Genomic DNA, 144,179 nt, shown 5'->3' with positions numbered 1-144,179 from the left:
TTATTCCTGAAGCTCCCAGACTAAGTTTTCTGGCACCTCTCTGTCTGCCTGTAGTCCTCTCTAACAGCGAAGACTTTCTCGTGGATTGTCAAATTCTTTAGCACATGAAAGAAAATCTGTATGGGCAGTCCCAGTTGCATAGCTGCAGCTGCTGGAATCAAATAGAGAAAGAACCAGCATTCAGAAGAGCTACCTCAGAACCAGGCTAAGGACTTCTCAGTTTGTGATCAGCTAGAGCTGTAAGAGCAGCAACATTTGCTAGAATGCAGAGCAAATTCACAAGTCATTTAAATTGGAGCTAAAACATATGCTCTGTTAGTTACCCTGATAACTGAAACTTAAGTTCTGCCTTTGATCTACGTAGTTTACGAGAGTCTCCAAAAACATGTCTTTTTTCTTCTATAGGCCCAGATTCAAAACACACTATTGATATTAAAAGCTGAAAAATTAGGACTGCCCACAAAGCTGTCCGTTTGAAATTTCCTAACTCCATTTCAAACTTAGTTTTGTTTCTAACCACAGGCAAATGCATAAAATTAAAGAGCTGTGGAATACCAGATTGACAACTGAGACATGACAAACTCTCACAGTAGACATGACATTCCTCACAACTACATTCCAATACATTAAAAAATAAATAAAAAATAAAACACGGGACTTTCAAAAATACATTTGTTGGTTATGAACACGGGTTTTATTCTGCTTTGCAGGAAAATTCATGCTCAAGGAAATCACTTCCAACATAAGTAAGCAAATGAAAAGAATTTGTATAACTTGCTAAAACAAACAAACAAACAAACAAACAAAAAAACACCAAGGTTTGTTTTACAAAACTGTTTACCTAGGAAACAGGTGGATGCAAAGGACTGAGTAATACAATACTTTAAGTGAAAGTATTGTAATATATATAACAGTAGCCTTGTTACACTGATTAGTCCTTGCAGAATAGATTGTAAGTACTGATGTATATCTCACTAGCTGCTGAAGGCACAACAATAAACACCTGTGAAATTGTTTCCACACTGCTACAAGTCTACAAGTTTGTTAAATATTCATTTGCTTGTCTTCATTTCTCCTCCAGTGATTCACAGAGCTCAGACTGCAGCTATTTAAACCCTCCAAAGATATTCCTGGATACAAACACGAAAGGCATGAATTGAAGCCAGTGCTAGGGGAAAAGGAGCATGTTTTGATTCCTAATGTTCCCACACACTAATACTCCAGAATTACTGAAACATAACAGAAGGGTTATTCAAACAAAATTAATCAGTGCAATGTTTGTCAAAGCCTTCAGAAGAAATGCACTTGCTTAACTATAATCCAATTGCTAGATGAAGATCTTAGCCCAGCTTTGGGAAAGATTCTCACTCCCAAATAATTTCATTCCTCATATTTTTGTATACAAAGAAATCTATTAGCTTTTAAATCTACACAAAAGTGTGTCTTAAAGAAATGTTTTGCAAACATTACTTGTTTTCAGAAAGAATATTTAATGAATTGCAGCAGAAGCATAGGTATTTAATTTGACTGATACATTCTTGATACTCCACAGACTTTTGGGGATAGAGGGGTGTTAAGAATATAGGTGTGTTAAGAAATAAATGACATGCCAAAACTTAGCTGGATTCATAGCAGTATGAGAGAACACTGATGACAGCTATTACATCAGTAGTGCAGTATGTGTTTGCACCGAATTGGAAGGAAGCACTTTTTTCAAACTGGTTGTGCAAGGAAGTTTTAGGTCTGATGACATTTTATCTCAGCTGGAATTTGGCCAGGAATATTAGGTTAACTATTCTGTGCCAGTAGAAATTATATTACACCAGCATAAAGATTTTGGGTGAAGACTTAAACATCTTCTTAAGTTAATTGTCAAAGCATTTTGACAGTTGCCTCACTCCTACAAGAGAGTTCTGTAGCACACAGAAATGCAGCTGCAGTATCCAGTGACTTGTAGGGATGCCAGTCTTTTCAGCAGTCATTAGGCAGAATCAGCTATTACTATGCAGCACGCATGCCATACACTGTACACTTGGTATTGTAATTTAACTCCCATGCACTGCATGAATATCATTCTCAAAAAGTATTTGCATGTGGAAATAGTTCTTAGAAGCAAGAACAAGGAAGGCAGCAACTGGTCTTCAGAACACACAAATTGTATTGTGGCAAACAACAGCAGTCCAGAAACCAAGAATACGTCAAAGACTATTGTACTATCTGGTACTTTTAGAAAGTTTTGTGTTTATTTAAATTATTTAAATTTAAAACCAATAACCCCCCAAAATCTTATACAACGTTCCTTTTTCTTTAGCACAGCCTGCTGCCCAAGCAGCAAAAAGCCCAAGAATGGTACTCTTTCATGTTAAGGGTTTAGACTTCATAAATTTAAACTGGAAAAGAGTCCCTGCTGAGAGAAGGGAATGTGACAGATGGCATGAGATATTGCAGTAATCTTACTGACAAAACATTAAGCATGTGACAGAACTTCAAAATAAAGTAATGTTTCCCAGCTGAAGCAAGTTTAATAGGCATTAATGTGGAAGTCAAGCTATCCAGAAAAGAAGTTATCTACACCACTGAAATGTATGTATGCTTTTCTTGTTTCTGTTTTCCTGATGAAGACTTAAAATTTCCACATGGGAAAAAAAAAAAAAAAAAAAAAAAAGTCAATTTAAAAACTATCTTCATAAGCTAGAATAAGATTAAGAGGCCTGGAGCAAAACTTTAGAGCACTGAAAGAGCAGGTTATTTAAGGTACTTTCATTGGTAGCCATTTTGGATTTGATACAGGCAAATACTTCAAATAATTCATCCATTGAAACAAGTACTGAGAAGTCCATACACTTCTGTTGACAAAGCTGAATCTAAAGAAGCAAGTAAATCGGTCACAAAATTTAGTAAATTTTTTTTTCAGTAAGATGTTAATTCTTTATGGAAAATAAAATCATCACAGATAGAAACACTTGTGTCATGTATTGATACCAAAATGCTCTTGTCCAGAAAATAGGGACTGAATAAAGGATGATTAGACTGATCCCAGTTCTTCTACAGTCATTTTGTGTGACCTTGGGAAAACCACTGTCCCTCTCTCTCTGTTTATGATTTGCCATTTACCCCTTCACTTCCCCTTTGTCAGTCTTGTCTATTTTAAGTACAGAAGTTAGGGATCCAACTGTAATGCAAACAATCAAAACCTCAAAAGAAAGCTGTATGACGAGGAAATGAATGCTTTCTGTGGAAAGAGAAAATAATACAGCAAATGACTGGCATGCTAACAGCTGCATTCAATGGCATTTGCTACAATACCAGTATTTGTTATCTTAAGCAAAAGCTCACACTGTAGCACCTCAGGAGGTAAAATACATAAACCTTTATAGAAACCACAAAGCAAAGATCCAGGCACCAAGACTACAAAAAGGACTTTATTTCAGAATTTTTAATTATATTTTAATTCTTATATTTTTGATTTAATACATGTCTGGGGGAGGTTAAAGCTCACAGATGCTTTACTTGCACTTTCTCATAGAACTGAGGTGCACATTCTGCTTAGCAACGAGCTGTGCTATGCTTTCAGTGCACTACCACAGCTAAAAGCAAGCCTGTTTTTTAAAAGAGAAACACAGTAAGTGATCGTAAAAGACATCTAACAGCCTAGAAACAGCTTCTTCATGTGACCATCAGCTTTTATTCATATAGCCCTACACACCAAGGATAAGCAATGGTGATTTTTCTGCATAAATATAAAGAAAATTCTAAATTTCTCCACAATGGATTTCCTGGGGGGAATGTACTAACGCTGATGCCCATTATGTGCTACTGATTTTTTGATGGTATGGATTATCTGAGAACACACTTTTAAGAAACAGTACTTCTAAAGGATGTGAGTCTTTGGTGATTCAGATTACATACCTGAGAATAACAGAAATAGTACTGAAATGAACTGAAAAATAAAGAACTTAGAAAATGTAATGTCTATAATAAAAGAAAAAAACAACAGCACAGCTGATAGCTTGGTTCCAGAAACCTGATTGTTTAAGTAATATTAACATGATAATAAAATTGGTTAGTGCTGGTTTTGATCACAGCTAGTTGAGTGCTTTAGGAATGATAAGAATATTCATCAAAATGCAAATTAAAAGGACATTTTTCAAAACGAGTAATGATAAACATGAAAAAGAAGCAAGCAGCCAGAAAAAAAAAGAAGTTGATGGGGTCATTAAGGAACATGAATACACTAATAGTGACAGATAAGGCTGGTGTTGCTGAAGGCCTGAATAAGTTGTTTGCCTTAACATTCATGAAAGTATTTGGAGCACATCCCTGAGACCTAAATACATTTACACAGGGTTGAGTGACATGGTGAATCAAATATGAGACAGATATTTATTATTCCAGAGCTCAAAGAATAGTTCAATAATTAAGACCATTAAAAACTGACATAGCATGCTTACATTCCAGAGGAAGGTTTAGCCTAATGTTGGTAAAATAATTCCAAATGATAGTGAAAAATACCAAAATAACAACCAAGAACATAGGGAAAGTGCAGTGTGCCACAAGACAGTATATGGTGGACTGTAGTGCACCTAGAGAAGAGAGGTCATGCACATATCTGCTAGGAAACTGTGACAAAGCACAAAGCGTAAATAGCTCAGAACACTGCAGCAGATAATATAATTTAGGTACATCAGGTACAGGAAAAATCTGAAAAGACTAACATGCTTGTTGGAACATCAAAGTAGAAAGTTTAAAAGGATAAAGACAGAGAAGAAATAAATTGCTCCTGCCTTACTCTTTCTGAGTAGGAAAGATGCTGCAACAGCAGAGAAAGAAACTAAAGGAAGAGGGAGTTGAACCTAGACCTACTAGAAACAAAATGGCTGAGCTGCTGGCTACAAGTTTCTACTTGCTAGCATTGAGTACAGGACAACTGTTTGTGCTATTTGTACTCTTTCGAGAAATGTCATAGACTTGACTTCCAATGAATTCGCTTCAGGAAAGTATAGATCATATATCATAATCACAAGATGAATTTTAGGAAAACACTAGATTTTCTATTGAAGAAGAAAATTACTCCTGTTCTTTTTATGAATGAGCAAGGTCATCCAGGAGGAATCATTCACCTGACACTCTTCTGAATCACAGTGCTGAGTTGGATTTGAGTCCCACAGGCTACTTGGCTACTTTTTTTTTTTTTTTTTTTAATAAAATGAAAAAGCCTCCCATGCACATTTCAGCACAAAAGCCACATAGCTCCTTATTCTTTGTACTGATTGCAGCACTTATGTAAGAGAAACATCTGCTAGAGCACAAATTCTGCGGAATAATATTTTGGTTACCATTCTGTGTTGCCATTATGATGTTTTTTCCCCTAACCAGATAGCTGTAATAAAAATAAAAAAAAAAAATCAAATCAATCTAATGCACTATGATTAAATGTTATCACAATTAAGGAGAAAACTGAGATTGCAAAGACTTCAAGGCTTCTGCAGCATCCATACCCTGTTGTAGGTGCAGAAGAAGGGACTTGAGGCAGATGGAGGAAACTGAAACTTTCCACAGACTCTTGGAAAATCAGAAAGATCATATATGTCTGAGTTTATATGTAGTAAATGTACCTTTTTGTTACCTAATTTTAAGCTACTTTTCATTGCATTGTATGCAGATGAGATACCTAAGTGAATTACCATCTCTGGCAGTATCCAGCAGGATGTTCTTAGATGCTCGTTTCTAGCAGGCAAACAACAGAGTCATATGGAACAGAGAACGTATAGCTGCTTCAGGTCTGCTGTTGCTGTTAAATCCTTACCCAAATAAAGACTTTGGGTCATTTGGCTACAGGTGTGATTTATTTCAGCTGAGTGCTTATGCAAATCTAACCTACACACAAGAAAGAAAACATCTGTAATCATCATGGCTTCTCATATTTTGTAGAAACTTCAAAGTATGCAGAGCCTGTCCCATTTACTTGTCCACAGTTACAAGTATAACAGGGACCACTGGTGGACAACAGCTTTGTGAAGATCTTTCTCTTGCTGTGAACCAGCAGTTTTCAGTAGCTAAATACTTACCAGGAATAAGGTTCAACACAAGTCTGTGATGAATGTAGCTATCGTTCACTTATTTTCAGTCTCTTCTTCCATTAGAACTTACCCTACACATACTCTTTACTAGTTTTCTATTTCAGTAGACATCCTATTTCAGCTAATGACATTTACTCTGTGCAGCATGTTGGTATGGCTTCCACTTCTGTGCAATAACTTGAAAGACCTAACTGTATTTTGATATATAAAGCTGTCTAGCTTGGCAGGATACTGTACTTTTTATGTCCACCCACATTTCCTGATGTTTTCACCTTGAGTTAGAGCATGCCTTTAAAAAAATATTTTTTAATAAATAAGCAAGACACATGTTAGAAGAGGGAAGTAGGACAAATAAAGTACGAGTGCTCATGACATCATCTTTACAGCCTCGCACACAAAACATGACCGATGTAGCTCAGAGGAATCAGGAAGTGCCACAGCCGAGCACGCAGGTATGTGATTTACATGAGAGGAACATGCTGTACTTCCCAATGCCCTAATTTATGTGAGATGTAAATTGTGTGGGGATGCTACACCAGCATGTGGCCTATCTGAAGGAAAAGACAACAAAATATAAAGCCTCTCCCAGAGTGAACTAACAAATTTAAACGAGCCTCCTTTGCCTGTTGCTATAGTTACCAGCTGCAGTAAGTGCGTTTTACAGAAATTTCAGGCAAAAGCTATACAAATTGTTTATGTAATCACATTTTATATGTACGCAGATCTCCACCTTAATAAAAAGAAGTCACCGTATCACAGGAGAGACATGTGCTTTACTGGCTGCATTAGCAGAATAGATGTAATACCTGACTAGTATTAATAAAGCAAGACACTGAATTTTCACTATGAATTTTTAAGTTACAGCACATCATTACTTGCTGGTGTATCTGTTCTGGGATGTGAAATAGAGCATTCTGACCATAGGACTGTCAGTCAAACTCATCCGCCAGCATTAAATTCATTTGTAAAACATGATAAATTTCATTTATCTTAAATGGTAAATATTTTCCAAAATCAAAAATATTATTGTATAATCACAGAGCTTAGGGCAAATAAAAGTCCTTCTAAAGGGCCATCTACAGCCTTAAACCTTAGGAATGCACTCAGAACATGCAATAATCAGCCAGATATAACTGATCTAGCTCTAGATCCTTCTGCCTACATATAAGAATCAAAATTGGAAAGTTACAGCTATTTGCCTACTGAAATTGAAATGCAGTTTTAACTAACCTCTTTTCAGCATTGTAAAAGGAGATTTAAAACATTGCACGTTACCAAAAAAAAAAAAAAAAAAAAAAAAAAAAAAAAACTAATGAGGTTTTTTTAAAGGTTTTTTAAACCTTCAGCTGAAGTATTTAGATATAAAATTTAGAATAGAGAATAAAGTATACCAGGCTTAGCTTTATTTACAGCAATGGATTTAGTAAAAAGTTAGATAAAACACTCTCCAAAACAGCTTTTGGGGCAGCTCACACTCCAGTTTTAATTTTCTGCACATCCAGGGTTGTAACTTTGTTATGTTGTTGGGTTTGGGCTTGTTTTGTTCTTACCACTTGCTGACACACTTTCCAGGTAAGCATCTCACTGATTGTTAATGATCTCATCATCTCTCATTTAATTGCTTGTATTTCTTTTTTAAATAAATTAAACTAGTACACAGGTCAAAAGGTTGTCTTGCTGCTCTGGTTAGCAAGAGCATGAACCATCACAGTCCTGTGAAGGACTCAAGAAGTCCTGACTCTGAAGAAGTTCATCATCTCCCTAACCAAACCATACCCAGCTTCCATTGATAAACAAAAGAGCATGCATTGATTATGTGTATAGCTAAGGAGACAAAGCAGCCTGCTTTCTGCTGATTAATTTTTTTCCCTAAGTGCTTGTTAGTCTGGTCTGACTGTTTTGTCTATCTCTTTAGTGAGGTACTATGGGAATTCTGTTAAAATCTATTTTTTCCTATTCCATTTGAAAACACCAATTCTTTTCCCTAATTATGACCCTAATAGTTGACATTGCCAGAAAAAAAATAAAAATAAAAACCTGATTTCTACTAAACAACATTGCATTTGTGCCTCCTAAAATAATCTTAGAAGTTTTTTGCCTGGAAGTTTTTTTCTGTTAAAACACCTGGGGTTATTTTTTATTAGTTATTTGATTAGTTTCCACCCTGAATAAACATTTATATATTTATCTGAGCATAAATATATTCATCATAAATAATATTAACCCCTTAGGCTATATGAGTTTAAATTGTAGGGGTCATCCTTTTAGAGGGAAAAAGATTAGGTATTTAAGGAAAAATACAGAGAATTTTAGAATAATCTAAGTGTATAGTAGTACACTATTCCACAAATGTCACAGAGGGAAAACAAAAGAAATAGATGCTAGTGGCAAAAATCCATTCAGTACATTTCCAATGGACTTTTATTTACTAGAGCTGGAAATGAAAAATTGCAAAGTTTTTCATGAAATTTTATATTTCCTAAAAATCATACTAACAAAAATATTTAAACATTTGACACAAACATTATGATGAATAGTTTGAAAGTAATGCTCTTTGAAAGTTTTGTTTCTTTTAGAGGGCAAATACAATTTGTATTTGGTACTGCATTCAGAGTATGCCTATGATGGGTCCTACCTGGCTGGCATTTGGGAGATTATCGGACTGTTCTGAACCAGTTTCTCATAAACAGCTTTAGTGCTTTCCACACCCACTAGCACCCTTCTGCTGAAGGAAACTCATCTCTGCCAGTGCAGGAGTGAGAGACATCTCCACTGCATGCTCTTGATCAAGGTCATTTGTATAAGCCACCCCACCTTATAAAGTGCAGCAATTGGCAACACCTCTTATTTACAACTAGCACATCATTTCCAGTAATGAAACAAAAGATTTTTAAAGTATATATACTTCTGTCAGTTCCCCACCCTTCTTCCTCATCCTTACTTGGTATGTGGATATTTCTAGTGCCCTGCTGTTATGGTACTTGGAATGTTGGTCTAGAAATGGATCTGACTTACATATGGAAGAAGAAATTTATGCTATGAAGACAAAGATGACACAATTTAAAATTAAAAAAAAAAAAAAAAAAAAAAAATCAACAGCATTTCCCCTACAGTTTTTCTTTAAATGCATCATGTATGGAGGAAATTTTGACAAATGGTATTGGTAGCAACCAATGGCAGATATGTACAGAACAGAATTAACAATATTATACAAAGTCACGTTGAAATAGCATTATTAAAGTAGCAAAACTAAGTGAGTACATTTCCTTGTTATAAGAATGTACATCCTAATTTAAGCTCACTATCCAACCTATAATGCAATTATATTCTAGGAATCAAAACTCCCTATGAAACATAATGCAAGGTAGATTCTGAGAATGCTTTCCCTGCTAGCTATTTTTGGTATTAGGCTGAGAAGGTGTATTTCACTATAACAAAGGGCCCTTATACAGATTATTGGTCTCATCAAAGTTTCTATCACAGCATTTTATGTACTATAGTACACATTTATCAGAGTGAAAGATAATTTCCTCCATGCCTCTCCTATAATTACCCCATAATATTTAAGTAATTTCAGACAAGTCTTCCCACTAAAATAGCAATATAGACAACAAAAATTCTGTACAGTGCTAACAAAATAATTATTGGTTTGTTCAAATTGCACTCAGTGAAGGAAGACAAATACAGAAGATATTCAAACTTGAAAACAGGAAAATAACATTCTCAACCAGTAGGATTTAGCTTGCATTAAAATGATGAAATTGATTTGTCATTAGGAGTAAAAATATAAGTATTTCATATACCTAATGGGAAGCAACAAAAGTCAATGTTCATCTGTGCATTTTTTATTTTTTTTTAAGCAAGTTCTTTATTGATTGGGAAGCAATTGCAATTTAAAAAGTGGAAGAAATTCATTTACTTTACCACTTTACTATTCAGCAAACAGCAAGTGTAAGCCTGGTGTAGATGGTCGAAGAGCCAGAATAAAAATTATTATAATAGAATGTCCATGTAAACAGATACGCTGATATAACAACCTAAATCGGATTAATTCAGCTGCTCTCTCTGGATTTAATTATTTTAATTAAAATCATCAAGAATCTACCCATCACAAGAAAATTACTGGCTTGTTTCTTCACATCCAAAGAAGACGCAAAGCTTCACAACTGGGAAGCAATGCATTGCTACAGAATGCAATACTACAGAGAATAACACGGTTGCTTACGAAACCACTCTAAGAATGGAAATGGAACATAAGGCAGACATACTGGAATGGTATGTGCTTGAGGTAGTCATGTGTTGTGCAGTGTGTTTCCCCTTAATCACATAGCATGAGATAAGTAAGTACTTTAAAGACCAAGAAAAGCAGTTAGACGCAAGTAGAACAAGTGCCCTCAGCAACTCCTGCCATCCCGTTTTAAGGTCAAAGACTGTCTGTCTTTCCAAGCAAGATCTAGGCTTGCAGTACCTTATTATTTTTCTGTATGTCTTTATCTTGCTTTTTGTCTGGTATCAATGCACTGGGATCTATAGTTAATACAAGACATGCCTGCCTTGTGATGCCATCTGCCACCAAATCCACCTAAATTTTAATGCATATTTCTTTACAGTTCTGTTTCTAAAATAAGCATTGAAGATTGTCAGCTTCTTATCATTACATGGAACTCAGAAACAAAAAAAAGGAAGGGTTGGTGGGTTTTGGTTTGTTGGTTGTTTTTTGTTTGTTTGTTTACCACATGGCATGAAGTTAAATGCTCAGAGTAAACATATGAAGAAGAATTGAGGACCCAGTCTTCCAGTTGAAGCATAGAGAAATGTACTTTAAAAAGAAGAAGGATGGCTTCCTCTTAAATTCAAAAGAATTTTCACATATTCGCAGTTAGTTTACATAGTTCATTATTTAGTAGAGCAGATTTAATCATCTTTGGATGCATTCCCAAGCTGACTTCTTGTAGGAAAATACAGATGTATCCATAATGCAGACTCTCTCTTTCAGTACTCATTGGCTATTCCTACCCTGAACACAACTGGCTTTATTTCTGCTGTAAAATAACTGTAAGAAATAGATGTGTGTATATTCCCATTGCTGGTGGTGAATGTCAGCTTGGATCTGCTTTGTTCAGTTTTTTTGTTTGCTTTCTTTAATATACAATTAAATTCTGCCTTGACTCATTTATGCATCTCTTATGAAACTAAAAACTGATGAAGTAAGAAAGCAAACACCATCACAGGTAAGACAGATTACATTTCCTTCAGAATTTTCCCTTGGGCACACTTACAATTACTCAGCTCATTACAAGTGAATACAGTAAATTAGATTTAGTTTTCTGACCCACGTGGCACAAGCTGTAGTTTCACTTACGAGAGTGCTGCCAGGCCTGCAAACATCATCTGCTTCTGAGAAAGCAAGCAGTGCTGGCTGGTTTCATCTCACACATGAAAAAATAAAATCCTTTTTACCATTTGCACCATATTAGAATGGCCTTAAAGAAAAACAGAAGTGTGCTTTAGAGAGGAAATTTGAAGAGAAAATAACAGCAATGTCAGCCTGCAGAAGAAAGAGATTCACATGAAAACCTACATGGGGAAGAGATGAAAGCAGAGTGCAGAACTGGCCATTACTCAAGGACCTTGAAGAGCTGGAAGGCACAGCAGTGAGGTGACAGAAGGGAATCAAGACAGGAATTCATTTGTTCAAGGAAATATCACAGGACAGCCTGAGCTAAGTTTATTTTCTAATTGCACAGCATGAAAATACCGTCTGTGTCAGTCACGTGGCTCAGAGAGCAGGTAGGGCAAAACTGTTTGAGAAAGAGGAAAACTATCACCAAGAGGTGTAGTGGTTTTTGGTTTTGTTTGTTTATTGGTTTTTAGCTTGGATTGGGCTTTGTTTTCCTTTGTTTTGCTTCTTACATATCCTTTTCTTAGAAAAAACATGGGGGAAAAAAAAAAAAAAAAAAAAAACAGAAAGGAAGCATGGAATATATTTGTGCAAACATGATCTTCTCTGTTTCTTCAATGCCATCTGACATGGTGGTAGCCAACGGTCACTCCCTTTAATGCATCAATCTGACTCGGGGGCTGAGAAGGCTGCTTCCATAATGGTTTCAGCTCACTATTTTATCAACGTCTGAAAACTGGCAAGAAAACTACAGCATAGTCTAGAAAAAAAGGGCAAAATAAGTGAATAAAATGAAGAAATAATTAAGAAAATAAACATGGAACATGCTTCAAAGACAGAGGAAACTAGTGGTTAGGATTACAGCTTGTGCGAATATTTGCTAAGTAACACACTGGATTGAAGATTAATGTGCTGAGGTACAAAAGTTGGAAACGGTTGTAAGGGGAGAAGTTTCTGATGCACAGTCTGTGCAAAATGTTCTTATGTTTTCTTTTGGAAATTGTATGCAAGAAATAAACTGTCAAAATCTCCAGAACTGTTGCAGGGTGGAATCGATGGGCTCAGGAGAGAACAGTTTAAAATAGTCAGTTGTTAACTGGGTAGTCTAAACCATCAATTTAAACTCTCTTGGTATTTAAAATAGAAATTAAACACTACAGGACTCTGTACTGCAACTAAATCCTCTATGGAATGTACATGTATATGATCAGTTCAGATGTGTTCCTTGTGTAAGGGGAGCCGAGCTTCCTTCCCTTCTCTTAAACATTAAACCTTGTCCTAGTGAAATGATCATTCCTCTTCACCTCCTCCAGAGACGTTCAGCAGCAGGTGACTGCCATGGGACATGACCACAGCACCAGCTCCCCTCATCAGTAACCAGCTGGATATGCCAAGCCTGGCCAGATCCAGTGCACGTGGTCCACTGCCTGGGAGAGCTGAGCCATTTCCTTTGATAACCGCCTGAAGGGAAATTTCCTTAAGAGCATTTATGTGCTGTGGACTAAGATTTCTTTAATCAGAGTTGTATACATACATAATCCTATTTGGATACAGCTGATTATGGACATGAATAGCAGTGTCACTTTCTGCACAGAGGGCAGCTTAGACATATTTTGGCATCTTACAGAAGTAGAGTAGCCTGTGATATATCTACTCCCTTCAGTCCTGAGTCAAATCTTACCTGTATTTAATCTATCTTTAAGGGCTTTCACTTGATAGATCATATGCAGGTGTTGCACCAATCCCAACTGTGCTGCAGGGTGAAGAGTACAGCAGGAGATCCGGACTGGGGGCTGTTCAGACTGTTGTTCCTTCCAGTGCTGCCATCTCTAATCTCAGCGGGGGAAACTGAGACAACATCATAATACCCTGCCACTTAACAGGGCAACATTAGTCACAGCTATTTACCCCCCAGAGAAATAAATTGGGTGGAAGGACAGTACAGGGTCAGATACTCTGCAGAGTACCTTCTGTTTCAGAATATCAAAAAAGGGTTTTGGAAAGCTTTAGAAGCACTGAGCATTAGCCCACTTCAGTTCAGATAGAAGGTAATCTGCCAGCCAAAGACAAACTTGAACCTGTGGTATTTCTCTCCCAAGCTGCAATGAGCTGTGGACGTTATCAGGGAATAGCACTTCCTTTAAAAATAGCCCCATGGGAAGACTCGGAGGGTCAAGAATGTGCAAATGTGATAAATACCTGTGACAAACATGCTTCACTCCATTAAACAAGCACACCAAACCTGGAGAAGTGTTTGAACAGAAGTGCTTATTTTGAAGTAAGCTTTTGAAGGGAAGATCTGAAAGACTGAGAACTCTCAATAAAGTGGTACTTGTGTTCTACCGCTGCTTTTAAGTTTTATTTTTCTGCTGACAGATTAAGGCCTACTAGAGTTGGTTAAAACGGCCTGGTCATTTACCAAAAATCACACAAATGCATCACATAGTGTGACACAAGTACTGTGGTCAGCAGATGATGAAACCTGCCTGTGGAGCCCCACAGGGCAGTAGTCAATCACAAGAGTCAGTCCAAAGCAGCTAGAAACAACACGACTAAGAAGCTGAAAGTAGTTTCAACACTTTGTTGATATTTCTGTGTAATCCACAGCCACACATGTAAAAATGAGGAAAGAGCAACTACTTGTGCTAGACAGCAGACAGCTACTGCAACTGGATAGTTGGTTCAACCAGTAAAGTGAGAAATCTGCTTGTCCAGGACATAAGGAGGAACTCTGAGCTGAGGAGCTTTGTACTGCTGAGTAATGAGAAGTCCAACACCACCAGCCTGTTCCCTGCACACAACCTGGAAAAGCACCTTTTTGAGTTTCCCCAATATCTCACAAGATCTCGCCTGTTACATACCTCAGCGATGTGAGCTTAGTCTCTCAGAGGTATTTGTAATATTACAAGTATTTGGACAGTGGTGCTAGGAGCAGCACTGAAATTGAAATGGTGCCTGCTCAACACACACACTGACTTCCTTCTCCTTCATTTCTCTTTCTACCCCCAGGGGACCAATACAGTGGTTGGTTACATACTACCCAACCCCTGACCTATCAAAATTGCTAACCTTCTCCATTTTGCTTTCTTTCATCCTTTCTTTTTAATAAACTTAAAAACCAACAGGTGTCATCTAGAGCAGACTGCTCAGTCAAGGATATATTTTTTTAAATGAATTAGGTCAGTACAATAAAATTCTGTAATTGTGTTATAGTTGCAGGTTCAGCCAAAGCTTTTGGCTTTCTATTACAAAAATCCTAAATTGTGATAATTGTTATACTCTGAATAAGATTTTTAATGAAAGAGGAAGATTGAAGGTTGGACCCAATGACCTTTTGAGGTCCCTTCCAACCCCTTCAATTCTGTGGAGTCAAAGGGGTACTATTAAAAGCATGCTTTTAAGCCACATTGAACTAAGATGCCTACACAAAATATTTTTTGCAGATCTTGCCTTAGCAGATGCAGGTGTACTACTTTCAATGGCAACAATTACACCTGTTTACAGTGTCATTTTTACATCTACCCACAGAGCACATCTGTGGCTTTAAAACTGCTAGCTCACATACGAATGTGAACTAACAGGACCAACTCAGGGCACCAGCTATTAAAGCAGTTGGTTGCTCAGCTGCTGCAGCTACCCTGGCTATAGGTACACTAGAAAGTAAGACTAGAACTCCATCAGGCAAATCACCAGAAGCCGTAATAGCAGATTTGATCTCCCTCAGTCATCTGCTAAGGAAACCTTCTTACATCCAGGCTGTCACCAACTGCTGCTTATATTGAGAGTGGAACTCACAAGGGATCATCCAGGCAGACCATCTATTACACCAGCTCCTCAGCCCTTAGCTCAGACTTTCAAGGTTTTGTAAGTCTTTGCAACAAATGCAGTCTATAAAATTCCTTCTCACATCACTATACTCACAGCTAACTAGAAACAAAGATAGGATGGGATGTGCTGCTGGTTTCTGGACGCAGAAGACACACAACTACTGACTGGTACAAGAATAAGCTCAGCTAACTCCTGCCCTTCTTACCTTCCTTGGTGTTGATCAATACCTGTATTACTTGTATAACTCTTGATCCTCCCTTAACTAGTTTAGATATCACTCTTAAAAGTTGACTTCCAAATAAAGCAAAAAGTTTTTAAGAATCCATAATCCACCCTTAAAAACAAGGCAGATCTTTTTAGAAAATAGATGGATAACCCAGAATGCTCACATTAAAAATATGTCAAAATACAGATCTTTCAACTCCACTTACTGCCACCATCATACTAACAAATGATTTATATTACCATTTTTTGTTTGTTTGTTTGTTCTAAAGCAGTTTTAAAACAAAGATGTTGAAAATTCCTCCTTCTCAGAAATTCTGATAATTATGCTTTCATTTTATCAGTAAACAGACAAAAAGAAGAGCCCTGCATCACACTGTTTCAAATTGCACCATGCAGAAATCATGTCCGGCCTATAAAAGATGAACCTACCAGTTTCAGATCAGTTTCCATTTTAATCCCCAGTGTTTGTATGTTTCCAACAGATTTTATGCTTGCAGGGAAAAAAAAAAAACACTACACATCAGTAAATGAGGCAGAATGTTGCCTTAAAAAGCTTCCAGCCAGCTGACAAAATTCCTTTGCACCGGAAGAAAAAAAAAAATCTGACATAACATACTGCTGCTAACAAGCCTGTTGCAATGTAGAATTATCATTTTGACAACATACATAGACATCATTATTTATTTCCATATAAAAAAGGCTAGACTTATTTCAGCTCTCCCTTACCTTGCAATAAGAAACAGGCACCTTGCAGCATTGATTGCTCCTCTAATCAAGTCACATCAGAAGTTATGCAGAAACTTTTTTTTTTTTTTTTTTTTGAGTTATTTTCATTAAGTTCTGTGTGTGTGTAGCATTTTTCCAGATCTGGGATGTTGATTTGGAATAACTCTGCAAATTCCAAAGGGAGGAAAAAAAAAAGTCCTAGTACTGTCAGGCTTTGTTTCTTTTGCAAATCAAGTGAATAACCTGGACAACTATAAGCCTGCCAGCCTTACAGCAAGCATTGAAGTAACAATGATATGGGCCTCATAATTAAATTTAATACCAATCAACATGATTTGTGGAATATAAATCTCATCATTACAACTTTGAGAACACAAGATTTCTTGATTAAAGTGTTGTAGCATCTGTATAATACAATTATACAGCTATAAGAACTGAGCAACACATCTTAGTATCTCAGATCTGTATGGAAGTAGCCATTGGTAGGTTTTAAAATTGGAAAGGAAGTGAAGTGATTTTACCTCTGTGATCCTGCTAGAAAAACCTGAATCCTTGGCTTTGTGCTGCTCAGCAACAATAAAGAGACAGGGAAAAGGTTAAAGACAAAGCTCAAAGTTGCCAAGAGAATAAATAGTGGAAAGGCCAGACAAAGAATAAGCTGGATCGTTAGTGTCCCAGACAAGCCATAGGATAAACTACATCGCACATTAAGGGCAAAACATGGCAAGTCTAAGAACAACAGGCTATACACACGGGCTGGGGAAATATCCTGCAAGTGATTTTGCAGCTGCTTAAGCATTTCTTGAAACTAAATATTTTCATTAGCTTTCTTTGACAGCTGTGCTAGAATGCTAGAACGCATTCAGGAATTAGTTTCTAATTTAGGAGGCAGGGAACATTCCCAGAGAAAAGATCATTAGTCATCACTGTAGCATCAAATACCTTTAAGAAACGTTTAATAAATTTAAAAAAAATACGAACTTCAAGGAAAAAGGAAAATATTTACACAGAGCAGAAAATGCAAACATAACCTACAGCAAAATGCAATACTAAGATGAGCACGTATCTTGCTTTGGTCAACAGTTCCTTCAGTTCTTTCCTTCATATTTAAACATATCTCCTTTGCCATTTCAGAACTGCAAAATAAAGAAGCCTACATTTATAAGTGACATACATAACTGAAAAGCCAAATTCCACAGAGAGGAAAAGACTCTATTCACTTTTGTCCTTCAAGGTTCAAGTATCATCAAGAACCAAGCTACAATTTCATAATTGCTGCACAAAGGAAGTGGCTCAAAATTTTTTTAGCTGCTTCATCTTTTCACATTTTGAGCCTTCAACTTCTGACAACCTGCATAACAAAATCAACATCAGCCTCTGGCACAGGCAAACTAGTTGCAGTATTGAAAGCAGAAGATGAATATTTTAACTTGTACCTTCCCTGACTTAAAACTGAATTTTAAAGAGGTAGATAAGCTTTTTTTTTTTTTAAAAAAAAAAAAAAAGACAGCTTTAAGATGAATTGCAAGAGAAAGAAATACTGTGTACACATCATGAAGGCAGCTCACTCAAGGAAAATCATGGTTTTGAAAAGATAAAAACAACAACATCAGTTTTAGGCCCAGTTATTTAATTAGTATTACACTCAGGAAATAAAGGCATAATATCAAAGCATTAAACATGGCATGTGACTTGATGAATAGCCTAACATATTATACTAGCGCTAGCTTGAGCAGTGGGTTTTCACCTGACTCAAGTATTTCTTTAGAGTCTCTAAAATGCAAATATTTGTTGGTTTGTGCAGGATGAGACACTGTCATGGTTTTCAGTCTCATTAAAACTCAAAGTGCAGTCCTGAAGTCGTGTGCCCTGAGCAGAACAAAGCCAGAATCAGTAGGATAAGAAAGCTGCAATTAATGTTCCATGGTTCATTAAAAAAAAAGAAGAAACATATGTTAGTTTTTTTTTTTTTTTTTTTTTCTTCACATCTTCTGCTCACACAAACTATGTACTGAAGTGAATTTTGATTCTCACTGTAGTTTAAGAAACAGACGGAGTGAAAAACCTGGAGCAGATGACTGACATCCACTTTAGGCAACACATTGCATTTCCAGCAAATGTATATATCTGCTAAGGTACTTGCAGGAACTATTCTGAATTCTATTTGCTGGCAACATGCTTTCTCCTTCTTAATACCATATTGTACAGGACATCCTGCACCACTTTTGAGTATCTTCTCACATATACTTCCACATATCACTTCAAAAACTGACCTACAATAACCAAAGACAGTATAAAAATTTGGAATAAGGCGTTTGGATTTGCAATTAAGGATCAAGGAGGCACTGAGAAGGAAGTCTTCATTCAGGCAGTCCGTTCAAGTCTTCTTTCAAGAAATGACTTAGAACAACAGTAAGACACTGAAACGCCTTTGTTTTGCAGAATGTTCCACAGCTGTGTGCTGATGAGATTTCAGTGCAAAGTATTTTTAATTTTCCATTTATTTCCAAGACCTCTGCTGCTACAAGAGACAGAGCAGTGTTAAATATTGTAGAATAAGGCACAGAAATATACAGTAGGAACAAAACTAACAGTCACAAATAGCTGTTTTGTTTGCTCCTTATTCATGTTAATAGTTTATTTTGATGCTGTCTTCCCTAAGGAAAAGTTGCATAGGCAGGGGTAGCTGTTGGAAGTAAACAGATGGCACACGAAGCTGACTGAATGATGCTAAGTTTCCAGATGCTAACTTCCCTAAAAAAATTCCTTCAAGTATAAAGCATGGCAGCTAACTACTACATTTCATAAGAACATTTCACTAGCTTCTGTTCAACATACAAATTCAGTCAGTCTCTCATAGGAGGCACCGCAGACTAGTTGTGCTTTTATAAACATATGGAGGAAGGTGTACCAATTATTGCTGTACATTTGTCAGCCACTCTTCCATGGTGAACCTTTTTTTGGAAGATTTTTTAAGAGAGGTTAAATAAATATACTACAAAATTCATCAGAGCTAGCAACGAACAAGTATGTCGATAAGCAGAGTTCTGCTTTCTACCATGTTGTCCATGCTTGCAGCAAAGAAGTGAAGTTTCCACATGCAATATATACGTTGTCAATAAATATTTGTCACATTCTAGTAATGTTACGGAAGGCTGATAGAACATGTTAACTCCTTGGAAAGCAGGAGTGAAAATAACAGCTTGTGCAAATTTCTTATTGCAGTGCCGCTAGGAGTCAGGACAGTCAGAAGAGAAATGTACCAAAACTCCCTTTCCCGTTCCATTTGAACTGATTGCCCACAATAGAAACAAACACTTCCTGTGACATTAAGTTGTCATCAGCTTCTGTGATTCCCAGTTTACTCAGCCTTTTCTTGTGCATCTGGTTCTTCTTCACAGAAGCAGCACCAAGTTCATTTGCAATTTCATAATTGCCTTCAGTTTGTTCAGAAGTCTCAATTTGCTCATAAAGCTCCAACTCATCAGTCACACATTCAGGTAGTTCTTCTTGTCTGAAGCCCTCTACACATGCTCTTCCATCACCTGACAAGGTAGGCTGTGTATTCCCTAAGTCAGGAAACAATGAGAATGTCATCCTCAAAACAGCCAAATCAGTTAAAACTCCTGGAATTATGTTTTCTTCAGTCTTAACATTTGCATCACCCATACTTTCTGGAAAACAATTTAATGTCAGCCATATATTTCAAATACAGCATATGATACTTAAAGAAGAGTTTTCTTCTTGTGATGACTTCAGGCTGCCAAGTGATAATGATAATAGAGAAAGTTACAGTGGGTTTACACACTGCACTTGAGACCATGACACTTCTTGATTAAGACATAAAAAGAGAAATAGAGTTGTTAACATTTCATTTACTGCAGAAAATAATTTCTGTGCTGGGAGACTGGGCTAATCCACGTCTCAGATCTAGTGTACAAAGGAAGAAAACTGTGCAGAGAACTATGAACCAGAACAGCTATAAGAGAAGCCATAGTTGCTTTCTTGCTGATTACACTCTTCTTTCTGTATGACTCAGGTAGCCCATCAGTTACACAGGCTCTGGTTGATCAGGAGCATAGATCAAATGTCTAAGGACTTTAAAAGTGTAAGCATCCACATGACATGGAGCATAGAGATTCACAGGATTTGTCTGAAGTTTATAATCCATAACTATCAGAACAATGGAATTTGCTGAAGATGAAGATTTAAGATGAATCAAATTACAGATCATAAGAAAATTTAAAATTCAATTATGGATTAGGCAATCTAAAAACATAGGTATGGTATATATTTAATGTTTTTACGATTTACTTATAGGAAGTCAGAAAAATACCTTTCACTGCTGAAGCATCCTCTACATCAGAGGCAATTGTTGGTTTAACCAGGACCACACCATATCCTTCATTATTATGGATCATGTTATTGACCATGCTTATCTTGGGGATCTCATAATGTTCATCTAAGAAGTTCTACAGCAAAGAAACAGATATCCAGCATGTTATGTCCAGCTAAAGGGATGCAAACCTTTCCACTTTCAGATAGTCAGTTCTCTGGATAGGCTAATAACATGCTAGCCAATACAAGTGACAGTGCAAAAGGGATTTTCTTTCTGACAGATAAGGAATAAAACAAATATATTGCTTTGGTGTACCAACCCAAGGCAAACAACAAGCACCATCATCATTAGATGTGACACACAAAGCAGCAAGTTTATAAGCCAATTTGAACAGCAGTCATTGCACCAATCCTAATAGCTATAAGAATTGAATGCTAAGAAGAATATATATTTATTTTTTAATTTTAAAAAAGTGCATTATGCTTTGAACTGACCTTTATAAGTATTCCCTCCTTGCAGTGATGTATGCCATTGTCTAACAGGGTGCATGTACTCCCTGGATATATTTCCACACCAGCACCCTACAAGATAAAACAGATTGCAGTTCACAAAACGTAAATAATTTGGGGCACATTTACAGTTTGGCTTGACAACTCCATTACGGATCTTTGTGCTCATTCACCAGCTGCACAAGGTAAAATTGCGTTACCACCCCAGCTCCACAGCTTTGTGAACTAACTTGAGCAGTAATATGAACGTTGAGGCCCCATGAATAATACTATTGCCACCAGCCCATAAAAATCTCTGGCAAAGAGTAACCACACAACTTTGCATTGCTTTATTGATCTTTAGTCATCCACCCCAACACTCAAAGCCCCATCATTCTCCAAAGTGCCCTATTCAGAGTTCAATTCTGTGTTTATCATCATTCCGTAAGAATCAATGGATAAGGTGTCCAAAAAGGGCATTTCATTTGCCAAATACATGGTTTAATTAGAAAATGACTTATGTACAAGAAAAAAAAAAATCACGTTAAAGGTATTGCAGGACAAGAATAAGTCCAGCAAGGCAGCAGTCATTATTTCATAGATATCCCCTGTAACTGTATCATTTTTGTATCATCACATACAAATCAACATAAGATACTTCACTAGATACTATTGAAGGCCACAAGACCACTGTAAACAATTTCTTAAACCTATTAACACAAAGCTGTCCAAGACACTTTTTAAAGGTACTCTTAAGAGTGACAGAAACCACCCCTTTACTGAAGTATTATTTCAAACCAGAACCCTTTATTTTAATTTAGGAAATAGCCAGAGTTAAGAATTCATTTGTACCTTCGCACCATACAGATCTGAGTTTTTCATTAAAAGCTCTGCTGACGTTCGCACTGTTATGCCTGTAGTTTCACATTGTAACACACAATTCTCCAGAGTAGTTTTCCCCTGATGGACACCTATACACAGACAACAAATACTGTTAAATGAATCGGTTACGCAAAGGCAAATCCCTCCTACAGGTACATGGACTTGTAGTGTTTTCTACAATGTGAGAAAATGATCATTTTAATCATACGTTATGTTAATTTTATTGATTTGCCCATGCGTAGTTGGAACTCACACTGTTTTTCCTAATATCAGCAGAAAAACTGTAAGGGAACCCTAGTCAAAGATTTGTCTTAGAAATGTTTTAGTTTTGGGTGGTTTTGTTTGTTTGAAAGTGACAACAATGATTCTTTTTTCTATACGCCTAAGAATCCTCTGAATTAATAATATATTAAATACAAATATATGGGTATTAATAAACATTTTAAAACATTTAAAAACAAATGTCTGTCAAGGCAAAGTATTAATTAGCACCTTCTGAAAAGACAGAAGGTCGTGGCCAAACTCACTGGATACAACTTGGGATTATTTGAATGGCAGTTCAAATGTGTTTTTAGCAAACAAAGGTCTATACTATTTCTAAAGTCTATGCCATTCCTCAATGGAGAGCTGGTTGGGTTCAGCTACAGCTGAATACTGTCATGGGAGTTCTTTTGTGGAAAGAGAAATTTTCTTTTTGTGGAAAGAGCCACAACAACCTGAAAGTACAAACAACAGAAGTTATTTTGATGTCCACATTATAAGCAAGTGGGAAAGAAACAGAAAGGAAGCCTTAACATTTACATCTGTAGGATTCTTTCCTACAATATTTTGTTAAAACCAGTAAATTGTAAGAGTGGATCCCTGATTTAATTTTAATAGAAAATTATAAAAGATTCACGAAAAATTCAAGGTACTCTTATACTTACTTAAAATCCCTTCCACAGCATCATGTTGTATTAACTTCAAATTGGAGATCTTTACGTTGGCTCCTGTACAGTCAACAAAGTTGTCTCCTTTCCCTTGCTTTTCTATCACAATATCATCTGGCAGGCCATAGCCTGAAAGCAGAGGTGAAAGACACAAGTTTTTTGAGTAACTGGTAATCAGATGCTCAGTACCTAAGCAGACATTCAGATGAGGTAAGAGAAGGTTGGAACTCGAGATGTCCTTGAGTATCTTGAATAGGATTTTTCCCCCAGTGGCCATGGCACACCTTACATGTACATCTCCTCTATACTAAGACCCAGGTGCTCAAAAAACTCCACCACCAACAAAAAACAACCAAACTCAAAAGTTCCCTTCCTTGAATGACAGACACATAATATAATAAAATACAAAGTTATTTTAGCCAGTTAAACAAAGGGCTAACACTTGCTGAGGGCAAAGTTCTTATTCCCCAGACTGCATCATGGTATGGAGGTGCAGTAACCACAGCCACAATGGGAACCCGCAGCCTGCTTCCAGTACAGCAGCTCACTGCAGCAGGCAGAGGCTCCAAATAGCACAGGGAGCAGGGAGAAGCAGTCCCCATCAGAAGGCAAGGAAACAAGTGCAAAGGACTCCCCATTGTTACTAAACTTAACTCAGCTTCTCTATTTAGAGAAGCCTGGGTCAATACTTGACATTCCAGTGTTACAGGGACTTCCAGATTAATTCAGATTAAAAAGGAAACTTTCAGAAGCATATGCCAGCATTGATTTACTAAAGCCATCCACACTTGTCAGCGTTCAACCACTTACAGGGCAATTTATGAGCATGTAAAGCTTTTACTGCTTGTCACTGCCAAGAATCATGATAAGGAAAGCAATAATGCAACATCTATTAGAGCAGCATGAGTCCTATCATTTTCTGAACACACACAGAAGCTTAGATAAGAAGTGCCTGAACAGGATGCTAGCTTTTAACCAAGTACATAAATAAATACTCTAATGTGCAAGTAGAAAGGTTAAAAAAAAAAAAAAAAAAGAAAAGAAAGCCTTTGAACAAGAGTCAGGAGAAAGTTTTAAAGACAGCAGATTCAATGTAGTTGAGTGACTGATACTTAAGTACACTATACTACCCAGGAATCTTTTTCCAGTGCTGCTAGGGAGGAGGTGGCAGGGAGCAGTTTACTTCCAGTATGTAAAGAAAGAGCATTGTGGGACCGTAAATAGCAGATCCAGTCTAACTACACAACAATGGAAAAAGTTTTAGGAATAATTGTCCTACAGAGTACCTACAGATTTTCTAACCAAGCTTTTAATTTGCTTCACTTCTGAAGCAGCAGCTCTAGCAGTAAAGGAAGCTGTTGACAAGGAACAGAGAAGGAATGATTCACCTGATATCAAATAGTAGTCAATACCCAGCCAGGTCAGGGCCGTATGCCCTGCCTGTAAGTTAAGGGACTCCACAGGAGCTACAGGCAATTGTCATCCAGTAACACTGATCCTGGGTTTTGGATGGGTTGATACTACAGGTTCCTTTCCAGCTTAAACTATTAAACAAGGTGGAGCAGAGTTCTTCAGTACCTTTGCTACAATTTTTTGTCAAGTGCTAAAGTTATCCTGACTAGGGCTTCCTGCATCTGTTACTGCTTTAACTTTACTTAGTTCTTGTAAGTCTTTGTTTATCCCTGACTTACTAATCCTCGTACTTTCAACCTTAGTACTGCCTTGCACAGTGACTGGAAAAGAAATAAAATCTCTACTAAGCAAAATAACATTATTTCTTTGATGAGTCACCCTTTCATCCCAAAAAAAGCCACCAAAACATCCAACTATTCAGATTAGCGCCAGCAGAATTTTTCTTGATGCTCTTACTTCAAATGTTTTCAGCTGCTATTGCTGCCATAAAAACTTCTAACAGAAGTCCATATAAGAAGATTAAACACCCTGACATATTCATTACCCGGAGAGTGGTTTGTACTAAAGATACAGTTATATGCCTTGCTCCTTAAAATAGAGTAGCTCATCCTTTAATAGGTGTGCTATTTCACCATTTGCATTCCCGTTTCCTCAAAACTACAAAAGGAGGTGTCAAATACCATCCCACACAATTTTAGAACAATGCCATTTTGCAGACAAATAAAACAATTTGAGCTCCTTTATCCTGCAGGTGCATTGTCCATCAGCATTCATTTCTATGCAAACCAAGCACACACAAGAGAAGGGCAAGAAAGAAAACGATACTCATAAAATAAGGACAAGAAAAATACAATCCAGAACAGCAGGAAATTAAACTCCCAGCCTTCCCCATTATGCAGCTTTGACAAGATAAGAAATGCAGCTGAAGAAGCATCTGAACAGCTGCACAAACCCCAGTGATACACAGACCATTACACTGCAACATGCATACCTAAAGGAGAGACATTATGCTGAGGAAACAAGAATTGTGAGGAAGAGAAAGCAACATATCCTAGGCAAGATAAAAGTATTTCAAACAAATATTTTGAGAGAAAAACAGACATATATGCTGCATCCACTTCTACAGCATAAAAGGGCATATTAAGCCAATAGCACTCTCTGTATACGTGCTTCACATAATGCACAGATCCACATCAGTAGCCCCCACACACATAGCTGATATGCAACAAATGTCATAAACTAAGTTTGAATAGCACTTGGCTCTTTCTCTGTATTCACCAGTTCTACCCTGACAGTGAGTCTGACTATGCCTCTGAGGCAGATCAGGACAAGCAAAGGAAAACAAGGACCTCTCCCAAATACTTTAGAAACTGAGACCTTTCCAGAATGATTTTAGTGTTTATTAAATTAAAAATCAACACACTTGCTTTGCTGTTGGATCCTCTCTAGTATTTATATAACCAGGATCTATCCAGGCAAATAGTTAGGAGGAAATAGCGAATTTGCCATTAATCAGCAAAAGTTAAAACTTATTTGCAGAAATGATCATGGGTAATGAAACGGCTTACTCCTTCCTGAAATAGACACAGCTCCGCGAGCAGAAATAGGAACAGTTCAAAGAAAAAAAATAAATGCTCCAGCCAAACTCTGCAAAAATATAACAAACCTTTAAGCAGAGCTAAGTTAAAGACCCCTTATTTACTTTATTTTAAGGACCATTATTCTAGCAAGTCCCCTACCTTCTAATTCAACAGAATCAGCAATGCAGAACACGCCATCTACAACATAATGACCAGGACAGATGATGACTGTGTCTCCTTCGTAACAAGCACTTACAGCTGCCAGTGGATCATTGTGAAACTGTAAGAGAAAAAACAATATAATCAGCTCCTAAAAAATGCTATAAAATGGATGCATTTATGCCCTAAAAGCTTGTTCTTCAATTAAGTGTTGCTGCTTTTGCTTAAAAGAAGCCCTTTTTAATGGCACCAATAATATGCAATTTCTACTTTGAATTCAAGAATCATAGCACTCTCTGGAAAAAAAAAAAGCCTCAAAGCATTCCTTTGTGTTATGTCCATCCCCCCATGAGAAAAATGGGGCAGTGGCAGATTGAAGAACATATGCACCAGAAAGCAGACCTCAATATGGCCTGGATTCTAGGCCAACATTTGAATTCTGCTTCAAGTGACTTGTATAAATTACTAAAGACATTACAGAAGAAAAAGAAAAACTACAAGCAACTCAGCTATTAGATTTGAGCTTGGCCAAACACCACTGTAACTCCTCACTCCTGGAACATGTCACTCCAAAACAGCATTTAGCTATTACAATGGCAAATACAGGGTCCACACGGCACTTTTTCTTGGAAAAAAAAAAAAAAAAGTGAATCAATGCCTAAAGAGCACAGGTTAATGTCCTTCTCAAGTATTGCGCCGTTCTGTACTGAAGGGTAAAAAATAGTACAGAAAAATTGCACATTTATTGCTTTCCAGCAAATTCCATGGTAAGCATTGTATGAGAATTTTTCAGTTGCTGAGAAAAATCAGATTTATCACCCAAGAGTTAATTCAAGAGTTTCCCTTTGGGTCTGTTTTGCCCACCTGCAATTCACAAACATGATCAGAATACAGCAAGCAATTTCGTTTGCGCCCAAGGATTCATAAGAATCATAACATATCTCAAGTCGGAATGGACCCACAAGGATCAGAGAGTCAAACTCCTGGGTCTCCAAAGGACCACCCCAAAAAAAAAATTAAAAAAAATCCAACCATGCTTCTAAGAGCATGGTCCAACTACAGTTCCAGACTATTCTTAAACACTTAAGTGCTAAGTCCTATGTGAATTTAATTAAGTATATTTGTTCTTAGTAAGTAAATAAATTCCCTACACAGAAGCAAAGCAACAGAACACTTCATTCTTGAAACCCGATCTCATTATTAATAACATCAAAAGAAATGGGTATCTCAAAACGTAACTATTACACCTTAGCACATTTTATTGTGGAATTACTACAGAAGGCTTGTTTCCCCCCTCCCCCCCTCACTGCTCCTATAAAGTACTCAGCAGACAAATTAGGAGAAATTATTGACAACTTATCATTACATACTTATCGTTACAACTTATCATAAACATATCATTTATTGTTTAAAGAGCTGTTTTTAGACTGGCAAAAAAAATTAAAAAAAAGCACCGTGCAAATGCAAAATCTTCCAAATGACAAATTAACTTATCCTTCCATGTGGTTTCTTGAGGAGAAAAGAGTAACGGCAAACAGACCATTGCTGTTACTTTACCTGTATTTCTAGTTCTTCGCCACAAGATTCAGGGCAAAGTTTGTCCCTTATCAACGACTGCAGCAGACCTGCCATCATGGTGGAAGACACAACATGAGTGATCTTGGTTCCTGTTGGCCTCTGTCCTTTAGCTTGGAGACCACTGTATTTTTGGTAACCAAACACATACCTAAAACATGAGCAAAGCCATCAGTGCTTTCTTCAGTAAAGAATTTTCTACACACACTTTCCCACATGGGATCTCCTCCTTGCATTAAACCCACTAAGTACCTCAGCAGTGGATTCTCAATTAGTTTTAGCTTTTGTTTCAAGTGCTCTATTTTCTCATACAACTGAAGTCCCTCCACCATGGAGACGTTTTCTACTTCAGAGTCTGAATCACTGCTTGATATGCTGTTCCTCACGTCTAAGAACTTCCTGTAGAGCTCTTCACCTTGAGACAAGTAATTCTGGTAATCAGCAACAAGCCCAGAAGGCACACGGTGTTCGAGGATGTCATAATGCCTGCAATTCAGAGCAAGGGGTCAGTGTATTTCCCCTTTCCAATTTTGAAAGATCAAATACAAACCCAAAGAGAACCTGAGAAGTTCTATACCAGTACTGAAGTCAAAACTCTCTGCAGTCTGCACCAACGCTATGGTGTTTTTTTAAAAGCAGCAAAACCAAAACCCTCAGACACACACAAGTATATTACTTTCTTCTCTAAGTAGTATATAATTTTTAAAGGTGGATAGGTAATAGTCATCTGAAGCTTACTCTGAAACAAAGGTTTAGAGTAAATAAAGTTGTAAGCATGCAACTGAATGACATACAAACTTCAGGATACTCATGAGAAGTTATATGATTTTTAAAAAAGGAGATGAGCAATAACTCATGAAAAACATAACAAACATACCGTGTCAAACATCAGGGAAAGAAAAAAAATACAGCAAAAGAAACATTTATAATTATCTTTCCCAGGCATATTTTATTGTATGCTCTGGTTATTTAGCACCCTCAAAATTTTAACCAGATTGTGCTCTTGTGCACTGCTTCAGTTTCATATAGCCAGATGGCATTAAAAAAAAATCCACCTTCAGTAAGCCTAATGCCAACTAATCCTACAAAGGAAAGAAATGAACACACTCCTCCTTCAGCATGACAAATTTACAAGTTTTTGTTTACATTCTGTTCCATTCTGGTTCTTATTCAATGCCCAAAGGTATGAAAGCATTCCACGCTAGCTTTAGTTAGGATTACATTTCATAGCCTAGAAGTTAAAGGAGGCAATAGCTGGATTTGGAGCGCCATCTGATGGGAGGTTAAGGATTACAGGGGAAAAAAAATGCAGGATTCGAGCAGCAATTTCAGTTGCACCCTCTTCCTATAAAAAAATTTGAGCATCAGACAGTGACTGCTGCTAGAACAGACTTGCTTTGATTTACTAGTGAAGAGTTTTCTTTGAAATTTGTCTGTCACTATTCCCACATGGCCTTTCCCTGTGGTTCTACCTAATAATATCAAAGAACCACTTACAATCTCAGTCGAGGCTCAACACATCGCACAAAGTAATCCAAATCATCCTCCTCCTCCTCATCCCAGGACCTCCAGATGTGTTGGTAGAAGAACCTTTTGAAACAAAATAAGCGTCTAAACACAAAGGAGGCCAGATTTACTCAAGCAGAGACAAAACCACTGGAAGTAGGAATGTAATCTATTTGAGAATTCAGCTCAAAACATCACCTCTCTCCGATTTCACGTCACCATCCTGTGAGCTATTTAGTAGTCACAAAAGTTATCTTTCTTGTCTGTTGTTACCTGCATAAAGATTTTTATTTTGTGTTTCGAGTTCAAAATCCATAACAGCCTGAGTCCCATGGACTTTCACCAAAATAGATGGAATAACTAAAAGCTGGATTTTAAAATAAGACCTGCACGCTCAGGATTCTGACACTTTTTGGCTGGTTGTTTTTGGCTAGACATCCTTGAGATTTCCTTTCTACCTGGAGTTTGTCACTTCCATAACGCATGCTTATATCTCTACTACTGAGCAATGGTCGAAATGAGTCTCTTCTCCTTCTTTCCTTCCACACCCACCACTTCTGGAACATAGCCTATTTTCTAGGCAAGAAAGTCTTTCCTTCTGTTTTATCTTTTTTATCCAGTCCTAGTGCTAATTTGTAGACTTTTCATGCAGCACATAGTACATTACTGTGAGAGAGATGAGGAACAGACAGAGATGATAAAGAAAGGACAATAAAGTAGAATAAATAAGATGTGAACAGACACCTGATGAAGAAAGAGCAAATTTAGGGGAAGAGACAAATTGCAGGAAAAGAAAGAATGAGACAAAAGAGAAAGAGATATGAAAAAGTTTCAGAATAGAAAGAAACACCACACTAGAGCCAACAAGGTGATACAGCCTGAGGAAGTCTGGGGTGGAGAAGAGAGGGAAAGCAATGCAGAGACTTCTTCCTCCTCCTACTCCTTTTGGTACAGAGGGTAAGTTGCTGAAAAGCAGGCCTTGTGTTTTTGCTATCAACTCCAGCTGCATAAGACAAAATAAGACCTTATGTGTTTTTGTACCTGACATGCTCCACGGCTAGCGCTGTCTGATCAAATTCTCCCGACTCATCATACACAACCCACAGCTCCCGCAGTGGGATCTGACGCTCCTTCAGCTCCAAGAGTTCCTGCATGCATTCCAACGTGAAGGTGCTGACCTGTGCCTCACACAGGAAAGGCTCGCTGAGTCGAACAACCGCTTTGAGAGCCCAGTACTCCACGTCAACAACCTGTTGGAACGAATAGCTCTTAGGATTTCCCTAGGCAGAGCAATAGATGCAGCTGAGGAAGGTGAACATGACATGCCTCACGAACTGCCAGTTGACTCACATAAATCAATGCACACTGCATAGTACAGCAAAGGCAACATGGTCAGCTGAAGTGATAACCCAGAGCTGAGCTTCTCAGGACCAAAAGATTTGGAGCCTCACATTCACAACTTTGTTTGAAACCCTCATAACATCCATATAAGGCCAGTAAATTGCTTCCCTATTATATTTTTTTTTCAGACAGGGAAAAGCAGTATTTTCAGACTTGAATCAATACTTTACAGTTCTCGTGAACTCCTTTGTAGCTCATTTTTCCAAGTACCCACAAGACACAGAGAAACCCCAGAGTTGGTCTGGGCCAGTGAAAGCCATTTTGTTACTAATTGTGCTGAAAAGCCAAAGGAATTCAAAGCTTTTTCCCTTCTGAAAACATACAATAGATGTCCAAGTTCAAACAAAAAAAAATAATAATAATGAATGATCAGAGCCTGTTATTTGAAAAAATTGTATTTCAGCAACCAGCTCTGAACCAAGAGCGCTTATCCCCTCTGTGCCCACCACGTCCAACCTCACAGCGCACTCACACTGCATTGGGATCCTCCTTCCCCGGCTTCAGCAAGGACCCCTTGAAGATATTGCTTTCATTTAGGCATAGTCCTGCCACCGAAATACTGAGACACTAGCAAAGGTATCCCTGAAATTAGCCCACATGAGATGTTCTTGTCACAACCCCTTCGCATAAGGCCAATTACACAGGCTTTGTATTGCCACATTGAGGTTGAAAGTCATTTGCCCAGCACTTCAGAAACTCATGTAAAGGTGATTGTGCAGTGTTTTAACACATGGAAAGCCTGAAAGAAACACTGTACAGACTTTTTGGTTTAGCACTGATGAACCTATCCCAAAAGCAATAATCATCCATTTCGTACCCTGCCAAGAATGCAAAGTCCAAAAAAACACAGATGATAAACTGTATCAGCACAATGGAACCAGATAAAGCTTATTTGCAAGATATCAATGCCACTTTATTTTAGGTTGATGCCTCAAAGAAAATTAGATTCACCTACCTCACTGATTCTACTATAATTCAACAGCAGAAGTAACTTAAATAGCAGAACAAATAACAGCCAAATTCCAAGGTTAAACAACGCAACAATGCCAAACATAGCAAGTATATCTAGTGCATGGCTTTCTGGATTTACAACACATGCTGCGGCCCTAAAGAACTCATTTGGAGGAACAGTGCCTCACTGTCTTGAGTATCCCATGCAGGTTTGGAACCTGTGATCTGATACTTGTACTTTTAGGTGAAGGAAGCACACCAGCGCACAAGATAGTGTTTCAGAATAAGGCTCCTTTTGAAAGAAATTCCTGTTGCTCTAGCTATTACTGACAATTAGATACCAAAAAGATATAATTTTCTACTAGCTCATAAACTTCATAGATAAATTATCTGCCTGTTAGAGAGGTAAGTGATGTTAATTGAAGACAAATGGCTGAACAACTGCATTCCATTTACCTCAACGACAACCTCAAACACATTAGTACGCCAGACTGCCTGCCATCCAGATGGTTCAAGGACCTTCTCCAAGTACTCAGCTATGAATTCTTTCACCTCAGAAGCCTTGCAGTCAGCTAAAAAGAAAATTAAAGCAGTACAGTTATGCAGGAAAAGAAGGAAAAGTCCTCAAAATCATTGATAAATGAAATTCACAGTTAATATATTCCTCTAACTCATCTTAACTCAGACTTCATTCTATTTTGCTCATAACTGTTAGTATTTTTGCTGCTTATCTCAGTAGCGAGAAAGATAGAGAGTCATCTGTTTTGTGCTTCTCCAGAAGAAGCAGTACTCAATCTCCCAGGTATTGAGGGTATCAGCACCAGTACTATTAAACAGTTAACTTCTGCCTTATCCTAAGCAGCCTTACTAAAGAAAAAAAGCTCTAGAAATGGCAATTAAAACAAGGCACAGCGTCCAGCATTAGCGTTTTCTCCTTTCGTTCACTAAGATTTTTTTTTTTTTACTTATGTTAAAACCATTACCTCCTGCTCTACCAGTTAGAGCAGCTGAAGTTACAATATGATAATCCAACAGCAACACAACACACTGCATCTTTTCTAGCCCCTGTTTTAGGAATACCTCACAGGATAATACAGAATTGACTCCACTTAAACTGGATGGCTTAAGAAACCTGACTACATGTTCCTTTTCCACTAAGGAATTTCTTACCCAAAATATAATCCTGGTAAGCTTTAAATCGTTCATAAAACAAGAGACGATCGGTATGAAATATGTCTGGAAGAAGTGCATTCCCATCTGGTACAGTCCGTCCCAAAGCAGTCCCTGGTTTGTCACGACTCCCATAGTCACTGCTGATATCCTCATCTTCCTGAAGCTGATCTGGACAGAGGAGTTGGAACAAAGCAAATCCCACAAGTTATCAGTTGAATGCAATCATCGCTCACTCCTCTATTCCCAGAGAATTCCTCTTCAGCCCAAGATCCATCACGGACCTGCTTTCTACAACACATAACAAAAAGCCCTCCTACACTGACAATGAAAAGTTGACTTTAATCACGCAAAATTTCAGAAAGTTTTCAAACAACTCCTGTAAAACCATATCACACACACACACTGTAACTAAAATATTGTTTACGCTTACACATTCCTGATCAAATCCAGCAGCCATCACAGCAATGCCTGGCACCAGCGCTAACAGGAGCCCCAGAGCACAAGACACCTTCCAGAACAATTTAACCTAGCTTGCTGTGGTTTGCAAGCCTGCAGCCACAGACACCAGCCTGGCACCGAACACGGGTGCCCAAGAGCCAAGGTGTCCGCGCGCTGCCATTAACTCGCTCCCAAAGCGAGCGCCAGCGACACCCGCCCCGGCCGCAGCTGCTCCCGCCCGGGCCCTCACCTGGCTTCGCCTCCTCGGCGCGCTCCCGCGGGTCGGCGGCGCGCCCGGGCTGCCCCTGCCCCTGCCCCTGCCCCTGCCCCTGCGGCCCGGAGCCGTCCATGGCGCCCGCGCCGCTTTCAAACCGCCACCGCCGCTCCGCGACGTCACCGCCAGCGGCCGCCCTGACTGGCTGGGGCTGGGCGGGCGGCGGCCGGGCCGTTGGCGCCGTGAGGCGGGGCTGGAGGCGGGGCTGGCGGCGGCGCGGCCCCCTCGGCGACCTCCCCGCGCCCGCAGCTTCCCCCGGCCGCGGGGCGCGGCCTCGGGCTCGGGCTCGGGCTCGGCCTCACCGCGCCCGCCGTGCGCAAGCCCGGCAGCGAGCCTGCGCCCAGAGGGCAAGGCGCGGGTGTGCTCCTCGGGCGGGCGGTGCGCTCTGCCGGGCCACGCGTGCCTGTGTGGGTGTTTCAAGCGCACGGCGCGCCCTGAGGAAAGAGCCAGCCACGCGCAGCCGCAGAAATATTTAAAAATAGTAGTTCGCCACACAGATGCTTCACGGAACTCCAAGGCCACACGCCTTGCTGATAGCTCTGAGCTGTTGCAACACAAAATGCGCCCACTCAAAAAGCAAGGCACGCGTTTTTTCCCCTCGGTTTTCTCACTGCCTCAATCTCCTGTTGTCCAGTTTGTGTCTCACCCATTTTTGTGTCTCACCCATCACGTTTCTGCCTTGCATCTCTTCAAGACCCAGCTCTCCAACCTACTTTGTATTTTGAGCTCTGAATTGCTTGGATTCTTCCTTTCCTTTGTATTTGTCTCACCTCTCCTCAGACGGCCTCAGCTCCCCGGCTGCCCCTGCCCAGCCCGCTCGCGTGCCCAGGAGCTTGCTGCGGGGCCAGGCGTTCAGAAGAGGAGCCAGGCGGCGAGGGGCGCTGGGCACCAGAGGCCTGGCACCTTCTGAGAGATGCGTGGGTTCTGAAAGCAGCCAGGGAAACAGAGATACTCTGAAATACTTGGCCAGATAAAGTTGAATGTCGTGTATCTGAAGCACACTGATACTTACAGTCTTATCAAGAAATGAAATTGCTGGATTACCCACAAAACAGAGCATATGTCTTGGAGTAAAAGACACAGATAGGCACAGGTCAGTGCAAAATCTAGACAGCTTTCAAGTCCCTCATAAATCCTGCTTTTAAAGGGCACAGGGATACAGCGGGATTTCTGCTCAGAGATTAATCTTTCCTTCAAAGAAGAGTTAAGTGCGTACATGTTTCTATCAATAAAACATGCTTCTGTTGCAAAGGAAAATAAGCTAATTCTCACATCACTGGCAGATTTGCCAACAAAATCTTACAGACACAGCCTGGAGGATAAGTTACAAGGAGATTTCTCCAAGTTGGCCATATTAGGGAATACATAAGATTTAGGTTGCAGCTTTCTGTTTTTAGTATAAGCTTGAATTTACAAGTCCTTTGATGATAATAATAATTATAATTATAATTATAATAATAACAACAACAATAACAATAGTAATTTACTTGTCTGTAGGAACAAATTAACCCTCAAACAGGGGCAAATGAGGCTAACTAGCAGCATCATTCCTCATCTTCAGTAATAACAAGTAAGAAGGCAAGTTTTAGAGAGCTGCTCCTGGAAATACCATCATTTCAGATTGATACCCCAAAAAAGTATTTTTGAACAATATTAATACGACAGGTTGTTGGTGTTATCAACACCTTTAACGAGTGTAACATTACAGGGTAGATATTTTACAGCGAGAGGCATTCATTTTTTCTCCAAGCAATGACTATTTTAAAATGTTTTTTTGAAACCACAATTGCTTCAAAACTTAAATGGCCACGAGGGGGCTGCCTTAGATTTCTAACCACATGGTTAAGCAGCTACGAGGCTGGAGTTTCTTCATGTTAGCTTTCAAAATATTAATTGCTTTTGCAGCAGCAGCACGTGCCTGTAACAGTTTACACATTCACAGCAAACCTAGAGCGCTATTTATCCTTACATTACACAAATCAGGGTTGCCACAGAACTGCTGAAATCAACCTATCGTAACCCCTGCAGAAAAAAGCATGTCTTAGTCCCCATGACTTTTCTGCAGTATACAGAACTTAACTATTATACTGGGTATGCACGTTTAGCTAATAGTCATATAGTTTTGATCTATCAGTTACAAAATTACACTAAAATACCTAACTTTCTCCCAAAACTCTTGATGAGGTCAGCCTTCAAAGCAGAATATGTTTGTAAGTGAAGGGTTTATAAATTGATAGGTTTTAAGTAATTAATAATTGGGAGTTTGTCCCTACAAAACCTCCAATACCATTGTACATTGTATTACATTTGAAACAGGATCTCTTGTGACTAAGGAGAGAAGTGATACAGTTAATTACATCAGTTCTTTGCTACAATTACACAGAACTGGGATTCTGCAGCAAGCAACACACATTCATTATATTCACACAAGAATGGCTGTGATATGAAGAAAACTTCACTGAATGACTAAGGATTTTGAATCCAACCCCGGCAACACATACCAGCAAAATTATATTCAGGCTGTACATAGTCAGGAGGAATTGAGTAATAGTAGAAAAGATAGGAGGAAAAAAAAAAAAAAAAAGAGTAAGAAATGGTCTAAACCAAAGGACAAATAACAGAGGAACAACAATAAGAAATTTCACAATAGGAATGGAAGGGAAGAAGATGTTTAGAAAGAAAAGTAATGGAAAAGGGATATTCCACCAAGACGATGAAGCTCATCTTCCAGTGCTTAGGCATAACCTACTTTGGTGGGATGTTCACCTTTCAGCATGGCTGCAGCAGAACACGTTCCACTGTCTGAGATGCTTCCACAACGTTGAGTTAATTATCCCTGAGCCTTGCAACAGAGCTGTTATATTTCAAAGAAACACAGTCCTAGCAGGGATTGTTCCTCCTCTCCTACTGCATGCAACTAAGTCATGGACTGATCAAGCTCTATTGTGTTCAAAAAACTCCACTGCAGTAGTTTTTTCTCCCCCTCATATGTGAAATAGAAACTCAGTCCTCTTAAATAGAAACCCAGTCCCCTTATTGTTCAAAGCCTTCCATTTGCCAGCCTGAATGTGCAAACACAATGCAAACCATCAGTTATTTTCTCAAGCTTTAACAGCCCTTTTTCTTTCTACAGTGTTTTTCTTAGTGTTTTTTCTGCCCAATTTATTCTTAGGCAGGAATTACCTCTCTCTATCTCTCTTTTTTAATTTTTTTTCTTTTTCTTTTGCACAGCAGGCTCTCCATTCCCCTAATCTCACTAGTTGCTCTTCTCTGTACTTTTCTCCAGGCTTAATTTTTTTTTTTTTTTTTTGTGAGTTGTTATGACTGGTCTGTGTGAAGTGCAAAGGACTGGCAAAAATTTACCTGGAACGCAGGAACACATCTGTATTTGAAAGGAGGAAAGTCTGTACTCAACTCTCGCACTTCTGAATGGAACTGCATTGCAATTGCTCTTGTCAGTAACATATATGCAATTCAGTCACCAAGGCTGGTGGTAATCCACACTCCCAGCTAAGAGGAGCAGAAAGGCAGAAGGGCTGCTAAAGCTGACATATACAAGTCAGCCTGCGAGCCCATGTGGAGCAAGACTGGCATACAGTGGAAATAAATTTCCCTGGCCATTCTTTTTGTATATGGGGTTGCAAAGGAAAAACAGCTGTCCACAGAAATATATACAGGATACAAACTTACTTGGATGGTTTGGAACCAGAACTCCATTATGTGCCACTGATTTCCCTGGGGCAGTGTCTGTTCATGCCAACTGGAATCTCAATTCTAAAGTTAAAAACCTACAGGAAAAATGGTAGAGTGTTTTACCCAGTGCTCCTCTCCAAAGAAACAATATCTTTATTCTAATTCAGTGCTAGAAGATAAACCCTTTGGTATTAGTTCTCCTTTGTATGTATATCATATCATCAATATGTATATCTCAGTTGGGAACACAGGCTGTTTCTGCTTTAAGATGTCTTCTTTACCACATCTCATTACAGGGCAACCTTAAAATACAAAATATATCAAAAGATCAAATTATATTATTGCATGTATTGAAAAAAAAAATAGTTAGTTGATGTAAGACTTGTCAAATATGAAGATGTCTATCAAATACGTGTGGAATAAGCAATTGAGACAAGCCAAGAAAGATTCACATAGTGATGGGAAAGAAACAATACAAAAAAAAAAAAAAAAAAAAAAAAAAAAAAAAAAAAAAAAAAGGGAGAGAGAGAGACTGGTACGTAAGACAGTAAAAAAATTCTGCATAGTTTTTCTGGTCTTGACACAAATTTCCTTTGTTACTATGGCAATCACTTTAGTCTCTCTAGGCCTCCATTTACCAACCAGTAAATGTAGATAATATTTTTAACTGCATATGTTTTATTAATTCGTTTGTAAACCACTTTTTACCTCTGGGGAAGAATGGCATCATAGAACTGTAGACTGCTGTTAATTAGCTGGGAGATTAGCTGATGTTCTTTGTCAGGTATTTCATCATTGTAATCCTAAATAAATTGAATGTAACTAGAAAAGCAATTAAACTTCTGCAAACCTGTATAGCTTCATTCCTTCAAAAAGTCAAATCCTTTTTTTCTTTTAAGAACTATTTTGGAGCTTCACATATGAGTTCTCTCTTCATCCAAACGTCTACATATATCAAAGATGGAGCCACATCACTGTGATCAGTATATCTGAATTCCAGAAGTCAGAAAAATTAGAGGTGGAAATCACCTGCTTGCATTGCTGCTTGTCTTTATTAACAGAGGATGCTTTCTGAACTGTTTTCTCTAATATGTTTTAAGAAGTTTTCAGAATGTCCTCTACATAGGCTTCTTTGTGAACATGCTGCATAGACACTTCTTTTCTTGCAAACTTCTAAAGAGTTTCAAGAGTTATACTTCTTTGTCTGCTGAGTATTGACTTTCTCTTAACCACAAACAGGCCTGGTATCACTAACTCCTTCATTTTCAGAAATGCAAGCTTCAGCTGACTGACCTTGCAAACTGAGCCTTTGCTTTTCTTAGCAGGAAGTTGGTAAAACAGATTGCAGCCTTTCTGCTCATTAAACAGGATACTGCAGTTTTGTTTCCATTCACCTCCTCATATGTTTTCAAGTTCCACTATACAGTAGGCAAGGCATTTCAGCAGGAGTAGAATCAGGTCCAGCTGAGGACTGATGTAATGTAGGTGGGTTTTTCATTTGGAATTGCCATTATTTCATATTTACTGAGATATATCTCCCTCTCGGCCATGCTTTCATCTCAGGGGACATTCAATCTAGGTAATAACTTTGAGGAGGAAGCTGCATAATGATGGAAAATTCAAGTCTATGCAGATTACTTCACTAAGACTCATCTGCAACAAAAGTGCTATTGGCCATGCTCCCTTAGTGTTGGATCAGCCGCTTCCCCAGACATGCAGCTCTGTGGAAGAAGACATGAAAAGAGCTAAAAAAAATCCCTTTTCCAGGTGTTTTAAAGTTGCCCTCAAGAACCTAGAAGAACAGACTGAACATTACAAGGTGTCCCTCAACTGACTGCAAAGATAAAACAGGAACACAACCCATAATAAAATGGTTTCTTTCTTCAGAGACAAAAAATAGGCAGGCAGATTTTCCAACAGATGTTGAAATATTGATGGGAATAAATAGCAACTGTGGGCAAAAATGGAATTTGTAAACAGGCTTCAGCTTTATGACTAATGTGAAGTTTATTTATCAGGCATTTAACATCATATAACACAGTGAATGCTGTATTTTGCCCTATTTCCATCAGAATTTTTATCAGCATTAGTAAGAATAGGCATCATTGCCATCACTGGCCCCTTACCCTTTCTGCCTCTCCAGAGCTGCTGACCACATCTTTGGACGAATAGCAAAGATGTGGGGATTAAAGATAAGGATGAAATCATAATTACTGCAGATGCAGAACACAACGAATCGTTATGCATAATTATGTCAGGAAGAAGGCATGCTTGAAAAGAATGAAAATTGCTTGCAGTGTTGATTTCATGTGATCACTGCACCTCTCCATTCACTGTAAACAAAACAAAATTAAATTTACTAAAGATGCAGAAGAATGCAGCTGTTGGTGATGGGGTATTTTGTTTTGATTAATCCTTCCTTTCGTTTCAGTTAAAATTTTGAACATGGCTATTTAAAAATGATTCTCTTATAATTTTGTGATAGTTCAAGTGCTTTAGGATTTGGGTTTCTTTTTTTTCTCAAAGAACAGCTGTGTCGTTATCTTGACGACTAATGTGTTGTAATGATGGCTCTCGGGTCTTAAAAATTAGCTTCTGAAGTGTGTCGGAAAAGAGATCAATTAGCATGAAGTGATTTCTGACAAACACTTGTCAGTGGGCTTATGATTATGTCTTAACAGATGGTAGTTTGAAAGGTTGGAACTATCTGAAGTATGCTACTTCAGCTGATAGCCAGAACCGTAATAGGCAGCCAGTTCATTCTGGACATTATAAGCCAGAATAAAGTATGCACAGTCACACCGGACTTTTCTACTTGTTTTTCTGGTTTTGATTTGGTTTTCTGTAGTCTGCAATCTGCTTAGCAATTTGTGCGTAATTATAACAATTCTACTACATACCGCATAAATGTGTCTGCTTATGTGTAATAACAGTGCAACGTATAACTGCAGATATGCTCAAATAATAAAGTCAACACGTTCTCTAACGGAATTCTTAAAATATTTTGAAATTTTAAAAGTATATTTAAGACATGTCAGGAAAAAGCATTTCAGCTCAATACAGCAGATACTGGAGTATATTTTGTGGTGGGCTTCTGAAACAATAGAATATGTGGCTCAGTAATTCCTGACAACTGCAAACTATTAATCTAGATAAAATATGCACAAATCTTCTTGTAGGTAGGATGGCATACGTACTTGGAGACATTTGGGTTCATGGGTGTACACATTTCCAGATTCCACCCCCCAAATGCCCTGATTGAAAGTTATTGTTTTATGTGCTTATCATAGTTTGTTCAGGGGACTTGCTTTGGGGGGGGAGGGGTTGTTTTGTTTTGGCTTTGGTTTTAAGTAGATTAAATATAATATGGGTCTTCTGGGAGACCAAAACCAACTATGAATTAGATCGAAATTCAATGAACAGAACACCTGGGATGGGAGGAGAAAAAGCTATTCTGTTTATTTACTGAAATGTTTTAATTCAAACATGACAACGAAAAATACATTTCAACCTGTATATACTATCTTTAAATTATATCCAAATTAATAAACAAAGTAATGGTTACGCAGTCTAAAATTAAAATACATATATTTTTTCTTTTGAATGAACTCTTTAGATACAAACATTTTTTTTTCCTCTGGCATTTCTGTACATATCTGGAAATCTTACCCGTCAAAAACAGGTCCTTATTTATTCAAAAAAATAAAAATGCTACATTTAAATGCATTTGAAGCCACTACATTTCTTTCCTTTGTACACACTGCCACTCTGTAATAGCATCTATAATGCAGAACAGAATTGTACTGAAATGGAAAATAAACCTTGTCCAGTTTAAAAAGAAAACAAGTTCTTGATGATGTTTGTATGCTCATTTGTAGATGTCTTTTTAAGATATATCTTTTTTGTTTGTAGCAAAGCAAAACACTGTGTGCTGATGAGAATCTGTTGCTATGTCTGAACAATCAGGCTTCTTTGCAAAATAACTAAAGATTTTCCTTAAAATAAGTCAATTGATAAAGAATTGTAGCCCTTGGTAGCTTTCCTCCTAGCTAGCCAACACAGGAAAAATGCAGAGAAAAAAATCCATCCCTGCAAGCTGTCATGCATAAGTAAAAATCCCCAATATGAAAAACAATGCCAACTATTCCAAATGTCTTTGAAACTATTTTGATAGTCTTAACTATTTCAAGGCGAGTAATTTTGGAAGTTCCCTTCAAATGTAGCATTACACAGGTAACACTGTACTGGACAGTAGGATTTCCCCAGGCTCAATCCAGCTCACAGATTTACTGTGATGTACAGATACCATCATTGTGCAACAGCACTTAGGTGATTTACACAAGTGCATCAAAACCATGGCAGATCAATCCTTACCACACCCTCATGGGGCCAAGAAAATCTTATTTTAAAGATGGAGAACCAAAGCACAGAGGACCTAATTTCTCAGATCCATGGCCTTGACCAGCAACAGTTACTCACGTAACCCCTGAGCAACACTACAAGAAAACTAAATATTAGTTGGAGAGCATTACAGGTTTACTCTACAAGTTCTGCATAGTTTATGGGACCATTTGCAACTAAAAAGATGACAGAGGAAGTTTCTTATCTGCTGAATTCTTCAAACTGAAGGGATGCGTGCATTGAGTACATTGGATTATACCCAAGGAGAATGGACAGCAAAATGGCAGATTAAATACCCCAGCAACAAATGGGATGTAATGATGATGGAGAGAAAATTGAGACATTCATATCCCTCAATGCCTTTTCAATGAAATGCAGCCACTCAGCAAACCAGCCTCAAAGAGCTGCACGTCACACAAAAATAATGTGTGTTCAAGGAACAGAACAGAAGACAACAGGCAAGTTAGCATGTTCTTACACACATGGAGGAGGGGACACAAATATTTGTGGCTTGCTCACCAAATTTTTAAAAAATTAGAGGGAAGACAGAAAGAAGAGATCCTTTTAGTGAAACATGTCTAAGAAGAATGAAAGTCTAGAAAGATTTTGTAGCAAAAGAGACTGAAATTGAGGCTGTTAATTCAAGCATTAAATTGATCTTTTACATTAAAATTAATGGCTTTTCACATGCATACCAGTGCACACTAGCCTGTGAGGAGCTGGTCTTCTCTTCTGAGAGAAGAGAGGTGACTGTGGTAGAAAATACACTGCAGAAGAATTTACAGCCATCTCCTGAGCTACAGAATATCACGTTACTGTTCTGGTAGGAAGAGTTATCATTCAGATTGTATTTAAGTTTGGCCTGTGTATTTCTTTTTCTAATGCTATTGCAGTTCCTTTTAGAAACAGAGACTAATCACTAAGAACTTGTTCTCCATCTGCATTAGGTTAAAACATAATTGCTACCTTTCAGCATCAGCTATTTCTGCACAGTCCTGCACAAAATGATGCATTGGGGGTTCCTTCACTGAGAAGACAGATACGGCGGCATAACCAGGGTCACAGCAATCTAATTCTCCAGCTGCTGTCTGGTGGTCTCCATGCACCAAGCACTATGTCCCAGCTGTGCTGCAGGGTCTGTGTCATGCCACAGCACCCTACTAGTTCAAAAGAAACATTAATCAAGAATGGCAGCACAGCAGGGTTGGTGGAGGGGCAGCAGAAAAGCAGTCAGTTTGGTTCAAATGCTTGTCATGCCACAAAATCATATGCTCCAAGACAATGTGACTTGTGCTTTGTATCAAATGTACAGCTCAGAGTGCCTATTTGTACAACTTTCTGTCTGTGGGAACTCACAGCCTGGAGACTGTCAGTGGAGTGAATCAGGCCTAATTAGCTAATCCTTAGAGTTCTCAAAGACACACACGTTGAATATTTCTGTGAAGTGACAGAGTTTGCAGCAGAATCAGCATTAAGGCTCACCCAGAGCTCCACAGCTCTTACCTGGAATATGAAGGGTCAGAAGAATGCTCTCGAGGTTTTCTGATCTTTCAGAAGTTGAAGAGCAAAGCATGAGTGAGTGTTTTTCCCCTATTCAGTCCCACTTCTAAAGCCAAATCAATTTTCTTATCTCTGATTAAGGAACCCAATGATAGGACAAGAAGCAATGGACATAAACAGGAACATACAGGAAATGCCATTTAAACATAAGAAAGCACCTTTCTACTCTGAGAGTGGTCAAACACTGCAGCAGGTTGCCCAGATTGGTTCTGGAGTCTCTGTCCTTTGAGATATCCAAAACCCCTCCAGAAACAGCTCTGAATAACTTGTCCTAACTCACTCTGCTTTAGTTAGGGGGGATTGGACTGGATGCTTGCTTGATTTCCGTTCAGCTTAAAATATTCTATGTGACTCTGTGTATCCCAGCCCAGTACCTAAACTAATGTTTGCTGCTCTTGCAGATGCCCTCTGTGCAGACACCAGAATCTAAATAGCAATATCCGTAGGTACTGAGGCTAGCGTGTCCCAGCCCTACTTTTGTTCCATGCCATAAAATTCTGTACACTTTTTGCCATCTGGCAAATTTCCCATTTGGCAGCAAACTTACCTTGAAGGATTTGAAAGTGCCTGAAGCAATGTCACACACATATCGAGGCAGGGAAATGCACATCCCATTATGTGGTATAAACAAAAATTCTTCTCTTGCTGATACAAGGCAACTCCATTTATACTAATACCAATAAAATATAAATAAAATTTAAAAAAAAAAAAACTGATATTGTCAAAGTGCTATGAAAATTAGCAATATTAATAATTATTATTGGATAGATAGGGCTCTTAATTATTATGCTTTAGTTTTTTTCTTTGACTATCTCTTTTTAGTCCCCCCTCCTCTGATGTCAGTGTTCTTTGAATAGAATAGATGTCATGATATTTAAAATAAAGGACAACTCAAAAGCAGAGATTGTTTCTTAGATTAAAAACCTCAGCCTCATATGAGGTAGGACAGTGGTCCCATCTGTTGCTTGAAACAAAGTATTGGGGAAGCAAACAATAGAGCAGAAATTAAAGCTGCATGAAAATACAAGCAGTAGAGGGTGGCCTAATTCCCCCGCCTCCCAAGCAGCATTACTGCGGTGTACTCAGCACCTGTCCCCGGGAAGTGTGGGTGTGCTCAGCTGGGGTAGGAGGCAGCTGGCAGCATGGTGTTCTCAGCGGACATAAACTTCTTTGTGTTCATGATGAATAAAGGCTGACTGGCTAACAGCACGCCCAGCTTACATTTCATCTTTAACATACTAAATATACGGCTTCCTGCTAGACTGGTAAAACTCCAGCACTCCCAGCCTTGTCTATAAAGAACACCTTTTACTAACTTCCCTCTATTGCTGCTGAGCATTGTGCAACACCCATAACTGCACCACTAGCATGTATTTGTCACTGGAGTTTGTATCCCTTTATTATCTAACTTTATTCAAAGCAATACAGAGGCTCATATGCTGCCAGTAGCAATGGCACCGTGGTGCCCTGCATGGTATGCTATCTGCTGTTCTCCTGCTCAGGTCTGGAGGAGTGAACCTCTTTCAGCAGGCCTTACACCTGAAAAACCTTTACAGGTATACGATCAATATACTTCCAATAAATGTGTTCAGTGAGAGATCACATTTCTATCAAACCTGGAAAGAGACTTCTCTCAAAGGCTTCCAAGAAAATGCATGGTCCTTGTTCCCCGTATGGGGCTTTGTGGTTGGTAGCTAGGGGTTAACACTGGTACCTATCCAGATCTTTCACCTCTGAGAGGATGAGACACAGAGAGGCAGAAACACCGCCTTTGTTCTGAGCTCTGTACTGAGGACCAGAAGAGGTTTTTGCTAACTGTACCAAACAAACCTGGTCCAAAGTGGAATATTGTGAGAAACAGTCATGTTTTTGCAGTAGAGAACTAATTTTCTGTATTCAAAGGTAGTTGTGGAGTCATAATAAGGAGAAATGTTAAGCAGATAAGTGGATAGTGGAAGGCCTCACAGTTCCAAAATAAGGTAGAAGCTTGAGAAAAACAGGATGAGCAGTGTAAGAACAGTAAAACAAAGATCACAAGTTCTCAAAACATAAGAAAGGGGGGAAAGAAAGAGAAAGAGAAAGAGAAAGAGAAAGAGAAAGAGAAAGAGAAAGAGAAAGAGAAAGAGAAAGAGAAAGAGAAAGAGAAAGAGAAAGAGAAAGAGAAAGAGAAAGAGAAAGAGAAAGAGAAAGAGAAAGAGAAAGAGAAAGAGAAAGAGAAAGAGAAAGAGAAAGAGAAAAAAAAGGAAAAGAAAAAAAAAAAGAAAAAGAAAGAAAAAGGAGAATTTAAAGGGTTGAAGAAAAAAAAAATGTGCATATATGGTATAGAGGAGCATTGAGTAGCTTGTGAACCTGTAGTATTCAGCCAATGAGGAGACTGGGGAGGTGACCAGGCATCAGGTAATAGGGAATAAAAGTTTAGGATTTGTTTACTAAAATGCACTTCTAATTGACAGGACACCTGCCATTGCAATTGCGAATAAAATAGCTTCACAGGAGATCCTGTCTGAAGAAAATTATTTGAGATTTCTCTCACAATATCCAGCATTTACATGCATTTGTTTTCTTTATGCCTCATCCCTCCTTATCTTTAGCTATTTTCTGGAATCTGTTCATCACACTGTATGGAAATCTGCATCGTATGAAGACACAGACAGGCTTTTCAGCATATATAATAAGACAAAATGAAATGTCCTAAATATTCCATCGGTAAGACTGAAAAAAGATAGTGTATTCACCACTTGCCAATGAATGATCTTCCTGAAGAAATAATGAGCTTCAAGTTTAAATTGCTATTTCAAAGCAAACTAGGCATTGACTTTGTTAGTGATGTAGAGATACTTAGTGTTTAACAACATATATGCTAATTTAGGATATGCTGGTACTCCGCGGTTATGGTGCTTACTCCAAGTAAAGCACTAGACCCAGATACAGGTACAAGACAGATATGAAATTTAAAAAACAAAAACAACATCAACAACAATAAAAACTAGGAAAAGAGGGCTGTTTACATAGGGATCAATCAACTTGCTTTCAGCCTCAAAGAAAATAAGTGTCACTCACACATGAAATGGGTATTCAACAAGAAGTTCACACCATAGGCTGGTAACATTTGGAGAATCCAAGGAGGAAATTTATACTTCAAAAGAAAAAAAAAAAAAAAGTGACCTTGACTCATTCAGATTATTCATGATCAAATTTCATCAGTTTCAATATGCAGAACAGGGACCCTGGAAAGAGGCCGGTGAATAAGTTTGTCATACCTTAAGGGAAAACTTAGTACCAACATCTGTATCTCATGCCAAAGTCAGCAGCTAAACAGTACAAGAGGAGGTTGTAAAAGGCCAGTCTGCAGCTAGAAATACTTGCACAGGGACAGTGGGGACCTTGAACCTCCAGAAAAATTAAAAAATGGCTCAGCCTGAAGAATCTATCAGATCATGTCTTTTGTTTGGCACTGGACACTGAGTATGCCTGGTTTGGGTTATGCAGTTGAATTTGTAATGAGGCACAGCTTAATGTGTGTCATCAGAACAAAATTTTCAAGATACAGCTAAAAGATATATTAAATTTCCATTTATCAAGTGCTTTCCAAATTCAAGCATTCCTGTAGGGAACAACTGACCAAGAAGTTTCACAGAGTTTAAGTTCAACTGACACTTATAATGTTAATTAGTAGTATGTGAATTCTTCCTTTATATTTCTAAGTATTGCCAACTTTCTTACTCAGTTATGTAAGAAAGAGTACAAAAAAGCTCTCATTACTGCACTAGAGAAGACAGAAAGAAAAAAAAAAGGTCAAGACAAAACCGTACGCAGGAGTCCATGCAACAAAGACTAGAATGAGGATGCTGTATTTGTTACTCAAATGAACTTGTCATTAAAATATGCTATAACCCTTCTTCAGTTTAAGATATAAATCTCCATTTTAAGATATAGATCTTCATTTTAAGATATAAATTGGTAGAAAAATGCAGTATGCTTTTAAATCCTGTTCTTTCTGATACAGAAATGTCTACTACTGCTTTACTGTTTTTTCTTCAGTTGATATTGCTTAAGTGTACACAGGTGGGCTACTGCTAAAAACATCTCTGAAAGTGCTGACCTGTGATTTACATGACAATGACTAACCAGCAAATAGTTGAGAGAGATTTTACACAGCAAGACAGTTATTTCAGCAGGAAAACAAGGCCATGCTGCACACTAAAGTCAAGCTGTATTCCCATCCAGGCACTGCAGAAATTCAGTTCTGCATCCAAACCCCTTAACAAGCAAGTTCATTTATAGCAAAGCAGCATTCCAACACTGACACATATACATCAAATACATCTATTTGGGGATGTGACAAAGCTAATCTGGCAGTAACCGTCACACACTGGCATGGAAGCACACAGGCAGGGGTACAGCTGTGCAGCTGGGCAGACTCCTAATTAGTCTGTTATTAGCAGCATGTCCATGCCAGGGACAGGCTGAAGTAGCATCACTGCCAGTACTAAATGAGGAACGTTCTTCCGTTAGCATTTCTTCCAAGTGACTTTGTAGCACTTTGCAAGGAGGATTGTGCTAGATAGACACAGAGCTTGCATGGATGATGCATACAGGCAGCGTACTACAGAAAAGCATTAAGAGGTTGTGCACACTGTTCACCTGTGGCCTGTGCAGAAAGCAGCATGTCTGAATGCTGCACTTAATGCTTGCTGCATTTTTCCCTTGCTAGCCTTTCCTCAACCAATCCACTTGATTCATAAAGTTCTGAAAAGAAAAAAAAAAAAAAAAAAAAAACAAAAAAAAAAAAACACTGTATGGTTTCTTGTTTTATTTGTGTTGATAATCACTGTCCAGCTTATTTGGAAATGACTGTGATTGGGCATTAGGTGCCTGTCCATTAGGAGTTGTTGGCGTCACCTAGCTGGCAGATGTCTTAATCTTTCTGACTTTGGCAATGCAACTTTGGGCTAGAGTTTCTGGCCTGCAGTTTCCTTTGAACAAGTTAATGCTGGGAGATGGTGCAAAATATATCATGCAGTGATTCCAACTGAGCGCAGCAGTGTGACTGGTCCTGGAGTAAAGCAAATTAGAAGCGAGCCCAGAAAAGGGAACCTCCACAAAAATAAAATAAAATAAGATAAAATAAGATAAAATAAGATAAAATAAAATAAAATAAAATAAAATAAAATAAAATAAAATAAAATAAAATAAAATAAAATAAAATAAAATAAAATAAAATAAAAATATAAAATAATATAATATAAAAATTACTGAAAATTGAGACGTGTTTTTCAAGTTTATAACTACAATACTAATGAAACTGTGCCCACGTATAAATAAATAACAGCAGGTTTGGTCCCCCAGTTAATGGGAAGTAAAGAGAGTAGCCAGGACAGAAGCTCACTAATGAGGCATACACCATGTCACACACAGCTTAGCCTGGAGAAGAGAAGGCTCTGGGGAAACCTTACAGCAACCTTCCAGTACCTAAAGGGAGTCTACAGGAAAGCTGGGGAGAGACTATTTGTCAGGGAGTATAGCGATAGGACAAAGCGTAATGTCTTTAAACTAAGGGAGGGGAGATTTATATTAGATATTTGGAAGAAGTTCTTTACTCGGAGAGTGGTAAGGCACAGGCACAGGCTGCCCAGAGAAGCTGTGGATGCCCCATCCCTGGAGGCGTTCAAGGCCAGGCTGGATGGGGCTTTGAGCAACCTGGTCTGGTGGGGGGTGGTTCCTGTCCATGGCAGAGGGTTGGAACTAGATGACCTTTAAGGTCCCTTCCAACCCAACCATCCTGTGATTGCCCAGCTATGAGATGGAAGATATGTCCATCCTGCACACAGCACTGCACTGCTGGGACACCCAACGCAGGAAGGTAGCTGGCTACTAGAAGCTGTGCAGAAAGGAAAGGATTCTTTATTTCCACAGCTACAGAAGCCCACTGCCATTCCTGGACTGCTTCCCACCTAATGGCCATGCAGGATAGGCATGCACACAGCCTGTTCTCTCTTTTTTTTCCCCCAGGTCAGACCCTTTGCTCTTCAGTGCTCCACACAGGTTAGTAACAAGCAGCACAGGAGGCAATGCAGGTTTTTTAAGTGGGATCCTGATCTCACTGAATTATCTGGGGATAGAATTAGATCCTTGCAAACATGATTGTTTTATTGGAACCAAACAGATGGGAGACACGGACTACTGAAGTAGCAGCTGGAAAAGGCAGCTGGTTCATTTAAAGCAGGCAGCATCTCTGCTTATTTTTAAGGTGTCTTGTTAGCAAACTAGAACTGAAGTGGAGCCTGGTCAGGATTTGGAGACGAATGTGCTATTCTGCTGTCTGTGCAGCTAAGAAGAACACGGGCTGCTCAGGGAGCAACTCTCCAGAGACTGTCTTAGGAGTAAAATTTGTATAAAGTTTTGAATGAGAATATGAGCAGTAGGCTGCAATCAACATATCAAATGTTAAGAGCAAATTATAAGTAAATCCTATGGCCAAACAGAAACAAACAACCAACAACAACAAACATTATTTTTCTTAGTTTTCTTAGGAATACTTAAAAAATACCATTTTCTAATAGACAATTGGGGAGACAGAAGGAGAACATTTAAAGTAAAGAGAGACTCATTCTACCCTTTTCAGTCTGAAATTTTCCCAAAAAATTGTTCACCCTGTCCATGAAATAAATAAGGCTATTTCTGTGTCAGACAAATAGTTCTGAAGGGATATCTGATGGAAGAAAACCCATTAATATCCATTATGGGATGACACATACATTTCACTCCATTTCTATTTTATTCTTTGTACATATAGTAAAGGCTTAGCTCATCACCAAAGGAGGCTGAGTAGTCATACTTCTTCCGTTTACCACAGGAGCTAGGTTTCTTATGTTACTATAAAACAAAAATACATAGCAGAGAAGATAAGGCAGATACCTATAAATAAATAAATAAATAAATAAATAGGACAAAAGTTATCTTCAGTGTTAAACTATCCCTCCAAACCTAGGCTATATTTGAGTATAAATTCAGCACAGCACTGTTTGGGTGCATAGTTGATTTTATGCTAACTCTGTTATCTCTGTGTAAATGAATTTATAGTTAAAGGTATTTTGCTAACAGGGCCTAAGCAATTTATTGAACTGTGTCCTGAGAATGACTCCAGGAATTCCAGATTGGCTTTCACCCTAAATATTTCAATATGAAACTTAGGTTTTACAGAGAAATGAGACATAGAAGATGCCATCCTATTACTGAAGGGACGTCTCTCAGCAAATAAAGAGGTGTGTAATGGCAGGAATCAATTCAGTTGTTTTATTTTAACAGAGGTGCACAAAAAGTGATCCTGAACATAGAGTATAAGAAAACTTGAAAAGACTGGAAGAAGAATGGAGAGAAATAGGAGAAAAGGCTTGCTAAGTCTTTATCAGTATCATGAGTAACATCCAACCCTTTTTTCATCCAGCTAGACATACCCATTTCTAAATTAAATTCCTTCTCTTCCTCAGCCCGGTAGGCTGTACCCTGACCTGTCTGGGATGTTACCTTAGCTCTGTAAGTGCCATTGCCTAACTTCACTCCACAGCGTCCTGGGAGAACGTTAATGGACAGCCAGGCCCCAGGGCTTGGCCCAGAAACACAGGGCTGCAAGGGGCTCACACCATGGAGCGTGGAGCAGTCCCTCCACATTTCATAGGTAACTGTAACGCATGCTCCCCAGCCATGACCATGATAATAGTTTATGAAATTGGCTCTTTCAACTACACAGGAGAGGCAGCTTACACTTACAGCTGGCAGGAGAGACAGCAACACTTTTAAAGTTGGGTTGCTAAATTCCTAGTTTTGAATTGCCATTTCTGGGTAATTTTTGTTGCCTGGATTGTACAACACTGAGGGGCAGCCTTAAGAAACATCGCATCCTGCTGTGTCTAATTAGACAGTCAGCACTTGAACTTTGCTTGGCTCAGATGTGACTGAATAGGATGAAGTTTAATGGGATAGAAATCCAAACCATATGTCCATATCTTAATTTTATGGCTTTTATTTTCCTTAGAACGTGCCCAACTTTGAATTTTTCTTTCAACTTCAAAAGGTTATCTCAACAGGCAAGATGGAAGCAGTGCTATTTCAGCCATGCAATTTTGTCTGTGGATATTAAAACAGATGTCCAGTAAGTTGGCATAATTATGTAAATTGCCCAGGAAACAGGAAATACAGGACTACATTGCCAAGGAGACAGAGATATATTGAATTTCCATTCATTCTTTTAATATCTGAGGCCTCATTCTGCAGAATTTGCTTAAGTACACACAGTATATTAAAAAATATATATATCTTATTTTTAAAAGATAAAGACTTACTAAATGTGCCATCAAGTAAATGATATCTTTATTCCATAGTTCATTCCAAAGAACTTACTGTGTTTTCCATGAGCATGCTGTTTCATTATATTACACTGAGTTACATTATTGACCTACTACAGTCTAGTATGGAAAGATTTCACTGTTGTCAGGGAGCTGCTTCTTACACTAAGAGTTATTAAGAATTATTTGTATCCTGTCATAGGGAAATTGAGCTCCAAAACCTTACATAGCAGATTTCTGATCATCCTCCTTATGAGCAAGATTAAAAAATAAATTTGATAAATCTACACTGTGTCAATAGTCCTATTAAATAGACGTGGGTGAATGAGTATACACAGTAACTTCAGGCATCTCACTGCAGTTTACATGTTCAAAGCCTAGGTTACTGTATTGGCCTTTGGGAAGCAGAGACACCAAACTTCAGTGTCCTTACTAACCTTGGGAGGCACCTACTTTATAGTCTCAGTCAGCAGCATCTGGTAATTTACAGCCATGATCCTGCAGCGCAACAGAACAAAAGACAAATGTAACTCAATTACACTTTTGACTGGGACATGAAACTATGTGAAGAACACAGAAAAATCTCATTGATTTCAATAAATTCTAGATCACTTTGTTCTTACTATCCCTTAAATATTCAACAGTCAGCGTCAGACAAATATTCCACTCAAATCTGGATTTTGACTCACAGACTGCATACACAGGTTGTTGTGATGATGATTAGAAGGCTATGAATATGCAGAGCAATGTCACAGCTCCCCACACCCCCCATTACACAGTTAAATGTAATAACTGTGCATATACTGAAAGGTCAGTCTAATTTCTTGGCTGAAAGGTCAACATTTTTGTGAAAGGCTTACAAAATATATATATATATATTATAAACAGGGTGAGGTCACTTGAAATATGGAGGAAGTATAAATCAAATCAAGAGTAAAATCAAAATGTTAATATTAACAACTGAAGGAAGATAAATATGATAATGTGATCTTCTCTCTAAACAATAATCTCTGATTTCTCTAAAGCCAGCACACTTCTTCAGAGAATGCTTTGAGGAGTGATAATTTACACACTGTGTTTTCTTGACAGTGGAAGAGTATCCTTATTATTAAGCATTTCTTTGCTATACGATCCTGAAGTTTTCAAGTCTCCTGTGAGAGATGTCAACTTCTCCCATTTAGCATTCAGATGTCTCGGATGCTAATTAGCCTGCCATTCCTTAACTCTCTGTGGAGAGTAGTTTGTAAGATCCTGTAGATAACAGGTCTGTAGTTCTGTTGATTTTTTCAGCTTCAGAAAATTATATGGTATTTATTCCCCCAAGCAGAGACTATCTGTAGAAACCTGTACAGTTGTGTGTCCGTGTTGCAATGCCCCTTAGGCACTGCTATGCCTCGTAGATGCTAGGCTCCCTGTGCAGTACTCAGACCACTTAAGTTAGGTGCTTTGTTATATTCTGTGGCACTTTAAGAAAACATTCACAAATATTCAACACACTAAGAAGGAAGGCACAAAAGCTAGCCAAAAGCAAACATGGAAAGAAACCCAGTTCAATTCCTTTTGACTCAAATTTACATGTCAAGTTCCTGTACTCAAGGAGCGATATATGCTGGAATTCAACAACTCTGGTGCTGTCTTGAAAAGGAAATAAATAGACAGGTTATACATAACAATAACAATAACAATAACAATAACAATAACAATAACAATAACAATAACAATAACAATAACAATAAAAACACCACTTTCAAATAAGCAGGTTGCAGTGCACATTGCCCCCTTACCCCAGTCTTCCTACAACAGCCCTTATTACAGCTCTAGTGATGTGAGGAACCCAAGTTCAGCTCTCTCCTCAGTCTTTTAGCTTTTTCATATGCATGAAGAGATGGCTAAATGGTTCTGTGTCACATCAAAGGCAAGTAAAATGTAAAAAAACAGCTTAACACCCTTTGTAATATGATCTAAGTTTCACCTACATAAAGGTGTAGGTGACAGCAATATAAACGAAGATCCCCCAGAAGTTTTCAGATATACTGAATAAAAACCCTGCTATTTTCTCAACTGGAAGGAAATAAATCCCCTTTCAGAAAATATTCAATGTATATATTTCACAGAAAAGCCCCAGATTCCTCAAAGTTGGAAAAATATTTTTGGTAATCACTGAAAAGGTTTCATTTGTTCCCTGGTATTTCTACTCCCTTCTACACTGCCCCCCAACCCCCCAGATTATACCACATCAGTTGTAACATTCTTACAGTACAGGATACGAGTACTTTTCTCTTCTTCCCTTCCTGACATTAACACAGTGAATGAACTGAGTATCCAAACACAGCTACAATTCAGCTAACATTAATTCAAAACCTGCCAGTTTTCTGAAGTCATCCTCACAGTTTTAGCTGTGAGCTTAGCTTCAAAGAAAACTTCATTGATCTGACACAGATAGAGTCCCAAGTGAGAAAAGAGGCAGGGAGAGCTGTTGAGTATGCATGACTTGTCTGAGGTCAAAGTCTCATCAGCCTAGCAGGCTATGAAACATCTTCCTCAAACATTCAGACTTTTCAACTTGAAATGGCCGTTCTTAGCCAAGGCCTGACAGCAGTCCAGGTCTATTCACTGCCTTTCAAAACAGATGGCTAATTCTGATATTCCCTTTCAAATTTTACAAAATACTTCTGATATCTCTTCCTCCATTATCTGTTCCCTACCTTATGAATGCATGTTTTCAGAAATGAAGTTGATTTATTATTTAGTCTCGCACCAGTTGGCTGGTGGTAGGCTGCTACCAACAGGGAGCCCCTAATTATGTTTCCTTTTGATGCAAGTATTCATCACCCAGCTCTGGTTAAGATCAAGGCAGAGGTTTTGAAAAACAAGGGCTAACACGAGAACATCCAAACCAGGTCAGACCAGTCTCCTCTCTCACAGAAACCGTTGCTTAGAAAAAAGAAGGAAAATAAATCAATTGTGTAATGAAAATTGCCCAGAATGTCCCCCATCTCCAAGGATTCACAGCATGGGTAATTGTTGACAATTAAGTTGCATCTTTTTCTTTAATAACTCTCAATGGATAAATTCATAAATGGAAAATCCAATTTCTTTTGGAACTTAAGCAAACTTTCGGCATCCACAGTTGTTATTTTGTGTGAGGAAATGTCAACTTGGAGTTTTCTTTGTTGTCCTTTGGTTCTTGAAGTGACTGTGAATATTGTCCCCTATGCCTAAGTGGCATTCCGCTCATTTGACAAGCATTCATCATTTCCTTTGTCAATCACTTCTCTTCTAGACAGAATTGCTTGAATCGAGTTAATCCATTTAATCATTCCTGTGCGGAAACCATTCCATTTGATGCATATCTTCTCTGCAAGTTCCTCAGTTCTACTACAACCTTTTTAAGACAGAGGGTGCAGGACTATTTGATGGTAGACCATGTATCTACTTATTGCCATAATAACTGTCATTTATTATGGATGACACTCATTTGGAGTGTGCTTTGTAGCATGGCAAAAATGTGGGACATGATGGGCCAAGGACTCCATGTTATTGCTCATACCTGTACAGCTTCCAGTGCAGAGATAATGCCTGGCATCACAAAAATCAGCTTTCCTTTGGCCACAGTGGAAGATCTGGTCTCTTACCATTTTTGGCTGGGACTGGGGCTTACAGACAATGAAGATAGCAGGGACTGGTGTACATGGCCCATAAGATGTGCACAAAGACTGACACGAGAGCCTCCCACACCTCAGGGAAGGGCATTAACAGGGTTAGTACCTAGCCCAAGGGACTAGTCTCTCTCTCATTCTTGCTTGCCTAATAGGTAGAATAAAACACTCAAAACAGTCACAACAGGCACAGTCTTGAAGAAAGAGTTCCTAAAAGCTTATTTTCAATTCTAAAATCAAAAACACACACATAAAACAAACAAACAAAACAGGCTATTTGAAGACCTAAGTTTACTGGACTAGAAAGGTCACTTACCATTCAATTTATTTTTTTTTTTTGCCTCTTTCTTACCCACTGATGCTCTAACACTGAATTAGGCAGACAGGGAAGAAATATCAAGAGACAAGGATAAATATTCATCTGCTACAGCAGAACCAGATTTCCAGAGAACAAATATCAAAACAGAAGACAAGAATTCACAAGTAGGCCTTGATGTAAACTCAGTAAGTGGAGACTTCAGTTGTCTACACAGAACTAGCTACAAAATAACCCTTTTCCCTAGGGCTCATTTTACCACAAGGCTCAACTCAATACCCTCTCCCTTCAAGGTATCTCTTTGTGCCCATGTTACCTTGTAAAAGGGTAACAAGGCAGAGTGCACTGCTGACAAGCCTTGGGCAGCCCCAGAACACCTCACCACTCTCTTCCCTGTGCTCGCTTCAAGTGAGCTATTAGCCACTCTGGTAAGCAAAGGTGCTTCTCTTTTGAGTGGCTAAGTATGAGATTGTTTCCCAAAGCTGAAAACTACAAATAGAATGACTGATTATTATTCCATTGATATATCCATGCAAGCAGTGTGGGTGGACATTGGCAGCCCCATGCACCATACTGGTTCTCTCTTTGGATGTGCATTAGGAACAGTAGGGCGCTACAGAATGCCAGGTAGCTGCTTCTCTTTTACAGCAAACCAGTTATTGGATTTGATAATGGGAAAAACAAATAGCTCCTATAGCAAAAGCAGAAAAACAGTCTGAATCTGTGCTGTATGTTTCATCAGACAAATGAATTCCCTAGAAATTTCATTTCAAAGCAATACTAGATTATCCTCTCTAATAAGTATGAAATTGAATGAGTTCGAACTGGCGAGATGACATTCATTTTAATGAAGAAGTGCATTAGTACCTTCAAATCAATTCCTTGTAAGATGCAGGCTCTGAACAAACAGCTCCTTGGATGTTCACAGCAATCAGTGCACTGCTGAAAGCACCAGACCATGCACCTGAAGTCTGTCATGTAGTTTCCACTCTGTTCTGAATAAAATAGAGTCACTTTTGAATGTAAGAACCAGTTCCCCGTTTAAATGAGGGAATTATGAGAATACTCGTACACTTACTGCACTTTGCTATATTCCCATGGGATTATTTCAAAACGTGTTTAGCAGAAGAAGAGTATAAAAGGATTTGGTTTACAACTTATTGAATGTGGTTTTTTTTTTTTTTCTTAGTTCCATGCTTGAGACAATAAACTATTCTATCCCCCCCTCCCCTTTTTTTTTTCCCAGTACAATTTTGAGATTAAAACTGCCTTTCAAATTGAAATGCTTAATCATTTCATTAAAAAATAATGCTCCCTAAACATAACATTTCAACATGGAAAGCAACTCTCTACTTTTGTTTTGGTTTTTTGTTTGTTTGAGGGAAGGAGGGTCAAAATTTTATGCCAAATATAGATAGACTCTAAATTTTTAACGATACATTTACCAAAATAAATTCATCCCATTGTGCTCAATGCACAGGTTTCATGGTTTGGAGAATCACTGAAAAATCCGACTCAGATTTGCTCATCTTTTACCTGTAACACACAGAAGCAATGTTTTTAACTTCCACTACACAAAGCTTTAGATAGGGCTGTGATATTTCACTAGCACATAAGTGAGTACAGACTTCAAGCGTATGAGGAGCGGCAGTGACTTATTTAAAAAAGAAATAAGTGTTTGTTGGGTTTGGGGTTGCTTTTTTTTTTTTTTTTTTTTTTTTTAAGGATGATTAAAGGCTATCATTTCCTCTTAATGTTTCATAATTGGTTATTTAACTCCCACTGACACTAATGGGAACAGCCTGCTTAATCACTGCATGCAAGGATGAATACATTTGAACATGCAGTGGGTGGGAGCTGCCTTGCCTATTGAGTTTAACTACAAACAGAAAAAGGATATGAAATCTAGTGCTCTGTTGACATTGTTTTACGAATCTCTCTAGCTGTGAATTTTTAAAGCTGTAGCTTCTAGAATATATTTTCAAAAGAAGACGTAAGTACCTTGTCCCATGCAAGAATACTGAGACACACAAAACCTGAGTGATTTTCTATGAAGCCAAATTTACAAGTTTATGGCAGAGCCAAGAACAGAACATGGGTTTCTGCCTCCTACTTACGTGCCGTAATATTCCCTCTGCAATTAGTTAAAACTGAGCCTTTTGTGCTTTCCAGCAAAATGTGCAATTAGGAGCTGACTCAAGTACACTGAAGTCAGTGAAGGAACTCAGTGGCTTTTGGATCACTTGCTATGTATTTTAAATGATACGCCTCTTTCAGAAATTGATGATTTATAGCAACAAAGACTGCCTACATCCATGCCATTGCAAGGTACAGCTGGGAGGGGAGACCTAACTGTGTGCATACTGCTGAGTTTTTGTTTTTCCTGGTAGCACTCCTGCTCAGGAGGCCACTGTACATGGAGGAGTTGGTGAACCACAACTTCAGCAGACCCAAACTTGTGCTGTGCTGCCACGTGTGCTGTGCTGACAACCTGGCTTCAGCCTGTGCTGGGCAGTGCAAATCCCTTGGCTGCGGGATAACTTGTAAGTGTCCTTTCCGTGTGACAGTAGAAATGATGAATGACATTCTTTTCTTGTAAGAAAATCACATAATAGCTTGAGTGACCCAAAAGGAGTACCTCAGAAAAAGTATTCACAAATCACACTTCTAACAGAAGTAACAGAAGCATGTTCACAACTCATTCTCCATGTGCTCATCCACTTCTTGCCTCTTTAAAAACCTCACTTTCTTTTCCTAACTTTAGTTCTTTTATTTAATTATTTTACCTTCTACCCAATTGACCTGTTCTTGGTTGTGATCTGTTGTATTTGAGATCTGCCTAACCTAACAAGAAAATGTCTTTGAAGCATCCTCTCGTTTTGTTGTTGTTGCTTCTATTTTTTTCAAGTTAATTTTTTAATTACCATGTAATGAATCAAGACAATGATTTAGTTTCATTAAATGTGTTGTTTTTTTCTTACATGAACATGCTTTTCATTTCACTTTTTCTTCTTATTAAGGGAAAATTTGAGGAGTAAATTAAATGAAGAAGCCTATTTGTAAGGACAGGGCCTTCAACAACATGATCTGACTCAAAAACTGACCCGGTTCTGTGGTCCAGAGACCAGATGACTTCCAGAGGACTCTTCCAATCTAAACCATTCTATTGTTTTGATATTGTTAGTCTTGAACTTTGAGTTTTTCAATGGGCTTTGGCATTTGGTTCCCTCAGCAACATGTTAAACACGTCACTATTGGTTGTGTAAAGAAATATACAAACTTCACCAGTCCAGGAAAGGGCCTGGATCCCTTCACCATCTTTTAAAACTTGTGAAAACTGAAGCTCAGATAACCACCCAATTGGCCTGTTAACTAGAATTGGCATGCTGCTGTATTCCTTCACGTCAATTGTGCTTACTAGTCTAGTGACCACCACCTACTTTGCTATGGGGATATATAAATGTTGCAGGATCACAGCTAACACAGAGAACAGCTGAACTCAAAACACTATTGCAGACCCAATTCTCTATAGCCTATCTGAAGCTGGTGTATCAGTAAAAAATTTCCTCTCAGGTTTTCCTCATTCAACCTCTAACCACCTCTATGCGCCTCTAAATGACAAGACACGGGACCACTGCAGACCTGCAGAATTACAGGAAACAAGGCTGGAGGCAGTCTGGGAGGTTAGACAACCCACTTCCCTCCCCACTGCAGGTTCAGTCATTTTTACATCCCTCTTAATAGGTGTCTGCTGAAATTCTTGGTGGTGATTCCCCAGTAGTTTCAGACAATCTGGTAGAGTGTTTTACTGCCATTAAACTACTGTTTCCTTAATTTCCTCTGCTGACACTTAAGCCCAGTGTTTCTGTCCAGATCCTTATGGTCCCATGTCCATAGATTTAAGGACATGAAGAACAGTCATTTCTTCAAAAGAATTGCTTTTTATTTAAAGACTACGAAGTATGTCTCCGGCCAATAAAGTTGGAGTAAAAATACAAAGCAAGAGAGTCATACAGACTTGTATTCTTTAATGAACTGGAAAAGGCTCTTACAAAATGCTGCAGTTTTCCAGTCCAAAATGAAATCTTGAAAACACAAAATTTCATTCCAAACTGATGTTCAAGTTCCTACTTATACTGTTAAGCACAGTGTAAAAAAGATATAATCCTAAATAATATCTCCATGCAATTCCAAAACAGTGCATAGCAATGCCCTCAACCATCCAAATACAGAAGAGAACAACAGCGTACAATTTTCATGGACAGTATGATAAGGGTGTTGCACTATAAAGTTCCAGTGTAACACTGACCATGACACAACTAACATCTGATATGTGGATAAAGAACCTGTGTAATTTTCAAAGGTCAGATGAAAACAAATAGGTCTAGATACAGTACAGCAGGCATTCTTTGGGTTCCTGCATAAAGTGAGAAAATTTTTATGAGAGAGTACACGAAAGTAAAGTTTGAAATAAAGGAAAATAGAGTTCCTGTCATTTTCCTCTGTTAGAATTTACACCCCACAGCTAACATGAGGAAACAAACATTATCTGTTAGTATCAGAATGGTCTGAATCTGACTTACAACGCCTACATGGCAGTAACTGGGTCGCTAATTAAGAGCAATGATAAACCATGCTGTCTGACACCACTAACTTCAGCTTCTGCTGGCAATGCTCCCACACTAACTCCAAATTTCACACCCTGCCTTTCAAGCAAATAGACATTAACTTCCCAAAGAGTCACGGGCACTAAAGTCACAGTGTTGGGGGTTGCTATTGCAACTGAAAATGAAAAATGGACAGCCTCAAGGAAAAAATTAATCCTGAGTCATTCTCAAAGCTGTAAAACTACAATAGCTACGATGCAACTGCACCTACTGCTGATACAAACAGAAAATCCAGAGACGCTCGGGGGAATATTATAAACCATGGGTCCGTTAGCAGTTTGCTGTGGAAATGCCCTCCCAGCTTAGGTCTGAAGGAGATGCAGAAGGCTGGCAAGCTCCCAGCTCATTCCTGGGGATCGCCATCTACTGGTGGAAAAGGAGTTTCGCAAGCGCATCCTATGCCAGAAGCGCTGGGCTCCTGGACTTCGGTACCTGCTGCCTAAAGTCCTGCTGCGCTTACAGTGCGCTGTGCGGGCGGGAGCGATTATGTACCTGGACATTGTCAGTGCAAGGGAGAGAGGTGACTGACCAGAGGAAAATTGACTTTTATACAGATTAAGGAAGATTGAATTAAGAAAGAGAAATAAATGACAGTCTGGGTAGCTCTGATTTTTGCAGTGTCCTCAGCACCAATATACTGTTAAGAGAGTTTTTTGGAAGTCAGTCTACATCCCACTGAGTACAACTAAAAGGAAAAAAAAAAATAATCAACCCTCTGTAGTGTTCTTGCAACCAAGAGACAAAATTATGATGATACCTTCTGATGCTGGCTGCATGAGTGAAACTGCCTAATTGAAACATTAATACATCAAATAGTCAGGATGGGAAGGACACAAATGCCAAATATGTTGCATCACTCAACTGGGAATACAGGGTACAAGTAAGGTGAAGCTGTTGAACATGTTCAGGAACAAAAAGAAACGAAACTCCTCCTAGTGGCTATAATATATTTAGCTCTTATGCTTCTCAATACGAACAGAATTTTGGTATGACTTCGAGGGAATTGCCTATGGGATAAATATTTCTGGTACCTTGTTGAAGTCTGATTTCCCAAGCGAGCTAGTTAAATCATATTTCAAATTTCTGATCCATATTCATAAAAATCGTGAGTGAGTACTTCTTTGCTTTAATGGCCATTGAAACACTGAAGCCAGACCTAGAGGTGACCTCATTTGGATGAATTCCGAGTGACATGGCAGTAATGACACCGTAAGTGCAGAACCAAGTCAGCCTGGCCTGGGCCCTATTACCTCCTTGAAACTGCATTCTTGTTTACATGTAAACAACATGGGACTTCATGAAGCAGCAAATCACACCTGAAGTGGATGGAAAGCAGTTTATGAAGTCTGAACAGGTGACAAAGCTGCTCATAAAGACTGTGCAGGTAGCAGTATTATTCTCATTTGTGCTAGTAAGGAAGTAACAATTTCAAAAATCAATTTGAAGCTCTAACCATGCCCATCTTAAAACCAGGTGGGGGTACCTACAGGCAACCACTAGTATTGCTAACTACACCAAACCTTGATATCCCACAACCCTCATTATGCACAGGACTGAATCCTACTGACTGGTTCTTTAATAAAGAGAAGAAAACTCATAATCAGCAGATGGTAACACTGAGTACTCTGAACTGGATGTCTTTCCACTGGCACAGATCGAATGGGTGCTTTTTCTCCACATGTGCAAGAACAAGTTATTTTAAAGTATGAATTGCATCACGTGGGTAGAGACACCTAGAGAACATTAAACAAAACAAAGTGAATCACTATGCAAGCAAAACCCTGACTGACAAAGTCTACAAGGTTAATAGGAAACGATCATTGCAGAATTTAGTTTTCCTGCTTAACTGGAATCAGATCTGTTTGACAGCAGAATTTGATTTAGTGGCTTCTTTCAGTCAGTCTAAAAATCTTTTCCTAGCCAAGGAGGCTTTTTTTTCCTGTCAAATACCAAATAGTAGAGAACAGTTGATGTAACATATACATATTAAATGGAGCTATTACAAAGTAAATATTATTTCAGAAATTTGCAAAATTCTGTGAATATCTTCCTTTATGTGAGTGCAGGTTCCAGCTATGGTATGCTTTCATGTACTTCACTGAAATTTGCAACAATTGCTCTTCAGTTCTCTAGAAAGCAAAGCTTAAGTAAAGCATTGTACCAGCCAGCTTGTGGCTCCCCAAACCATACCACGAAATAGTTATCCCGTAAGTGGAGTCCTGGGACTAAACTAAATATCTTTAAAAGGAACGAGCAGAGGAAGAACTGTTATGTACAATATGTTATTTGGTACAAGACACAACAATTAAGCTTCCAATTAAAATTCTGGCAAACATCCAATGTAAACGTGGTTACTACTAATTGTGCTTCAAAGAAGGTATTAACAGAGAAGGTCTTCTGCATCTTTTGAACCTATACGATACGTAGCCAGCTGGAATCTACCTCCTCTCCATGTGGTTGCCCAAGTCTATTTGGAAGCTGAATTTGGCCTGTTCTGGAAAAGTGTCATCTGTCTGGGGTATGGGAAAAACATTCTGTTTTTCTATCATTTTGGTAGATATGCTCACCCACGTATGCTAGAGTCATGGGAAACTGAATGATTCAGACAGCTCCCTTTTCAAAAATCACTGAAAGAAGTCTTCTGGAAATGAAAATAGTCATCACTAAAGAAATCATGGACAAACAAAGTTGAGAATTTCAGAACATGTGGGTATTGATATGCCCTGGAAAATGTATTTTTCATGATTTTGGGGGGCTATTATTATTCCTCTTTACCAATTCTAATAAATTATCTATTGCTCCAAGGATTAGATAAAGACCAGGAACAAAGTGTGCTTTCAGAAGTCTTCAATTCAGTCTTACACAAAGACATTTTACAAAGAGCCCTTCAGCTCTTCTTACTTCATCCCGCCAAGCTCCATTATCAGAGTACTCTCCCTTCAGGACAGGCTGCTCTGACAATGGAGCAGACAAGGTAAGGTGTAGCTCTCTTCTCTCATCCACAGGTGTTTTATGCTTTTTCCCCACAATGTGCGTATATCTATACCACCACAACATATATTTTGAAGTGAAGCTTTTCTCCCAGTAATTGATGTTCTTAAAAGAAAATCAGCGTAGCTCAGTAAAAAAGGCAGTAAGTCACTGGATCTGGAAATATCAATTTTAAGGGAAAAAAGAAAATATTTGAAACCTGCAATAGTAAAACCTGCTGTTCTGAGTGTGCTGGCCACCTAGCACAATTTGGATTTGGGATCTGCAAAGGTCTCTGGCCAGCATTAGCATGGTCTTCAACAGTAAGTTGCCGCAGTGCAGAGCTATGGAGTGATGGTTCATCCTTTTAAGAAGATAATTTTTTTAAGAGTTGCAGTCATTGTGCCTTGTCAAACTAGCAGTAATAGAGGAGCATCAGAAAACAGTAATGCTGGTTATTATGGGGCTTACTGAGAATCTCAAAGTCTGCCAGGAGGTAATACACTACAAAAGCTACTTCAAATATAATACACAAGTGTGCATTCTGCGGACTCATTGAACCGCTAGAAAATTACCTTACTTTGGAGAAGTTGAAGAATATAGTAATTATTCATGAAAGACTAAATGAATTCTCTCATGTTCTCCTGGTGATTATTTATTTTCTCTTCTTTGTGTTTCTTGGCTGCCTCTTTTATCTTTTATATTCCACAGCACAATCAGATAGCAGTAATTATCAACAAGTTTGATCCCGCCCAAACTGAAGTGATGGAAAAATGCCAGTTGAGCTCAAAGGGAAGTGATAATGAGTCCACAGATTAAGGAATAATCACTGTGGTAAACTAGGACTTCAGCGTTCCTGTCACTTGTTTTGTGTAGCTTTTCTTATTTGCTTTAGGGAGATAATGATACAGTAACATGTAAGAAGAGTATTTTGCTCTCATGCATCGGATATGCACTTGACATTTCTGTCTCTAGACTAACAAAAATAGAGAGGCCATATTATAACTACTGTAAATTGCAAAATCTCCTCTGATGAGATAGTGATTTACAGGAATTACCTGGCCTAGAATCTGTGCTTCCAAAATTGACAAAGGCCTGATGCATCTCTCTGGGGAAAAGGCCAGTCCACAGTTACTCGGAATACACACAGCCTCAGACAAATAACAGACAAGTTATTAAAGAGCTGTTCTTGCTTGCCTTACCTGATGTCCAAGTGAAGTCCTCTCTTCAGAAAGCTGTTGTGATTGCTTCTAAAATCTGTTATTTCAGACTGCAGATTTATACCAGTCTTTCACTGCTTGTATAAAAGTTTACCACATGTGAAATAGTGGTTGAATTACGTGAAAGTTATGTGCATCCAGTGATTGCTTCTGAGCAAATTCTGGTTTTAAGTAGAAGGGGGCCATACTGAAAGGAGCAAGTCCCAAACTGCTTACAGTCATTAGGAAACTCTTGTGGAAAGAAAGGCAAAGGCTATCAGTGGCCTCATATTTTAAAGCAGATAATGATCCAACGGGCCAAATCAGGAGGGCAACAGAAGGTTAAATCTCTCTTAGATTACCCTTCACTCATAACAGACCTCAGTGTGTCCCACTCCTCCTCAGGGCTGGGCCTGTCCTCTTGCCAGAAGCTGAAAACCTCCTAGCTCTTTCCCAGCTGCTCACGTGCTTGGATTTCAGGTACAGATCTGAGAAAACTGGCAGCCTAACATCGTTGTCGTAACGCCCTTTGAAACATCGTCTACATTTCTTGCCAGTTTTGAAAACAGGAGTCTCAGAAATACCGCATTCCTGTCAGTGTTTGTGAAAACAAGTAGCCGGGCACAGCAGAGACCTTCCTGATACCCCCCAGAAGGGAAGGCTGCGTGCTGCAGGCCCTGTCTGCGCTGGGCCAGCTGAGCGCAGGGATCCTCCCAGACGCGGCCAAAAGCGCAGATTTTCAGGGCACGCCACGGGACGGGGGATCTGCAGCGTAGGGCAACTAAAAAGCCATAAAAACGCAGGAGGCAGGTGAGGCTGCCGAGCCAGCAGCAGCACGACGAGGGCCATCAGCGAGCCGTCGGGGCAGCCCCTCGGGGAGCCGCCTCACACGAGGGGCTGCGGAGCGGCACCGGGCCCCTCCCGGCCCTCAGGGCGGCGGAGGCGGGCAGAGCCCCACGCCCCTCAGGGCTCCCCACAGCGCGCCCCGCCCGGTGCCGTCCCCCTCTTCTCCTGCCGGGGCGGTGCCAGGAGCGGCTCGGGGCGGGCGGCAGAGTCGGGCAGGGCAGCGGCCGAGCGCGGGGAGCGCCGCGGGAGCCATGGGCCCGGAGGCGCCGTGGCTCAACCACTCGGGCGGCCCGCGGGCGGGGGGCGACGGCTGCGCGGGGGGCGGGCAGCGCCCCGGGCCCTTCAACGCCGCTGCCGCGGCGCTGCTGGCGGCGCTGATGGGGCTGCTGGTGCTGGCCACGGTGCTGGGCAATGCCCTGGTCATCCTGGCCTTCGTGGTGGACCGGAGTCTCCGCAGCCACGGCAACTTCTTCTTCCTCAACCTGGCCATCGCCGACCTGCTGGTGGGTGAGTGCCGGGGCCGGCGGGAGGGGGCAGGGGTGGCGCTGCGGGTGTCACCGCCCAGCTCTGTCCGCAGGCGGCTTCTGCATCCCCCTCTACATCCCCTACGTGCTGACGGGCGAGTGGAGGCTCGGCCGGGGCTTGTGCAAGCTGTGGCTGGTGGTGGACTACCTGGTGTGCACTGCCTCGGTCTTCAACATCGTCCTGATCAGCTTCGACAGGTTCATCTCCGTCACCAAGGCGGTAAGGGCTGGGCAGGCTGTCCCGAGCTGCAGAGAGCTGGGGGTGGGAGCGGGGAGCCCCCAGCACAGGGCTTGGAGCAGCTGCATGGACTGGGGGGGGGCTGCAGGGGCTCCACGGCTGCCCCGTCAAGCAGGAGGGGGGGCTCAGGTCTGCCAGCTCCCCCCCAACTGAGCCTCAGCCGCCACAGGAGAGAGGGAGCTGTCCAGACACAACCTACTGCCTGTGGGAGAGAGCACCTGGGGCAGGACGGACAGGTGCTTCTCCCATTTACACCTGTGCCAGTTTCTAAAATAGTGTTATATGCTGCTGGTGAAGCTAGAAGGGCAGAGGGAGCACTGTTTACTTATTTCATCCTCACCCCCACCTTGGTTAAGGTTAAAAAGGCAGTACCCAGCTGAAACAAAGCATTTCCTCAAAACACAGCAATACACCTATCGACAGCAAGGTAGCCAGCTGCAACTCTGCTACAGCATAGGGCAGAACTGTTTGCAGCAGGTATCAGTGCAGACAGCGGTGCATGGCTTAAAAGTGGCAGAGTGTAAATTAACAGTAACTAATTTCTTTTGAAGGCACGAAATGCTATTTCGATGCAACAGCCACAGAAATAGCCTTGCCTCAACTCATGCAGCACATCAGTTATTGGAAAAGGAGTAGACTAGACTTTCCAAAGAACAAAACCTAACTTCATTTTCACTTCATAATGCCACTAAATATTTTAGATAGTGCTGAAATAACACATTTTGTCTGCCCATAGGTCTCACTCTTCTACACACAGTTTGCAGCTATTCTTCAGCACTCTGTTCCACCCACATTTCCTTAAACATGAGTTTAGCTTCATTGCTCTTTATAAATCACAGTGAGGCAGCGATACCTTTTCAGTAAATAGCACAAAGAGAGAATACAAGAGCACTTAAACGGATTATATGCAAGTTATTATTTACCAACTTTTTTTTTTTCCGAGAGGAGAAATGAACAGATTAATTCTCAAATAGTCAACACAACATTCCTTTATTTTCTAAGTTTTGTATTAGCCATGAATTTTACTTTCATAAGCCACACTCATGACTATACACACAGTATAAATATATAGACTGGATAGTTTCAGAAACAGAAGGGGAAACTGTAATAAGTGAAAGAATTCAGCCACCTGGAAATGCTTCAAATTAATCTTTCATATAAAAATCTCTCCCAAAGCAAAAGTACAGAAGCTGCCTGTTGGGTTAGGGCAGTTTAAGAACATATGAACAAGATTATATAAAGTTCTAAATTACTCTCTCAGTGAAAGTTTTAATCTTCCTACAAGGCTACTAATTATTTCAGTAGCAGTCTTGCCAAGCATTGCAAAATTAGACCCAATTCAGACAAACTCAGAATTCCTCAGCTGCATGGGTATTCTAACTAAAACAGCTTTGGAGATCAAGATCCACAGACTGGGGCAAGTAGGCATGAATCCTACACAGAATTCAAGCTCAAGGACTTCATATTCCAAAATATTTCTCACAAGTCCACAAGGCTGGCCACTGTAGAGATGTGAAGACTGAACTCCAATTCATTACATGAACATTGTCCAATACACCAGGAAATTAGAATACGGCATGTTAGATGATATTAAGATTCTACTCAATTTTCTTGCTGACAAGGCTTATTGACTTAATATTACTGGCATACTTACTACTTTTTTGCATCTTAGATTCTCTATTTTTCCTAAAGGGTAATTACTCTTCCTGTGAAGCACTTCACAGACCACAACACTCCATCTGTAAATCTTATTTGCACATAGTAGTTCTGCAAGTAACTCAGAAAAGTAAGAAATTAGGGATATCAAAAAGAAAAGCTTACCTATTTATTTTTATAGGCAGTTTTCACATTGAGAAAGGCAATTAAAAGAATATCCATGCATGCTATATTCTTTTAATAAAAGATGAAAATAATTTAATTTAAAATACATAAATGAATTCTAAAGGGCTACATCTTTAGATAAGCTATAAACCGGTGCCACAGCTAATGCCATAGAACACATAAGCAACTAGTGACAACCAATTCCAGAAACTGCAGTGGATACTTGCTCAGGAAAAGCCTTCGTTTTCTAGCTTGTGATCTGATGCACATTATCAGAACACATCCAGTCACCTTGATAATGTTTGTTAGAATGGATATTTCACACATACCTTTTCTGTGGTTCTCGTAAGCTTGTTATAACTCCTATCTCCAAAACAATATATCATCATTGACCATCAAACTTGAGAGGGCCACATTCCAAGGTACCAATAGTACCTGTTGAGATACTACTAATGTATGTAACTTCTGTGTTTCTCAGGTGAGTTACAGGGCACAGAAAGGGATGACCAGAAACGCAATATTGAAGATGATCATTGTATGGATTGCTGCTTTTCTTCTCTACGGTCCAGCCATTCTCAGCTGGGAGTACATTGCCCAAAAGAGCATCCTCCCTGAAGGAGAATGTCATGCAGAATTCTTCTACAACTGGTATTTCCTAATGATTGCCTCTACGATTGAATTCTTTACGCCCTTCATCACCGTTACATACTTTAACTTAAGTATTTACCTCAACATTAGGAAACGCACATCCCTCAGAAATGAAAACATATCACCTGGTCAAGAGGACTGTGAAATGAGTTTCCAAGGGAAAAAAAGGGAGCACACCATATTTTTTGTAAAACCTTCTAACAGACACAAACACGAGAAGAGAGCAAGCAGCCTTTCTCCCCCCATAAAGGCTCCAAGGCTCAGACTACATAAGTTTGACAATCAGTCATTAAATCTGAATGTCAATCAAGACCTTCCACCACTTCAGGTGGATGTCGAGACCAAACCTCGTAAGAACAATTTCTATAAAGCTGCAGAAAACATATGCAACATCACCACCAGAGTGGACATTGCTAACACTATGGCAAATAGATTTAGACTTTCCCGGGATAAAAGAGTAGCAAAGTCTTTAGCAATTATTGTCTGTGTGTTTGGTTTGTGCTGGGCACCATATACGCTTTTGATGATCATCAGAGCAGCTTGTCATGGGCACTGTGTGCTACATTCACTCTATGAGACTTCATTTTGGCTTTTGTGGGTAAATTCAGCCATTAACCCTATTCTATACCCACTGTGCCACATGAGCTTTAGGAAAGCCTTTATAAAACTCCTGTGCCCAGGAAAAGCCAAAATCCATCCTCATATTTTTATGTGAAAAGAAATGAATTTGACAGAAGTGTATCTTGCTTTCAGTATGAACATAAACTGGCTAATACTCACCTGCAAATAGTAAGTACACTGGGAGTTTAAAGGAATACTGCTAAGTAGATACAAGCATAGATATTTAGGAATGTATAGAAATACAGTCATTCATGTAGCTGGAGAAACACATAAGCAATGAAAACAAAGGCAATTTCTCAAAACTTTGGGAATTATGCCAACAGCGTAATTTCTGGTGATAGTGCACTAGCATTAGAGTGCCAAAAAGGGAATACTAAATTCATAGCCCATAACTGGGAGGGATCTCACTTTCAAAGTATTACTAGTAAGGAATTTCATTAAGTGTTAATTTGGGCCTGTTATATTTTATCCTCAGCCCCACCCTTTAAGGACCTCAGGGTGTCTTAGCTGTTAAGTGTACCATGTATTTTGGGGAGGGTATTTTGCAGTGCCTACAGTACTGCCCCCCAAAGTAGAACAGATAAGATTGTGACAGATGAAACAATTGAAGAGTAGTGTTTAGGAACAGCATGGGACAAGAGGTGCCAGAACAGCCAGATTACTAAAGAAGCTGAGCAAGTATAGCAGTAAGGGAGCATTGATTTGGGTGGAAAAGGTAATTTGCTTCCACCAATACATGCATCTTCTACACTGTTTTACAAACATTTTCCTTTTCTGACAAGTCGTAACTATTGAACAGCCACCGCTGTCCATTGCCACAGCCAAAATGCATGTTAGTACAGTTGACCTTAGAGTTCATGGACAGAATTTTGAAGTTTACTTTGTCAAAACTCCAGTAAAAGTAATTCAGAACTGTGGAAGTCATAACTTTGTAGCCTTATCAAATGGCACGTGGAAAAAAGCTCCAGTCTATAACATTTGGGTAACTGCAGTTGAAACCACAAAACTCTTTTTCAAAGGTAATTCCTGAGTTACAAGTACTGACCGTGAGAATGAAACAAACACGGTTCACAAATATTGTAAGCTAAGAGAGCATATTCGGACTATATGAGTGTATCTACATGAACATTATAATTGTGTTCTGCTATGGATGTTTTCTAACATAAAATCTGCTTTAACCTGTTCTTTTAAATGAGCGATGCTATGAACAGATACAGATCAACATAAACATTTTTGAATAGCATTAGTTACACCACTAGCCAAGTGAGGTCGTTAAGTTCTCCCCATTCTTCCACCTCCCCCTCCAAACCAGCAGAGCAATGACCTAAGTGTCGTCTATTCCATAATTCTTAGGTTTCCTAGGATCGTATTTGCCCACCAAAAACACATGGTGATAAAGTTATTAGACAACCCACCAAGGTCTCACTGCCTTATCCAATCGAGCCTGGACAGTTTTAGTAGCAGTAACCAAGACAGGGAGTGAGGAAGTCAGTCAGGTAGCTTTAGAACACTGTGTTCAGTTAAAGTAAAGCAGAGACATTTCAACCTAGTTTTTAGCAACTGGCATTAAGTAACGGACTAAATCAATCTCCACAAGAGTTACCACTGGGAATGGTTCTACCACTCAAATTTCTACAGCTCTGTCATTTAATTGGCACCTGTCTGTTTAGCACAGACCTACAACCTACAGGGATTCTGCACCAATCTCAAGTCAGGAAGTATTCTGAAATGTGAACATACATCCTCTCAGCATCATTCTTCTGTCTCTTCAAAGCAGAAGTTCCTTGGCTTTTATCAGAAGGTAGCACTAGGTTCAACAGGGCTCTGAACAGACATGAAACAACAGGTGTTAATAGCAACTTTATTGTTTCACTGGTGCAAAATCATGATACTGAATAAACTTGTGTAATGCATTTTCCCCTAAATTTACAGTAATGAAGGTTATACATATCTATATAGATGGCAATTTCTCTATTTTTATACTATTTGGAACAAAATTATCTTGATAAATATGCCCTGTGCACAGTATTGGCCCTCACTGAATGTCACAGAGCCTTAATATGCAAAATATAACTTCTGTTTTTTGAACATGGTATTTTAAAACTCTCCAAACATGCATTAATATATTCTAGGTTTTAGGGAAAAATATTACACTTAGTCTTAACTTGCATTAAAAGGAAAGCACAAGCAGAACCTTACATACAATAATCCCAAAAAATCTGATGCTCTGTAAGGATCGCTCACAGTTTCAGATGACAGTCACTGCCAGTTTAGAACTCTAGTGCTACAGAAGCAACAGTGAACAGACAAGAGAAATCAGAAACAGAAGAGCCCTACCATGTCACAGATTCCAAAGAAAGTTTCAGCCATGCTAACTGATGAAACCTGTAGTTGCTGGTCCAACCTTTCAAATTTGTTAGAGTACTCAACACAAGTGTTTGAAGTGTCAGACTGAACACATGAATGTTAACTTAACTTGACATTTCTGAAAGGCACAATCTATAATCTATCTTAAAAAAACATAATGTACGTAAATGAAAAGAAAGAAGTACAGTGCATATCTTCTTTAAAGAACAAGACCTTCATAAATTGGCCCCTCAGATTCTGGTGATTCCCTCCTCAGACGCAAGTGCTCCAGTGTGTTGTGAAAGTGTTTGTTGATTTGTTCTGTTTCTTCAGTAGATTCAAGATTCGGGAGATCTTCTCTTATCTTCTGTATGAGCTGATTCAAAACCTGAATTGTCACCTACAGGAGAAGATATACATAACCAAAGTAATTGACAATTATGTACGAGCATGTAAATATTAGTTTTAATAGACTTTGTATTTCTAAGAACTGTCCAAATATCAATAGTATTATTGGTAAGAGTGTATGCAGACAAACTACTGGACTCTGCCTTCTCTTGCTCCTCATAGGAGGCCCAATACTTCCATTTTTGGATTTCTCTAAGTTCCCCCTGATCCCAGCAAATGTGAACAGCCCCTTAAGTCATTAGAGCCTACACTTCTTTTTTTTTTTTTTTTAATTAAACTTTTAGCACAGTATTTCTCTCCAGTTAATTCAGTCCAAACACAAAAAGCTTTAAACACATAAAGCACACAATCAAGTTGTCTATGCAGTGTCTTGTAGAAGTCAGTCAGGATGGCAGTATCAGATTTAAAGTTATTAGTGACCTTGTCACTACCCAGGAAAGTACAGCTGACTATAGTATCAAGTTCAGCATTACACCAAACACTGTAGTACAAAATGAACTGCAGACCACCTCTTTATCAGAGACTATTCTTACACATCTGCTCAGTACTTTGTAACTCAGTGTTTCACCTTCATCTACAGATAGAGCATTTCCTATTCTAGAACAGTACTACAGCAGGAAGTCAGTTCAGATGCTGGAAGCTGGCAAATCCGTAAAAATCCTATAGTTCAGAGGCAATGTCTAGAGAGAGATTTATTACCATTTGCTTCTGATTAAATGATGACTTAAGAAGGGACATGGATCTCTATTTGATCAAGCAGCTTTTCAAACTTAATAAATTTACTAGCTACGTAGTAACAAAAAAAGTATGCTGCAACTACTATCCCAGTTTTCAGATGCAGAATTTAGACTGGCATATGAGATGTTATACCAGTCTCTTGAGAATAAAGCTTGCACCAGTCTTTTGAGTATTCCTAGCAGTGACCCTGAAAAACTGTGAGAATCATCTTTCCCTGAGTACTTCTTCAGTTAGATACCTCTGAAGTTAGATGAGAAAACAGCAGGATCTCAAGACCTAGTCAGTTTTTGTCGAACACACGTTTCAAGTATCCAAGTCTCACAAGTTCAGGGCTAGATTTCAGATGTTCAGTGTTTTCGTTCCTCGTGTAAGGAAGAATTAAGTTTTACCTATAATGTGGAGACTTCTGTTTTACTAGCATTTCAAAAATTGACTATTCTGTTAGTTACTAGAACCTGTGTTTCTCAAGAGATGGTACTGAGCACGCTGAATAGATATGATTTGGGGTATAAATGAATAAAGAACTTAAATAAATGCTCTGTAAAAAAATAAAGAATATTTCAACTCACTGCCTCATTTTCCTTTTCGTAAAAGTAGATGTATCTATTCAGAATTTCTATGAACAGTTGGACTTGCAGAGAAGGGTCCATGCACTGATTTGCTATCTTTAAAGCCTTCTTCAGACATTCCATCACTCTCTTTCCACCATGCAGCTAGAAGGTAAAAACAAAATAGTTACAAGACATAGAACCATAGGGAACAATAGCACTTGTTTCCCTTTGCACATAAATGGCATTTCCCAGTAGTTTACTACAAAAACAGACTGCACAGAACAAAACCAACTGTACAGAATAAGCTGTCAGTAGAACTGTACCTTTCCTGACTTAATAGTCTGGGTAAGCATTCTGTTAAATCAAGCAGTAATATGAACAGCTGCTGAAAGCCTTCAAGTATCAAACCATAAACTCAATTTTGCCACATATATGGCAATGTGCACTAAAAGAAGATTTCAAAGAGCTCTTCATAAATACAACAGATCATTTGAGAAAAGCAGCCTTTTATCTTCGATTTGCATCTCCAAAGTTCAGTAGTTTATGCACAAACACAGCTACTATACAGACAGGCAAAACACAGCAAACTACTTGGAAAGCCAGTCTTAAACTCCTTGACATTCACAGAAATTGCACAGTACTTCCACTTTTGAGTTTCTTTACTTTCGTATTTATGCACCTTATACTGCTGTAAGCTTTATTAGCTTCATACACTGGAACACATTCCAACCATATCTGCACCACAAAGTGACATATCCACATTAGAAGTGAGTGCCTTCAGAAGGAAGGCACAGCTATGTAACCGAAGTTACATAGCTGCGTTATGTGTTATGTTGCTGTCACTTCATTTTTAATTTTATTTTCGTATTTATTTTTACCTCCTCTCCATTCTTGTCAGTGTTTCGGCCAGACCAGAACAGATGGGCACAAGTGCTCACAGCCCGACACTGGTCTGGTTTCTTAAGGAGCTTAGAAGCTGCCAATGCACACTGAGTCCTCAAAGGCTCATGGTTCTCTTCACTGAAGCACTTCATCCTCTCAAATGTCCCAATTATCAAGGTGATTGCAGCCAGCTGTGCTTTTGAATCACTAATTTCATCTTCATATAGAGAGAAGGCCTAGTCAAAGGAGAAGGCAAGAGTCTTAATTATTGCTTTAGAACAGCATCAGGAAAAAAAATATACTTGCATGTCACATGACAATAAAGCATCCGTTTTATATTTGTTAAAAACTTGACGCACAATTGAGATCTTCTGTTGAGACTGTCAAAATCAAGTTAAAGTCACAGACTGGAAATGAGTCTTGAAAGAAATACTTCTTTAAGTAGTAATAGTACAGGAACGTAATCCTCATGTAGTATTTGAAGACTGAGTTTCTCCTTATTTCAAGCATATGTTCAAAAAAGAAACTTCAGCAGCAGAAATAGTCACTGAAGAGGATCTGGCTCTTTGAAATACACACTACAGTTCAGCAAAAATTTAAGTGGTAGGTCAGCGACTACAGAGTGGGTAAGAAGTGTCTGCACTGCTGCTGTGTAGGATAAGGCACCTTCAGAGAATGCACAAGACTGAAAATCTCAAACCATTATCTCTAGTAGAAGGTACATAATTGTCATGTTGCTCTCATCTTCAGAATTTTATCAGTGGCCCTTGTGACACAGCACAACATAGTAAGGAAAGGCACAAGGTTGTCAGTGATTCATTTCAATGCATTAATGGTGGCATTAGAGGAAAGATTAGGACAAAGCCTGTAATTTGGATACCATCAACTAAGTCAGTTCTTAATCTGATATGGATGGGGGAGACCTTTGCAACAACAAAGGCTTAAGTTATTACCTATTCTGAAAATCTACTTTACCAATAATGTTTCAACAAAAGGATTTTTACTAGTAAAGCCCAACATGACAGCAATAAACAAATTTTACAGAACCTCTGAAGAATGCTTGTGATCATGACAATACTAGCTAGACAAGAGGAGCTGGGAAGAGATCTTAGAAGCAATGAAGGAGCATTCTACATTGAGAAAGCCACACTGCTCCAGCAAACCAATTATGTGAGGAGGAAGCAGCAATGCAGCACACCCCACATTATCAGACTGAGTATTCAGACCAGTAGCAATGGAGCTTAATTCCAGGAAGCAAGAATGAAGACCAGGAGTTTCTATCTAATAGTGCTAGCTGTCGATTTGGATGTTTTAATCACACTAGAACTTCCAGTGTTCAGGAAGCTCACCCAAACCAAATTCAAGGTACTGCAGGACAGTGACTAACAGGTGGACATTTACCTGGGACATGAATTCATAGGCCACAGTTTCATGATTCTCAAAGCCAATCTCTCCTGCAGCTAGCGCTCCTTGTAGGAAGAGACGGAGAGGCAGCTCTGCCAGCTCTGCTTTGATCAAAGCACTTATGGTCTGATGAGCAAATGAGAAGATCTTCTGGCACTTCTTTTCCCATTTGTCATCCTAAAGAAATGAAACGAGTCAAAGCTGGAACAAGACCGTTGTTACAAGAAAAAGAAACTGGGTTGAAACAGAATCTGTTAAGTGCTCCAATCTGTTGATTTCTGCATGCTGCTCCAATCAGTTGCTTACTGAAGCTAAGTGTGCTGGTATAGATGGCCCTAGCAGTAATGTGTTGACCTCAGTGGGTCTTCACAAAGCCTCTTTTCTACTTACAGAAAGCTCACATCTATTTTTCCTGTCAGCTCATGGAAACCTTCCTCAGAAGTCTACACTGAGTTGCAATTACCACAGCTGTGCTTAAAACATAACTGAGCAAAAGCCTAATTAATGAAGTAGTGAAGTGTAAAAAAAACTATTTAGTCATTCATTGGAACGTTAATCAGAAGTACAAGAGGATTTTAAAACATTCAACTTGAAGTGCTTTTAAACAAACAGCATTCATTTATTTCCTCACAGTAAGGGAAAAACACACATTTAAGCTAACACTTCCAGTAAGAAAGCTACAAGGAGACAAATGGAATAGTGATTGTTTTAGTGTGCACTTTCACAAGTATTGTACAAGATAATCTCTAGAGAAACACTTGCTTTTAGGATTACAATAGCATAACTACATATTTAGAACCTCCTGAAGTTCAGTATCTAGATTTAAATCAGTTTCACACCATCACTTGCAGGATTTGTAGTTCTCTAGTCTACATGCAAAAACATGATCAGTCACCTTCGGACTAAACAGAACTACCCAGTTTGTTTCACCTCAAATACACAAGTATTCGTCAAATACTGAGGTAACTCGAGTTACTAAAAAAAGTTCTCCTTAAATTAAAAATCATTCACATCTCCAATAAAACCTTACTTTGAGGGGTGAAAAAACACTAGTATTCTGTATCAAGTCTTAGTATACTATTAGCTGTAGCCAGAAAAAAAAAAAAAAGCCTCCCCTCCTCTTAAAGACACAGAAGCAAAAAGAAACAAGCATCCAAGAGGTATCTAGAGGTCAACTCACCACTTTGGAATTCTCCTTGTAGCGAAAAGCAAGCTGGTATGCTGCAAAAACCAATGGTGGCAGCGTAAAACGAATACGTTGATTCCCACCTGCACCAAAGTGTTTCCGAGCAGTGTTTAAGATCTAAAAACAGAAGCACTGGAAGCTTAGAGAGTTCTTGAAAGAGGTATGTTATTTGTACCTATAACAATTTGCACTATTAGATGGGAACATCAGAAAGACATGGAGTAATCAAGTAAGTTGCAATGGCAATGTCTTCAGTGTGTGTGGGGAGAAAACATACGAGCTGCTTTACAAGAATTACATCTGTGCAGCACATGCAGCTTTTTGTGAGCTCTGTGATGAAGCTTTTTCCTACAGCTGCTTAATAAGTGTTAGGCAACACTTGTACTATACTAACTACAGATACAGTCTGGACTGTATAGTGAGATGGAATTTGCCTGGGCTTGCATTTAAAAACTGCATCAGATATATTCTATTGTCAACCTAAATGCAGAAAGAGCTGTCCTTTTGTACAGGCTGCTGTAAGAGACAAAAAAAGTTCATGAAATTAAACACCTAAGTGATCCAAATCTCACCTACTGCTTTTTAGAGAGATAGTTATATGAAGTAGAATGCTAATCAAGAGTTACCACAAACTAATATAGTTACATCCGAACTTCCACCTCATGGGACTAGAAATTTAAATCCACAATTGTTTTCAAGTCCTCACCCGCTACTTCTAAATAAACAGCATTTCACACTGTTACACATTTTGTATTGAGTTTGTAGTGCCAGAGCGGTGATACTCCAGCTTCCAGCCACACTAAATCCGTTACTGTAAGGTATGCAAAACTGACACTTCACAGAGCACACACACACTCAGAAGCACTGATGCCATACCAGATACTGTTGGTCAGGGTCATCTGATCGTAAAAGATGAATAAATCTTCCCACAAGACTCTGCTCATCAGCAAAGTCCTCAGGGTCAGGATCTTCAGCAGGCTGATCTGGTTGATCCTGGATCAGCGTGGATACCAAATTCATGATAGCATCAACCTGTTAAATGTAACATAAGCTCTGTTTAAACCCAAGTAGTCTATGAACATAAAAGCTGATAGCAACTGGGAACATCTTTACAGCTATTCATTGTGCCGACAAAGCACTAGGAACGTTTGGTAACTGGTGATGCTTTGCGATTCATTAGCCTTATTCGCTGAAGAAGAGTCCTTTCTCAGCAGAAGTGGAACAGCATAAATGTACAAACAAAATTTAGATTCCAGAAGTACTATCCAACCCTCATTAGGTAATGCCCTAGCTTTAAGGGGATTCAGGGTCTTTGTTCAAACTTAAGAAGTAGTCTCCAGGGTGAGGTTAGGGAAGATGTGTAAAGATAAGGTGTTTGAGAACTCAGGCAGCAGAATTATCAAGCAGAACAAAGCCTGTACTAGTAAGATAGGGGAGGAAGGAGTATGGAAACTAAGCATGCTCTGCACAAGGTCACTCAGCATGTTTTCAACTCTTCAAACAGTAGTTTAGATACCTAGAATTTCTATGTCAGTTGACCTATGTCATACCTGTTCTTGGGATACAATTTCTGTGTTATAATCCAATACATTGCTAAGCACATAGCAACTCATGCTCTTCCTGGACTCATAATCAAAGTATTCAAAGAGTGGGTGGAAATGTTTCAGTTTCAGAACTGTCAAGATATTGTTGTAAGTATCGACGGGGATTTTCAGAAGTCTAGTCAGCTCCTTTGAAACAGCACTACTCGTTGCAATACTAAAAGAAAATAGATGTAAAAACACAGTTAATTATTAGTTCACACAGAGACAGATTGAAAGTCTGCCTCGATACCAATTCTGATGTATACCACAACATCTAAGCAACCAACCGCTAGGAAGATTTGAAATAAAATACCAGAATAAGTCATATCTTGCTCTTTGGGACATAAAATGGGAACTGCATGATTTAAGTTGCTGACAGCAGAAAGACTATGTCTGCAAATAAAGTATGAGAAAAACTCTAGAGTGCCACACAGGATGAATAGATAGCAGCTACACACATCTTGGCATACACATTGTGCATCTGTACAGCTATGCAGAATGATTTAAGCACGGATGAGTAAGTCTTGGGTGCTCATACTTTCCCCACTGTAGTTTATCATGAATTTCTATAGCTCGAACCAAGAGTAGTGATCTTCCACATCTAAAGCATGACTCTTTCCTATCTCACAAAAACATGATTAAAAGTAGAAGTCAAGAATTTAAAGTAATTACCACTCCACAGAGAATGCAACAGACATTTACTTACTGTTCCAGATTAAGTTTATTGAATATTTCCACAGTTGTCTCCAACACCTTGTCAACATAGTCAACACGGTCCGGGTAGCATTTCATAGCCAGGTTAATGAGAGAAACTTGCAAGGATACCACATCCTCTGAGGGCATGTCTTGGCGAGACTGAGATTTAAGACAGCATTGAGTTGATTAAAAGCATATAACTTTGAAAAAAAAAAAAAAAAGATAGACCGCATGCAGGAACACCCAGCATACCTGTATCACAGTAGCAACCTGCTGTGAAAAGATGTCAAACAGTTTGATATCTGCTGGGATACCAGGGCCATCTTCACGATGTGCAAATAAAGCTAACCTAAAAAAAAAAAAAAAAAAAGCAGCTTGGTCAGGATAGTTTCTCCATTCCTCAAATATGGGTCAGACACTAACAGAAAAAAATTGCATCTTTTAGGTGTATATGCAATCTTCATTGCAGAGCTTTATTACAAAGCAAAAAGGACATTTGTGGAAGTTGGCTGTAAGAACAATCGAGAGTGGTAAGTATCAGTCCTGGAAAAGAATGTTAACAGTGACAGCAGGATAAAGAAAGAGCAAGAAAGAAGTTTCATAATCTCTGCTCTTCACCTCACAGTAAAGTGTTCTGTCTCCCCAGCAGAGAAAGAACTACAGAGTGACCTAAAGGAAAAGCAAATGTTCTGCATCTACATTACATCCATTTCCTGCAAAATAGTCTCAAGGTGAGGGAAGGGTGGTGGTGAGAATCTTAGCTACGACTCAGATATTCCTCATCTCCAAACTAACTGCATACCAACATGTTTGGTACGTCCACTGTTTGTAAAGAGCAAAATACAAAGTACATTTTAAGTGGAGAAGATTGCTTTGTGAGGCTTTTTTCCTCAATAAAAACAGAAAAGCAAAGCAAGAGAACTGCTATCCAGCAAGCACCCAGAAGATGTTGTAGATCTACCTCTATCCATTACAGGAGGAAGTTGCGTGAACCACCACCTCTGCAGAAATCAGAAAAAAATAAGATAATGTCTATAGAAAGTTGGCACTTTACCAAAGCTGCAGCTTGAAGAAAATGTAGCATTATAATGCTTGCTTGCTAATTTTTAAGAGATTGTTTTCTTTGAATTACAGAAAGACATACAAAAATATTTAGGAAAAGCTACCTGATTAAAGTTTATTTCTTACAGGGTTTATAAATGTCAGTTCTGAATGAACTTTAACTTTGGGCCTGAAACAAAAAAAGCAGGTAAGAAAAGGCTAAGGTTCCAAAAATATCCACTGCCACAGAAAATAAAAATTCAACTCTTATATTTTGTTGGGGTGGTAACAAGCAGACTTTCTAAAACCAAGGAGAATCACAGCTTCTCCCAACAACAATTCAGAGGGTAAGACTGACAGGTTTCAAAATATCATCAAGTTGCAGGCAGATGGCAGCATAATTACAAACTATGAACAGCACAGTAAATCAAGAAGGATCCCAAAGCAACATGAGTTCTCAAAAAGATTCCTTTAAAATGGAAAAGTCCCATGGAAATTGGTACAAAAGCTTCACAAGTTCCTCCACCTCACTAATGTCCAGTATCAATTATTCCATGCCAGAAATCAAGATAAGAAATGCAACAGGCACTATTGTATGGAGCACATCCAGGTCTTAAATACACAGAACTGAACTACACAGTAATTGTTCCAAACTACAATCCAAACACAAGAACAGAATCTATCCCACGTGGATTCTAAGAGCTGATACAGACATATCATCCAACATTTGGCCTAAAATTGGTCAAAAGCAGAAGTTCCCAAATCATCGTGCTGTTCTGTTTTTATTCTTATCCTATCTCCAAATGAGAGGGCTCCAGAGGACACTAATAGTTGCCCAAACAATAAAACATGGCAGTGTTAAGTCTAGGAGGACAGCAGGTTCACTGCCAGTCAGCTGTTTACTGTTGCTCATCTGCAACAGTAAAAACCGAACGCTTACTACGCAAGTAATACTGAAGCTCTTTGAGTCCTCTAAGTAGACATGACAGCAGAAGGCACATAAGGAAAGTCCCCCTACAAGAATTACATTGCTACATGCTATTGTAAGAACCTAGCAAAGATCCTGTGATGTCTATTGAAGACAGTCTCACAAAATAGACAGGCTCAGAAATTAGATTTACTTGCCATGTTTGTTCATTTTTAAATAAAACTACAAAAACTCTCAGCCCAGGCAGAAAACCATAGGAAACCAAATGATTTCCTATGAACATCCAATTGAAGGAAGGCAGATTTGCTTCCCCACCAAATGCACAACACAAAAGATACTCCAAGGTGGCGCCATCCCATGTTTGAATTTAGTGCAAGCAGTTTTAAACGGTACCTCCACAGGGAAAAAAAAAAAAAACACTTAAGAGAACAGGCATGAAGCTAGACATAAATTAAAAATTAAGGTAGTTCCATCTCCTACTAGCTCTTTTCTGAATAAGTAAATATAAGATTAGCTACAGGAATCTTCAAGTTTTCAACAGGTACCTGTGATGGATATAGTTGTCAAAGCAGAATATTGCTGCCACTTTAGTTTAGAAACATGAAGTTGGTCAACTTTAAATAACTTGTTTCCTGGCTTGATTTGTTTACAAGTTTTAATCCGTCCTTAAAGTAGGATACATTGGAAGCTGTAAAAGAGTCCATTAAGCAGAAACTATAGGAACAATACTCTTAACAGCTTTAAGTGCGGATGAAGACAGCACGGAAAGAAAGTTAGACATGAATAAAATATGATAAATTGAAAGCTTTCAAATGCTAGAAGAATTATTATCTGCTTACGTACAATACACATTTCATTTTGAGCCAATTTCCACCCCCCGGTCACTCACCTGTCAATTAAAGCAATTATTATATTTTTCACATTCACATTTTGGTGCAGCTCAGCACAGGCTCTGAGAAATGGATTCAGGGTTTGGAGATGAAATTCATCTGGGAAAACCTGAAATTTGAGATCCATAGTCATCCAGTTATAAACTTAATCTGCACAACAGCAAAATGCAGCAGAGTCACTGAAAATCAGATAGCCACATATTAAAACAGTCACCGGACAGACTGTATTTAGGGTTCCCAAAGCTGACCTTGTGTGAGTAAGTACATGAAGTAACAGATGCAAGACAAACTGGTGAGCTGATGTCCCAGCTACCTACCACAATTCTTACTGCAGGCATGGCTACTCACATAGTTCACAAGTTTCTGCAATGGAAGGCACACAGAACACATACCTCTCCCCTCTGCCCACCCACTGAAGAGTAATATGCATCAAGCCACTGGGTAAGAGACCCAGCAAAGTTTTCCAGTTCGCAAGGAAGAGGTGAAAGTAGTCTGAATCTGACTAAAAGCACAGGAATAAGTGTCCCCATGTTCAAAATCAATGATGTAACCGCATTTAAGCAGCTTACCTGTATTATACACTCCATGAGGTACTCCTGAGCTAAAGCATCTCTACAATTTACAACCTGCTCCAATATTCCAGGCAGAACGATCTGTAATAAGAAAAGTCTTGCAGTGTTTATAGAGCCATTGATCTTATATTCACACATGGATTTAATCCAAGTAGAGCAGTATTTCTAACACTTCTCAGCTTACTCTTCACATGAAAAACTTTCTGATAAAGACTCAGTGTTCAGCAGTTCCATCCTTCAGAGAAAAAATTTGCTGGTCCCAAACCTCTGTCCCTTTGGTACATTGTATTAAATCAAAACCTACGGTCGTGCTTGTTGTTTTGTTTAAACTCAGGAATGTGCATTGCTGGCACCTATCACTACACGGGGGTCTCAGCAGCATTGCTATGGTAGAACTTACAAGGGACAGACTTTAGATAACACACATTTGCTTGGCTATCTTTTCATGCAACAAACAGTTCACTTACCAAATGCTTTGGGAAACATAACTTCATTGAACTTTAAAAGTCTACCACAGAACACTGCGTACATCTCTCTAACTCATTCTCTAATTAAAGTGGGAATCAGTAAAATGAAGTCATAAAAAGTCATGCCAACCCTAGAGCAGAGCTTATGGAAAAAATGCATGAATCCTATCCTTAGCCTGTAAACACATTATATAGCTCCATTAGCTTTCAGAACTTCCAGTTAATAGCAGTTCAGAAGCATCAGGATTATCAAGTTTATAGCACAGCCGTTATTATCCCTAGGCCACTGATTTGAATTCATGTGGAAAAAGCAGCAGAAGCTGGAAAGCATGGACAGACATCCTACCTGCTTATATCGCTCCACATTAACACCTTCCAGCTGACTGAGGCGAACAAGGTTTGTTCCTACCAAGATTCGCAGTTCCTGCCTTTCCCGCTCCCTCTTCTCTCTATCACGACTATGGCCCTGGTGTTGCATTCGCACCCAAAGTTTGTTCATCTCAGCAAAATTCAGGAGCACAAAGTCCATGGAATCACTGATGTCTCCAGTGGTTTCTTCACTGCAATTGAGGAACAGATTAGGAACAGGAAAAGCTTGTCAAAAGTATCCATCTTTCCATCCACTGGTAAGTATCTTTTTTAAGATAGGAGATTGGGGAAGTATGTGGTGGGATGTCCAGGTTCATAACAACTGTTCATGTCCTCACTTAAGTAAGGAAACCTTAATAATTCCCTTCCAAAACTACCAGAACTCAGTAGTCTCGACAGGTGGTTTACATTTTAACATACCTACTTATTTCAAATCTCAAGAAAATCATACAGGAAATTTAAATATGCTGATTAGTGCCTGTCTTACTCTGTTTGCTCGCCTTCATCTGGTAAAATATTCCTGGTACACTGCAGGAGATAGTTCCGAAGAAAGAGGCCTCTAAGAGGATGCTGTACTCCACGGCACATCTCCACCAGGTCTTTCAAAATATCTTTCCTGGACTGTGGAAACGACTTGACATAGACAACACCTACTGTTATCAGGAGATACCTGCAACAGGCACAGAATACAACAACAGTTAAGTAAGAATACAATACCGCATTTCAGGCAATAGCCCACTTCTACTCCAACAGCATAATCAAAGCACAGAAAGCAATTAAATGACATACCATACCTTCAAGTACCATAACTTCAGATATTGTGTCACCTTTCAGCTCCCGTTCTCCTCTGCTACAGAGCACAGGAAGTCTGAACAGCTAGGTGACCTCATTACAGGGCTTTATACCTCAAATGTATAAATACTCAGCATGCACAGAGTTCTGAATGCTTTCAGACTGGCTTGTCTATACTTCCAACACCTTGCAAGACTGGAAAGCAACTGTGCCCATACAGATAAGATATGTATTATGGTGAAGCACTTAAGCCTCTTTCACACTGTGGTCTACCAGGAAGTGGACTACACTCCTCCGAGGTCTCCAGGCCTGTACTCACTCCATCAGCATCTCTACGTTAAGCAACAGGCAGAAGGAACACGTGAGACACAAAGGACTAGTGCACCAGTATACTTGACTCCCCTTCAGCTTAAGAGAAATAAAACTTACAATCCTCAGAACTTGCAAATACGTGGTTTAAAAGCCCTGCACGCTTCTCTAATTCATGCACGGATACGCCTTCATGAATACAACAGAAGTGTTCACTGGGGAGAAACAGAGCCTGCATCAAGCAGGTAGGAGGACAGCAAATGATTATGCAGAGCTAAAGACATTGTGGCAACCAAACCCTCAAGTCTGAATGAGGGTGCAGCCTGGTACACCCAAAGCCTCTTTCTGGCACCACCATGTGGTCAGGAATTAAAAACTGCAATGCCTAGCAAAATCCAAGTCCTAACCCCAAATATTTAGTAGATCCACTCCAGTCCTACAGCTATATATTTAAACATAAGCCTTTCAGTATCATCTCTACATGTTAATCCATAGTCTAAGAACTACATACTCAGAAACACAAAGCTTTAAGAAGTTACAAAAGCTTTCAACTTCCTTCTCTCACATACTAAACATGTAGTTGATCTTACTGATCAGAATGAGGTACCTGGTTAGTTCTCTACCGACCAGCTCTATACCCAGAAGTCTGCTTTATTCCACATCCAAGTGCTTCCACCTTCCTGCCAATGTTTTCGTTTTTGCACACAATCAAGAACTGACCTTTTGCGGTTGCACTCTTGGCTTAACTCTCAGAAGTCTCAAATGAATCCACTCTTAAGATATGCAGAGGTAATATTTACAGCTGCAAACAGGTCTTGTTGCCAAGCAAGAATGCAGAGTCTATGATCAGAACCCAGAATCTGACTATTATCTACTAGTCTTTAACAAATAGTAAAATATATATACTTACAGTCTTGGAATAATATTTCCAGCATACTGTACTAACTCATAAAGGTCTGCCACTTTTCTTCCTTTGGCAAATTCATCCGTCAGGTAGACTTCCAAGTAGTGTAGCTCATCAGAAATTGCCATGTCTTTTTCTCTTAGTTAAGGATTTTAGTTCAGAATGTCTGCAACAGATCTACAGAGATATTTGCTCATTCACACCAAGGAAGAAAGACGCTGTTCCAAATACAATCACAAGGTTAAAAAAAAAAAAAATCAAGCCCAAGCGTGTAGTACTTTAGAAAAATTCATCACTACTGACATAAACGTGCAAAACTAACCCCAAGCCTTCAACTCTTATTTTCAGCATATTAGAAAAGAGCAAGAAGCACAAGTGAAGTCAAAATAGTTCCATTGCATTCATTTGCTTGCTAAGTAAGTAAAGGCATACTACATGTCACAGAAGAATCTCATCCTCATCAGTACACGTGGAGAAAACAGTATGCAAATATAATCACATTCAATTCCCAAATTTCGTGAAAAGCCTCCCATTCTTCAGGTATGGCAGCACAGACAAGCAAATACATCACGGCACTTGACTTAGGGTTAGAATCTAAGAAAACGAAAGGCTAAAAATAAGTTGCTTTACAGTTGTTTTTTGTGGCAGCATACTGCAAGCAGAACTTTCAATAGAGCTCATTTTTATAGAGCTAGACTGATGAAAACTCAGAATGGAAAATACGGAAGACATTAAAGACCTACTTTATACCAAAGGAAAAACACTTGCACAATGATCAGACAATTGTACATTCTCTTACAATACATCCAGATAAGTAACAGAGGAGAAAAGTGCTACTACATATCCAAGATTAAGGAGATGTCCTTATATAACACACACACAAAAAAAAAAAATCAAGTGAACTTATCATTCCAAATTCAGTATTTCAACCATTTGATCCTCTAATCTTCAAAGGATACAGAGCTCATAATAGCTCTTTGGAGATAGCATAGAAGTCCGCAGCTCACCAAGCTTGTTGGAAGCATGTTTCAAAGCATCCATGAGCTTGTTTTTGTCCTTTATGGGAGGTAAAAAGAACAGCCTGTCACAAATAATACTAGGCAACTGCAGTCTTTAAGAATGCTACACTTTTGGCTTTTATAGAAACCATACAAAGGTTAAGTATCTAAACATCACAAGAGCGATACTTCCAATTAAAGCAAATATCTACCTTGTGCTACGTTGCCCTCTGAACTAAGTGGAACATGACACCTGAAGGCGGTAAGGAGGCCTATCTTACGATACAGTAAGAAAGAGTTTTGGAAAAAAGGTTTTGCTTATGTAGAAATCACACACACCATTCAAATTCTATTCAGCAAGCCAAACAGTAATTAACTTTTAAAAAATTATCTGGCCTGTTGTTTTGCTCAGATCTCATGAAGAAGCCTCTAGCAGTCAGAGGACACACACTGCCAGCAGAAACCGCTGTTAGAATTAGATTTCTCTTTCCCTTCTGAAGGAGACAGTTTATTACTCCGCATATAACATGTGCTCATGATGCATACAATTCCCTGGCATCACAGGGTGCAAGACAAACTTCTAGTCTACCACCTGAACATACTTGTTGAACACAAAAGAGACAGCCATAAGTTTTGGAGAGCGGAAGGAATTGCTAGGGTCATCCACTCACACATAGGAGTAGAAAGTTCAGCTGCAGCTACTTTAAAGATTTCAAAAGCATTCCACACAGTGTAAAACTGGAAAAGGCATTACATTTCTTGCTATTGTCATTTAACTACAAACTTAGCCTGGCTAGCCCCATGAAAACATACAGGAATATTTAAGTTTTCATTGCTGATTTAAGCAGTTTCTCAAACCCAAGAAAGCTTCACAATATACTGTGTTGCTGCATTGGCTAAAATGTCAAGACAAATATCTCAGTACTATCCTAGTCAATGTTTCTTTTCCAGTCACAGGAGAATTCACACATCAGTCTGCAGTTCATTACTACGTTTATCCTACTCAGCAGATAATGAATTATTAGCATCACAGTCTGTGGCTCATGAAAAAAGACTACAGTGAATAAACACCAGTACGTTGAACACAGACAAGGATATATTTTATCATCACGTAGCTCCATGTACAACACATTTGAGCAGTAACCTTCTGGTGACAAGTGGCAGGCATATTCTCCGTTTAGCCTCACTCAAATGCAAGCACAAACCGAAGCAGATGCACCTTTATCATTTATCCTGAGAAACACTGTGCCAAACACAGGTATAGGCATATACGGAATACCGAAGGCTCAGTCTCACTGAGTAGCTGCCTCATCCGTTTGCAAGGATGCATAAAGAGTTAAGTTTCCTCACAGCACTAGAGATTAGTATTGATTTACTGTTTCACTCCTAACAGATGAGAAGCTTCATTGCATTTTAATGTCACATTCTTACCAAGCATCTCTTCATTTGGAAAGACTGCACCTTAACAGCCTGAATTGCTTCATCCAGGAGTTTTTCCTGTTCATCCTGAGGAGATTGCTGTGTTGTCGGCTGGAAGAAAAAAAAAAAAGAGACTATTTTTATCATCTGCTTATGACTTGATTCAAACCGGTTCCCCATGGTTTAGAACACAATGCAAGTGGCACTGCAGTATGACCAGTTGAGAGCTGTCAAATAGCTATGTGATATTTAAGGGAAATTTACTCTGCAAAAATTTGAGCACAGGGAAGAGATTAGTTACAGACAGCCTCTGAGCACCATTGTCTCTTAGAGTGCAAAGAACAAGGTCAGTGTTGCCCTTCTTTTCCAGCATTTGCAGGTCAAAAATCCAATCAGAGTATCGGGCAACAAAAAGCTTTGTGAGAACACAAAGACATCACTGCACCGAAGCGTCGAAGCATCGTTACTCCTCAAAGCAAGGCCTGGAGCACTCAGATCACAACAAGGCACAACCTATCAGCAACCTGCTATCTGAGCCACACAGCTCTGCTGAGGACAAGTTCCAGATAAGCAAAGCAAAGGATAAAGTACAGTTAGCTCCTGGAAGGCAGGAATGACTCGCCAAAGGCAATAGAAAACTGAAGAGAATCGTCATTTCTTAATGTCCCCTCCTTGTCCCAGTGACCCTCCTCCTCAAAGAGGAATATTCCAGGCCTTTGACATTCAGAACTTGCAAGCTCTTTTGCTTTTCCAAGGACCATACTGCATTTTCTTTACACTGACAGACTTCGGTGTCCCCTCAGCCCAGCTGTTAACGGGCCCTTTCCACCGCACCTACTCCCTGCCCTCTTCCAGACAGATGAGGTTAGTTTCCACAGGCGTCTTTCTTTCAAGTTACCCTCCAAGATGTCCAAGTGTACTTCCATTCAAACCCAACTCCGTACACACCTCCTTGTAAGTGACTCCAGTAACTGATGCTGCACTCAACAGAACAGAGTCTCCCTGCAGCCATCCACCTAGTGCTTTGGCCTGATCTTCAACACCTCCTTAGAGCCCACCAGCCTCTCCCAATCTTGGGGCTCCAGAGATGGAAGCATTGACTTCGTGTCCCAATTACATCTCCTCCAGTCTTGACAAATACCATTTACGTACAAGTCATGCCCACAGCTGGCTCTCCACGTCTGCAGCCTCAGTAATTTCTCAACTATTTTTGCTTGTTCCCCCCACCCACCGTGTACAGAAAGCTCCCGGTCTCCTCTTTCTAACCAGCTATCTCGATAACAAGCTAGCAGGCCATGAATTACATCACCCCAATGTTCTTAAAAACAGGATCTTCAGTACTCATTTCTGTTGCACAACTCGTGTTTGGAGTCCCTGTAAACACCTTTTAAGAACCAATATTATAACTTCATTAAAAAAAAAAAAAAATTAACACCAATTTAACAGTGATCGGGCATTGCAGCCTTGACACACCCATGTTTTCTCCTTTCTCCCATATCCACCACTGTACTTGATTCTTTTTTGTAACTGCAAATCCCTGAGTCCCACAGAGCATCTCTCACACGTTCTCCTTACTTCCCCTTTCTATTTACAGAAAGCAGACAGTGCCAAGCAATATTGTTCTTGCCTCGATCTCATCTGACCAGGTGGGGAATCTCTGCCCTTGCAGGTTTTCAGTCCCTCAGCTAGACAAGAGTCCAGGCTGATCTGATCTAACACTGCTGGCAATCCCGCTTCAAGCAGGAAGCCATACAAGATAGAAGTTCCTTCCAGCCAACACTTCTGTGACTCTCTGGGTCTCAGTAATGGCCAAACCATGCACAATAACTAATTAACACCTCTATTTTGTCAACAGAAAAAGTTGCCTCTGCTAATTAGTGTGACTGCACCCGTTATTACAAAGCTCTCTTTATAATTAACCACAAAGTGCATGCCTTCCAAAAATGGATTTAAGCATAAGGCAAAAGCAGTAGGGGCAGGCAGCCTTATCGCCTGGGCCGTTCAGCAGCTACAAACCAGGCAGCCCCTGACTGAAAGCGCCCTCTCCCCAAAGAACCTTCTGCTCAGCACTGAACTTTATTCCCATGACAAATCCAACTTTTAAGGAACAGAAACTGACAGTGCTGGCACGAGTGTGCAACGACCAAATCCGAACACCACGCAACTGGCTTGCTGAACTACATCCTTGCCAAAAAGCTTGTCATGCCCTGCAGCCCCCTGAACTCACACGAGTGCTTTACACACATCGCTGCTGACCCAGACACCACATAACCCAGCCACATCACAAGCCGCTGTGCTGAAGGATGAGTCAGAGGAGCGGAGTGATGTTAACACCAGGCACAACCTCCCAAACCCCGTCCCGCAGCCTGCAGGGCTCCAGGCCACAGAGTGCTGGGAGAGCTGCCCAGCCACTGATGCCATTTTCACTCCTGTTCTACATTTGAGCAACAAGGTCCCACAGGATGTTTAGCATTGGGACTGCAGCAAGGACACTTCTGAGTTCTTCCATTAAAGCACTTCCCTGTTATCACCAGCCTGGAAAGTGATGGTTCACAGCAAGACTGCCTTCACTACACGGTGCTGGGCAATGGCAGCATTTCACCATCGCACAGGTGGTGAGATAACCTACCCGTGATTGCAACCAGCATGCCACTGCACTGAGGTGTTGGGTTTGTAGCAGCTTGGCTTCTACAGGAGATAAACACCTGAACAGCAGTCCCTGCTCTTCCTTAAACATTCAGACTTTGAAACCTGAAAAGCATCAGCTAACCCTTTTTATTTACTGTAATAAGCTTCAAAACTATACGGTGTTTCCACATGTGACCTGGTTATTATCAGGTGCCAGACACACAAGCCTGAAGTTTGTGGAAGAAGCAGCAGAAGGCAAACAAAGTGAAGATAACACAAAGCAAGGACTACCAGGGACAGATGGCATGGCTCCTGTCACGCTAGGAACCAGTTCTGTCAGACGCAGTGCTGAATAACGCAGCTCATGCTCTTTATCATCCACTTCAAGCTGGGAACCTAGTAACCGAATAAGGTATTTTCCAGTGTTATTTAACCAAAAACACAACTGCGCTGTGCAGTCCTATTCCAATCTGCAAATACCAATCTTCAGGAGGAAGCGGAGGATGCGTGGCCATGGGAGGAAGAGCAGCAGCACCCTCATCCAGGCACAAGAGGTCCTGTCCTGCCTTCTCAGCACCGGGTACAGGGAGATCTGAACTACCACAGGCACACAAGATAATGGAAATCAATTCTGCAGCCACTCAGACTTACATGCTTGGGCCTTAGCCCCCCTTAGATACACTACAAGCCTCGAAGAAAAAAATTGAGGTGAACAAAGTTTTCTACGGTACTTATTCCAACCTTTCTCCTTGGAAGCCACAAGGAAGAGCAGCAGTGGGAAGCAGACACAGAACTGCCTCTCAGCTGCATCTTCAGCTGCTGTACAAGAAACTGTAGCTTTCTCCTATATCCAAAGATCGCACTGCTGCACCTTACCACAGCCACAGTAAGGAAGTCACAACACAGCAGCTTAATTCACACAGATTTGGCATGGCTTGTGTTGGAGCTTTTCGTCTGGTAGTTTTTTTAATGGTGTGCTTTTTTTTGTGAGAAGCCTTAAGGCTGCTTTCTGCCAGTTTGAAGCTAGCAAACAGTAAGTTGCCTTGGGGAAAAAAAAAAATAAAATCATGTTTAGGCCCCAAACTAGCTTGGAAGAATTTAACTGGTATTACCCCCACGCACACACCTTTATCAGCCAGGCAGCAATCTTGTGGATAATTAGTGAAGCATACTGCAAGCGTTCTTCTCGACCATGCTCAACCTCGTAATAACTCTTGAACACACACAGTTAACATTACACCTACTGTGTAGGATTTACTTGGTTTCTAACACCCATCTCCCCAAGAAGACATCCATTCATAGTTTGTTTTATACTTCAGACTTGCAGCACTCGTGATGACTATCATTTTGGGTCACTGCGTTGACAAGACGCTCATTTCACTTCTGTCAGTAAATCACTGCATTTAACAGAATTATCTACAATTAAAATACATGGGATTCAAGGCAAGCTTGTGGAACATCACAAGCAGTCTGTATTCTGGCAAAGCCGGTATCTTAAGCTGAACACAGAGTATACATAATAGAGCAGAAGATTTCACTTCTGTTCTGAAGTGCATTTTCATCAACTCTCCAAGTGATATAAAGCACTTGGATTTAGACATACTTCCACTTTGATTTAGATGTACTTCCAGCCTATTCCACATACGACTTTTCCTTTTGTTCACTCATGTGCTTGTGTTTAGTACCTCAGTGAACAAGACTTACCCATGTTTCTCTGCCTCCTCCCAGTTAGGACTGCCACCCCGTCACTATCAAGACATTTAACGTGAACGTTACCCACGACAGAGGACAGGTCAGGTACAGAGGAAAATCATGACAATCACCATCCTACTGATGGAGCCAGAGCGCACACAACACATTACTGCAAACATCGCGGGGTGCCTCGATATTAACAATAAAGCATTTTGTACCATATTGGAAGCACAACCCTGCAATAAAGAAGGCAACCCCAGAACTTCTGTTAAGTCACACAACAGAGCATGAAGGTGAGCCAAAGAGAACATTTTTCATGTTTAACATTTACTATTTTTCATGTTTAAGCTGGCATTTGCTGCCACAGGAAGCCAGGAGACATTAACAAGAACCAGGGGCTGTGGGTTTTTTATTTAGAGAACGATCAATAAACGTCTAAGAAATCCAAGTTGAGTTTAGGGTACTTGCACGCTGCTTCAAGGCTTAAATGAAGCCTGGCCATTGGAAATGGCCATGGAGCCCAGGCTGGTAGAGGGGATTAACCCACATTTAATAGCTGGAAGCTTGGGTTTTCTTTTCCTGAGTCACCTGCTATCAGCTCTTATCAGAAAGAGGACACCAGAGCAGGCACGGCTGAGGCCATTTCCCACGGAAAGGCCGAGCAGCAGGAAGCCTCTGAGCCGCCACGGGCACTGGCACGGGGGGACAGGGACCGCAGCGTGGGTGGACGCAGCGCTCCCCTGCCCGATCAGACGTCCCCATTCATTTCCCCAGCCCCACGCCGGGGGTCAGCGCCGCACACACGCCCCTGCGGGCCCGGCGCCGACCCGTCCCAGCAGCCGCCACCCCCCACACGCGAACCGGCCCCAGAGGCCCAGGCCCTGGGCAAGCCCTGCCTCCACGGGGCTCGGTGCGCGGCCCAGCCGCAGTGCCCGGAGCGCCGCGGAGCGCTCAGCGCCACGGGAACCCCGAGCCAGGCGGCCCCGAGCCCCGCCGGCCCGCGGGAGCTCCCCGCGCTCAGCCGGGGCTGAGGCGCTCCTCGCCCCGAGGCCCCCCCCGGGCGCTGCCTCCCCCGGCACCGGGGCGGCCGTTACCGGGGCCTCCCCTCCCCCTCCCCTCAGCCCCCCCGCACCGGGCGGCGGCCGCCGGGCCCCCCCCACCCACCGAGGGCGCTCCCGAGCTGCAGCCCCATGCCCGGCCCTGCCCCCGGGCTGCCCCCGGGCTACCCCCGGGCTGCCCCCGCCGCCGCCGCCGCCGCCCCCTCCCTCCCGCCTCGCCTCCCCCCCGGCCGGGCCCGGCCGCCGCCGCCGCCGCCCCTCACCATGGCCGCGCCGCCACGAGCCGCCCCCGCCAGCCCCGCCCCGCGGCGCCGTCACGTGAGCGCCCCGCCGCTGCCACCGCCCCGCCCCGCCCCGCCGCTTGGCCATTGGCTCGCCCCGCGGAAGCGCTCCGCTCCAAGCCCATTGGCTCGAGGGGAGGTGATTGGCGTGGGGAGCGGCCAATCAGGCGCGGCTGCGGCTGCGGCGCGGGGAGACCGGGGCATGGAGCGCGGGGCCGTGAGGCGGCTGGCGGCCAGGGCGGGCCTGGGGGAGCCCCGCGTCGTCAGGTGAGGGGCCGGGCACGGACACGGGCACGGGCACGGGCGGGGGCTGCGGCAGGGCAGGGCAGGGCCGGGCCGGGCCGGCCCGTTCCATTGCGGAGCGCTCCCCGTGTGTTGCAGGAAGGCCGAGGAGTTCCTGCGGCTGGCCCAGGTGAGGTGCCCGGGGCTGCTGGCGCAGACGACGGCCACGGGCAGCGCCGTGATGTGCCTGGAGCTGGCGGCGCGCGCCGCCGGGAGGCCGCTGGACAAGGTACGGGCGGGGGGGGGGGGCACCGGGCACCGCTCCGCGCCGCCCTGAGCCCGGCGGCCTTTGGCTTAGCCTGGGGTTGTGTGTGTGAAAGAAGGGCCGTGTCCTCTTACATAAAAAAAAGGCAAACTCCGGGTGTAAAAGTCTGAAAACAACACGGCCTTAAGGGATGTGGCGTTCTCGGCGGTTAGTCTGCCTCTGTGCAGTGAACGCCTACAGCACGCGTTGCACGGAGCTGTTTAATACAGCGATTGAACCTCACCTTGGGGCAGCGCGCAGTTACTAACCTCTGTCAGTTGTCTGGGGGAGATGCCAGTCTTCCACTAATCCTCGGGGCTTGTCTTTATCTCTGAAAGAGCTACTTTATTAAACTCTCCGGCTTGAACAAGACGACCTACCAGAACTCCATCAAGTCTTTGGAGTGTTTGCTAGAGGTGAACCCGAGACTGGGAATACGAGACCTGGCGGTGCAGTTCTGCTGTACGGAGGCAGTAAATACCGCTTCAAAAATACTGCAGAGGTGAGGAAGCTCTCAAGATCGCACCAGTAATCGCTAGTAAGAGTCTTTGTTTGTTAAATGTGTAGAGAGCTTGTTGTTTGCAAGGGTCAGGTATCTCCCACCGACTGGACTCCAGTGAGGTAAGTTCTTAGCACTGACAATCCAGCCACTTATCTAGGCCACTTTTAAAAACGTGTTAGATTGTGAATCTTAGTAAGCCATTGTCTGAGTCCCAGTCCTATAACTCAGAGTAATATAAAAAAGATAAGACATTTAGTCATTGTAATTATCCACAGAATCACGCTTCCACATGATCATGTCAGAGTTCAGACGTAATGCTCAGTAGAAACAAATCCTCCTTTCTGGAGAAGCAAATCTCTAAAAACACACATTACTCTACATGTAAAAACATCAGGTAGAACACTTCAACAGTGATTCAACAGATTTAACTAAAGCTTTGCTCTGTGTAGCATCTACTTTAACAAGAGCAATCACTGAAGAGCTCTGGAGTGCTGTTACCCTGCTAGCGTGTTTAAAAACTGCGAGGGATTCAAAGTATTCTGAGTTGCAGGACAGGGAACAAAGACCTGTGTATGCTTCTGGGTGCTAACTACAAACTAAAACAAATAGCCTGGGGACAGGTGGACAGTAAAAAATTAAATTCTTCACAGTGCTGAACAGCTAGAAGTCATCTGCCAGATGAAGCCTTAAATATGTATTATAGGAATCAAACTATAATTCTACCCCATATAATAGAATGGATTTATGTAAAGTATCTTAATGCAATTTTTACGTGTAATGTAGAGAGAAAAGCAGGTGTAGGTGGGGAACACCAGATTTCACTGTCATGCCTTGATTCAGACCCCTAATTCAAAATACCTTCAATTCAAATAGAGGAGGTGATCCCCACTCCCTTCTTTTCCCTGTTTTGCTCTGCTCAGCCAGTAACAGCTGTTTGTGCTTGACTAAGTTACAAAGGACCAAGTGATCCAATGTGAGACCTGTTCAACTGCTGAGTGCCATGTGACAAATTAGTCTCAAGAGCTTCATTTGTGGAGAATGCATTAAACAATTATTGTTGCTTTTTAGGTACGAATCCAGCCTTCCCGAAGCACAGCAAATGGACCTTGATTTCTCAAAACCACTGTTTACAACGGCTGCGTTATTCACTGCATGCAAGTAAGTACAGCTTGAGGGAACTTCTATGGGCTTAAATACCTAGGGAGACATCAACAGAGATAATGCCTACAGTGTAAGCAGTTGATTTTTTTTTTTACATGCCTGAACAGTCGGAAGGCTCCTTCCTAGCACGCCCTACTTTCTTTACTCCTGGAACTGGAGACAGGCCTAGCAAACAAGGCTACACTGCATTTGCCTTCAGGAGGAAGCAAAAGTATTTGTATCAAATACACAGAAAAGAATCTTGAGATTTTTGTCCTAGAACAAATGAAATATGTCTTCCCTGGTGTCTGGTGGATGCTGTGGATAATTCCATTAGGACATATTATCCATAGCAGTAGTTGAAGAACTCCTGTTAGTGTTTTGCACTTTGCCTTTTTGCACTTTGCCCTCCTTCTTTTCAGCATAAGCTGTGTAACAATAGTCACATTTTTAGATTTAACGAGAACTTTTTTCCTTTGTCAGACTAGATTTGAGCTAGGCATAAAGCAAAAAGTTGTACGTGGCTTTTGGTGGAAGACTGCTTAGAGTTGCAAGAATGGCTTACTAGCTTACATTTGAGCACCAAGAAGCAGCTATTCAGAAGAATGAGAAGCTCTGAGCCCTACACCACCGCATCCCGTGGCTCTAGGAGATGGATCTGTCTTAGCTGTAGGCCAGTATCAGCTTGGAAGATGGGTATCAGGAGAGTTTGACTCAGACAATGCTTTGTAAGAATTTGCTTGCACACATATCTTCCCTTTTTAACAATTTTTGGAAGCAGTTCAGGTGCCACATAGTTTTACAGCTCTTGACAAATGTTCTCTGAGTGGTCCCATTCAGCTCTTGACAGTAATAGGATTTTGCCCTGGTTCCCTTAAAACCTGCATAGTATCTCATTCTAGTAGTTTCCCCTTGTAATTTGAACTAACCATGGGCTTCACTTCCTGACTTGTCTTGATCAGGTAGTGTAGGGGTCTTTTTTTTTTTTCCTTTTTATTTTTTAAGCTATTTTTTTTTCTAAGTGAGGAAAGGGTTAGAAAGGACCAAAACCTCTGGCATACTTTTCTTCATTCTCACAGTGTTGGTACAGTAAACGTCACCTCACCTGAGTGATAGTTGCTGAAGTGTTGTTTCCTACAAGGTTAAATCAACTTTCTGTTGTAGGTGCTTAAAGCTAAAAGTGGACAAAACTAAAATCTTGGCTACATCTGGGGTGAAAAAAGCAATATTTGATCGGCTGTGCAATCAAATGGAGAAGATAAGCCAGCAGCTCAGCAGTAAGTTTTTGGCCTTACCGTTGTAATACAGCATACCCATCACCTGGCCTCACAATGCCTCTCTCCTTTTCCACTGGTTATTTCATTCTGATCACTTTCAGCTGTTCCCTTCTAGTAAAACCTGCCCACTGTTCCAGTATGTTGCCTGCAGTCCAGTTCCCAGTCACAGTCTGGGACTGACTTGCTTCTGGGGAAGTCACAACAGCTTACAACGTGGCAAGGCCAAAAATACCTGTTTTCCTCTCTACTCAAATGCTTGCTGCTCCGTAAAGTCTGTGCTGCAGTAATTTACTCCCTGCTTCTCCCGTATCTTGGATTCTCCTTGCCTGCTTTCTGCATCTTGTTAACATAGCAACAAAACATGGAAATTACCATAAACATTTTGCTACCTCTGTTGCTTTGACTGACACTTCTGTGTTTTCCCTTCCTCCACTGCAGTGTTAACACACATCTAAGCCTTGATCTTCTGGTGGTAATTCAGCCATTACCTGACACCAGGCCTCCACATGCCGCAGGCAGACATGAGGAGAGTCTTTCTTACCTGTTGTTGAATCTCTCTTCCCTCCTTTTTGTGGAGGAAGATTTAAACACGATACGTGACTTCCCATCCTTGTATTTCTGCTCCTTCCTACTTATCTCCTTTTTTCCTTTCCCAGACTTTCATCCCCACACTACTACTGCCAGTACCCCTACTTCACTTGTCTTCATATTTCATACATGATGTTTTCTGGAGTGTAACTGCCTGAACCCAGGCCAAAAGCTACTACTCTCTACCTAGGCATGGAGCTGCCCATGGTGAAGTTATCCCCCTCCCCCAGACAAGCAGCTAAGTAAGGGCAGCTGGTAGTTTCTGTATCAGATTAGGGAAGAATGTGCATCTGTATACAGTCTCCAGCACGTTGTGGGCATCTGTAATACAAAGCAGAGGTAATGACACTATTTTTTTCTATTTTTTTAGAAGATGATGTCCCCCTGGCTGCAGAGACATCCGAAAGCCTGCAGACTGACCCAGAACACTGCGAGAAGGAAGACGGTAAGTGGCGTTTAGCTGTGAACTAAAACCAGAGCAGTTCTGGGCTTTGTTACTGCATACTGATACTTGAGTTATAATATCCTATAAGAATCAGTTGACAGCAGCTTATACAGTTCTGCAAGCCAGTGCCTAACAAATGAACTAAGTGAACACAGCAGGATGATGGCATTTATACTGTGGAGTTAAGTACAACTCTTACATTCAGCCACAGAAGTAGTGACTGTTGTGGGAGGCGGGCAGAGGAGCAAACCCCAGGATGATAATGCAGTGATAGTCCTTGTACATCAATAGGTTTATCTCTGTATGCTTGCTGGTTATTCCCAGCACCATATTGCCCCGATGGCCCATCATGGACTTGCTCTTTTTATCATAGGATCTGAAGATGATGATGATGATGAGGTGCAATGTAAACAGCCAAAGACTGAAACAAAGCAAGACTATGAAGAATGGAAAAAGAGAATTCTGGAAAATGCTGCTAAGGCACAACAGGCCAATAGGGGTACTGATTCTGTGCCACCTTGTAATATCACTGCTGCTTGTTCATAGTTTTAATTCCCCCTCTGTTCTAACAAGTATTCCAGTAGCATATGAGTGACAGCTGGCTGGTAGTCAGCTAATATTATTTATGAGCTACTTTTTAAATACTTAGGATTTATTTTATTAAATGATGTTGGTATTCAGATGATTTTTGTAAAAAGCATGTTTGATGACTTGCCAGGCTGGCATTTAAGCAGTTGTGACATTAGGTAGTAAGATAGCTTTGTTTTCCTTGCTGCAAGAAGCAGGTAACATTTCAATCCCATATTAAATGTGAATAAATTGTAAGTTACATGACCTTGTGCCTCAGGATGGAAGTAGTCAGTGAAAAGAGAGGGAGAGGACTAATGGTGCCTTGTTAAACAGTCAAAGTCTGATAAATTGTTTTCACTGCCAAATAAATATTTTTATCACTGAATTGAACTTAGTTTTTATGACCTGCGTGGGACTAAAGTCTCTTGTGCATGTAAGGGGGTGACCAGCTGTTCCAAGAAACAATAAAGATACCAGAGAGAAAAGCTTTTTACTATATTGTCAGGTTTTTGGCAATTGCTTTTCACACGTAAAACCCTTAGAGGGTGGGCAAAATAAAAGACAGAGGACAGTGCTGTGGAAGATATCTGGGGAACAAGGATTTCAAAGCCAGGGCAGTGGGTAATTTGCATCTCAGGGCCATGAGCTTCAAGAACTATTGGGCAGAGCCCTCTCCTCTTCAGTTGGAGACAACTTCTGCAGTCCTACACTTTTATCCCACCTATTATACTATAGTGAAGGAAAATCACAACTTCTAGCAGTGCAGGGCTAGTATAACTTTAATTAAAGTCAAACCAAGCCTGCTGCCCCTCTCTTGTGTTTTGTATGTGAGTTGTGCATACAGACATCAACTTCCATACACCCTCATTTCAAAACCCATAGGAAAGTAACTTGTCTGAACATAAAGATTTGAAACGCTGTCCTCACATGAACTTCTCAACAGTATTTTAATGGCTTGCCAAAACCTCACCACAGTGCATGTTCCCTGCTTACCTGGGTGACAATGTTGGCAGCAGGGTTTACAGATAGTTAATTCCTGCTTTAGCTTTCAGTTTATTGAGACTTTGTTTTTTCGTAATTACTGTTCCAGTGTCCTATAGACCATGTGTCCTTTTAGCTTTTTCTAAACCCCAAAGCAAAATGCACAATTTCACATTGTGAAACATCCCATAAGGCTGCAGAGATGGTCTTCCTAGACTCTGCAACCACGTCATTCTGCAGTACAAAAGGGATTTCTTTCTGTTAAGAACTCAGTAGCAGTTCTACAGGCCAGATGCAGCCTCTCTTTGTAAAAAATGGAGAGGAAATAGAAGACAGCAGAGATCATCTATATTTATCACCCTCTTACAAAAATAGAAGAAGAAGCACACTAAGTAGAAAATCAAAACTTACTAAACATTTACCTTTCATTTCTTTGCCTCCCAATGCAACTGAAGCATTAAAGAAAGGAAATAACTTCTGGTCAACTGTAATTAGCAAGAGACAAATTCATTCCTGACGAGAGTCCCAAAGTGAACCAGTAACTTTTTCAGGGAACAGACTCAAAACAAATGCCTGATGGGCAGAGAAAAATCTTAAGTTATTCAACCCCCCTGAGTAGGAGCTGTAACAAAACATCTATTAAGTCTCATCTAATATGTGGCAGAGGGTCTTCAGGATGGGAGAGAACCCAAGCTAGTGGATGAGCATTCTGTAGTTAAGACCTATTCAAAGATGCTATCAGGTCTGACTTTTTATTTTTCAAAACAAAGAAGAGGATTAGGCCTGTTCCATTATAATGTAATTTATTAGTATTAGTTCAGAAATATACAGACCAATGAATATAATCACATCTAGCATGCAGAACCACTGTGGAAGAAAAACATAAACAAAAGTGGGCCTTCACAGAAGGTGATACATTGTCAAGATTGCTTCATTTGATTTTAATTATTTTTCCCTGTGTTGATTCTGGAAGTGCTGCAGAGGCCCAGAATACAGGAGTAAAAAGTGAGAAGCACTAGAGTGGAAAAGATGACAAGGGTAAGCCATTCTTGAAATCCTCTTTTTTTCTTAGCAACCAACCCTATTGCTAATTCAAGAGATATAAAAGTCCATAAAGTTAATGGAAGCTTGACGCCTTTGCTGGAAAGTTAATTGTAAGAAAAACCAGAAGTTAATAGTAGTAAGAGCTCGTCCAGCTCACACTGAGTTTGGCAGAAACCAGGATAGTAATAAAGGAAACCATAGGTCTAATTAAAAAAAAAGTTACACTTCTAGCTGCAAGACCGGTCTAATTAAAAAAAAGTTATACTTCTAGCTGCAAGACCTAAGTGGCTCCAGCTCTTTATACGTCAGGAAGTTTTAACATTGCAAATAAGTACAGTGAAGAAAGTTTAATGTTTGAGAGCAGAGTGGAGAAAAAGGGCTTCAACCTCCCAGCTGGGCCAAAGGCAAAGTCAGGCAATATGCTATTTCTCTGCCACTGAACAGCATTAAGATGTGTTTTGCATATCACAGCATATCAATTTTCCATATAAACTTGATTAGAATTGTCACAAAGGAGAAAAAATCGTCAAACTAAAACTTAAGTCACAGCCAATGAAAAGCACTCACAAATTTTAAATGTGTAATCAAGGGTCTGGAAATCTTCACTGGACAACATGAGGTCTTTTTGCACAGAACCAACAGTCATTAGGTAACTTTTATTCGTGGCAGTTTCCCTTATCTCCCCCCCAAAGTAAAAGTTCAATCAATTGACCTCAACTCAATTGACTATAAGAAAAAACAGTAAGGGACAAATTGACTTAAATTGCTTCAAACCAGATTTGTCTTCTTTGCTAACCAGGTAGTACCTTCTTTTTAAAGGAAAATAGGAAACAAAAAGAATCAAAAAAACTCTCGAGTAGTTGTACTGAATCATCACCCTTATGTTTTAGAAAAAAATAATCTTTTTGGAAAACTTATAGAAGAAAAGGGTGTCCAATATCTTTTTTTTTTTTTTCCCCATAAATAATAGACACCTGAGAAAAAAAAAAAAAAAGTGTCTGGCAGTGCTCTGAAATTGATGATGTACAGCAGTTGTGAAGAAAGCCTTTAGAGACCCCATGCTTAGTGTGAGAAACCAAAAAACTGCTCAAGTGTTTTCTGGACCAACAATATTCTGCAGAATCAAAGCCTTCAGCAAGAAGTCAGCCCTACTAACTGCCATATTCTTCCATCACTATGTACAACTAAAAACTTGTAAAAACAAACCAAGGCATTTTCTGGTTTCAGAAGTCATTTCAGTGCCTCTGCCTCAAGGCACTTCAGGAACCTAAGCACTAACACACAATATTCGAGAAAGACCGATGCAAAACTTCACGTTATAAAAGAAAAGGGTAGAAACTATTGAAGATACGGAGTCCTTCTCCCATGGCTTCATGTCCGTCTTCATGAGTGCTAGATGCTTCTTATAAGCTTATGGAAGCTTGACAGCCATACTCTGAAACCTCTTCAGTCTGTTAGCAGCAGCCACCACATAAAAATGTTTCTGTGAACAAAACAGAATAGTCCAAGCGTGAGTGTAACTGAAGTAAAGGACTTGCTGTGGCCGACATGGAGTTTCTTTCAGCGCAGAAGAAAAATCCATTTACCTCTAGCCACCCACACCTTGTGTGCATCGCTGTGCATAACAGCTGAGTATTTTAAGGACTGGTTATACAGTGACCAGCTGAAGCTGCTCACTGTATAAAAGTCCTACTTTTATGAAAGTACTGAAACATGCTACTCTTGGTGAAAATCTGAGGTGGATAAAAAACTGGCCAAACAGGCAGGCCAAATGTTCTCATCACTGGAACAAAGTTAGTTGGAGGCCCGTTACTAGTGGTCAATACTGGGTCCAGTCCTGCTTAACATCTTCATTAATGATCTGGATGATGGGGCAGAGCATTCCCGCAGCAATCTTGCAGGTGACAGAAACCTGGGAGGAGTGGCTGATTCAGCAGGGGGTCATTCTGCCACCCAGAAGGACCTCAGCAGGCTGGAGGAATGGGCTGACAGGAACCACATCGAGTTCAGTGAGGGGAAATGTGGAGTCCTGCACCTGGACAGGAACAACCCCATGCCCAGTAAATGCTAACGGCTGACTGGCTGAAAAGCACTTTGCAGAAAAGGACCTGAGGGTCCTCGTGTCTTTAGATGATGTACTTTTTAAAACACAAATGCAAAAGTGTGAGATAAAACAGCTGGAGTGCAAGAATGGAGAAAGCAGAAGGCTCAAGTTTAACTCCTTGACAAGAAATTACAGCTCTCCAGTGACAGGAGAGAAGGAAATGGACCTGAGTTGTCCTCACATTTCCTCCATTCCTTATTCTTAAAAGATTACAACATTCAATTTTCAGGAGCAATTATTACTATCCGATAAAGATTCCAGTAGAAATTCTCATCTATCATTTCTTTAACCAAAATTTACTTCTGAAAGAGTATGGGCTTATCAGAAAGGTCCTGACAAGTTCTCTGGATGTGTTTAAACCTAATTTTTTCTCTCTTTTTTCTCTTCCACTCTCTGCAGTGCGAGGCACAAAACTGCCTTATGTTGTACCCCTACCCTATAGTGACAACACAACAAAGCAGCTGTTGTCAATGCACAAATATCTCCATTATGAGAAAAAAAAATCAGAGTAAGCTAAACAGCATTTGAAGCCTCTGCACTTTTAAAGAAATAAGATGTAAAACTTTAAATACTAATTAGAAGGAGACTTCCCAAACTCATGTTAACAAGAAAAAACCCTACAAGTAAAAGTAAGCCATGGTCCAAAGAAGCAGATAATGTCCCTGCCTGTGTTGAGCTGTTTTTCCTCTGGACGTAAATTTTCCAGGCTAATCTAGTTACCTTCCATTTTCTCTGAGCCATGTAACTCTGCAGCAACAACTGGGACTTCAGGCGAAGCTTGGACTTCTTGGCTTTGGCAGGCAGATTGTTTAACCACTCGTGTTTCAAACACTGCGTTGCACTCATCCGGCAGCTTCAGGAAAGGAAATCTAACATGTAAATATAGCCACCCTCTTGCCATTCTCAGAGCCCTGTGCTCCTCAATATTACTGATCAATGAATTTTGCCTTAAATAAACCAATGCATGTTCTTGAAATGCTGTTCAACCCAGATCATAGGGTCTTAACGACATCCTGCACTCCAACATAAGGAGTGAGTGGTGTGAAAAGCTGCTGGGGGGTCTGCAGTGGGTTGATTGTCCTGTCCTTAAATATTCAGCTGTGCTTTTCTTTTTTTTTTTTTCTTTCCTTTTTTTTTTTGGGGTGGGGTTGGGGCGAGGCACATGTTTTGAAGCAGCAGCTGTCCGGGTTCATCAGTTTATGTACCATTTTGTTATATGAATCAAGAACCGCTGAAAGAATCACTTCATACAAAAAAAAATATTTTTACTGTTACCTGTCTACCCCTATAATGCAGGCTTATTCTGTGCCTCATATTTAAAAAGCACAAATGTCTATTCACCCTAAACTAGGATCAAGCTAAGCACAGATTATACCCTGACATTCATCAGCAGGCCCAAGCATGAAAACCTCTACAAAAGCTTTGAGAAATACAGTCATAGAGAAACGTGTGTTATTTGGGAAGGTTTGGGGAGGGAAAGCAGCAGGGGGAAGAGAGACAGAAAAGGTTGAGAAAAAAATTGTTCAGAATGTAATTAGTAATCTAATGGATTTGTCTGATTTAGGTAATGACCTCGAAGGTACTAATATTCTAAGCACTTCTTTGAATTCCCCTCATACACACAATCTACTTTATTGTGTGCATCGTTTCCTGTTTTGATTAGTTTTGTATCGCTACTCAGCAAGAGAAAAAAACTTGCTACCCACTAACCCCATCCATCTCCGTACTCATAGTCTGACATCAACATCACCCTCACTCTCTTGGCATTTCATACATACAATTGTTTTTTATTTCACTGGAGCCCAGAATAAGAAGCCACATGCAGAGTTAAGTCCCAAATGCTCCCTAATATCTACCAAATGCATTTAGACCACTTTTGAAGAGAACTATGCACATTTTCACAGCTGCAGCTTCCATTTATCCTCTGTGGCATTCAAAAAACTTTTTTTTTTCTTTCTTTTTTTTTTTTTTTAAAAAAAAAAGAAGAAATAGCTTTTCCTCAGAGAAGGAATATTAAAGACAGATTCCTACAGAGCAAATCCTTCCAGATTTCCTTTGTTCTGCCTGTATTGATGCTGCTGTGAAAGGCAACATTCCTCAGCTATGGTACATAGACATCTTCCTTTTAAACAGGGGCTTCTGAATCACTGAGAAACTGCCCAGTAAGCACAGGTAGAGCAAACAAAAACATCACATAATAAGTTCTCATTGTTGACTAACTCAAACAGTCAGCTAGGAAGAACTTCATGTTACTAGGCGATCAGAGAAGGGAAGTACCTTTTCTCTTTCACAAGTAGTCTGGAAATAAAGTCTTTTGCTTCCTCTGATAGCTGTTCAAATGCTTCTGCATCGAAGTCCCAGCTGCAATTGACTACATAATTCATCGTCTCTGCATCAGTTTCTCCCAGGAATGGGGATAGGCCACTAAGCCTTAAAAAAAAGGAAAAGAAAAAAGTGGAATAGGAGGTAAGTATCTATATGCAAGATGAGTTTCTCCTCTCCTGAATCCTCTGCTTTATAATTGTAGCTAGCTTATCAAGAGGAAGGGCTCTCAGTTATGGGGAGAGGGGGGTGTTCAAGTTCTCAGTCCCTATTAAAGATGAGCCAATAGTTCGGAGCAATAAAGCATCATCATATCATTAGTGTTACTGTCTAGCGGCTAAGTCAGGGAGCACTGTTAACGGATCCCCCTAGAAAAATAATTCAGCAGGGATTCAAGTACATACTTCAGTGCATTCTCAGCTAGGAAAGCTAGGAGGGCTCAAGAGCTTTCCTAAACCAAGGTGCATATCCCAGTTTGGCCTGAATTAAACTGAATTCTGAACAATAGCATCCTGTTTTCAATTAGTTTCTAAGCCCTGATTTATTGTTTCAATAATTTATTCCTTCATTCAGCTGCTTTTTGGCTAACAAATTAAACCAGAAATTTATCTCATTCACAGAAAGCATCTGTGCAAAATTCTGAGAAATTTTCAGGCAGAATCGGCTTGTCAGAAGCCACAGTTTTTGGACAGACAAACCCTCTGCAGCCACCATGCAGATATCAGAGATGTCTTACCTTCATTTGTGACGCAACCTGTGGCCTAACATCTGATATTAACCCCTCTGTGCAGATGCACACCAAATCCCAGCTAATAAAATAATCAGACTGCAAATGTGAAAATTAATCTATATCCTCAAGAATGCAATCAAAATGGAAATTTAGACATGCTTTGGTCCACTCCTCTGAGTAATCATGACCTGGCCCACTTGAACTTGCTAAATAAGTTGGTAAATACATTTATGTATTTATCAAAAGGGTTACTTGTTGTTTAGAGACTCAGTATCCACCTTATATCTTCATATTAAAAGGCTGTGGCTTGGGGTTATTTGTTTTTAACAGAATGAATTCGGAGTCACATCCAAATGGACTCAATGGCTGTTGCATTCCTGCTTTGCAGATACACTCCACTGGTGTGTTCTTGCAGAGCCTTTGGTGCCACTGCCACAATCCCTCACATGCTTACTTACAACATGTATGTGATGACTCCTACACTCCACATGTCTGTTGGGAAGGAAACAAAGTCATAGTTCACTACTTCAGGAGCCAAGAACTCTGGAGTTCCAAAATTAACCTTCAGTTTTTCACGAGGCTTGTACCTTTATCAGAAAGAGATATGCGTCAGTGCTGAGAGCAGGCTGGGGAAACAAACCTCTCATTTGTAAAAATCAAGACACGCCTAAAAGGACAGAGCATCCAGACTCACCTAGACAACTAGGACAGCATTAAGGTCTTAAAAGGATAAATTGGTGAATTTTGCTGTGACCACAGGTGTAATAAACCATCAGCTATCCCCTTGCCAGAGCAAAACAAAAAGGAAGACCAAGGGCAATAAAACCTGCAGAGGCATCTCCCAGAAAGTGATAGAAGACTCTCTGCCAGGCTCCACAGGATGCTTTCCAGCAGATACTGTCCAACACAACACAAATAGACCAGCTTCCATTGAAATGGGTTAGAAGAGCATAAGTTTTGTGGGATGTGCCCAGCTGTACTTCAGGGTAAAGGTCTATATAACAGATATGAGCACAGTGTAACTGCTGAGGTGGGACTCTGAAGAAGATAATTTCCACAACTAGAACCTGCACAACAAAACTCAGCAGTCACGAAGTCTCTAGCGCCTTCATGATGTCCCTAGAGTAAAAGCTCTACATGGGGAATCATTTTGAGATAATTAGAACAGCAGCATAGGTTTATCCAACAGAAACATTATTTGAAAATGTAATTAGATAATTAATGCACACAGCAGAAAACTCATGACTGCAGCAGCATACTAGTGAACCCATACACATATCAGAATCACTTTAGGGCCCCAAAACACAAAAATATAACAAGAACTACCAGAAGCATGTTTATTAAAAAAAAACGTAACTTAACTCTTACCTCCTTGCTAATCCAAAATCAATAATTTTAATCTGGTTTCCTGTGCGATTTACACATAATATGTTTTCAGGCTACAAAAAGATAAGAGTATTTTTAGTCACATTTATGTCTGACATACAAATCTAGCAAAAGAGTAAAAAAAAAAAAAACCTCAGAGACAGTAGTCATAATTTTTAGGATGATTCTTTTCCTTCTATTCCCATTACAGAAGAGATTTGACTGGCATACTGAGTTAACGAACGGTTTGGTTTTTGATCTATAAAGAAGTTTAGCTTTTGTTCCTGTGAACTTTTGTGTTTCTCTGTGAAAACAGAGTAGAAGTTTTGCCTTCAAAAGCAAGCTACCAAATAAACATTGAAAAAATATTAATCTCTAAAGCTTCATTCACTGTGACTACTCAATTAAGGAAGGGTTTTTTTGTTTGTTTGTTTTTGTTTTTTTAATGAAATAAGTCAATTAAATAATTCTCTTCTTGCAATTAGAGACTGTAGTGGTCCAAACTTCAGCAACACTAAAGAGTAAAGAGTATGAACTACTGACCTTCAGATCTAAATGGAGAATATAATGCTGGTGCAAGTAGTGGACTCCTTCACAGATTTGTTTGGTAAATAAGATTGCATCCAACTCTGTTAGATGGTAGTTTTCATCTATAATCCGGTCAAACAATTCACCACCATCAAGACTAAAATTTTGACATAGAGAAGTGTTAAAAAAGCTAAAATTTCTCATTAGCTCATCTTATTTCTAAATTGGAAACTTAAGTCCTAGTTTAGCACAGAACCTAATATTACCATCCAGTAGAAGTGTATCAGTATTCTCAGTGACTTCAGGAAAATTCTTTTTGTGTGTGAGATAAAGTATTAATCTACAGCACCTTCCAAATTAGAATAATATTTGGTGGGTGCAGGGAGAATCAAACAAACTCAAGACCACACAACCTGGAGACCAGATGGGAAACTGGAGAAAGCCTAGAGAAAGAAACTCTTCAACCTACGCAGTGTAATGAATGAAACTTCTAAAACTGAAAGCTGCTTTACAGGAGCTGACAATTGAAATTAAGTCTGCACAAAAATTAAGAGAACATTACATTTAAACATAGCTCCAACAAGGTTCTGCAACATAACAATTCTAATTTTCTATTTTAAAAATTGTAAATACACATTTTAAATGTACTATGTTTATATTTGCTATTTCATTTTGTTTCCTTTTTTCCTTCACACCATTAACAATTAGTTCTGTAGTGGAAATTCAGTTTGTTTATAAATGAAAAGCAATATGCAACTACACAGAAAAGCCAGGGCCAGGAGGCATACATCATTAGACCTCCCTTTTGTGAATTCCATATTTGATTTAGATTTATTTTTTTTTAAGCTGCAAATGGGAAGGCATGCTTATTAAGCTTCATATTATTCAAATAGCAGCAGACCATGAACGTAAGGAATTACTTTCTTTCTCCATGTCTACTCTATTTCTACTTGAAACACTTCACTTCTCCTCTTGTCTGGGTCTCTCACATTTACTTTTTCTCTGAGGTTTTACTTACCCTCAACACTTCTTTAGAATTTCATAGCTAGGTACAATGTTAAGGGGCCTGTAAGTTAAACTAAAATGAAAAACGAACCACAGTGAAGTTCTGTTCATTAACTATCTTGTAATTTGTTTCGTGCACTTGGATAGCTACCTTTCTTGGCACTTGCTTAAACTACAAGGTTGCCAAATATATTTATATACTTTTACCTGAAGAAATTACCTTGAAAATAAGTATTTTCTACTCTCGCAGGCTGTGAAGCTACTCTAGACTTTTTCACACCTCGGAGTTATCGTTCTCGGTTTCTTTTAGTGACCAAAGCAAACTCCAAAAACTGACACTTTCAGAGATAATTTAAACTTACTATTCCATGACCAAAGTGATATTATTTTTGGCTTCAAAGGCATCATAAAGCTGGATCAGATTCACATGATTTAATTGGTTCATTATGTTAATTTCATTTTTCACTTCCTCCTGAAAAAGGAACAAATTAACAAAAAATGAGCAAATATGCTCCTTAATTTCTAATATATTCAAATACAATTATTTCAAACCCTACAGAAGCTATACCACAGGCCTCATGTGAACAAATGGCTTAATCACAAGCACTGGAGATGACAAGCAGTCAAACAAAGCCCAAGCTACTACTTACTAAGACAGATTTTACAATATTTGACACTATGCAATGAGAAGTTGACTTCTGTGGTCTGATTCAGTGAGGTAGTGCTAAGGTGTTTGCAATACGCTCATGTAAAACAAGCAACAGTATGCGCATTTAGGTTCACAGGATCATGGTTACCTTTTCTTTTGCTCCTTTCACTTTTATGATTTTGGCTGCCAGATTGAGACCAGTTGCTATTTCCGTGCACTTGTGGACTTGCCCAAAACGCCCCCTGTTGATACCAAACAAAAGTCGGAGTACAGTTTAACACAGCTCACTGCAAAAAAACTTTTAAAACTATTCTTATCATTGATTTAAAAATAGCACAGTACAAAGTGAACAGAATCAGGTGGCCAGCAGCATGAATCTCCTCTTTCTCTCAGCTTATGAAGGATTAGTTTTATCTTTCCAGCCAGTTGTTCAATGCTTACATTAAAATATTATGCCCCCTTCGTATTACTACGTTTCATAGCGGTATGGTGACCTGATGATATTCTTTTTCGGTTCTGTAACTGTACCCACTTGCTGTCCTTCAGTGATGTGTTAGTGGGTATATTAACAAGGATATTTCTGTCTTGATCTCATAACTTTTAAAATGACTAACACCCGTAACCGTAGCCACTCCACAGGCTGCATTTCTTGCATGTTGTAAATTCTCCCCTGTGTCACCCAGATACATTAATGCCCCTTGGGATGATTTCTAAACATCATCTTCACTGCTATTGCATCATCAGGCTTATACTTGAGCCATATTCGTACTTGGATTAGCTTGTTAATCAAAGCTTCTTGTCAGATAAGTAAGTATACAGCCGCACAAAGGCTGAAACAGCTGCAGATTTCCCATGAGTGAAGACTAAATGCAAGGTCAACATAATTATAATTTTTCCCCTTTGTTTTCTTTCACAAAATATTCAGCATGGGAGAAAAAAAAAAAAAAAAAAAAAAAAAAAAAAAGATCTTTAGAAGCTGCCTGACTTAATGGGCTTTGGTGACTTGAAATGCCTTGCATCTGTCTGCCTGAGGATTACAAGTTTTTCTTACAACTCCAGCTGTGGCCAGGATCATAACAACAAATGCAAAAGAGAGTCATCCAAGATCACACTTAGGAGCCTGAAAATTGAACTGAGGCAGAAACCAGTAACCTAAAGACCTTGGAAGTGCCCTTAGATTATATACCAACCCACAGGCAGGTTGATACAAGGGAAACTATCATAGCCCAAAAAAAGCCATGAGGATGAACAGAGGCATAGAAAGATCTGACATCCTCTTTGCATTCTTTTTCTTTGCTTCACTATCCTAGATAAAATCTACTCTTTTCTTGCTGTACTTTCAGTTCCAACCAACTTCTTCTACAAGGCTTAAGGCACTGAGAATGTTACAGACCGTGACTATATCAAAATAGAAGAGAAGGTATTCATAAGACATACCAAAAACAGCTAGACACCTTTTGCTCAACTCAAACCCACGGAGTAAAGAAGTGAGATGGTATCTGCCACTCCCATGCTGCTGCACATTGGAGCCACCTGCAAATGATCTCTCTAGTCCGTGATCTAACTGCGTTTCCTTGTGACTTCGCCACCACCTGCAGTACAGCTTTAGGGACACAGAGACTTACCCCCCAAGTACTTCATGACGACACACTGAGTAGCACGTTGTCACTTCTGCTTGCTTGACACTCACTATGCGATGTTCAAAAGGAGCAGGGGGAGAAGGGCTGTCATCTAAAGAGGAGGAAACCAGGTTATCGAGACATTTTGCCACATAGGACTGCAACTTCCGCTTCCTTGTACCAGTGTTTTCAGTCCACAAGACATGCATGCCACCGTGTTGTGTTGGTCAGTAAAAGGAGAAGTCTCAATTGTCTTTTGTGATCCTGGTACCTACAGCTCCACAAATCATACATCCCCTCACTTTCAGCATCACTATTCCTGAAGGGGCAAGCCCAGTTTCTCAGAGATGAATTGCTGAGGCAGAGCTGGGAATGCAAAACACAAATGCAGCTCTTCCCCTGCTGCAGCACTCAGCTTTTCTGTGGCAGTAGGGCTCTAAGGGAAAAATACCAAGGGCCTAGACAAGCCAACCACAGACTGCTGCTGGTAAGCTGCTCATGAAGATGCTCAAAACAGAACTTTAGTATAAAGCACTTCAGTACAGGACTACCCTCTCTCATCTTTTCTCTTTGCTCTTGTTCATCTACCATGTCATCACTTTTTCTTCTGCTGGAATTTGAATAAGCACTGCAGTTTCTGGATAACATTAAACATGACATTCTTTTACTATTTTTAGAGTGGAATGCAAGTAAAATATCCAGAAAAAACGGAATTATTTCTTCATTTTAAATAAGAATCAGTTGAGTATGCAAACTCAAGTACTTGGCTTTTTATCAAAAAAGTAAATAAAATAGGATTACAAAAATATATACATTTGCGTTTGTAGAGAGCCACAAGGGAGGTACTGAAAACATCCAAAACCTCTCTATTGCTTCAAGTAAGGAGCTTTTACTGCTAACAGTCTTTTACAGATGAGAAATAACGGCCTGTAACTGAGGATGGGATTCCACCTCCTGACTCTCAACCCTGCTTTTTTAACACAGTAAAATCACAGGACACTTTGAGTATTAACATTTTACTTTATGCATTAACAAAAGATGTCACCTGACAAAATTATCTGGAAGTTTGAAAAAAAATTATATTTGATCTTCTTTTCATCATCAAAGGTATCTATAGTGTTTTGGTAAGTGCTCTTGAACTGTAAGACACAGGTGGTAGAGCAAGTACCACTCCAGCTATTATTTTATCTATAATACATATGAGTAACCGTATAAAAGTGTAAAAGTTTCCAAAAGTAAGTACAAGCAACCTACCAATGACCACTTCATCCTGTGTGGAAGGCTCTTTGCTAGCTTCCAATGACATAGTGTTCTGCGGTACCATTCCTGCACATTGGCCTACATCATTTTCACTTCCTCCTGAAGATGCAGACCCAGATTCTCTCTTCTCAGAGGCAGTAACTGTCAAGGAATCTTCTGCTTTTATTGTTTCTTGATGGATTTTCACTTCTACCCCCAGATCTTTCTTTGGCTCTGTTGCAGAGGTATTTTGTGAGGCTTTAGGCTTACATTTTAGTTCTGACTTGTCTTCAGTGTTTTTACCTGGTTTGGGCTTGTTCAGTAACAGCTGTTGCTTGCCTGTTTTTGATGCATGTTCATTTTGCTTACTGTCCCCTTTCACTTCTTGATTTGGTTCAGTGATGATGTTCTTAGGACTCTGTTTAAGTTTTAATTTACCAGGCAGCTGTTCATGTACTTCTGCTGATGTGGAGGGTGGGGATTTTACTTTGGGACATCTGTGTCTGTGATCATTTGAGATTTCTTCCTTGGTCTCGATCTTTTCTTTCATTTCAGCCACACGGACATTGATGGATATCCTGCAGAGCAAACAGTTGACATTTCATGCAGATGACTAGCTTTGCTGTTGTAAATTTGTGTGGGAAGAAAATTAAAATGCAGATTTCTACAGTATTAAAGAAACCTAACCATATCAATCCTCTTAAAAAATACAACACTAGAAAGCACCAAAAACTGTGCTGATGCTTCTTCTGCATCCTTGTCTGTGTATATGTCTGCCTTCTCTGAACACAAGATGTCGCACAGGCTGGAAAGTATTAGCCCCACCATTTGAAAGCTCTTCCACTTTTTGCAGCTATTACAGTTGGTCTAATAAACTACTGCTCGTGGGCAGAAAGGTGGTAGTGACTGTCTTCACCAACTACAGGCCAAGTACTTCAGAGTCTGACTGTTCATACAGCTTTACGTATCTGAATGTTCACATCCATGCTAGTTGTCTTGCAGCTTGCTGACTTGCAAACTCAAATGTGTGTTTGTCTTATGGGATAGCATTCTTCCCACAGACAAGTGTTAAAAACACAACTTTCCTAACTCTCACTCCATTAATGCTATTCTCCTTTAGTGTTTCAGCTACAAGAAAAGTTTAAACATTTTCCCCCTCTCTCTTGTTGCCTAAAAAGAATATGGTTTAAAATCAAACCTCTATACACCTACAGTCCAAATACACTTGTATTGTAATTTGAGTCAGCTGTTTGGTTCAGCTGTCAGTAACAGTCTGATTTCAGCAAGGCTGAACTGAAGCCTGTGAAGTCTTCAAGTAGATTTCATATAACTGAAATGAAAGAAAATTTCTGAAGTCTAGGGGAAAATGCATCCCATTTCCCAGAAGTTACTGCCTGTTCCCGAGGAGCTACCTTATCACAAAATATGTAAAATAAAATTGTTTCCACTTTTGCTTAATAAGAGCCGCAGTTTCTCATGTTTAGCACCTTTAACACCCTGCGCATTGTGCTATGGATCTGAACTGCACCAGGAGTGAGCTACTGGGGCAGCTGAACACTGCTCTGAGCAAACACTTCCACTGCTATCTAGACAAGCCTGAACTTGACAGGACTCTTGGGCATTTCTCCAAACAGGAGAACACAATGTTCTTTTGACACTTCTGTGTGGGCTTACAGACTTCATTAAAAGTAGCATTCATTTTTAGAGACTCATTTACCGAACTCACAAGCATAATAGGTACCTTGTTCAGGAGGGCTGCCTTCCTCTGGGATTTACTCTAGGTTCTGCCTTCTCGTTAACTGTTGGCCTCCAAACCCCCCAAACCAAACTTCTAAGGGGCTGCACAACTGTTCATCAACTGCTTCACAAACACCTTGAGCCAACCTCAAGGTGGGAGCCTCTGAGGCAGCACAGACCCACGCCAGCTTGCTAGAAGCAAGGTGCTTTCAACTCACAAGCCAAAGACTATAACCCACAGGCAAAATACAGGGAGGTCCCTCGATTCATAGTGCTATTACACCAACCAATTTGGAGATAACAGTGTCTATAACCTGTACACAAATTTGCTCCTGAATGTTGGCATGAGGCAGTGGTGCTGAAAGCTTCTACTGCTTTCTTCTACCATGTCCTTACGCTTAGCCTCTTAGGAGAAATAAACCCAATGAGCCAGTCTTTGCAACGTCTTTTCTCTTGTGAAGCCTTAGGTGCTGAGATCAGGACAACTCTCTCTTTCTTTTCTCTCTCCCTCTCTCTCTTCTTTTTTTTTTTTTTTTTTTTTTTTAAAGGAGTCCAGTAAGCCCAGTAGACACCTACCCAGTGCACAGGAAAATCTAGATGAAATTTAGACGTCTGCCCCATATTTCCAAGTACTGATAAAATTCAAAGTTTCCAAATTCAAGTATGCACATTCAAAAGTAATACTGCATTCTTGTCTGGGCTTCAGGTATCAATTTGTATACAGAAGGAACAGAGTAATTGCACACACACAGTAATGTACATTTATACTTAGGTGTGACTGTATATACCATCCATCCATACACATATTTGCAAACCCCAACAGGGAAGGCATGGCACCTAAAGTTTGTCACAGAATTGGCATCTATTGGAGTTTGGTTGGTAGGGTTTTGTTTGTTTTTAATGGACTTCAAATCAAATCCTGATTAAATAATTTTAAAGGAAAAGGATTATAAAAGTCATATTGCAAAGCACTTATATGAGGAAAAGATTAGGCAATAAAGAATAAAAAGAAAAAAAATGAACAATCTGGTCATACCTTTAAGTAATCAAGGCATGAAAAAAATCCTTGAAAACACCAAGGATGTGAAATGAAACAAATTCTTCAGTTTTGTTATATACAAGTAAATATCTTATATTTCTTTCATCCTCATGTTTAGAGAAAAAAAAAGGATTTTGAAAGGAATGATTTATGAAAGTCCATCTATGTGAGCTATAGAAAGGCAGTCTCGTTTCTATCTCTAATACACAGTAGCCACTATCATATCAAAGGTCTCCTATAGGTCTAGCCCTCTGACTTCTTGGCTTCATGAAAATTTACAGGGGGCTCTTGGTGCTTTGAGTTTTTTTGCTTTAACCATTGTAAGGTCTCACTGCACCTTTCTTCAGCATGGCTGTTTTACCCCTCAATCATGCCTAAGCAGGAACTACCTCCTTTAATAACATTTTGGTTTTTTTCCTTCTAACACGTGAAGTGGTTTCAGATCATACAGAAAATTACCAACGAGGCCATTACCTGGTACGTGTCACCTCACACCCTGTGTCAGATATAGCCTGGGATGGTGAGGGCACAGCTTCCCGGGATGCCGCACTTGGCAATGGAGGTTTGTTTTCATTCTCTCCAAGTTTCTGATGAACAGGCTGCCTGGAGCACTCATCTAGGCGTGGGGCTCCATCCATATCGTGTGCTTTAACAGGAACATTTTGGTTGCCTACGTGATCTTGATTTACAAAGGGAAGACCATTGTGTTGATTCAAGGCTTTGACACCAACGTCCTTTTGCTGTTGACAGCTCTTAGAGCTCTGTTTCTTGCCAGCACCTTCTACTGCTTGCTGCTGTGCTGTCCTCTCTTTAGCTTGGGGTTTCGAGTCAGCTTTGTTTGCTACAACACTGGAAGCGTTCACCTTCTCACATGCTTCTTTGTTTAGATTTAGCTTTTTCACACTTTTAGTCTCTGAATAAAAACATGCCATTAATAAGCTATCCTTGACAAAAGTGACAGCAAAAAGAAAAGGAGCAAAGTAACCCAACCATTCAAAACAACCTATGGAGCTAGGTACATCTGAAAAAGTAGCAAGAATGCATCCACTGAAAGGTTTAAAAAAACTTACACCAACATGCTGGAGACAGCCATTATTAAATCTCATGGCTTAATCAGCATCTTAACTGTTTTTCCACAAAAGGGAAAGAAGGTTCTTCCATGCTTTCCCATGACAATGATTGTGCATATTAATAATGGAAATTTCTCTGGTAACTTCTTTCATGGTTCAGCATGCACAGGTCACTGGCTATCAAGATCAGTTCACAAACTTGTGTAGCCTTGGACTCAAAATTGTGATCAGTTGTCTGCTTTATTTTTGTTGCTTCCTAAATGCTGAAGCTAAAAAAGGGATTGTCCATTATTTAAAGGATTCACTGACATTTTGTGAAGACAACAGCAATGACAGGGTCTGCTCAACATCACGTTCACCCTGTTGCAACTCACAGGCAATGGATGCAACACGGCAACACCCAGACAGCTACATCCTATTTAGGAGTCTAGCCCTGACATGGCAATGAAACTTGCTGATTAAAAAAGATACTCCCAATGTCAACATGTCCCTGTTTCAGAGAGGGAGAGGGTTGGGCCAGTTGTATGGTTTAGGTTTGCTGTGCGATATTGCCACCACCTTCATGGTATCTCACAAGTACTGCTCTCTTAAATCAGATCACTGTTACATGAAAACAAAGAAACTGTAGCCAAGCAAAGATGCTGCTTTTTGTTTCAGGTTTTTGTGGGGTTCAATCTGGGGGACAGATGTTCTTACATAAAATGTAATCCCAATACTGGTGGATGAAGTTACTCAGTCACATTTGAGTAATTCAGGTAGTGGGAAACAGCAGGCTATTAGATTTCAGTTTGTCTGCTGCACATTCTAGAGTCAAAGACAGTAGCATGCCCAGAGTGCCACATACCTTCCAAAGGCTTTTTGCTTTCAGTTTGGGTTCCTCTGTTACTAAGCCCATGCTTAGGTTTTGCACCACTCTCTTCAGGCTTATCTTTGGCCTAAAAACAACAGCGGAACACAAAAATAACAGTTATAGTCAAGATGCTTATTTCCCACTAGGTTCCTCTAACTCTGTAGGTACTGAGACCCTGTAAAATGGACGCTGACACCTCTGACCTTCTGAATGTTTAGGTACTATTGTATTTCCTTTCCACTTTCTTGAGTCTCTCCCTGCTTTTGCAAAAAGGCAATACTTCTAAAACATGATGACACAGAATAATACATTAGATCTCTGCTTTCCAAAATTTTAACTGTAAGAGATTTTACCTCATGTAATCTGTATTCACGCTGATTAAAAAAACAGGATATACAAAGCATAAGAAGTATTAGAAGAGGAAATTGCATTGTATTTCTGTCACTTGTTGACTGGTGACTGAAACACAAGCAATATCTTTATAGATACAGTAATATATTTGTCTCAAAAAATCTAAAGATTCATGATTTGAACTACAATAGAGGTGATACAGACAAAGAACCCTTGGCTTTATTGCAACTCTTGTATACGTACTTGACATTATATGTCACCTCTGTTATGATTAAAAGCAATCTTATTTTATTTTAGCAGCACAGATTTATTTTAAGCAAATGTAATCCTCTAATTAACACAGCACAGAGGAGGGTTATTTTTTTTTTAACAGCATCACTAAACACTTTAAACAGAAATACATTTGTAATATAATTAAAAATAAATAACAAATATTTAGCAAAAAAACGTTACAAAAATAAGAAAAGGCATATTTCTAAAAAAGCTAATTCTAAGAAGGCTATTTCTAAAAAGGCTATTAATAAAAGACGTATTTCTATTTCTTGGCTGATATATAATTAAAATCTAGTAATGAGCAGCCTCTTATCTTCATTTATATAAGGAAATAAACAATGCCTCATTTTTTTCTGCAGATAATTGGTTAGAAGTCTACTACAAATCGGACCCTTCACTTGTTAGTAAAAACAGTTATGGATTAAGCTTTTCATGCTCCAACCTTATAGATTCCACAACAGAACACTCTTCCATCCCTTCCCCCCCCAAAAAAAATAATAATAAATAAATAAATAAATAAACAAACAAACAAAATACCCCAAAATATTAAAATACCATTACCATTTTTATTACAGCTCTAAGCAAACCTGCAACAATGACCAGGGGTAACATTATTCTTGCAAAATCTTATGTGCAAAGAAAGCCTTGGATAAGCAACAATATAATGCCGTTTTGTTGTTGCTGTTGGTTTTCCCTTTTTTTTTCCCCCCTATCCTTTTTCCTTTTTTTTTTTTTTTTAATTAAAAAAGTGGCTTGGATCCTACAAAGCTCAGTTCACAGTCTTTTATTAATTTGACTCCAACCCAGAAAATGTCTTCCATAAACACTCCTATGGCATCCCTGGAATGCTGTCATACCATCAGCAAACAGCTTCACCCAAAAATGAAAACATAACCTCCCCACTCCCATCCCCATACTTAGTAACCTTGTGCAAAGCCAGCTCTGCGATAAGCTGCATGCTGTTACAAAACAGCAAAGGTTGGAGAACAGCAACAAGCAAATAAATTATTTTTGAGTGCAACCCCAGTGCAACTGAACATTTTGGACACGCCACAAAACAGGCTGAAAAAATGGGACCACCAAAGTTAGCATGTAACTCAGCACAAGCTCATGTATTTCCAAATTCACCCACGCTTTGCTCCACATTACCCCCGCTAGGTCACGTATGTACACTACCTCTCTAATTGAAACCTAGGTCAAATATCATAGACTACTCAGCAGCCTGTGATCAAAGTACAAATATATCTTAAGGTCTTATAACTAATCTTATGCTCCAATTTCAAAAAGTGTTCAGAAGAAAAAAAAAAAAAAAAAAGAAAAAAAAAACAGAAGCAAAGAAGGAGAATAACGATAGTCATTTAGCAAAGGAGGAGTTAGCCCTGCAAGTCTGCTTGCCCAATCCACAGCCTGTTCTACAAGCGAGGCAGTGGTTAGAGCCTGGGACAGAGGCCGCCACCCCCTCCTGGTCCATCAGGTCACTGAGAGAGAAGGCCATTTCACCTCTCAGTCTCAGTCCCCCTACCCATGAAGCTTGGATCAAGTTCTGACCTCCTCAGACCTCCTCTTCTGCAAACACTACTGAAGCAGCACATAGTGGATATCTGACACCTAATCCTGACAGCATGCAAGAAGGCCACCTGAAATTCTCCACCACCATCCCTCTCCCTACCTTTATCTATATCCCTCCTTAATGTTTTTTTTCACTTGGAAAATAACAATTTGGTAACAAAATCATCTCTACATTCAGCATCACCTGCCCATTAACACACTGCACTGTCAGCTCAGTTCAAGGTATAAGCCCCACAAAGCACCCTGTCTGTCTCTAGGCCTTACACAGTGACTGCAGGCAGCAACTTGTAACAGCAGCTTTACCCAACATAAAGCAAACTTATTTTTTATTTTTTTTTTCCAAAAATTTGTAGAACTGGAAGAGTTCAAGTACAAGTATCATCTCTATCTGGTCTTGGCATTAATGAAAACTCCTTATAAATTCTTCTGTCTCTGTGGAGTCTAGCTTACTTGTCAGCCTCTGATGCTTAGTGAGACCAAAAGAGCTCTCAGGAAGCCCCACAAGGTAAACTAGCATCTAACACTGTCCTTTTTTTATAGGAGTTTAGGTGTAACATCTACCAAAACATTTCACAGATCTGGCAGAAACATTCTGATCAAGATAGGAATGGACATTTGCATTCATGCTAGAAATGTCCTTACTGTAATTAACACCTCTGTGCAGGTGTGCAGAAGATTTCTTGGAATGAACAAACATATTCCAATTCATGGAGTCCCTCTCCACATTTTTTTTTTAATTTTTATTTTTGCCTAGGATACAAGCCACTGGGAAGGCTCAAAACTCTCGTTGGCCAAAACTAATTCCAAGCATTTGTAACTTTTAAAAAGCAAGGTTAATCAATTCCAAAATACCATATCAACTATACCAGTCTTGACTGTTGCTTCCTCACTATATTAAAAAATGTGTTGGAGTTGATAAGTACAAACTGATGCAAGCTGCTCTTGTGAAACCCATGAACTATTTGATTTAAGGAGTGCACAATGTCAGTAGAGTTCATGAAGTCACAGGCCCATCATAAAGACAGAGTTTTAAGACAACTTAGATGCCCAGGCTGCTCAGTCATGTGAACAGAAGTCAGCGTAAGTTTTACTAACTGGTGTTGTTTTTGGAATTCATGGTCAATCAAGAAAATAGAAGCTTCTTCCTTCAGCAAACGCTTTCCAGTATATTAGTCATACTTTCACAGGAACCTCAGTTAAGCCGCTTATTTGAATGACATTGCTGATCTTCAAGCACCGTTAGAAGCTGAATCTTCTTTTACAGTAGCAGTCTGCTCCTCATACTTATAGGATTGCCTAGCACACTTGGGGCACTTCAGACGTAAGCCTGCAAGACACATTTTAAGCCTAGGTCTCTGTCTCAAGAGGCTTGCAATTCAAAGGTCATGGCAGTAACCTGTAATAGCAACACTACAGGGAAAATGGGAATTACACGTGTTATACAAGAAATCATCAGGAGAGCCCTGCTACAGCACAAAGAAAGGTATTAAGAACAGTAAAACAAAACCAACCTCGACAAGGATTTCCAGTGGACTTCCCTTCTTCCAGGGCACAATGCCCTTGAGAATAAAATCCACTACTTTAGAATTTCTCAATACTTCTCCCACAAAATTAATCACTTTATCCAGTGTATCAAACCTCTTCTCTATCTTTGCCAGCCTCTCCTTATGCTTCAAGGCATCTAGCTGGGCTGTTTTCATCAATTTCAACACTTCTGAGCATATGCTCTGGATATCAGGCTGGTGAGGACTGTCCAATAGCTTTAGTCCTTTTTTCATTTCATCTGGCTCATCAGGAGCTGCTCGTGATACCGTTAGCTTGTTAATGCCTTTTTCTACATCATCAATACCTTTGTTAACTCGCTGCAGTTTGCCTGTCAGGTCTTCTTGGAAATGCAACAGTTTGTCCATCTTTTCGTTCAAGAGACTCAATTTTTTATCCATCGTACTTAAGCTGTTCACCTTCGAAGGCTGTAACTTGGTCAGGGCATTTCCCTCTGCAACATCCAAGCAACCCGCAGACATTCTGTCCAGACAGCAGGATGTCAGATAGATTAGGCTGGCTTTTCATTAATCATAAATTAGAAAATGAGGGTCTGAAAGTTCATCTTCTTTTGCTATTCCTATTCCAGACAACCTCACTTATTGGAGTCAGCAGAGCGTATCATTAGATAGCTATTGCACGAAAGATTTATTTCTGTGTTATCTATTTCTTACTGCATGCTTTCAATGACGGAGGTAATTTGGCACCAGACTAAATTTTCTTGGGCCTCCTTGACGTCACAAGACCATTTAAAATTCTTTCTCAAGTGGCTGTTGATAGGCGAGCATCTTAGCAATCACCAATGCCTGAGCAGACCTCTGTAGGGAGAAACACTTTTCATGACCAGTTTTAGTTCTGTGAAAAGAACTTGCTAGAGCATTTCTCCTCATTAAACAGAGCAAATAGAAAAGTAAATTTGGTGGCCTCGTGCTAAGGCTTGGAAGAGTTCAGCTTTCCAACACAGAGGCAGAACATGCAACATAGACACAAGCTGTACTCACTAGGTTGGCTGTCACTTGAATTTAAAAATAGAGTACAATGACAAGGATCTGAAATACGTATCTAGCACCAGCATGTCTTTGTCAACTGAAACTTCTAAAATTAAATCTTTCTCCCAGCCTCTGAAAGTGAACCAAGTGAAAAATCAGAGCAAGTGTCCAACTGTTTGCAACAAAATTATGAAATCATAGGTCTGATTTCACAGATTTGTTTCTGACTTGCTTTCACTTCTGAATTACATTAGCGTGTCTCCAACAAAAATTATGATCGTGATTTTTGAAAATTACTAAAAAAAAGTGAAAAAAGTGAGAAATACCTTTTCACTGTTGCACGTGTGTAGAGCAAGGGGGAAAAGCACCGGGGAAATATCAGAGCAGCAAGAGACCTGGTGTGAACCACATCAAAGCCACAGGTTTTGTAATACGAAGCATCCCTTTGCCTCCAAGCCCTTCCTCACTTTTCAGAAAGGGTGTATGGGAAGAAGTTGTAATTCTTACAGTGACTTTTCTGTATAAGACATTCTAGAATTTAAAATCCTTCTGCACACTGCAGAGTCAGTAGTATCAGCATTAAAATTACCCTCTCAAGGTGTTAAGTCCTTGCCATTTCTGTGAGAGAACGTGTTTATCTGCACAAGAAAAACATTGCGGTAAGACTACTTAAAGCCAGAACGTGATTAGAGGCAATCTGGCACTTCTGCAATGTTTAGAGGCCACTAACCAGTTTTGCAAATGACACAAAGAACTCTAAGACTTCGATTGTTTATTACTGTCAATATATATTGGTCTGAATACCAAGAAATTACTTCAGAAGAAAACTTGGCCTGTGAAAATTGACGGGAGTTGGCCATTTCATACCATATCACTTTTAATCCGAAAGATATTGTCAGTGGTACTTTCACAGTGGTCTGGGATAGTATGGCACAAGTTTTATGATACCCTATCAGCAGATTGTGGAGATTCTCCCCTTCCTAATACTACTGTACATCTAAAGCTTTATCACAAGATATTTAGGAGCAGAAGAGAACTAATTGCTGGGCTGCACAAACTCACAACGTAACATTTGTCAGCATTATATCAGGTCCCAGCTAATAAGTGAAATTGCATTTTTACTATGTTGAAAGAAACTGAGAGGAGAGAAACAAGTGTTATGGGGCAGTAGCTGATATGCAAGTTTTCAGAACAAAATAGAACTCTACTGTGTAAGCTACAGGAATTGTTTTTTCTTCCTCTCTTTTTCTCTCCTACAAATAAACTAGATTCTAGAGCCACCTGCTTTCCATTCAGGACCATGCTTAAAATTCATGTTCAGTTTTACATGATTACAACGTGATACTTTTTTCTGCAGTCAAAATCCAAGGAAGGTTACTAAGTTTAAGAAATGACTAATGCTGAAGAGAGACACTCTCAAGTCTTTCAATACTAAAAGAAAAAGCCCGTTGCAGATCACTGTGTACCCACCCTTACATTGCACAGAAAAGTGCGGTTACTGTAAGAAATGCATTAGCCTATTAAACTCACTTTTTCTTTGTGAGGACCTATTGCTTATAATGAAATTTTGCACTTAGTACATATGCTGCTTCATCTCCAGTACCTCCCAAATTACATCCAAGGAGCATGAATTGTTAGGTGAGTAATGAATACCAGGGACTCCCACAGGACCTTGGTGCACGGCAGAGCTCTGCTCAGTCACCCCATGCTGTCACTGGCTAAACAAACTGGTGAGCCACATGAGTCCATCACAGTCTGGATCTAAATTTAGAATAAAGTTTCTTATTATAATTGGTCTCCTGTTGATTTCTGCTTGTTTCTTTCCAGATAACAAAAAAAATGAGCAGTGTGATCTGGACTGTGTAGGCAACTGACTCCATTCCATGAAGAGTTGAACTGAAATGAACCTGTAGGATACCTTTAAAATATCTCCAAGCTATCAACTATCTCGGGAGTGCCAGAAAAAAGAAACACAGATGCTGGAGAACCAGAACTGCAAGCGACCTTCAACTGATGATGCCAAAGAGTCTTCTATTCTCAAGAGGGAAATGAGAGTTTATTCCACTTTGGCTTCAGCCCCACACACACTCCCAGTTGTGAAAGACTGATGCCAAACAAGAGAAACATTAACATTCAACACAACGGATGGTTTAAGAATCCAGGACACGGCAGCTCAGTTCTGATCACTCCTTGCTAGCTCTCACCCAAAGGAATTAAAAAAAAAAGATAAGCCGTAGGAAAAGAGATGAAGCAAAGGGGGAAAACAAAAATCTACAGCATGTACTAAAGTGATACCAGAGGCTTATGTCCCAAACAAGAAATGTCACAGAGGTTAAAACCAGCTGCTCCAACAGATCATCTCATTAGATTATTGCACTGCTTCCAGCAACACAGTAAAACTGGAAGTGACTGAAAATACACAGGTAAAAGGGAAAATGAAAAGCTTTTTAAGGCCTAAACAAAGCCAAAGCTTTATAGAGAACGTGTGGACTTTGGGAGAAGTTTGCAATGGTTGCAATGCAACAGAATTCTAAGGAGACAAAGAACTAAAGGTGGTAAATGCTAGGACTTTACAAAAAGCAAAAGACAGAAGACAACCTCAAAATCTGGCTACATTTGCTAAATGCTACTCAGGCAAAAAAAATACTAATAAATATCCTTTACATATTCAGCAATCAGCTGGCAACTTTTTCAAGTTATGCTGAAAATCTACTTAATTTACATGTAGTCACTGCAGCTTATAAACATGCAATTTTCCACCCAGCAAATGAAGAGCTAAGCTTCAGGGTACTTAAACTTTTAAAAAATTAAGCCCTACACCAGCGAGTAATTTCTCACAAGCAGTGTGCTTCCAAGACACATAAATATAATAAAGCACATCCACAGAGAAATGGTACAGCAAGATACCAATTCTCATGACATATGGCAAGCCCTGAAATAGGCTTCAGCTTTAATTTAGAGGAATAACTTCCAAAATCAAAATATGCCATACAGTCTGGCTAAGTCTGCCTGGTCCAATAGTTGGGTTTCCTGCTGAGATCAGACAAAAGATCTCCATCTGCCATGTTTGGTGGTGAACTCGGAACTGGCCCACACCTGCTTTAGAAGGCCAAGAACCTGACATTTAACACATTACTCACGTCAGCTGTTGGTTGAAATCCACTTGCACAGTAAAAGTGTCTATAAAACACTATCAGTCTCCCCAAGTGACCCTGGCGTAATAAATTTAAATATTGCTCAGTGTACAAGAGTTCAACTTTATGGTGGTATCACATCAACTAAGCTATAATACTCATTATATAAATGTCTTTTTCCTTTTTCTGTACATTTAATGACAAAACTGTTAACACAGTAAATTCAGAAACACTCTCGCCAATCCTGCCTTCTTCCTTTTTTATTCCTTTTTAAAAGGAAAATAAAATGAGTCTAAGTAAAACGCTCATAGGCAGTGGCACAGCTATGGACAGGTTAATGAATCCGAGATCATGTTTATTATTTTAATGCATCTCTGTCAAGCAGCTGACAGCAGATAGCTGAACAGATCAATTATGACATTTCACTAACATCAAAGTGACAAGATTTCTAGATAATACTGTTTACCATTTGCCCACATGGCTTAACAAGAACCTTTAAGTTCTTCCTCCAGGTTGCTTTCCTCTCAAGAGACCAAGAGAGCACCTGTTGCCTGCTCACATTTATTCAATTGACCCCAAGCTCATTCTCACCACCAGAACTGTTACCACAGAAACAGCATTAAGAAGCTGTCTCATTTTCTTGCCAACTATTTTTTTTCTTATCCAAACAGGTAATAAAATATTTTATCAGCCTGGATAGAAGGCTGGTCATTGGCAATGTTTCCCTGGTATTGTGGTAATGATTCTCACTCCTCCTTCTTCAACAAAGAGCTCTCTGTAAACCAGAGAAGTCCTGCTGTGGTTCTGCTCTCCCTGAATTTCAGTAATTTTACATAAAATGCTGACAGTTCCTTGCAAAGCCTGCTGATTCAAATGATCTGCCATCAAAGCTACCCTTGGATTTGAGAAGCAAACTGGCTCTCATTTACAAGACGCTTTCTCACTATTAATGTGAGCTCAACAGAGAGCCCTAAGGCACCTTTTATACCTACCAAAAGCTACTGTGTCTACAGTAGTTTGCTCAGGTACAAGTAATTTTAAGTCAGTAGGAATGCACTGAAACACAGAAGGGTAGCCTCGGTTGTGCAATAAGGCCCACAGAAATAAAACCAGCAAAAGCAAATTCTTCCCGCTAAAGTAGGAAGATAGACCCCTCTCTCTCTCATCTCTGTTGCCTAAGAAAGGGTTACTTCTAGGCAGCCAACTTTTCATAGGAAGGCCTTGCATTATCCAGAGTTTGTTCTAAAATACACTGAAACTGGTACAATTATTCTTACTGACTTCAAATTTCACTGCCTTTCAATCAGATCCCTCAAAAGTCTCTGCTTTGCCAGCAACATGTGATTTCGTTAGAGAAGATGGAAATCACTGAACTGCACTGTTTGATGTTGTTTTTTGTTCCCTTCCTACTTTGGAAGATTTTTTTCAAAGATTTTTTTTACAAGTTTGAAAAATTGCCACAAAAATGCACACAGAGCTATACTAACTTACTAATTTATAATAATTGTTTTCAACTTCATCAATGTAACAACTAACAACTGCTGCAAGAATATATCTGAGTTTTTCCTTCACTCCTCCACTCATTTTTCCAAGTTAAGAGGCAATAATACCAATCCCACAGCTACTTGTCTGCCCTTCACAGTTGACTTAAGTATGATCACCTCGAGCACAATTTTACATTGCACTGGATTAAGTGTTTGAAAAGCAAAACCCACGAGCACAACGTTATGTCAGGCTGCACTGGAAGCAGGTGAATGAAGTGTTTGTGGCCAGCTACACAAGGGGCAGCTTTACCCAGAACAGCCCCCAAGCCCATCACAAACCATTTTGCCGGACTTGAGGGTGCTTTGGCTGCTGATGTACTTTCAGAAAGTTCTCCCAAAGGCAGTTTGCACAACTGTTTCAGGCCTTGTGCAATCCAGAGCCTCAGTTATTCTTTCTATCACATTTCCATCTGACCATTGTGGTACAGCAAACATCAGGTACTACGCTCGGTGGTCCTAGCTAATAACGTTCTTTATAGGAACCTAAGAGAGGGATTTTTATTTTTAAATAAGGGCACTTCTTGGCATTGTTATTATCCTCTAGTAACCAGAACACCATGTAAAGAAAATTAAAGATCCAGTAAACAGTCATCTCTCCTATACTGAAGTCCATTATGTGCACCTGCTGATCTAGATATCTCTGACATTTTGGTTTGACGTCATTCCCAAACACAGCATTATCTGTTCAACATGATGAACAGTTCATTAGTACGTTCCATTAAATCAATAGACTAATGTTTTTTTTTAATGTGATGTTGCCATAAATAGACAAGAACATCATGCAGCTCCTTCCATATGATGTATTCTGAGCAGCCTTCTGAGCTGCTCTGTTTTTAACCTTATAAATTATATCAAAAAATAATATTCTAGTGTTGAGCATATAAGATCCACTATGTAACAGTAAATTAATCTGTGGCTTTGCAACAAAATTGTACCTGTTGAGATTTGTAGAAATTTTGTCATTTTCTCTAGCTGTACCAGAACTTTGTTTATTAGTATTTATTTAGTTCATTTACTTCATTGGCTCTTTAAGGAACTAATACGATAACAAATGCAAACTCTTTAAGAAAGTCCATTAGAGCTATCATTAAGCAAGATATGAGACAATCCCTTCTTCAAATTTTTGAAAGTAGTCTTTACAAAGAAAAAAATATCTGATAGTTTCCCATGCAAAACAACCCTTGAAATTTATTTATTTTTTTAATTTATTTTAAACTTTACTTGAAAATTATTATATATACATGGCATACTTTTTAAGGTTGAATAAATTCATTTTTTGCTTCTATCTGGATGGTAATGGTAATTCTCAGCCAGTAAAAAAAAAAAAAAAAAAAAAAAAAAAAAAAAAAAGAAGATAAATATGCAGGCAAACTGAAGAAAACAAATTGTGTTTTCCCCAGACTCCCTGCCACTATAGCAACTGAAACCTAACTCCACAGATAGCCTCAAAACACTGATGGATAGGTTACAATAGCGGAAAAGTAGATCCCTATATCCTGTTCCACCAGAATGTCATCTCTCTTCTTGTTTTGTAGTCTGTTGGTCAGTAGTAACTTTCTGGACACAGACACACTTTTACTTAATTTCCTCAGATCCTTGCCCAGTAGGGTTCTGATATCAAAACTTTTACATAGTACCACAGAATACACATTACTGAGTTACTGAGCACATGGTGTTCAAGCTGCCTGCACTGCTTTTACCACAGGTTAAGTGGCTTGATGCAGAATTTGGCTCCTCACAAAACTGTCTCAGCATGAGCCTGCCTGACAGATTCATTGTCTTGCAACTCCGAGGCATATGATAACTACAGCAAAAAGCTGTAACAACTGACCTTCACGTAATTTGAATGGCAGTCTGGCACCCTACTCTACAAATATACCGCTTGGAACACAAGTTTAATGTGTCAAGACTCTCACAAAAATAAATTTATTTACTAAGGCAAAGCCTACACTCGGCATTTCAGAGGTACCTCCTTGACATCAGCAGGTGGTTTGCAAGCAGACAGACTGTACAATTTGGCCACGCATATCAAATAGACACAGCACTTTACAAACAGCACAGAAACCAATATTGTCCCATCCAGTAAATTTTCACTTTCAAACCGAGGTCACAACAAAACACTTACCGTAAATCTCTTTACATAATCAGAAACACAAAATCCTCCCATGCTTAAACGAAGGGATCTGTGCAGAGAAGATTCTTGATACAAAGTTCCCATCTTTTTTGGCTTGTGTGGTGGTCTCCCATGTACCCTAAAGCCTTTTAGGCTTGAATAAAGCTGCACAGCCTCCCTAGATCTTGCTAGAATTCTGCTTCTGTGATAAACTAGGCATTTCATCTTATCTAACACTACACCAGGCATTTCAATCATTTCACTTCCTTATCAGCAGCACTAAGTTCTATCTGCATCCCAGCAGCTCACTTCCTGAATTACTGATAAGAGCTACTGTAAGGCACGGAAACAACATAACAGCAGATGACAGCCACATCTCCTGAAGTCACTGAAGAGTCCCCGCTTTGCATTCGTCTGTTCCTTAAGTCCATTTTGCCCAGTCTAACTTAGCTATAGTGGTAACTTACAGAAAGAATGTTTCAGCTAAGCAGCGACAGGAGTTATCTGACTGCTTTCCATTTGTTCAGTAATACATCATTTGCTTTAATAACATGATTATACATATGAGTATTTCTTTCATTTCACATTTCTTAACCTATACCATAGGAACAAAGGGAACAAACAAATGGACAAAAGAGGACACATATTCATCCTCCATTAGAATTCAGATAGCTGTTTATGACTTCAGGCAGCATTTCTACAGTCTGACATTACATGCAGAGCCATTCACTTCAGTTTGTAAAATACCTTATGGCCAAACAACGTGCTCACACAAGTGTACATTGCCTTGAAGTCCATGTAGGCACGACGTCTGTGATCCCGTAAATTTAGAATATCCTTTAAAAATTTTTCTACTCAACGTCAGATTAATAAGCAGCCATAACACACCTGAACATTGCTCCTCATGCATTTAGTCCTTACCTAATTGATTGCTTTTTATTTTGCCTAGGGTAAAATATACTTTTTTTTTTTTTCTTTTAATACTGGTCTCAGCTATAAAATTATGTCAGTGGAGTACAAATATACAAAGACAATAGATACCAAGATACTGAATGATCTAAGAAGGAAAGTAAGTTCTAGAGATGTAAGAGTAAGCCTGCTTACAGTTTTCATCTGTGCTGTGCCTGCATTTCCCACTGTCAACAAGCTGCAGTAAAATTAGCTCTGTTTTATTACTACTTCCAAGTGATCTCCCATTAACCTAATTCACATCAGGCACTGGTACACAAGCACAGCTACTCACAAAGGACCAGTGACTTTTGCACCGATGGACAAGCAAGCCCAGAAATATCTGCGCTTAGCATGGGCCAAGCCTTCCCTGACTAAATCATAATAAAATTTTGTTTTACCACAGGGTGAGTGCACATCAGTTCTCCTCTAAAATAAACAGGCAAACAATGGAGAGAAGATACTGTACCTTTATCATTACGACCTAAGAGATGTCAGGTCCAGAAGGGTGGGTATAGATCTGGCTACCCTTCTCACAGCAAAAACAAGTGCTTCGTTTCCACTTGGGGTTGTATAGCAAGCTGACCAATATGCTGTTAAAAAAAATAAATAAATACAGAAAAAAAAAAGTGAATTAGGATGATTGAGTAACTCACAGGGCAAAAGCCAGAGATGAGATGGCCATGCTTAATGTGCTGAAACTTTTTTTTTTTTTAAACTGCCAGACAAGGAATGTTTATTAGGCCATTCAACAACAAGTGAAAAGGCCAGGGGTTGCCTGGGGTACAGGATAATTTGACTGCAGCCCACAGAGGTGAGATAGTTCTACCAAAAAGTTAGTAGCCTGACATGCTGGTATGAGACACAGGCAACCTGAGGCTGCCTGAGACACCAGCCTTAAACCTCCAGAAATCTGAGGCCCATTTCCACTGCCAGACTCCTGAATAAATTTTAACTTGAGCTCTGTGCTTTGCCTTTTTCACCTGTAAGACTGAGTTGAACCCTTCCTAGCTTCCAGAATGTTTTTAGAGCTTTAGAATCTATTATTACTGTTCCCCACTTTTACAAGGCAGAACCAACCTAAGAATTCTAGGTCAAAACTGCCCCAAAATGTTAGGACACACCAGCTGGCTAGTGGTACAAGAAAAAGTTAGGACTTCCATGCAGTAATGAGTAATGCTGCTGAGATATTGTGCCTGGATATGGCGAGACTGTTACAGGGTTTATGGAAGCACTTAGAGCAGTATTCCTAGGATATGGAACTACAGCTATTCAAAAGGTGTACAGCTTTAATACATGAGTCCAGAGATGTCTGTGTCCAGGGGAAAAACAAAAGTGTTTTTATAACTTTTTCCAATGGCACAAATAATCATGTCGTTACTCCAGATTTTATCAAGAGGTGATATTACTTAACATGGCAGCAGAGGCATGTACAGCATGTAAGTGGCACGCCATGGAGGAAAGCTTGCATGACAAAGAGAATCCTTTAGGAAATTTGGCAAGTGGTCCGGAACAAGCAATGCTCAGCCTGCAACCTTCCATTAGCAGATCTAAATACGGAACTGTAGGATAAAACAACACCTTCCTGCAGTATTTTTATTAATTATAACTAAGAATATAATTATTATGATAAGCTTTACTAGCTTTGCTTTTTCTCTATTTCATCTTTGGAAAAAAAAAAAAAATATATCTTTTTTCATCTCCATTGTCGTTTCATATCTTATGACTGTGCTTTCAGAAAGGTATCAAAAGCAACAAAACAGCAGCAGCTACAAAATATTCCATCCACAATAAGCAAACAGTCCCATTTTCACAAAACTAAGTGTACTGACATGGCCAGAAAATAGGCAATGGACACAGGGCTACATTTTCTTTGATACTAGAGAAAAGGCTAGTGGATTTTACACACAAGAAAAAACAGTTTGGTCTCTCACCCGATAAAATACTAAGAGCTAGAGACAAGGAGTGTACTCAGTTCAAATACAGGTATTCTAGTATAGGCTTTGTAGACACCATGAGATGTATTATAGAATAAATGCAGAAGTTTTACAAAAATCATGCAAGTAACCACCAACAAATGAAATAAAGATCAAGGTTAGTCCTTTAACTTTCAGAGCAACTCTTTGAATCTGCTACACTCACACTCCAAAAATCCTTCTTTCCAGCAAACAGAAGTGTTTGACAACTAGATCAGTGCAACTCAGAGTAAAAAACAAGAAAGGAAGAAAAGGTAACATTAAGAGACTTAAGTATTAATAACTTCCCTTCCCTAGCCAGTTGCTGACACTACAATTCCTGCACTAAATACAGTGCAAAATGAAAGGGATCAGCATTTTTAAAGTGACCTCTCTCATCTCCCAGCTTCAGGCTCTGTGAATTATGAGGACACTCGTTGCTCCACAAACACATCCTACATTCATGGAATTTATAATCTAAACAACACTCCTTAGCTGAAATTTTCTGTTAACGTGGCAGTTAATACACAGTATCTTTCTTCCTGAAAAAAAAAAAAAAAAAAAATCAATACGTAGAAGTTATAGTCCCTAGGGAATTTGCTTTGTACTGTTAAGAGTTACTGTACCACCTCAGTATTTTAAAGCTTTTTTTTTTTATCAATATTATTAATCAGGAGCAGGGAACTAGTGACACTGATGCTGCCCAGTTAAACTCACCATGACTATGCCCAAAACATCTACCCAAAGGTTCACAGTCCCCTTCCAGAATAGATTTCCAAACTCTACCCACAACTTACCCTTTCATTACTCTTCCATCCATGCAACGAGCTAGAATTGAATGCCAGCACACAGGACCATTCACAGGAAAATGCAAACAAAATCAGCAGGGTATTGATATCAGAAATATTCTGTGTATCTGATCAGGACACACATTCAGAAGTTTGTGACCGTTTTGTCTGATGATGCATCTTCTAAGAGCAGTCAACTCCTGGTTGTGTCTGTGCCAGCATCAGTGCATTTCTAGAGCTGCTCAGCTTGCAATGGATTAGTAGTAAAGGCCAGGTCTGAAAGCCTCCCCACCTCATTAATATTAATTTTATATTTTAAATCCTAGGTACACATGGACTCATCTCCAGGGCTAGAAGGCTCATAAATTATATTCCATTTTTAAACACGCAGTATTCACTCTTATTGTTTCAGAAGGAAAACACCAGCAGAGACAGCCTTAGGCAGGCAGCTTTCATTTAAAAGAATAGGATCTTCTGGGCTTTATCTTCAGCTCTGCTTTAACCTCGTTAGCCCACAGATTTGCACTAGAGTGAATCCAGCCTGCAAAGCACTAGCACAAGTACAACTGCTAGAAGATTTTCATTCTTTCATTACTCTGCTTTTGTTCCATTTACCAAAGCAGGTGGGCATAATGTCTACGGCTGTATAAACTCATGAAAGCCAACTTACATAGTAAATGCTTGAAAAGTAGCTACAACCACCACAAAATCAAACTAAGGAGGCAAAGTGACTCACTATCTTTCTCTCCTGGCAACATGGAAAGGTAATAGTGCAAAGCACACCATATTGCATAGCAAACCTAGCTTTAATCATCTCAAAGAAGGTCCAGAGGAGAACAGATTCAAGCCTTCTCTGTAAGGATGGGGGACATTTGGGGAAAGTGTCTTTTACTTCTGTATAGCACAAACCCTTGTTACACAGGCCAGCCCTACAGGCAGTAACAACTAAGTTCAAGATGCTGAGGCAGAGAGTCCCTGCAGCCTTCTAGTGTCCACTAGTGAAGGAATGCACAGTAAAAACAAGAAGTTGGAATAATTTTTCTATTTTTACCTTATTCTCCTTTGTAAAGCATTGGTCATAACAGATTTACTGCCCAGCAGCTTGTTTCTAACAGGAAATACTACAAAGCGTGGAGAGGTAGCCTTTTGCAAAAACCTGAAACAGAAGAATTCCTCCACTTGCCCTCAAAAAAAAAAAAAAAAAAAAAAAAAAAAAGCCTACAATAGTGAGAAGTGCAGATCAAGAAACTCCTGGAAGAAATAAAATGTGATATGCAGGCTGCCACTTGCATGACAAATTCTATCAAGCTCCCACTTAGCACATGCACTATTCTGTACTTCATGAAGAATTCATTCAATTGACACAACCCTCTCCTACCCTCTTGACCTCTCTGAGGCAGCCACACAGCATAGGTGGCAACTGCAACCTCTAAGTTTAATGTTCTATTAACTAAAGAACACAACTTCTCTGAATAAGGCCCATTAAGTACACATGCACCAAGACTGTATGTGTAAGGAACATATATACAGAAAACAGATTTTCAGGATTCTTTACATTGGAGTTTGAAATTCAGAAATAAGTATTTTAGATGTATTTTAACTTCGGTGGTATGAATTGTTGGACACTCATCTTAAGAACAGTGTCATTAATTAAGTTCAAGATTGTCCTTGAAAAGCTTCTTTTCAGAGTCAATTCAAAATGAAGAAACATACTGCAAAACAGGGATGAACACTCCCAACACCACTCCCACTGGTGGGGGATCTCGTGCACCTTTCGCATCATGTCTGAATCGGTTTCCCAGTAGCTAATAACCACGAGAAAAGCCCAATAAATGCGCAACCTGGGATATAGATGGGAAAACACAAACAACATAGAAAAAAAGATACGCTTTGGAGCATTCATTGGTCATGCTACCTAATTTTTAGGTAAAAAAAAAAAGGAACTGCTCAATTCAGAAAAATTTGAGCAGCACCAATTTTACTCTCTTCTATTATTACAGCACCTCTCCGTTCATTTCTCCCTCCTCCCCCAAACTTCTCTTCTTCTCACATCTCTGGAGACCTGAAACCCATGCACCACCTTCTCCCCCATGAGACCCCACAGATCTCCATGTATCTGCCATAGTAGCCTTAACACATAGATGCTTAGTTCTTGTCATTCTACCCTTCTCCAGCTCTGTCTAGCTTAACCTCTATCTCATGCAATTTCCAGTCAAATCCTCTCCATCACCCACACCTTCCTTTCTTTGTCTGCCCTGCCTTTTCCTGACTTGTGTTGTTTCCCCAACCCATTCTGTGTCCTGCTCTTTTCCAGGCCCAGCTTTCCTGCCCAGTCACTCTGGTCCCTGCCTCCTCCTCACGTAAGGCATGAGCCGCAATTACTTTCCTTCCTTTTGCTATATAAGGAAGCTCCGCTGCAGCTCTTACACTGGCTAATAATGAGAACTGCATGCCTGAGATCCCAGAAATTGGGATTAATGTAATTATTTACACTAACAGCCTCCCAGGGGGCTTTTAAGTCACAGGGCTTTTTAGGATTACTGCAGGCAGAAAGAGTACAAGCTGTCAAAAAACCTTTAAGATACTACAGCTTGATCAACAAAAAAGTAGTAAATTGACAAGCAGCAAACAACGACTGAATCTCTGAAATCATTTATCTAGTATAAGCACGACACACGTGTCTAAAATACCTGTCATTTTTCTGACTTGCTTAGATTTCCAGTGTTCAAATAATACTTTTGTTTCCCAGAAATGCATTTATAATGCAGACATTCAAAGAAGGATGTATCCCCTGCTGTTTGCCATGGTTTTGACATTTACATAGATGGTAGATGTAGGTTTCTGTTCATTTTTTTCCCTGAAGTCTTTGCAATGTATAACCAATCTAATAAAGATTTTAAGACAAAGCATTTCACAAGATTTATTTTCCTATGCACAAGTGCCACCAGTCTCAAAGTCAAAACTGCTGAACAATACAAATTGTTAAAGTATGTTTCCTCTTGCAAATTCTGAACTCTTCTAACCCTTTTTCCTCCCCCTCCCCAAACTACATGTAGGTGCACCCACAGGAGCTGTATGTAAACGTGAGCTTCACAGTTGCTAAGTAACTCCATGCCGGTAGACAGCATTGTGAATGTTGTCAGCAACATCACAGAAGCTGCCAAATTCATAATCTGGTCAGCGCCAAGAAATGTAAGCTATATACTTTGGATGAGACACTCAGAGCTTCGTAAAATGGGCACGAGCAACAATGAAAGAAAATACATTGACAAGCAACTAGATTCATGAGTAATCACAGGACACTTCTGGATCAGGACAGTTACTGACTATCCTTGAGAATGCAGCTATTAGTATTTATCTAAATTAGGCTTCTCCATTTCCATTCAGTGACATAAAATGAAACATTTCTCTGCTGTTATCCAGATTCAGTCTGGGTCCCAGCTCCTATCTCCACAGAGTCCAGCCATGCAGCTAATCACTACTAGCGCTCCCACGTGCATGTACACACAAACATATATCCTGTTCCACAAATTCTCCAAATAAAGCAACTCAGATCTCAGTCTGAAGATTTTTCTTTATTAGCAAGACATATTCAGTAAAACATTCAAAAGCTCTTTATTCCAAAACAGAATAAAACCCTCTGAGACTTGGAAGATTGCTGGCCTATGTTTGTACTCCCAGTATCTGGAACAATCACTGTTCTTAACAACGTATTATGGCCTTCAATGCTGTCCAGCACTAAAAATAGTATCCTGATGACAGAATTAAGGACTAAGTTACGATAGAAATCACAGTAGAAGACTGAAGGCAGTAAACTAACTTTCTTAAGATGGAGCTCAAGTTCTATGTGCAAAGCTAAGAACCACCACAAGCAGCTTGCGGGGACAGGAGGAAAAGAGGAAAGGGTACCTGACTCTTTCCTGGAGAATGCTGCATGATGATACCAAGCGATTCTTGAGAATCATGTTTTGAACTTGAAATTAGACAACTTCAGTGAAAGCAGCTTTTTTGTTTGTTTTTCGTTTGTGTTTTTCTTCTTCTTCCCTGGAGAAATACATACACACATTTATCCATTTCCACTGCCTTTTAGCTAATGATTTTCATGTTTTTTACTTAGATTGCAAATCTAATTCAACAGCTAGCAGCTGTGAACAACCCTATCTAAAGAGCAGAAAAAACACATTCTTTAGTACGTTAATTTACAGACTCTTTCTATTCATTATGAATTCACAATATCTACTAAAAATACACAATATGTTATTGCAGTGTTAGATCAATTTGAACATCTTCCTCCTAATGGAAAGGATATTTAATCAGACATAGCTTTGGTGCAGTCAGACTTCGAATCTTGTAAGTATTAGTGAGTTCTGAAAGTGACAGCCTAAAGAAGGGGAAAAAAATATAATGTTTCTACTGCTTATTAGAGCTGTATTACCACCACTGCTACTTAAGTAGAAACCTCCAGAAGGGGGACGAGGCAAACAACTAGGGAAAGCAACATCTTAAAATGCTAGTTAGAATTGCTAGAGGATATCTACCAGGATCCATACTGACATAAAGTAGGAAACCTACATACTACTGATGGTATTGTACATACTTCGAAGGATCAACTGCTTTTAGACGCATCTGAAAGTACTGGTTAAACTCATTAACATTTGTTTTGCTATATTTTCATAATAAGCAAAAAGTATGGCACAACAGGAAATCTACGGAGTTAAACAGTTGGCACTGAGAGCCCAACATCTGCTAGAGGCAGACCAGGTCCTGAAGATCAAGCACCCTCTAACAGCTGAAGGACATCTTCAAGGTCAATTTCTCCTGCAAGCAATCTAGTTCCTGCTCCCCATGACCGTTCCACGATACCAACAAAAGTACCAGAAATAGAGACTATCAATAAATTTGCTTTAAAAACACTAATTCAAACAAGACACTTGCATAGAAGTGCTTAGAGATACAAAATACAGTATGAGCAATACCTGAATGTGTACGTGCATGTAAGGGAATCATATGCTCGAGATCAACAATTCAGAGAGGTTTAAATTAAACTGTGGTTTAAGACAGCTTTCTGGTTATACTGTTTATTCAAAGATTATTAGTATCTTGAAGGACAAAAGGCAAGCACTGTGTCCTGCTAGGCAGTAAGACACTAAGCACCCAAAAAAAGGACACAGGGCTGCTAGTAGCTTCCATGCAGATTTCACATTAAAAAAAAAAAAAAAAAAAAAAAAAAGATAACCCCCCCAACAAAAAAGATTTCAAAAGCACTAAGCAAAACCACCCCAAAGACCTCATTTGTGACCTGAGCATCATTTGAAGCAAGTTTCTCAGAACTCCAATCTCCCCTTGTAAATCCTTCTGTCCTGTCAGAGGACAACTCTAATTTGCAAAGTACTCTCCTTCCCATCATATTTTCTATTCTTTTAATAAATTATAACACTAAAACCAACATGTTAGACATGTCTGTAAAATTTGACCAAATAAAATATTATCTATAGCTATATCTATCTATATAGATAGATACGACTTCAGGAGAGCTGAAGAGTTTCCTTAAACCATTTTTTATAAGGTTGCCACCTGAAAGTTCAGAGTTATTCTGTGCTCCTGACAAATTACTTCTCTCTACCAATTTTCACAGTTCAAGAGCTACCATCCCAAAACAATTGAAGATACCTATTGTCACTGCAGATGGTCAGAAGCACCTATTAGCAAGATTTTAAACTCAAGTTACAGACAAGCAAGTGACGTTCTAAAGAAAAATGATTACATTTCATTGTGCTTCCACTGAGAACTGAATACTTTGCTCTTTCAATAGTACTAATGCCTGAACATACAGTAACTGTCCTTAGAATAAGGCTGCCATCTAGTAGCAGAATAGAGTAAATGCAGAAACCTCAAGCCACAATTTGAGCTGTGAACTCACTTGATGGTCTGACATGCTATTACAAGCTTATATAAACACAGGAAGTATCGTTCTTCAGAAAAGGAAAAGTGGCCGAAAAATAGAGCTGGTTAGATGGTGGTTTCTAAGCTGGCAGTTCTCCTGTGAAATCCTAAACCATTCAGTTCACAACATAAATTTTATCTAGACAGATAAGTCAACATAGAGGTGGTATAGTGGTGAACCAGTATTTTTGTAGTTGTTATATCTTCTTTCAAGTTAATGGAAAAAAAATGCAGCCTAATTGACTCTTTCTCAAATAAGCCTATTCTGTGCAAAGCCTCATGCTATAAAATGCAGTGAAGTCAGATTGCAGATTGGAGAAATGCAGATTAAGTCAGACTGAACCAAAAAAAATTCAAAGGCAGGGCAGGCTGTATAATCTCACTGAAACTAGAGTCACAAAATGCATCTGTTAGTTCCTGAAGTGTTATTTATTCTTACTTCTTGAAAAATATGCAGTTTCCAAGTCAGAGCTACTGTGAAAACAGGCACAAACAGTCTGCAATACACAGGATTTTACTCTCATCATTAAGCTGTCATTGGCTTTATTTTAATTTTGTAGACTGAGATGCAATACACTTTACAATTACAAATTACAGTGACTTACCACAGTGTTTTTATCCCTTGATCAGCTCTAACACACAAAGAAAGAGCTCTTGAGATTCCATCTTGTTGATGGAATACAAGACACTTTCCAGTTCAGTCACTGAATATATTCCAAGAAACCTATGTCTTACAGCTACAAAATTACCAGGGCTTTTGGAAGATGCCACAAGTGTCTTGTCTAGCTATGAAACACTGCTTTGTTTTTCATTGGTGGGAAAATAAAGTTAGGACTCTTGCTTTGCAAAATCCACGGTGGTCCACTAACAGAGAACCACCCCACCCCTGGGATATTTTCAAGACTACCTGCTTACATCACACCTTCCTTTAAGAAAGTGGAAGCCAGAAAGGGGAAAAAAATAGCATGACCACAACTGTGAAAGAACTGAGGGCAGAGACATGGGAAAGACAAAGGAAAGAGGTACAGAAACAGAATTTAACTACTGTTTCAAGATTCTCCACCAGTGAAGAGGAAAACTAGGCCTTGCACTTTTGAGAGGCATGAATGAATTTTCGGTACTTAACAGCAAAGTAAAGGTACCAATCTAAATGTAATAATCTTAGCATCACATCTAACAACACTAGCTTCAGTCCTCTGAAAATAACATCTATTAGTAGAACTTTAATTCCATGTATGGGAGCAGAAAGAACCTGTAGCAATTCAGGTTAAAGCACCAAAGAGACAGTTTGACATTAGTATTTCTCTTTATCCCTTCTTAACACAGTAAAACTCATTCTGACAACAGAAGCAACACAAATCTGATTGTATCTTAAGCTTTCAAAATGAGAACTTCCCTTTTGTCATTCTGACTTTAAAAACTTACCATGCAAATAGGCATTATGATGCATATTCTCTATTATTAAGAGTTACGCATCTGTCCTTACTACTTTTATCTGTGACAGGCTACAATTCTGGAAGGCAGAAGTTTATATGATGTAGGGAAGTAGGTCTTGTGTTCACATTTTCTCATTTACTCAAATAAAGACAAATGTAGATTAGTGGTTTAATTGCATTTCTACACCCATCCCCCTCCTCCATTGTTAAAAAGGACCCCAATTACTCATTAAGAATTAAAAATCACTTTGTGTTTTAAGCTTCTGCTTACAAAGTTTGCATCTAAGATGTCCCTTGTGGCTTAACTAACTCAAAACATAGCTCCTTCCTTTAAACAATAACTAAAGCTGTCAAACGTATACAGACTAGCTTTGTTAATAAAATTCTCTGCTTCCAGAGATCATCTCTGTAGCAGAATCTCTCAAGGTAATTCTCACTATTAATGTGGTAATGAAAAGCATGAGTAATACTACAGAAAAACTGTGACATTTAAATGCATAACCCTTCTTAGAAGAGGGTAAATGAAAGGTGATAAAAAGCAAGTACGTCAGATTTTATGTATGCGATTGCCTCCCACAACTCCTCCCTCAGGATTGTACAGTGTTTGAGGTGTTGTTTTTTTGTTTGTTTTTGTTTGTTTGTTTTTTAAAAAGAAAGTAAGAAATACATGTTAATGTAGGGATTTCAGCTCAAATTGCACTATTCCACTTTAACAAAATGATTACTTTGTTGAATATTTTCCCAGAACCTATTTCTATCAAAACAGCTGTTTTCCACACTCAGAGTTTTGCTTTGGTATTTACCATCAAAAGTCCAAAGACAAAACTGCTTTTAGAAAAAAAAAAAAAAAAAAAAGCCAATGAGAGTAAAATTAACCAGCACATTGTCATCTCTTGGAAACACTAGTGAGAAGATGCTAGCTGCCAATCTACACCACAACTATTTTCTCTTGCTCTCCACTAAACAATAGGCCAAGAATACAGGAAAAGTACTTACCAGCTGGACAAAGCAGCCACGCAGCAAACAGTCACAATACAGCTTTCAAACCTCAGGAGTCTGACCCCAAAAGTATATGTGTTTTTTATAAAAAACAACTTTTTGTAATAGGAAACCCTTTTCTAGAGAGAACTCATAAACAATACAAATTTGTAAAGCAGAATAATCCTCCAAAATGAAATGGCTTGAGTTTTCTTCCTATTACAATTATATCACATCTATTAAAAAAAAAAAAAAAAAAGGCAAATCTAAAGTCATCCCTACAATGAATACCAGATTTCAAAGAGGATTAAAACCAACACACTTTAAATATCACAAATGTACTTAATTTCCAGTTCAATAAAATATTGGAATATCAATTTATTAAAAAGTTAGGTGAACTGTACATATGTAAACTGAAATACAGCTGAAAAATCTGAAATATATAATTTTAAAGGAAAATCATTTCTTTCTGAAATATTTAAAATATTGCATTTCTGGCAGCAAATCTAAAAGAAGTGCTCTAGCAAGTGTGCAGTCTCTCTGTGCATTTGTCTAGCATTTGTCTTCAAGGCATAAAACACTTCTGCTTTCTGATTTTCATAGCCCAATTTCGAGAGCACTTTCTTTCTGACTTGTAGAGACAGAATTTGATTTCCAAGAACAGCAGCAGAATTTTAACAGGATATATTATGGTCCTTTTTGGTGCAGACAACACACTTCCCGAGAGTCCATGACACCTTGGAAATATGCTAGCCATTCCGCATATAAATGCATCAGATTGTGCTTACAAGTTACAAAATAAGTCTTTGATTGATAATTTTTCTGTTTATCTCCGCCAAGGCCACTGAAAATACGAAGGCCTTTTCATCTGAAAGGTTAGCATACATGTCAACTTCTTTTTCTTGTTTCTCTGTAGAAGAAAAAAAAAGTCACTATTAGAAGCTTTTTCCATTATCTGAAGTTAAATTAACTACTATGTAACTTGCATTATTATAATGTTGAATGGTGTACAGGAACTGAAAATAAATTAGACAACTCCTATGCAGGGAGGGATTGAGAGATAAGCAAGGGAGAGAGGAACACAAAGGTACTAGAAGAGTCACCAAATTAGTCATCCAAATGCATGACTGAATTTCTGTTCTTTAATGATGAAGGAAGAATGAGTCATTAACATTATATTGATTCCTGGCACAGAACTGTGTTCAAGTGTTCCTCCAGTTTTTTGGGGATTTGGTTTCCTGGTGGTGTTTTTTTCTTTTTTTCTGTCTTTTACGCAAACAGCCCCCATCCTAGAAAACAATGTTTCACAATATACTGATTAAATACAACATTCATACCCCTATTTTACATCCAAGTAACAGAAACCCAAGACACTAATTACAGTGACCAAGTGCAACTGGCAGACACGTGGCAGAAGTCAGGGGCCCAATTTGTCACCATGAACATTTCTGGACTTTCTATACTGGAGACTTTAAGTCTTATCCCAGATAAGATCATGGCTACAGACACGTAACAACAACCCATCAAGAAGCTTGTACACCACAGTGCTCAAGTACTTTAGCAGATGAGAAAACTTATAGAACAGTGCTTTCATAAATACCATTTACTCTAGGTCACTCCTATTCATCTTCCAGTTTAGCTAGCCCCAGGTATCTGACTCGTTAGAAGAAAGCAAACAAAACTAAAACAGTTTTATCAGCTGAAGACCAGGCTTGTAGATGCAGCAGAGAGAAACACACGTAACACACAGCTCTAAAATTGGTGTCTAGCTGCGGGGCTCCATTTCTACTCCAAGTTCCAAAGTACCCTAGATTGATTTGCAATCAGAGTATGACGTTCTCCTGACCCTCGTCTCATTAACACACACACACATGTGCACACTTTTTGAGTGCAGTACACTCTGACAGGCTTCTCCACCTAGACGTTTAAGTCATCAATGGGTAGGTGAAATACAAATGTTTGATTGGAAAGTAATGGTGTTTATTCAACAAGCTAACAGTTGTTCATCTCTGACCAAGTAAAACCTGTAGCATAGTACCTAGGCAGTAGAGAAAAACATGCACAAAAGACAGTAAGTTCCCCTGAGCTCAGGTCCAAAAAGTTTTGCAAGAATGGACCAAGCCCTTCTTCACTAATGAGAAGACAGAGAGCATTTCACTACATAAAAGCACCATGTGGAAAAAGATCTCCTGTGCCCTTATGGCACTAAGGGGCACAGTTTAGTGATGGGACTTGGTAGGTTGGAGTGACAGTCTGACTTGATCACCTTGAAGTCATCTAGATGGGAGGAGACCTTCATGCCCACCTACCCACACTGTTGTTCCTCTGCTGGGTTCATACTCTTAACAGCATCTTTACATTTGGCTTCACATCTGACTGTGTTACAGACAAGGACACCACTCCAACAGCCTCCCTTCCCTTGGAAGTCAAGTGCATATGTTAAACTAAGTGGGAGAAACTGAAAAAGTCCTTTACTGCTGTGCTCTGACTAAATGCTGATCTAGATACTAGCAACAAAACCCTCTACCTAAAGATTTCTAGGCAACTTAAAATCATACACATTCTCCCTGCAGGGAAGACTGGACACACCAAGACGTATCAGCATTTAAACTTCAGACATGAAACTTGCCATAGCAAAGTACTACAAATCAAAGCATGTTTGATATTTGGAACCCAAGTGATTTCTGTTGGTTCCTTGGCTACAAAAAAAACAATATTCTTTAGTGTACTGAGCTTGAAATGAAAGCTAAAAAACAGTTTCACCACAAGTCCTTCCCTGTACTTTGAGACAAATTTATTTCTACGTGTACACAGCCTGGATTGCTCCACCTCCTCCCTCCCCCCATTTCCAAACTAACAATGCAGGGAGTTGTTCTGAGTACAGACACTGTATACACACTACTTATTCCACATTAATCTTTTCCGTTTTCGTATCTATAACCCTCCCCTTTTTTCAGACTTCCTGATCCAGACAAACCTAGACGCCACCAAAATGTGTCAGCACCCAGCAAAACTAAAACTACTAATTTTTTCATCCATTTAATGTTAGCTTTATAGACTTCACCAGGCTTTCCCAGATTTCCCTTCTCTCCTGCCCTTCTGCAGTACTGGCCAGTTCTGATAGACTTCAGTTTTTAAGAATCGGTTGAAATCTTGATATCCAACAGTACTGGGAATTAACACAGGTTTGCAAGCTTTATGCATTCTTAAGACAATTTCAGCTCTCATCAGTAGCCAGTGAAGAGCTTGCATCTGGCTGACATTTCATCACATGCTATTCATAGGATACCATGGTTTCTACAGACACTATTAAAACTTTCCACTTCACATTCCTATCTGAAAGTAGTTTTGACTCACTTCTCTATTATTAGCTAAAGACTGTATTACAGAATCACAGTACCATTTCTTTAAGACATCGAAAGACCAAGTATTTTACTATACAACTAAGAGGCTACTTAGGTGAAAACATGCAGGCTTTCTGAAGCATGTCTCATGCCCCCAGATCCCACCCAATACACTGGACCTACAGCCCTTTAAATTGTCACCTGTGCATAAAACAAACGTGGACCCTCGCTCCTCACAAGTTCTGCATGGAATCAAATGCAAAGTGCTTCGATTCTATGAATTCTTTCTGGCTACCCAAGACAGGACACTGCTTCAAGCGTGCACATTGGGCGAGCAAATACACAAATAACGCAGTAGGAAATTGATAGGAAGGAAAAACTTGGGTCAAGAAATTTTACTACTTCAGTTTAAGTAGCATCACAGCACCGCAATGTAATAGCTTTACAAGATCCACTCCTTTATTTAGGAGCCGATTATTGAGTCTCACTTGATGGTAACCTCTTTGAGGAACAGAATAACCAATACCACTTCCTGAAGCATACAGTTTTGGAGTGGTTTTGTTACATGTTTCCTCTCCCCTTTCTTCTTAAATACAATCAAGGTTGCTACCTAGATAAGACAGCAGCCTGATAACCAGTCTAGCAATTTACTGTACAGTCTCACACAGCAAAACAAAACCATACCAAAACAGCATCAAAATCAGATTACTATGACGTGTTTCTACTTTCAAAATGTATCTTAGCATTTCCGACAAAAAAAAAAAAAAAAAAAAGTGACATTTTCAACAAACCAAGCCTTCAGTGAGAAGCTCCTGTTTTGCAGTGTCATCACATGGCTCTGACATGTTATAGAAGTATCCTCTGGGTCCCAGAGCTCTGCCATATCCCCTCAATCTACGTCTGCTTCCTCTTTCCTCCTCCCCT

At 39.6% G+C, this 144,179-nt stretch overlaps 6 protein-coding genes across 9 annotated transcripts in view; 2 read left to right on the top strand and 4 right to left on the bottom strand.

The window, feature by feature from the left end:
• Positions 1 to 17,873: 17,873 nt before the first annotated feature.
• SHCBP1 (SHC binding and spindle associated 1) lies at positions 17,874 to 33,526 on the bottom strand. The gene is made up of 13 exons (XM_084533969.1): positions 33,345 to 33,526; positions 32,654 to 32,824; positions 31,940 to 32,055; positions 30,173 to 30,381; positions 29,123 to 29,215; positions 27,878 to 28,111; positions 27,608 to 27,776; positions 26,051 to 26,171; positions 22,896 to 23,027; positions 21,940 to 22,058; positions 21,094 to 21,180; positions 20,597 to 20,732; positions 17,874 to 19,829 (listed from the first exon to the last, which is right to left on the bottom strand). The coding sequence occupies exons 1-13, from the start codon at positions 33,442 to 33,444 to the stop codon at positions 19,507 to 19,509; spliced, it is 2,010 nt and encodes a 669-aa protein (XP_084390095.1). The 5' UTR covers positions 33,445 to 33,526; the 3' UTR covers positions 17,874 to 19,506.
• Positions 33,527 to 65,275: 31,749 nt separating this feature from the next.
• On the top strand, positions 65,276 to 69,114 carry LOC311443276 (histamine H3 receptor-like; the record flags this gene model as incomplete). The annotated part of the gene is made up of 3 exons (XM_084533347.1): positions 65,276 to 65,531; positions 65,602 to 65,768; positions 68,086 to 69,114. 3 exons carry the CDS (start codon positions 65,276 to 65,278, stop codon positions 68,968 to 68,970), a joined length of 1,308 nt encoding a protein of 435 aa, XP_084389473.1. The 3' UTR covers positions 68,971 to 69,114.
• Positions 69,115 to 70,723: 1,609 nt separating this feature from the next.
• Positions 70,724 to 93,055, bottom strand: VPS35 (VPS35 retromer complex component). Its single transcript, XM_084533346.1, has 17 exons — positions 93,001 to 93,055; positions 87,372 to 87,470; positions 85,902 to 85,998; positions 84,949 to 85,072; positions 83,425 to 83,607; positions 82,915 to 83,128; positions 82,099 to 82,182; positions 81,529 to 81,638; positions 78,923 to 79,019; positions 78,681 to 78,829; positions 77,942 to 78,149; positions 77,268 to 77,423; positions 76,386 to 76,508; positions 75,203 to 75,382; positions 73,798 to 74,037; positions 72,938 to 73,081; positions 70,724 to 71,622 (listed from the first exon to the last, which is right to left on the bottom strand). The coding sequence occupies exons 1-17, from the start codon at positions 93,001 to 93,003 to the stop codon at positions 71,443 to 71,445; spliced, it is 2,391 nt and encodes a 796-aa protein (XP_084389472.1). The 5' UTR covers positions 93,004 to 93,055; the 3' UTR covers positions 70,724 to 71,442.
• Positions 93,056 to 93,212: 157 nt separating this feature from the next.
• Positions 93,213 to 98,451, top strand: ORC6 (origin recognition complex subunit 6). Its single transcript, XM_084533365.1, has 7 exons — positions 93,213 to 93,285; positions 93,400 to 93,529; positions 93,883 to 94,046; positions 95,115 to 95,204; positions 96,351 to 96,463; positions 97,422 to 97,496; positions 97,870 to 98,451. The coding sequence occupies exons 1-7, from the start codon at positions 93,221 to 93,223 to the stop codon at positions 98,040 to 98,042; spliced, it is 810 nt and encodes a 269-aa protein (XP_084389491.1). The 5' UTR covers positions 93,213 to 93,220; the 3' UTR covers positions 98,043 to 98,451.
• Positions 98,452 to 99,833: 1,382 nt separating this feature from the next.
• Positions 99,834 to 131,787, bottom strand: MYLK3 (myosin light chain kinase 3). Of its 4 annotated transcripts, XM_084533071.1 has the most exons (14): positions 131,564 to 131,787; positions 129,281 to 129,404; positions 116,343 to 116,433; positions 114,903 to 115,341; positions 111,668 to 112,230; positions 110,420 to 110,525; positions 108,943 to 109,036; positions 108,508 to 108,617; positions 107,156 to 107,297; positions 106,616 to 106,686; positions 105,706 to 105,834; positions 104,473 to 104,625; positions 102,916 to 103,048; positions 99,834 to 101,574 (listed from the first exon to the last, which is right to left on the bottom strand). In XM_084533071.1, exons 2-14 carry the CDS (start codon positions 129,287 to 129,289, stop codon positions 101,503 to 101,505), a joined length of 2,112 nt encoding a protein of 703 aa, XP_084389197.1. In that variant the 5' UTR covers positions 129,290 to 129,404; positions 131,564 to 131,787; the 3' UTR covers positions 99,834 to 101,502. The 4 variants fall into 4 exon arrangements, with proteins under 4 accessions (XP_084389197.1, XP_084389195.1, XP_084389194.1 ...); XM_084533069.1 differs by lacking the exons at positions 129,281 to 129,404; positions 131,564 to 131,787 and adding an exon at positions 127,876 to 128,031; XM_084533068.1 differs by lacking the exons at positions 129,281 to 129,404; positions 131,564 to 131,787 and adding an exon at positions 120,053 to 120,708.
• Positions 131,788 to 140,257: 8,470 nt separating this feature from the next.
• Positions 140,258 to 144,179, bottom strand: part of LOC311443139 (UPF0547 protein C16orf87) — a 12,450-nt gene continuing 8,528 nt past the window's right edge. The window contains exon 4 of the mRNA XM_084533074.1: positions 140,258 to 140,821. Within this exon, the coding sequence (XP_084389200.1) occupies positions 140,703 to 140,821 (119 nt within the window). The 3' untranslated portion in view covers positions 140,258 to 140,702. The remainder of the gene's footprint in view (positions 140,822 to 144,179) is intronic.

The sequence above is a fragment of the Aythya ferina genome (genome assembly GCF_964211825.1).
Source record: "Aythya ferina genome assembly, chromosome: 12".
In the NCBI taxonomy this organism is placed as follows: Eukaryota; Metazoa; Chordata; class Aves; order Anseriformes; family Anatidae; genus Aythya; species Aythya ferina.
The sequence above is the reverse complement of the archived record's forward strand: the minus strand, read 5'-3'. Positions and strand labels throughout refer to the sequence as shown.

Bases quoted from the DNA above. Each gene is read 5' to 3' on its own strand.
- VPS35 (XM_084533346.1), bottom strand. The intron at 83,129-83,424 runs GTAAGACAGGCA...CCTCAATTGCAG, and splicing joins GATGAAGGCGAGCAAACAGA to TGAAGAAACCACTGGAGACA. The intron at 71,623-72,937 runs GTGAGTTGAAAT...CTTCTCCTGTAG, and splicing joins ACGAAAAGGAAAATGAGGCA to GTGACAATTCAGGTTTTGAA.
- MYLK3 (XM_084533068.1), bottom strand. From the start codon at position 120,565: ATGTCTGCGGGTTGCTTGGATGTTGCAGAGGGAAATGCCCTGACCAAG. The intron at 109,037-110,419 runs GTAAGTCTCTGT...TGGTATCAACAG, and splicing joins CGTCATGAAGTACTTGGGGG to GGGGCGTTTTGGGCAAGTCC. The intron at 107,298-108,507 runs GTAAGTTTAAAT...TCAAAATTTTAG, and splicing joins ATCACTTTGGTCATGGAATA to TCTTGATGGTGGTGAATTGT.
- ORC6 (XM_084533365.1), top strand. From the start codon at position 93,221: ATGGAGCGCGGGGCCGTGAGGCGGCTGGCGGCCAGGGCGGGCCTGGGG. The intron at 94,047-95,114 runs GTGAGGAAGCTC...GTTGCTTTTTAG, and splicing joins GCTTCAAAAATACTGCAGAG to GTACGAATCCAGCCTTCCCG. The intron at 95,205-96,350 runs GTAAGTACAGCT...TTTCTGTTGTAG, and splicing joins GCGTTATTCACTGCATGCAA to GTGCTTAAAGCTAAAAGTGG.
- SHCBP1 (XM_084533969.1), bottom strand. From the start codon at position 33,444: ATGGACGGCTCCGGGCCGCAGGGGCAGGGGCAGGGGCAGGGGCAGGGG. The intron at 32,825-33,344 runs GTGAGGGCCCGG...TCCTCTGTCCAG, and splicing joins CGCCGAGGAGGCGAAGCCAG to ATCAGCTTCAGGAAGATGAG. The intron at 30,382-31,939 runs GTAAATGGAATG...TCGTTCCAACAG, and splicing joins TGTTTGAGGTTGTCGTTGAG to GTTGTTGACGTGGAGTACTG.